Source organism: Gymnoscopelus braueri, assembly GCF_963280865.1.
Source record: "Gymnoscopelus braueri genome assembly, chromosome: 12".
Classification (NCBI taxonomy): domain Eukaryota; kingdom Metazoa; phylum Chordata; class Actinopteri; order Myctophiformes; family Myctophidae; genus Gymnoscopelus; species Gymnoscopelus braueri.
The window spans coordinates 49,363,752-49,507,930 of NC_137614.1; the positions used below are offsets into that span (position 1 = coordinate 49,363,752).

Consider the following 144,179-nt stretch of genomic DNA (forward strand, 5'->3'; position numbering starts at 1 on the left):
TAAGTGGTTATGTTATCTTTACTTACTTGTTTCCCATGCCAATAAAGCCACTTTGAACTGAAATTGAATTGAGAGAGAGTTTGTGAGAGAGATAGAGAGAGAGAGACAGACAGTTAATTACATTTGAATAAGTTGCTGCTATTTGTCGCAAAGGTTTTTATACCAAACAAAACACTGAAATACGGCTGTCAACTGTTTCAAAAGCGTATACCAAGCTTGGATGTATAACTATTTCTGACAGAAAATGCACCATTTTGATAGTTTCGTAAGATAGTCTTCCCTCTAAGTTGCAAAGTAACACAGCTCTGTTTACATTTTTCTTTATTCCCATTTAATTGTACATACGTTGTTTTATTTTGATTGTTTGGTTCCACTTTTGCTTTGGCAATATAAACGTATGTTTTCTCATGCCAATAAAGCTCCTTTGAAATGAATTGAATTGAATTGAGACAGGTGCGAATCGTGAGGTTCCTGGTTAGATCCAAGGAAACTAAATTTAAGGAAAGGACACGCTGGACGTCGGGTATGCGCCATGACACTCACGGGTGGCAAACTTGCACCGGAAGTTCGGTGAAATAACATTGGAGTTTAATTGAAGCATCTAAACAGTGGCAGGTATCGTTTCAGGTAGTATCGCGAGATTTGGTTGTCAGACTGGCAATGATGGACAGTCTCGCAATACTTTGGCATGTTCATAAACTTACTATGTGCTCTTTAAATACACATTGAAAAGCAACACAGCAGAAAACAATGTGTGATATGTATTCTTTTATTTTCCTGGACCGAGTATTCTACAAAGGTCTCAGTCAGATTCAGAAATAGTGATTATTTATAAGCACCTGGCCCCCATTTACTCCAATGTATTCAATCGAAGTCCCAGCTACATTCTGCCACCCAGTGCGACGAATCTGTCAGCTGGAATTGTTAGATAGAGAAAATGACGTAGGCGACCTTTCCTTAAATTTAGTTTCCTTGGTTAGATCCCCGGCTCCCCCTGTTACTGTCCTCGAGCAAGACACTGAACCCCTAACTGCTACCGACAGGGTCCAGGACGTGCAGAGAATGTTAGTGGGGCAGGGGCTGACATTTCTACAAGCTCAGAGCTTAGAGATCGGCTATTTTCGGTGCGTGATAATCAAGGCTCAAGCCAAAAGATGCAATTTTTTAACATAGAATTCTGCATTTAAGTTCAGGAGAGTTTGGAAAAGGCAATTGCTGCATTCAGGTATGGCATTTTCATTTATTTCATAGTAGTAAGTGCTATATTCATGGTCTGGAGAGGGCACTTTTACAGACAGGTAAAAGGGCAGGGGCTCAAGCCCCCTTTGATGTCTATGTGTGCACGTACCTGGCTACCGATGATCAAACAGGTTGGTACCTTGCATGGTTTCCTGTGCCGTTGGTGTGTGAATGTAATGCACACTGTGAAGCACTTTCCATAGAGGCTCTATATATAAATACACCATTTACCATTTTAGAGAGACAGAGAGACAGAGAGAGAGAGAGAGAGAGAGAGAGAGAGAGAGAGAGAGAGAGAGAGAGAGAGAGAGAGAGAGAGAGAGACACAGAGACACAGAGACACAGAGAGACAGAGAGACAGAGAGACAGAGAGAGAGACACAGAGACAGAGAGACAGAGAGACAGAGAGAGAGAGAGAGAGAGAGTGAGAGAGAGAGAGAGAGAGAGAGAGAGACAGAGAGACAGAGAGACAGAGAGAGAGAGAGAGAGAGAGAGAGAGAGAGAGAGAGAGAGAGAGAGACACAGAGACAGAGAGACAGAGAGACAGAGAGACAGAGAGAGAGAGAGAGAGAGACAGAGAGACAGAGAGACAGAGAGAGAGAGAGAGAGAGAGAGAGACAGAGAGACAGAGAGACAGAGAGAGAGAGAGAGAGAGAGAGAGAGAGACAGAGAGACAGAGAGACAGAGAGACAGAGAGAGAGAGAGAGAGAGAGAGAGAGAGAGAGAGAGAGAGACACAGAGACAGAGACAGAGACATGAGAGACAGAAAGAGAGAGACAGAAAGAGAGATAAAGAGAAAGAGACAAAGACAGAGAGAGAGAAAGAGAGAGAGAAAGAGAGAGAAAGAAAGAGAGACAGACAGACAGACAGACAGACAGACAGACAGACAGACAGACAGACAGACAGACAGACAGACAGACAGACAGACAGACAGACAGACAGACAGACAGACACCTGTTTGGGCCTCCCCTGCTGGCCCAGGCTTGCAGCCTCCCCGCCGGCAGCAACAGGCTCGCCGTCCGCTGCCCGCTCAGCTATGTGACCCCCGGGCTCTGAGGTCAAACCTGCGGGTGGAAACATGGCTGCAAAGTGCAAAGACATGGAAACAACCGTCACATCCTCAGTGGTTCATTCAGCTCTGACAGAGGAAGTGGAACCCAATGGAGTTCAATTGACTCTCAGGCAGTGGTGGAAAAAGTACTCAAATTCTTTACTTAAGTAAAAAGTACCAATACTGCAAAATAAAAGTACTCTGTTACAAGTAAAAGTCCAGAATAAAAAAATTACTTGAGTAAAAGTACAAAGTATTGGCATCAAAATGTACTCAAAGTACCAAAAGTAAAAGTACTAAATATTTGAAAATAGCAGATCTACAAGCTCACAACGCGTCGCGATGCGACGCGTTGTGAGCTTATAGATCGGCTATTTTCAAATAGCCTTGGTATAAAATAGGGTTAAAGTGATTAAGGTATGTTTCATTATATCATAATTTATATCTCAAAAGTAACTAGTAACTAAAGTTTCAAATAAATGTAGTGGAGTAAAAGTACAATATTTGCCTCTGAAATGTAGTGGAGTAGAAGTGAAAGTATTGGAAATTGGAAATACTCAAGTAAAGTACAAATACCTCAAAATTGTACTTAAGTACAGTACTTAAGTAAATGTACTTAGTTACTTTCCACCACTGCTCTCAGGACTTTATGCGGTGAACTACTACAGTCACTGTGCTTTGTTAAAAGTCTATAAGGTGAAAAAAAACAAAATGACGAATACATCTGATGGGAAAATAATGATCTACAAGCTCTACAAGCGAGCTTGTAGATCTTCTATTTCCACCAGTGCTATAGACAGACACTAAAGGCTACTACACACTGCAAGATATTTGCCGCCAAATCTCCGATAAAGAGTGTGCGCTAAAAAAAGCAAGACTGGGCTTTGCTCGCCGAGGTTTTGTTCGCTGTGTGTGAGAAGTACTGCGAGCAGATCCGACCGCGATTCTAGCGCTCGCCGATGCCTCCCCGAGCGTTTCTATAAAGGGGTGCGTTCGGAAATTGCACACCGGAGCGCACTCGCCTATTAGTTTGTATAGAGCATCGCAGTTCCCGCCCACTTCCTGGTTTTTCGTGGTGCCGGAAGGAACAACTCAATGCATTTTTCCCATTGACATTTCCAAAAATAATTATATCTATTAATTTAAGCCTCGAATCAAGCCATCATGACATCACATGAATCATGACCATAAAACGTTTTTTTCTGTGATTTTTAAAAAAAATATATTTAATTATATGATATACTATATTTAATAAATACCCTTGTTTTGCCGTTTAAAAAAAAAAAATATCACAGAATCAAACGTTTTATGGTCATGATTCATGTCATGTCATGATGGCTTGATTCGAGGCTTAAATTAATAGATATAAATATGTTTGGAAATGTCAATGGGAAAACTGCATTGAGTTTTTTCTTCCGGCACCCGGAGGGGGCGGGAACTGCGACGCTCTATTGGCCAGTGCGCTCAGTGCTGCATTTCCGAACGCACCCTCGATATCTAGCAGGTTTGATATTTGGCACTGTCGCCGACTGGAAAGGATACGTTATGAACGGGGGTTGCGACCGCACCCTGACCGGATCCGTGCTACAGCCAATGAGAGCACAGGACAGCTGTGCTCACAGAAAGTCTGTCTGTCTGCCTGTATATCGATAGATGGATATCAATATATAGACCTTTATTCCGTGGGTAAATCACAAGCCATCAAAGCACTGCGTTGCAGCACGTGCTTGTAAATCGGCTATTTTGTGTTCTGTGTGAAATGCATAACGAACTGATGACTCCGCGACCACTTTAAAGTCCTACAGTGTGTAGGTCATTCTAACCCACTCCCTAACCTAAACTTTAAATTAGTTTGTTTCCTAATTGTAAAACCTAACTTTAAATCTTTTTTAACCATTGACAAAGGAAGATTGTCCTCACAATGTCTATTTTGGGCGGTGAAACCGCCCCTATATGTGAGGTTTGGACATTGCACCCCCCCAACCCTGTGCTGTGATTGGCCACCAGTGTACCCCCCTAACCCTGCACCGTGATTGGCCAATCACAGTCTATTCAGGACTGTGATTGGCTAGTGAAACATGACACATGTGCATAGCCCCTATAAATAGGACTATGCACTTAAAAAAAACACATTTATGTTTTTTTTTAAGTTAGGGGTGTACAATGGTTGGTCCACAATATTACTTTTCTTTAAGTGAACTTCCATCACTGTGATGACCACTGTGACCACACCGCCCACTTCACACTGGGTGTGATTTTTACAATTCTACGACACTTTGTGGGGACATTTTGGCCCTCACAAGTATAGTAATACAAGTACGCGCACACACACACACACACACACACACAGAATACCGCAGTGCCTTGCAGATCCACTCAGGGCTCATTAACCTCCTAGTAGGGGGGACGGGGGTCACTGGCATCAAAGTGGCAGGATCGCTGCAGACTCTGCCATGGGGGACTGGAGCCGAAACGTCTAACCCCCTAATGAGAGGCCAGGACACACACACACACACACACACACACACACACACACACACACACACACACACACACACACACACACACACGGTTTGACCTCTCTGGACCAGCTGGAAAAGAGAGTCCGACAGACAGACATGCCTTGTCCCCCCTCCTCTCTCCTCTCCTCTCCTGTCGGTCCTCCTGTCCTCCTCCTCCTCCTCCTCCTCCTCCTCCTCCTCCTCCTCCTCCTCCTGTCTGTGCATTCCATCCACAGAGCGGTGGACCTGGCCTGGGACAGCTCCTGGAGTCAACCCCCCCCTTTCCCCCCCCGCACCCCGCCTGGCCCATTTGTGTCAGGGCTTGAAATGCTCTCCTCCTCCCACCATACTGTAACCCCCCAGGGGAAGAGAGAGAGAGAGGGATGAGAGAGGGAGAAAACGAGGGAGAGAGAGAGAGAGAGAGACCTGCTGTACATACAGAGCAAATACTGTAAAATTAGCCCTGGTTCGGAGCGTTAGTGGCTTCGCTTTAACGCCCTGGAAGACCCCTCTACAGATCTGGAGGATTTGAACTTACCATTAACCAAAATCTGTAGAGGGCACTGTGGAGTAAATACAATTTATTTCCGTCTCGCTGACATTATTTTATTTTCTGCCCAAAAAGTGTATTTTACAGAGTAGGTGGGGTGCTGAGAGGCTCCCCAGTGCGGAGAATAGACTTTCAACAACACAAACAGCCTTTGCTTCGGTGAGTAGCGAAATGGTTTTGTTTATTTTCACTACTCTTGAGCGCTCGCAGGGCAGTGGAATTCCTTGTACATGCGCAGAGCGAGGAGTCTTCCAGGGCGTTAAAGCGAAGCCACTAACGCTCTGAACCAGGCTACTGTAAAATATACTTTTCTCTTAAAACATTTTCACACATGTACATTTCTTTATATGCACATAATACCGTACACTTTCCAACAGCAAAACCAGAATTTCTAGCTTGTAATTGTTTTGTACTTACAATGTATACTTTTTGCTTTGTTGCTTGTAAATGTATATTTTCCCACGTCAATAAAGCCCCCTTTGATTTGAATTGAACGCACAGTGGCAGAATACCTGAGCACTGTGACCCGCCTGGTCCAAAACCAAGGGAGTTCCTGGTCCAGAGTCTTCACAGGCAGACCTGGCTGTTCACCTCTGACTGCACACAACATGCTCCTATTGACCACTTAAAACCCTATACTTCATTGACCAGGGTCCCCTGGGGCAGTGGTTCCCAAACTGGGGGGTCAGGACCCCCAGGGGGGTCCCCAAATTATTTTGGGGGTGAGCTTGTAGATCGTCTATTTTCACAACATTTATCTGTGGAACCGAGTCAAACTAAATGTAACGCCTACGATTCCAAGTGCTTGTCAGGGTGGGGTTCAAATAATGATTCTTTTTGGGGGTCAACGGCCTGAAAAGTTTGGGAACCGTTATGGGGTCCATCTATTATTCTTTTTTCCTCTCTACACCAAATCTCTTTGCAGAAAATAGCCGATTTACAAAGCACGTGCTGCAACGCAATGCTTCGATAGCTTGCAGATTGCCTATTTTCACAGAATGTTTGTCTATTATGGCATTGATTCCCAGAATAGGGATGATGTGGTTAATAACTACCTGCAACTGTAGCAAGACATCAAATAACTACCTGCCAACTGTAGCAAGACATCAGAGGCACATATTTCCCACGGATTACAGACACACCAAAAAGACCTTGAAAACATGACTAATAAGAAGGAAAAAAAAACTCCCATATCTGCTATGCTGGGTGAAGTACAGCATTGTGCAAAAACAGAAACAAGATTTGGGCTGACGGAAAAAGCACATCCAATGTAATACAACCAGTGGTGTAAAGTAACTAAGTACATTTACTCAAGTACTGTACATAAGTAAAATTGAGGTATTTTTTACTTTACTGGAGTGTTTCCAATTTTCAGTACTTTTACTTCTACTCCACTACATCTCAGAGGCAAATATTGGACTTTTACCCCACAACAATTATTTGAAAACTTGAGTCACTAGTTGTTTTGTAGATTTTGATTATTATTACAAAACATACATTACTCACTTCAGCCCTGCATACATTTTGGCCATTTGAAAATAGCATTGTGAGCTTGTAGATCTGCTATTTTCAAAAGATTTTTATACATTTGAATTCCAGACTTTTACCTGTAACAGAGTATTTTCGACATTGTGGTAATTGATACTTTTACTTAAGTAAAACATTTGAGTACTTTTTCCACCACTTCCCATCTACAGTATATATTTGAACCTACTGTTTTGATTGAGATGTCGAAATGTTACCCATCCTCTGTGCAGACATTTATTTATTCTAAGAGGGCCTATATCTTTAACAGCTGCCATTTCACACTAGCTATGGCATTGTAAACATGTGCCCCCATGCCAATAAACCCGCCTTTGAATTTCGGGTGGGGTGGGGTGGGTTGGGGAGGGGGGGTATCTTTCTATCTTTCTGGTGTTTGGACTAGTATGAACGCAAGTGGTGGAAGACGATGGCATTTCTAAGTCAAGTGGATCCAGAAAATTCCAGCGAGTTCAAAGAGAAGCCGGCAGAATCCAGTTAGCGTTCAGGAGGAGGAAAGCCATGCAGACCCGACCGGGATCATCAGAACAAAACAAGGTTAAGGAAAAAAAATACACCACACTCATCTGTCAATCAACACCAAACTGATGGGGAGTGACAAACGTCCTCTCAGTGGTATGTGTGCATATGCAGGGGGGGGGGGGGGTCTGGTGGTGTGAAGCATTGGTTCTCAAAGTGGGGTCCTGGGGGGGGGGTTTAAAGGGATAGTTCACCCCTCCAAAATGCCTTTTTTTTCCCAATCTATTTGTCACCCCATGGAGACTTGAATTCATGGATATTTTTTTGTTTTTGTTGCATTCCTAAACTGACCGGCAGCGGTTTCGGTAAGGAGTCTCTTACCGGAAGCGCTGGTCATCAAAAAAGGGGTTTAAAGGGACAGTTCACCCCTATCGATATAGTCACCACACCACACCCTTGACATGAAAAAGTTTTGATAACCCCACCGGTGTGAACTAAGAGAGAGGGGGAGATAGAGAGTTATAGAGGGAAAGAGAGAGGGGGAAACAGAGAGAGAGAGAGAGAGAAAGAGGAGGGGTGGCTGTCAGAAAGGCAAGTGCAGCAGCAGCAGGGTGAACTGAGGAGGGGTGCAGGGGGTCGAGGGAAGGCACCTTGCAACAGCTGGTCTCAATTAGCCGCGGCAGGGGCAGCCCAGGCATGTGTGTGTGTGTGTGTGTGTGTGTGTGTGTGTGTGTGTGTGTGTGTGTGTGTGTGTGTGTGTGTGTGTGTGTGTGTGTGTGTGTGTGTGTGTTGGGCTGGGGGTATGGGGGGGGGGGGAGACTGAGACCACTGGCGCCAGAGGAGAGCAACAGGTCAGAGGATAAAGATTATAAAAATACTAGCAGGCAGTTGGCCTTGGTGGTGGTGCTGGTGCTGCCCGCCGGTGCACAGCCAGTGTGCGCGCGTGTGTGTGCGTGTGCGTGTGCGTGTTGCGTGTGTGTGTGTGTGTGTGTGTGTGTGTGTGTGGGAGGGTGTGTGTGTGCAGTGGTGAAAAAAGTACTACAATTTTTTATACTGCAATGTAGAAATACCCTGTTATAAGTGAAAGTGGAGTTTAGACCTGATTTATACTTAATTACAGGCTGGTGTCGTGCACCGGAAAAATAGCCGATCTACAAGAGTGAGCTTGTAGATCTGCTATTTACAGCTTGAGGCTTATGGTTAAAAATGGCCAAAAATTTGGAAACTGGCATTCACAAAACCACCTTCCCAAAACGTTGATGTCCTCACAAATATAGTAATACACACCTGTGTGTGTGTGTTTGTGTGTGTGTGGGGGTGGGGGGGCTCAGTGAATCAGTGAATCCACAGGATGAGGAAAGCGGGGGGGGGGGGGGGGGTGCCTACAGAGCATCAGGGTGTGTGTTTCACAACATCCTGAGAGATAGCGCCCGGTGTCAAACACCTAAAATAGCAGATCTACAAGCTCACACAACGCGTCACGTCATATCCTGTCCGAGTTGAAGACCTCATACAGGATATAAACGAGTGGGATTGGAAGCGATTGAAACAAAAACACTGTTAAAAACGCTCTAAACTTTAAGCTGATAAATGATCCTCTGCGGGGGGGTTCTCTCTAAGACTGGTACCCCGACCCGAAATGAAATGTTCCATCTTCTGAAGAGCCGGAGAGATGGGGAGACCTGTGTTACTGAACAAACACTCTATGGCAGTGGTTCTCAACTTTTTCATGTCAAGGACCCCCCAAATTGACACTTAATAGCCCGCGGACCCCCATTTCAAAAGATATGCCAGGGACCCCCCATATGAGAGAAGATTTTTTACGGCTCTAGCAGTGATTCTCAACCATTTTAATTTCAAGGACCCCCAGTTTGACATGCATTAGGGCTACGGACCCCCATTTAATGGCATTTCTATCACTTGGACCGCAATTTATATTGTAAAATCAATGTTAATTTAACTCTGAGAGTGTACAAATGGAACCAAATGGACCCGTTAGGGTCCATTTGGTTCCATTTGTACACTCTCAGAGTTACAGATCCATAAGGGTCCATTTGGTGCCTAATCTATCATTTAGCTGGGGACCCCACTTTGAGAACCAATGTGGCAGGGGTCTTCAACAGGGGGTCCTCAGAGTTACTACAGGTCCTCCTTTTGGGATAGGAACTTAGATTTTTTGGTAAAGAGGGGAAAAAAGAGCAGACCAAGGACAGAGCCAACGGTCAAGTTGACCAATTTTTGAGCTAGTGGTTGAATATCTGAAATAACACCTGATGATAGTGCTGTCAGTCTACGAAGCCATCTATGGAATATATGAACAAGTTGAACATGCAACACAATTGTATACAATGTGTGTGTGTAGTGGGGGTCCCTGCTTCATCTCTCTCTCAGCTAAGGGGTCCTTGACCTAAAAAAACTAACCCAAGACCCCTGGTCTATAGCAATGATTCCTATCAGAATACAGAGATTTAACATTAAAAAACATAACATAACCATAACTTATACATTACATTAAATACACATTAAAGAGTATACGTTACATTAATATAACATGATTTTTTTTAATCAGGTAAAGAAACAACTAAATTGTTATGTTAAATTGACTCCTCACTGGAGAAAGATTCTTAACATTTTAGTGCATGTCGCCCTCTAGTGGTTAAAGTTATGAATTGTAGGAGGACACAACAGTGGGAAAGATAACTTTTATTTCTAAACTTGTGGGCAACAATCACAATGTCTTTTCAATCTTTTAACAGGAATAACCTCCAGAGGGGTTCCCAATAACCTCAAACAGGTTTTCCTTTACAATTCCTCAAACAAATCTTTTCTTTCATAAAAAGGTAAACCTCATGCAGTGCAGTTTGCATTTAAACAATGTTTTAGGAGATTAGCATCTTAGATTAGCAGCGCCCCCCCCCCCCCCATCTCTTGTACGATTTACTATATATTTTTATAAAGAGGTATATGACATAACTGGTAAAGCCAGAGAAAGAGCAATGGGCCAGTTGGGAACACCATGGACAAATTAGCTTCACACAACAATCAGAAACACAACAAACCAATACAAAATGTAATAATGTCAAAGTAAATCGTCCACAAAACCCGTAATAAAGCAAAGCCACACTGATAAATCCACAAATCACAATGAGATACTCAACCCAAGCGTAAAATGCTCCGACACTCTTTACCATGGGGTACGTGTGCATATGAATGAATCGATATCACAACTTTTAGAAAGCTTTATAGTTATGTAATAAAAGCTTTTAAAAAAGAGCTGCAGCCAACGAGCTGAATGAAACAATACCCTGAAAATATTACGTATGCATTAGTGATGCGCGGGTCGTTTTTTTCCCGCCCCACCACGGAACCTAACCCGCCCCAACCCGTCCAGCAAACAATATATAAATCAACAATATAAATCATCAGCATAATAGCTCAGATTTACATAGCGCTCTTTTAAGTACCCAAAGTCGCTTTAAATGTCTACAGTAGCACAATATTGTCATGTGCTAAATTAGGGATGTGAAACGACTCATATTTTGCGAGTCGACGTGTCGAGGGCATGTGTGTCGATCGATTTTTCTTTAATTTATTTATTTAGCTGCGCAGTAGTTAAGTGGAGAGCCAAATTGAGCTAGCCCTCATGATAATAAAAATTTGACTTTATTTGTAAACATGTGTTAATTAAACACAGAACACTCGTTTAATCCGTAGGCTACATCAGCCTAACTAACGAGGCTGACGTTTGACAAATAGAATAATGTCAGACTGAGCTCTCCGTCCCGATGCCAAATAATAATAGTAACAACACAACACGTTCAACGATATATAGCTATATGGCCTCATATAAACTTTTATAACATCTTACATCTTACTTTGGTAACCTCAGCGAGGTTCTCGGCCTAAAACCAACCATCAAATCCGGCGACCTGGGACCAGGTACTCCTACACGTAACCTCAGTAAAAAATGGGGGCGAGCAGGCGCGCGGGAAGTCTTTAATACCTAGGGGGGCTGTGCGTCGGGGGGGACTCCTTGCGCCCGCGCGTTGCGCGGAGCGCGCGTCGCGCGGGCCCGCGATTTTTTTGCGATTTTTTTGGGGGTTTTCTGTGTTTTTCCCCACACAAAAAGGCAGAAAGACAGTGTAAACACCAGGTTGAAGTTCATCCATGACCGTAACAGACTGCTATGATCCATAAAATATATATATATTATAAAAAATAAAATAAAATAAAACTTTTTTTTCTTCTTTTTTTTTTTTCTTCCCATCACCAGGGGGGCTGCTCCCATCACCAGGGGGGCTGCAGCCCCCATAGCCCCCCCCTTCCCGCGCCACTGGGGGCGAGTGTGTTTTGGGGGGATCGTTCCGGTTACCTCAGCGTACATTCTCTCTCGGCGCGCTGTCATTGTTTGACGACAGGGCACGGTGTGGATTCTGGAAGCCTTTCCCCTCGACAACATCGAGTATTCTTAAACAATCTATCCTCAAGTATATACCCCAAGTGTATTCAAACTGTTTTATTGTTATTTTTCTTATTCTTATTAGGAATAAAGACAAAAAAAGAGCATGTGATTTCTTTTTTTGCGTGTGAGAGCGGTATCGACCCGCTACACCCGCAGCCCGCATAATTGCCTCTAAAATCTTGACTCGTCCGCCCGCCCCTCGGGTTGACCCGTGGGACCTGCGGGTAACGGGTCGGCCCGCGCATCACTAGTACGCATGTATGTATATATATATGCAGCCTTTAAAAAAATACATTGCACTGAATTAAATATACAGTCGTTCAGCTAAGATTGTCTGGAGTAACTTTGACCGATAATGAATTAACACATGGGGACAAATTAAATGCCACCGTAATAATCCTCAATTTAAAATGATATAAAAAATAAAAAAATAAAATTAGAAAGCAAAATCCTTGGAATTGGACACTTATTTTTTGTACAGGCCCTATTGTACCTGTGCATTCCTCACCAGCTTTATTTTAAAGAAGGCACTTCTCTGATTAGGGTGACAAATATATTTTTGTTTTGTTTTAGAGAGTAAAAAAAGCTAAATATTTTTTTCAGTAAAAAAAGTGATTCACACCTCAAAATAGCACACATGATTCTCTTTCCTCACACTGCTCACCAACTCCCTCTACTGGTAGACAAATAGACTTCAAAGTGACAACATCAGAGACATCAAAGTGACAACAGTTTCAAAGACCATATTCACACGGCGGCCATATTGGAATTTAACATTGAAAGTGCCGCCACCCGGGGTGGCTACTTTCATTGACTTCATAGAAACATGGCCGCCGTGTGAATATGGTCTATAGCAGATGGGGTGGTGGGTAGGGGGGGTGTGTGATTGGGACACTTGCCCTGGTTCCCTCACTAGAACAGCCTTTTGGCGCTCCCCTGCCCGCTCTGCGTGTTGTTCGCCCCGTTCTTTTTCAGAGGGGTGAGCTCGGGCGTGGTTACATCTCCGTCCTGCACAGAAAGGACATTATCAAGGTTATTTAATAAAGTTAATTGATTAATTGCATGTAATGTGTTGTCTGGATTACGTGGTGTTGATTACATGGTTTAAATGTTGAATGAAACAAAATGAAACAAAATGAAACACAATTCAACGTGAACTGAAGGACATACGGTATTAACACGGGGATTAAAGCAAAAAAGAAAATCTCAAGACTATGTCACAATCAGTGACAAAGTCTCAATCTGCAATTTGTGAAATAGCAAGAAAGAAGACCCCACAATAGGATTCTGTTTCCTAAACTATTATCAGCATAATATGAAAAATGATGGTTTTGGAATCATCGTTCTATATACCTACAGTATGTTCACTGCCGTTATACATACATGTACCGTGTATAATCAGTAGAAAGCACAGATTGAGGATTTAACCTTTGCTTGTATGAAATATATGAGACATTAGAGTTTGTGGAAGATCCTTCAGAACATGTATTCTATTGCTAGTAGTATTACTAGTAGTTTGATAGTTGATCGTTTGACCAATTCACATGCTCTTTCATCTTAAAATAAAACGTCTATTATTACTGCGAGGCTTGACTCGTACCAGTCATATGGTGCAGAGCAGCCGTGTTATAGAATCCAAATAACTAATCAAATCAGTTGTAGCGACTGAGAATTTGTATCTGTATTAACATATGGCTGACCTATGCAGATGCAGCTAGGTATCACCACCCCATCTTAATTATTGCCTTTAGGAACCCATCAAAAACAGTAGTGTACACACAAATGGCACCCTACCTTGAGCCACTTTCAGACATGCACCGTATTATGGACGTTTTCGGAGAGGCTGAATGTATGTACGCAACTTTCCGGATCAGAAGGATCGGACATGCAACAGACTTTATGCTGGCAGGACCCTTAACTTAAGTCTGGGTAATGTCCGATTAGGCTCAAACCAGAGTCCTGCAACGGGCCAGGTACCCGACGGGTACCCACGTTTGACAGGTGAAAAATATACTTTTATAAGTTCACGGGGACGGGCAGTACTGAACTAAACGCGGGTGGGCGGGTGGGTAACATTTTACTGTGAAAATCAGAGAGCACTGTTTCCGCCCAAACAACGTCACTTGTGTAACTTAACACAGAACGCCGGCATAGCGCACGCCGGTCAGTTGTCTTAACTCACAAAAACACATTGAACATCCTGTTCAACCTTCAAATTAAAACCATCTGACAATGAAAACGTCAACACGTGTGTACTGCGTGTATGGGCGTGGCTATATGGAAAGCTCGCTTCTCCATTCTTCACTTGACGTGCAGATTTCTGAACGAACCTGACCACTGTTGAAGGCTGCCATCTTGCGTTTTAACACACTTTTAAATTGAGTGACTGTCTGTAGGCTATTTACTGCATGTAACAACGGGTTACATTATTTGACAGGCAGAGCGGGTCTGGTTTGTATTTTGATATAATCACGGGTGACGGGTCGGTCTACGGAACTGATTATTGACGGGCGGGGCGGGTGCGGGTTGTCAAAATTGGACCCGTGTTGGACTCGGGCTCAAACCACCCTATGTGTGAATGGACGAGGTGATTGTCCGGTGAATTTACATTCAGCGTGTGGACGTGTTGATGACGCTTCTATTCACGACGGGGGGAGCCTCCCCTCCTCTTCCCAAGGTGTTTGCGGAGAATGTTTAATCATTCTGCTTTTTATTTGTGTTCCAGTTAGAAATATTCCAGGAAATATTCACTGATCAAACAAACTCTCTTTACTACTGCAGTAGACGCTTATTTTATTAGATATGTGATGCTGTTACCTGACAATTAGTTGACTATTGGTGAAAAAGCCCGCATATATCGGTTGATATCGGTATCGGAAATTAGGAGTTGGAAAAAGCCATTATCGAACATCCCTAGTTCATTTGAGAAAGTGGCATTGGTCAGATATTAGAGTGTTCTCTGTATTACCTGAGGTTTGGAGAAGTTGTTGTCCTTACACCACTTGCCCAAGTGCTTCTTGGCAGCCTCCAGGCTCCGCTCATCAGTCTTCTTACAGTAGACTCTGATGATCTGCTCTGCAAAGTGCTCAGGGAGCAGCTTAGACACCTTAAATAATAGATACAGTGGGGTACAGGAACCAATTAGAACAATAACAAGGGGAACACAAGTGGTACAACTTCCAATCAATGCTGTTAAGAAGGCATTAAATGCAAACGCTTTTTTGAAAAGAACTCAATTGAAGTTGTGTTGAAGTCTGACCTGTTCCTTGCGGATTTTGAAGACTTGGGTGGGGTCGACCTTGGAGTAGAAGCGCATTTCACTGATGGGGTCCTTCTCTTTCATCCCATAGTTGAAGTTAATCACCTAAGAAACGGCGAGAGAAAAGGCTAGTTAAATAGGCTTTTGAACAAGAACACCAGGCAAAAATTGCTTCCCAATATTTGAGTAAATATTATAAATAAATAAATATTTCACATGGCATCTCCAGCCTTCTTAATCACAGGGAGAAAATAGCATTTCCTTGCGGGGGTCCCTGAAATGTAAAAGTTTGGGAACCCTTGCTGTAGAGGTTATAGTATCCCTATTTAATCAATCCCCTCGCCCAGGACAAATAAAGCTGGTTAGGTGGCAAAACAAGGTCTAATAATGGTGTGTATCTCGGGCTTCATGTGGCCAGTCTGTGAGGCCAGTCATCTATGACAAATCGATGACGAATAATGACGAATAACCTTTTCATCCTGATCTGAAGGCCATTGGCTTCCTTCCATTAGTGGAAACACAACCCAAAATGTGAAGGTACTTCATTGGCAGTGAGCACGGTGATCAGTCAGGCGGCTTGTGAGATTAGCCCCGGACAAACACAGACACACAGGCAGACCCTCTTTTAGACAGTACTGCCTCCTACAGAGCCACAATGTAAAAACACAGGAGACTAGATCACTGGTTCTCAAACACTGGGTCGGGACCCATGTTTGGGTCGTGGCCCCATTTTTATGGGTTGTAAGTAAATATCAATTTTCTCTCTCCTTTGCTACATTTTGTTTTATTATTTTAAAAAAAGAGACTGAAACAATTCCTTTTCCATTTTTTTCCCCATAAATACATAAAAAAATCTACAAACTCACAAGCTTGTAGATTTTAGGCTATTTTCACTAAGTTGAGTCCTGGGGCAACATCAAAATGTCTCTTTTGGGAGCTAAAAGGTTTGGGAACGACTGGGCTAGATGTATCACTGGTTCTCAACATGGTGTCAGAGCTAAATTAACACTAGAGGTGTTGACAATCACTGGACTAGATACTCACATGGATCACCAGGTCCTCTGGCTGCAGCTCAACATCCTTGTGTCCAGACGGCTGCTGAGGCTTGACTCTGGCTATTTCCTCTGCCCATTGCTTACGCAGCTCCTTATGGAGCAACAGAGAAGGGTAAGAGAACCGCTTGATTGAATACTTTATTTGTCAAAAATGTAAACAGCACGGAGGTACAGTAAAACAATTTCAACCTGGTGTACCGGATTTTGGGCTACGGATTTTAGTTAAACTAAATATATACAGTAGGTAAGTAGAGCACACACACCTTAGTGACTTTGATGGGTTCCTCTGGTTCCTCTGGTTTCTCAGGTATCTCTTTTTGGGTTTGACCCACACACTTGTAGAGACGTCTGTGAACAATGTTGGACAGTATTTCCTTGGCCTCTGCCAGCTTCGGATTGGACGAGTAGAGGATCCGCTCGAACACGTGATCTACAACATGGACACACCAGGCACAGAGGAGCACAATGGTCAGACCCAAGATAACAGAGGTCATCCATCGCCTCTGTTGACCTGACTTACGCTATGTAACGCAAAACTGCAAATCAACTTGGGCTGTCACAATTTATTACATAATCACCTGATTGCAATTATTTTGCATAATCATTGAATGGTTTCCATTTATCTGTGTAAAACGGCTAACAGAAATGTCATACTGCCAAGTCTGCCATCATTATTTCCACTTCGTTGTCCACACTCTTAACCCATTCAATCCAGTGAAGCATCTGTGTCATTTTGGATTTTAGCTACATATCGTTAGCCTGGTATCCAGCCTGCTTCGCTACGTTCGGCTGACTTTTTTTTCTCTCTTCGCTTCTCAGTCTGGAAAGCCTCCCATTGGAAGGTTTTGCAGAACTACACTGGAACTACATATGTTACGTTGGGCAACGTCGTATGTTACGTTGGGCAACGTCGTTGCTGATTGGATGTTGTTCAAACGAATGACGAATCACAACGATCACACTGTTTTTTTGGTCCCGCCCCGCACCACAGACCAATCAGAAGCCACGTTAGGTTTCGAAGCTTTTGGCATGTCCCGCCTCCCTTGGAGATAGGAGGCTTTCCAGACTGAGAAGCGAAGAGAGAAAAAAAAGTCAGCCGAACGTAGCGAAGCAGGCTGGATACCAGGCTAACATATCGTTGCTGTCGGGCAGAAACCTCCATATTCAAACTTTTTGTGTTATTTCTTAAATTAGCGCCCTACAGATCATACTGCAGAGTCACAAAAGTATCAAAAGTAGCAGATCCACAAGATCAAAACGCTTGTGGATCTTCTACTTTTGCTATTTTTGAATTTCAATCCTGAAAAATAACCAGTTTAAAAGTGGTTAAAAAATCTGAACACATTGGCTACAAAATTACCAAAACCTGTAAAAGTCAAATTATGGCTCATACTGTATATCGTCCAGACTGATATATCGGTCTAGCTCTAGACTAATTAATAACCCACTTATTCCATGTCTGTCTGTGTGTGTGTGTGTGTGTGTGTGTGTGTGTGTGTGTGTGTGTGTGTGTGTGTGTGTGTGTGTGTGTGTGGGTGTGTGGGTGCGCGCGCAAAGGTTATGGTTTGTGTTGAAATTATTAATGTGTTGGAACACCTCCCTTATCTGTTGACAGCTTTGGCTGTCAGGGTTAGGCTTAGAAACATTACAGTAAATGAAATCAGGTGATTGAATAACTTGAATAACAAACCATTTATTTCATTGCACAAGTACAGGCAAAGATGTGGCATGTGATTTGACATTTACCACAAGTGGCACAGACGAGGCAGGTTTATCATGGCAATCAATGTGTTGTATTTCATGGTGTTCTACAAACATGAGTCTCACAGTACAGATGGCCTCTACTCACCCGTCAGCTTGGTGTAGGCCTCCATGTCGTCGATGGCTGTGGAGAGCGTAAACATTCTCTCCCCTGAGCCTTGTATCTGGATGTGTGGGTCTGCTTTTATGAAGGCCTCTGTAATCCTGCACAACCACACCACAAAAGCACATTGTCTATTATTGTTTTCATTTTATTTTTCTGTGGATTGCATAACATGGGAATCACTCACCGATGGCGACAAAACATACGGTACGAGACAGGCGCGTACGGTGGGTTCTAACGTGGACCGGGCAAGATTGTTAATGACTCCCCCCTTCCCCCCGGCCCCCCACCCACTGCGTCGCGGGCATGTACGCGCGCGATTTTTTTTGCTTAATTAATTCATTAAATGACCATAAAACAACATTAACAACACTCTACCCATCCCTCAGTGTGTTCCATCCTCAAATGTTTTACTTAAGTATTTGAAAACGTGTGAAAATGGGACCTTCTGCATAATGAGTAGCCTACTTTTACTTTTGGTACTTTAAATACATTTTGATACCAATACTTTTCTACTTTTACTCAAGTACATTTTGAATACCTTACTTTTACTTGTAACAGAGTATTTTTACATCGCAGAATTGATACTTTTGTTTAAGTAAAAAAATTGAGTACTTTTTCCACCACTGGTATTCAGTGCATGCAGTGACTGTTAGTGCACACAGGACGAGGGAGTCGATCACAGCATAGCGACCCTTCATTTCAATAAGGGCAGACGGCAGAGCCAAAACCTGTAGAACATGTTTAACACAACCACAGAGATGACTTGTTTATTAGAGGCAATTAGCATGTCTGGCTGGGGCCGCTTGACAATGGGAACGGTGGGGTGGGCGGAGGCTGCGGAGCTACTGCGCCGCAGCCGCCTTTTTTTTTTTTAATATATATTAAAAAATAGGGGAGCAGAATTTTCCAGACCGGGCCATGGCCCCATTGGCCTCTATGACGGTACGCCCTTGGTACGAGACTAAACCAATGGTGTTATCAAGGTGCCAGTGTGCAGGCAAAGTTATTAGAGTTAACCACTTAAAACCTAGCATCGACCGAAAATAGCACATCTGCAAGCTCACGACGCGCTCCAACGTGATACATTGTGAGCTTGTAGATCGCTTGTAGCTATTTTCGGTGAAGATATTTAGTGTAGGGCCCTTGGGAATCCGGTCAAGGTTTTAAGTGGTTAAATAAAACAAACAAAAGTAGATGAGCGAAAACCTATAACAACCTTTGCGTGCAGTGAGTACTTACATGGTCTCGATGATGTTTCCCACTGGGTGCTGGTACGCTAGTCTGTGGAGGCTGTTTCTGGTGTGGAACAGGTTGTACAGATTAAATACCTCCTGTTGAAAATAATTCATTCAAGTTATAAGACCCAAGAGGCCATGCTTTTAAGTGACTTCAGATTAGAACAGCCAAGCCGCTCCACTTCAAGCCTAACAATGCACCTTAGCAGTTCTAAAATCACAACAAACCACTGCCTTGCATTTATACAACGCTTTGCAAATATGGCAATGTGAACATCACAGACATATCCTAATTAAACAGTTTTTAATAACAATTTACTACAAGAATAATTGCCACAAGAACGAAGGCCACCGCTGCCTGCACAAACAAGGAAGTTGCTATGCAAACGCAGGGAAGGTCCGAACTGTGAATATTGTTGACACGCCATTGTAAATGTGAAATTAACTAACTGCATAGCTTATTTCTCACCAAAATGTTATAAGAGACTTTTTATGGGGTAAAATCTATCAACATTTACAACACAATTGGACGAGGGTTAGGGTTATAACGAGAATAACTATCTCTTTACAAATTACAAATAGTATTGTTACCCAACCGTCAGAATGGGTTATTGTTATGAATCAAAAAGTGAAAGTGCTGCATGGTCAGGACCTTGTCTCTAGTGCAGATCTGCTTCTCTCCTTCCCACTCGCACACCCGGGCAAACTTGAGGAAGCGGCGATAGTCAAAGTTATTTTGGATGCCAAGGTGGTAGCAGTCCCTGAGAACAGACGAGGACAATAGAAATCACATAAATGAAGGCATAATACTAATCAAAAGAATATCGAATCGATGTTGCCGTTCGTCCTTCCACCACAACACTGGTGGACAAAGAGGACAAAAAGAATCCTACCTGGCAAAGTAGTCCCACTTGTCCACATCGATTTCGGTCCGTTTGTTGGCCACGATCTCGTACAGGAAAGACTTCTCTTTTGGACGACCTTTGTAAGGCCACTGTGGAGAACAACGGCACAACTAGCACATCAGACACAGACTGTCACATCTCAGTGTGTTACAAAATAAAGTGTTATAAGGAGTCACAATAAAGAATAGAGAATAAAGAATTTCACATTGTTCAACATTTTCTCAAGTGTCAAGAAAGACACGTTGGACTCTCTGGATTCCAAATGACAGAAATCAGTCGTGGAGACTGAGAACTATCCATGCATTGTGTCTGTGGCAGGGTAGTTACTGTATGACTGACCGGCGCCCCCTGGCTGAGAGAGGCAGAGGTGTCGAGGGGTCCTCCGGCGATTTGCTCCTTGATGAAAATTAGGTCGTCCGGCAACACCAGGCCATGACGTTCCATCACTGACTCCAGGGCCCGTTTATTGTCACTCACCATGTAGTCAAACATGGCCAGGGACGCAGTCTCATGCTGTAAGACACACACACACACACACACACACAGGTATGACAGAAACATGAATATACTGTATAACTGGAAAGTGGCGCATCACACATCTTTGGTGCTGAACATGTAGGAGACGCCCAGACAATCATATCAAAATGTTGACAATACTGTTGACTACGGTCTATGCTTGCACACTGGCACACCCATGGTTTTGGTCGCAACTAAATCTGACATGCATCATAAAATGTTATTAGCTGCAGCTGCGTTGCCTACTAGCCTGGTTTTACCCGTCTACATGTCCCTCTTCTAACGAGAGACGAAATTATAGTATATTGGAATGAGTTCGGGATAGAGAGGACAATACAGAAGATAGCAGAATGGGAAAATTATGTTTTTGTTTTCCGGCATGTCGAATGGCGAAAATGTATTTGTGTCATCTGTAATGACTGCATGGTCCGTTTTCATGAGGACGGGCAGTAAGTTAATGCGACCATTGAAGCCTCCTATTGTGTGCGCCGTGCACAGAGTTGTCACATATACATTTTTGTAATGAAAAACTGTCTTCTTACTTTAGTAATCTTCAATTTTAAAACCAAGTAGGCTTGGTTGATAAAGCGTGGGGCCAGTTTGCCTGTCTTAACTACTACAATGCTCCATTTTCTTTCTTTGACTGTATTGAAAACGAAACGGGTAAATACATTAATGAAATGAGGCAACCCGTAACAATAAAATGAGTCGGTACTGGGGTCATTTCTTACCTTCCAATTATATCCTGGTCGCGCCTCGGGGATGAACTTCCTATCAAACATGTGGCTGAAAGGACCATGTCCTGCATATGGAAGAATAGACCATATTCACACGGCGGCCATGTTGCTATTAAGTCAATGAAGTGCCACCCCGGTTGCCACGGCAACAGGGTGGCACTTTCAATGTTAAATTCCAAAATGGCCGCCGTGTGAATATGTTCACCGGTTTCCTAGGCTGTGTGTTTTCCACTTCCTGTCGATTTGATCCAATGAAATCCATTGAAACTGGTCAGATGACCAATGATATCCAATGAAATCGACAGGAAGTGGAAAACACACAGCCTAGGAAACAGGTGAATAAGGAGAGATGTTTTTTATGTAATTGCAAGCGGAATGTTGACTTCAGTTTTTTGGTAAAGTTGATTTTGCACTTCAACCACACTCTTCAATTAACCTCATGGCTGTCCCACAGTCTGGGCATGTCATATGAGAACATCTGTCGAAAACAGCCGATCTACAAGCTCACAACGGGTAGAACACCTACTTTCAGCGAAGAGGTTTGGTGTGGAGGGAAAAAGGAGGGGACTTAGTATGGATATCCTGGGGACCCCGGCCAATTAAGTAAATAGGGTTTAATTGGTTAACACTCTAAACGTTTTTCAGGCCAAGGACCACTTAGCTGAGAGAGAGAGATAAAGCAGGGACCCCCTATACATATTGAACACAATTGTGTTGCAGATTAAACTTTGTGTTGCAGATTAAACGCCTCGCAGCGCCTCCGTTTTGTGCTTGGAGATCTGCTATTTTTGGCTAATGTCCCCCTAAGAGTAGGGATTCTAGGGTTCATGTGGTTAATGTAAAAAAAAAAGAAGTTCCTATCACACAAAAAAGTAGTAACTCTGTAGGACCCTCTAGGGGCCCCCCGTTGAAGACTTAGACCCCTGGTCTAAAAGCCTTATGAGCCTCTGTGTGTGAGGATGGCAGTTGCAGTGTGGTCTTACCCAGGTCATGGCAGAGTCCAGCAATCTGTACACAAAGGATGTCTCTCAGGGAGATGAGCAGCTCCGGTTGCCTCTCATTTAAAGCTTGTACCAGCATTCCTGCAAGGTGCCCCACCCTGCAACAGCACATTAACAAGACAACATCTCACATCAATAAGGGGAGCTGAATGATTATATAAGAAATAATAAAGTCTGCACACTGTAAATTTAAAAGAAGCTTCCAGTCAAGGCTTTATTAACGTTTCGACACAAGGTCTGTTTTATTATTCCTGAATGATTATGTGCCTTGTCTTTTTTTCACGTCACTTCCTACTATAATTCTACAAATCTCTTCTCCCCGGTACTCCTCAGTGGCTGGAGCAATTGATTTGCATTTGCGCACAGCCATTGACCATTACCATGTGCACGGAACAGCGAAGCCCGTTTTTCGCTTTCCCCAACTGTCAGCTGTTTATTAGCGTTTTTGTGTTCGCTGGCTCCCGGGTTGCCAGATCATGTGCGCATATCCCCGCATGGGTATTCCCTAATTTGCATTTTAAATTTGATCTGCGAATAACAATAAATGGTTTTACAACCTCTGCATTCCGGATATAACGGTAAACTTTAAATGCAACAGCCACACACAAACACAATATCAGCAAGTGACCGATAAACAGCTTTATTAGATCCTGGAGAGAGAGAGAGAGAGAGAGAGAGAGAGAGAGAGAGAGAGAGAGAGAGAGAGAGAGAGAGAGAGAGAGAGAGAGAGAGAGAGAGAGAGAGAGAGAGAGAGAGAGAGAGAGAGAGAGAGAGAGAGAGAGAGAGAGAGAGAGACACACACACAGTGTGTGTGTGTGTGTGTGTGTGTGTGTGTGTGTGTGTGTGTGTGTGTGTGTGTGTGTGTGTGTGTGTGTGTGTGTGTTTGGCATCAAAAAAGATTCTAAATAAAGATTCTCCCTCACGTAAACACCCCAAATATTTTGAAACTGGTGAAGCTGTATGGATACAATTTAAGCCTGATATTTTTCTACAGTACACAGCAGTGGCATTGTTGTGGTACATGCTTAACCCCACTAAAATAGATACCTATATGAAATACATACAGTCATACCCTACCCCAGTGGTTCGCAAACTTTTTTGCTCGCGACCCAAGTGGGTCCCGGCCCACTGTTTGGGAAACAGTTTGACCTACCCTATGCTGTGCTCGAAGCGATTGTGGGAAGCTCCGGGGAACACCAAGTATGCCCCTCCCAGCTGCTTGATGTTGCGAAGTCTTTGGAACTGGGGTGTGTCAATGATCCTGATGAGAACAGGGTGCAACTCAATGTGATGGTGGATGGGGTCATTAAAAACCTGACGGAGAACAAGAAAAACAATTAAGTTAAGACTCTCACAATCTGATAAATTAACAAAATGAGTACAGTATTCCTTTTAGATATATTTATTACAACTTGGAAGTGTTAAGCTCAACAAGGAATACCAAAATGGTGGAAGAAGTGTAACACATTATTAGGCCTGTCACAATTATTACATAATCGATATTATTTGAGATAATCAAATATCTGCGATTCGACGTGTTTTGAGCTTGTAGATCGGCTATTTCCACTATTAATGTTTATTTTTCAGTATAAAGTAATTAAATATGTGTTATTTGTAGTGGTGTAAAGTAACTAAGTACATTTACTCAAGTACTGTACTTGCACTGCACTGTACAATTTTGAGGTATTTACTTTACTGGACTCAAGTATTTCAAAATGTCAGTACTTTTACTTCTACTCCACTACATCTCAGAGGCAAATATTGTTAATAATATTTACTCCACTACAATTATTTGAAAACTTTAGTTACTAGCAGATATAAATTATTACATTATAAAACAAAAAATAACCACTTGCCCTATTTTAAACCAAGGCTATTTTCAAACATTTTAGTACTTTTACTTTTGGTACTTTAAGTACATTTTGACACTAATACTTTTGTACTTTTACTCAAGTACAATTTTAATACTGGACTTTTACATGTGTAGTGGCAGAAAGTGGTATTAATAAAACTGACTTTGGATAGTTCTGCGCTAAGCATTTAATTTGCTAATTTGTCTTTGTGCGAGACTAAGAGGGCTGAGTCGTCCGCAAGAAAGGAGGACCTAGAATGCTGCCTTGAGTGCATGTTAATAGTTGTGGTGAGGACACTGCCATTTACTCTCACCACTTGTTCTCCATCTTCCTTACCCATTTGATCACTGTGGTGTTGAAGCCTAAGGCCTCAAGCCATCCCAATGTAGAATACTGTGATTTACAGTGTCAAATGCCGTCTGTAAATCAAGCATAACCATGCCACAGTACCTACTATGTCCACTTATTTCTTTATATGATCCATAAGATATAGTAGACAGGTTTGTTTCAGGTCTGTTTAATGTGATTTCCTGGATTGAAATTCATACAGTAACTTGTGTGATGTTGTGTAATTTTATATCTGTTCATATATGAGTATTTTTTTTTGTGGGAAGTGACGTTGGTTGACCGGTTTATTATACGAGTTATGCAGGAAGTGATGACGTCAGCTGCATCTCGTAAAAATCTGGCTGGGATGTTATCGTGACCTGTTGCTTATGAAGGATTTAGGGTTTTTAACACTTCCTCTCTGGTTACTTCCTTATGGGAACACTCTGGTGTATTGACATCCTTTAAAGCCGGGACCTTCTCTACGCTGGGAGAGCTAAAAAAAATCTGTGGGAAAGTGACCTTAGTGAGAGCTAAGGTAAAAACTAAAGCGAGCCATAAAACAGCCATAAAACCGTAAAACTGAAGCTAAAAGTCATAGGAAAAGTGTCCAGAGAATATTATGATTAATAGATATGGTTTCTCAGAAACGAAGGAAAACAAACATGTTTTGGTGTTATTCAACTGTAGAAAGAACAAATGATAATAACCAGATGTTGAGCAGATTTGAGGGAGCCCCTTCTCAGGATGGGAGGGGGTCAGAGTAATATATATATGACATGTCGTAATATTAAGGGGGGTTCTGCGAGAGAGTTCTGATGATGAGAGCGAGGTAGTAGTTGAACTATGAGGGCTACGGAGCCGACTGCCTGCTAACTGCTATGCTGTAACCTTCCCGCACGCAAATAAACAGATGATGGTTGAAGATCTGCCTGGACTAAGTGTCTTTCCCTCCATCCATACACCTGGTGATAGAATATCCTAGTCTACAGATATCCACTTCACTTGTAACGGAGTACTTCTACATTGCAGAATTGATACTTTTACTTAAGTAAACCAACAGCCCTCCTAAACACAGTCAAAAAACTGTTTGCCTCCCATCAGCAACACCTGCCCTTGATTACAGACCTGGTTACATTGGGTGCGGGTACATGGACCATCATGTATTCATTCAGAATGAATTCATTCTGAATGAACTCATTCCGAATAGAGGAATCTGATCCACTCACCTGTTTACATGGGATCTGAATAAAAGTATTCCTTGTTTACATGACCCAAAGCATTCATTCGGAATATAACTTTGGACATGCGCAAAGTGGTTCGGAGGATTTGCCAGAGGTAAATAATAACAAAAGAAGAAGAATTGGTTGTTTGAGCACAAAGTTTTGGTTATGAGTTTGAGTTTTTCTGACAGTGGGTGTAGATGTGTCTGGATCTGGTGCATGCCAGTGTGACCACCTGCATTCACTCCCCTGCAATCATGCCAGTACTTAAGCCTCAGTCTCCAACCTGTCCCTTGCCAGATTGTCTTGTGTTTCCCAAGCTCTCCAGCGTTGTCCAAAGTCAAGTTAAAGTGTTTTGCTATAGGCCTACTGATCTGTTTTGTTAAAGACTACGTTTTTGCCCAGCCCTTGCCGGTACCTCTGCCTTCGCTGACTGCCCTCTTGGATTTCGACCCCTTGCTCACCACAGTTAAGAGTTTGCCTGCCCCTTGCCTGTTTGGTTGTTTTGTGTATCCACATCTGCCTGACAATGGATGACGCACAGCGTATCCTGGCCACAACATTTGGCCTGCTGTTCTTATGTTTAATGAAACAGCAATACGAACAGCTAGTTTTTTTCATACTGTATTTGAATAAGACTCGGCAGCAATATCACAGTTTACAAGCGGCAAACGTTTCACTCCTTACGCCTCTTCCTCCACCTCCTCCACCGCCCAAAAAAACCCGGGGCCAGTGGATGAAAGTCCGCAGCAAGGATTGGTGGGAGCGGGTTGTCCTCCTAGAGTACACCGACACTGAATGGAGGGAAGATTTCAGGATGACCCGACAGTCATTTGTTCGCTTGTGCACCTTAATGGAGAGGTACATGGCCCCAGAAGAGGTGACTGTCAGGGCACCAATTCCCTTGATGATGCGCATCGCCATTGTCGTGTACAAATTAGGGAGCTGTGCAGAATATAGGCTGATAGCAAATCAATTTGGCATACAGAAAAGCACTGTAAAGAAGTTTGTGTACATGTTTTGCAAGGGCATGATCAGTGGGCCGATTAGGCAACTCATCCGTGTCCCAAATGATGAGGAGGCAATGGAGATGGCGCGAAGATTTGAGGCAGCTCATCATATCCCCCAAATACTGGGAATTATAGATGGCACTCATATTCCCATCCTTCCTCCCTCTGATGGGTACAGTGACTTTGTCAACCGTAAAGGGTGGCCCTCCTACGTGCTGCAGGCTGTAGTTGACGACAAATGCTGGTAGGTAATCTATCTCATCTCATGATCATCATAAGGGCTAACCAGTATCTGTATTTATCAGCTACTCACCAAACAGCTTAAAATCAATTGGAGTGAAACGATGTCTACCATGTATATCTGGTCCAGAGCGTTAGAAGGAGTTCTCCTTAACGCTATGATACTTTAGAGCTGTTGCATGCACACCCGCGGGGCACTACCGCGGGTGTGCGGGGAAACGGCTCTAAAGTATCATAGCGTTAAGGAGAACTCCTTCTAACGCTCTGGACCAGATCTACCATGATGTTACACACATAATATAATAAATAATATAATACAACAAATACATTTCCATCCCAACACATTCCCATGGAATAACGCAGTTATAACACAACTGTTATTGTCCATTACTGTACACAAGGCAAGCAATAAACGAATAGCCTAATAATAATAATAATAAATATGTGTATATAATAACACATCGCCCCCTCCCCCCCCCCCCCCCCACCCACCCCAGTTTCTGGAACATAAGTTGTAAGATGCCAGGTAGAGCACACGACGCCAATGCGCTGCACCACTCGGACCTCTTCCAAAGAGCTCACCTGCTGCCCAAGGTAAGGCTAGTTTAATTGTCATTATGCTGGAACACTATAATACCTGCTACTGCACCTTCAAACAACATATATTTAGTGAAATACACACATTTAGTCAAATATATGATTGATCTCTCTTTCCCCTTGCCCCCACCAAGGGTTTTTTTTTCTATGGAAATAACAAAAAGGACAGAACTTGCACAAAAACGAATTTCACCCAATTTCTTCTTCTGTAAACCTGTGACAATGACAATGACAATAAAGCTGACTTTGATTCTTAATTCTTCCCGTTTTATAGTGTGTGAGGAACATCGAGGGAGAGGACATCAACCTCATGATTGTGGGAGACCCAGCATACCCCCTTCTGGACTGGATGCTGAAGGGATACATGAAGACCCCTCGCCTGACTCCAGAGCAGGAGTCGTTCAATGTCTACCTCAGCTCACTCAGGGTTGGGGTAGAACAGGCCTTCGGGCTGCTCAAGTCGAGGTGGCGGGTACTCCTAAAAAGAAGTGACTTTCACTTCACTTTTACACCTACCATGATTTCCACCTGTTGTGCACTGCACAATTTCTGTGAGAGGGAGAAAGATTTCGCCAGTAGCAGCTGGTTGGAGGAGGCTGCTGACCATACGCCTACTTTCATTCAGCCTAACCAGCCAGTGAATGCCCAGTGCAGTGACAGAGGAAGCAGTGCAAGGGCAGCTCTGACCACATATATGGCCACTCACTTCCCACTCCGCACAGGGCATCTCCATTAACACATCACAACATAAAACAGATCTTCAACGTTTTTCAGGGCAAGGACCCCCGTAGCTGGGAGATTTTTGTTTTACTCCAAAATAATTTGCAACAATTTTGTTGCACATTTACTTTTACTCCACCTTAGCTCATAGCACTTGCCCTTTTTTTGTTTTGTATAGTAAGCGTCCTTTGAAAAGGCGCTATATAAATTCAAATTATTAGCCTTAACGACCTTGCAGTTTTATGCAAAGGCTAAAATGAAATTTAGATGGCATGTTATGTTGACAGATGCCAGGTCATTTGTAGACTTGGCATCCTACAGTATATAGTTTCAATGTACAGATAGTTTTTCTTCTTTAAATATTGTACTGTTTAGACTGATATGTTCTTGGTTCACCTATGATCCTAGATTACCATTTCTATGCATTTGATGATTCATGTATTACCTCATGTTTTTCTTTGCTTACTGTAAATCGTTCTGGATTAAGAGTCTGTTAAATACCTAAACTGTAAACAAAACGTTTTCATAGATTTAATAGATTCATATACTTGTTTGATAGATTCATATACTGTACTTGTTTGACTATCTGTATGTTGGATTCATGGTAATTAATTCAGACATTTAACCACATACTGTCAATACTTAGTAAACTTGACTGTTGGCTCTGAACTTGGTCTGCTCTTTTTTTCCTTCCACACCAAACCTCTTTGCCGAAAATAGCTGAATAGCTCAACAAGCTCACAACTGTAGATCTGCTATTTTTGGCTAAAGTTCTCCTCAGAATAGGGATGCTATAGGGTTGTAGTGGTTGTTGTAATATACAAAAATCCTATCACAAAGATTTGGCGTCCCCCCTGCAGTAACTCTGAGGACCCCCTAGGGGTCCCGGACCCCTTGAAGACCCCTGACATAAAACATACAAAAACCTCAGAGACATATAGGCAGTATCAAAATTATTTCTTTTTTTCAAACAGAGCAAAGAGAACAATGCTTAAAAGAGCTGAATAATCTCTTCTTCAGAGAGACAATGGAAAAAAAAACTATATAGTACTGTTACAGTACAGTTCTGTTAAACAAATAAAAAGTGTTCTCACTTTTGCTGAAAAACTAGTAACAATTGACAACAAAAGACTGCAATAACTATTTGGAACTGATGCATTTTTCTTGATATTTAACCTAGGTCAAGGATGGTATAGCTGGAGTCAGAGTCGCTTTCACTGCAGTTCGGGTTGTTCTGGGACTGGTGTGTAGGCTGGGGCTGGGGTGTAGGCTGGGGCTGGGGTGTAGGCTGGGGCTGGGGTGTAGGCTGGGACTTCTGCACAGGCTGGAATATGTCTGTAGGTCTGGACTGCTGCACAGGCTGGAATATGTCTGTAGGCCTGGAAGACTGCACAGGCTGGAATATGTCTGTAGGCCTGGAAGACTGCACAGGCTGGAATATGTCTGTAGGCCTGGAAGACTGCACAGGCTGGAATATGTCTGTAGGCCTGGAACGCTGCACAGGCTGGAATATGTCTGTAGGCCTGGAACGCTGCACAGGCTGGAATATGTCTGTAGGCCTGGAAGACTGCACAGGCTGAGGCTGGAATATGTCTGTAGGCCTGGACTGCTGCACAGGCTGAGGCTGGAATATGTCTGTAGGCCTGGAACGCTGCACAGGCTGGAATATGTCTGTAGGCCTGGACTGCTGCACAGGCTGAGGCTGGAATATGTCTGTAGGCCTGGAATGCTGCGCCGGCTGGAATATGTCTGTATGCCTGGAATGCTGCGCAGGCTGGGACTGGTGTGGAGGACCACCGTAGCCTGGGTAGGGATGCTGGGGCATCTGAGGGGGGTACGGGAATACTGGAGCTCTGCCCTGAGGATATGGAGGGGTTTGAGGGAAGACAGACTTAAGGCCATCAAAGAGTTGAGACATGAGACGCTCGTTTGAGCGGGAGCTTTCTTCCATGAACCTCGAGAGGACCCTCTCTTCCCTTTGATGGTTCTTATCCTGTTGTTCTTCAATCCAGCTGTTTTGAGCCTCTTGCATCTTCTTCTGGAAGGACTGTTGATCAGTTGACCAGGTTTGAATAGCTTTAGCATAAGCAGATGAGGGTGGTCTTCGTCCTAAAAGGGCATTTGTGGAATACATCAATTAGTCTGATGTATCGTATGAGATTCATTTTCCACATTTATTAAAAAGACATAATATGTACATATCAAGCTCAGACATTTTTAATATTGTGGAAAAGTCAATTTTCTTCCGTTCCGTTCTTCCGTTTTCTTTAACTAACAAACACACATAACCTACTTTTGTTGGTGGTCCGTGGCTGTGCAGAGGTACTGGGACCACTGCCTTCCGTATCTGCCGTGGTCTCTTCAAAGCTGGAATCCTCATCTGAGAGATGGGGGGAAAACGGTTATAACAAGTTGTAGTAACCGTCTCTCTAATGCAACAAAATAGTCAGCTAGGACAGTTCTGAAATGTGTGAAAACACGCACGCACACACGCACACACACACACACACACACACACACACACACACACACACACACACACACACACACACACACACACACGTATAATGTCTTCATTAAGCAGGTAATAAAATACCAAATATAATCATGATGCAATTAAACTAAGCTAAGAACCAACTGAAATTGATTACAGAGTACATACTGTGTGTTTATTGTGCATCTTGAGAAAAACAAATCTTCATTAAATTCATAGAACATGTTAACGTTTTTTCCCCCAAAAGAAACTAATCTAAAATGTAATTGAATTTTACAGCACCCGTTTTCTTTAACTAACTAACAAACACACATAACCTACTTTGGTTGGTGGTCCGTGGCTGTGCAGAGGTACTGGGACCACTGCCTTCCGTATCTGCCGTGGTCTCTTCAAAGCTGGAATCCTCATCTGAGAGATGGGGGGAAAACGGTTATAACAAGTTGTAGTAACCGTCTCTCTAATGCAGTGCTTCTCAAACTTTTTCATGTCAAGGACCCCCAAAATGTCAGTTATTAGCCCACGGACCCCCATTTGAAAAGATATGCCAAAGGACCCCCATAAGAGAAGATTTTCCAGGCTCTAGCAGTGATTCTCAACCATTTTCATTACAGGTACTCCCAGTTTGACATGCATTATTAGGCTACGGACCCCCATTTAATGGCATTTATATCTCTGGGACCCCAATTTATATTGTAAAATCAATGTTAATGTAACTGAGTGTACAAATGGAACCAAATGGACCCGTCAGGGTCCATTTGGTTTCATTTGTTACACTGTCAGAGTTACAGACCCATATGGGTCCATTTGGTTCCTATCCATCATTTAGCTGGGCCTCTCATGGTCATCCGAATCCGCGGTACAAATTAATTATCCATCCGTTATCCAACCGCAATAATTATATCACCCAATTTCAATATCCGCATACCGCACCAACCGTTTTTCCCGCATGTCAAAATATTATTATTTTCTGGTATTCCCCGTTAGTTTTAGTATTAGGTAGTTGTGCGATGCGATCAGAAAATGCATTGATTTAGCCTATGGAATGTCGGTACGGCATCCAACTGTGCGGCATCGAACTGTTGGATGCCGAGAGCGCACTGCTCTTCAGCGCAGCACAGCAGCACTGAAGTCCCAGTGGGGACCCCCTGGAACTCCCTCAAGGACCCCTGGGGGTCCCCGGAGCACACTTTAAGAACCAATGCTCTAATGCAACAAAATAGTCAACTAGGACAGTTCTGAAATGTGTGAAAATAAGCGCATCTCTCTCTCTCTCTCTCTCACACACACACACACACACACACACACACACACACACACACACACACACACACACACACACACACACACACACACACACACACACACACACACACACACACACACACACACACACACACACACACACACACAATAGGGGAATAGTAACGTCATGTTATGTTTGAACCTACCAGCAATGAGATCATGTTCTGGTGTAGGAGCATCCTCGAAACCAATATCCACGCCGTGGACACCCACGTTCGCCATTGGACGATGTCCCAACATGTCGTCCGTCGGGTCAAAAAATGAGAAACTAGATGGGTCAGAACCGCTTTGGCCATTGTGACTTTTAGCTTTGTAATAGGCGGTCTTCAACACTTTCCATCTATTTTTCATTTGGTCCACGGTTCGTCTGAAGCCAGCCTCTACAAACTTCTCCCAAGCTTTTTCGAACAACTCCGCGTTTCTTGCCTTACGACCATCCATGTGTTCATAAATCTTTAACTCTTTCAAAACATCTATCAAAAAGTTTGTTTCAACCCCAGACCAGTTATGTTTCGTGGTTTTTGGGGCCGTCATTTTTTTTGCATTCAGTCTGCTCTCTGCTCCAGGCAGCGTGTGTTTTGGCATGCCGGTTCCTGTTTACTTGTAACGTCACCAATAAGCACGGACATGCGCAAAGGAATGCATGTATTCCAAACAGACAGGAGCGTTTGGAATAAAGTGTTTATATGGTCAATTCCGATTGATATATACCGATTCAAACGGTCTAGACCACCCCTCCTAACCCGAATGAAAATTCATTCGGGTCAGACTGGAATGGAATATTCTATTCCAATTGAGGTGTTTACATGAGCATTTCTATTCTGAATGAATTCATCCATTCATTCATTCCGAATAGAAGTGGATTCATTCCGAATGAAACTGTCCATGTACCCGCAGCCAGTGGCAACTTGGCCTTGACGACGCCCTGTGGTGACATCATCAAATTAGAAAAAAAGTCAAATGGCTCTCACACCCACCACTGGTTATTTGTCATAATCTGCCCTGTGCAACCTTTGGTTACGAAGGACAAAAGCCAAACAGAAATGTCATTTTCATTTATAATATTCCAATAATGTTCGACAACAGAAACACAATTTAATCGTTAATCGCAATTATTTGCGTGACAATTAATCGTCAAGTAAAATGCCATGATCGTGACAGCCCTATACACATTACTGTATAATGTAATTGAACTCCTCTCATACAACAAAGCAAAGAACTCTCTTGCTAAGATCTCTTGCCAACATGTCAACAACTTGTTTTGGCCACTTAAGACCTCTACACACTGCCCGACATTTGAAATGGTCGGCGAGTGAACAGATCGTTAAGCATTTCACATTGCACAAGTTTCTCTCTTGAAATCGGGCTAAATATATCGTTGTGATTCTCGCACGATTGATTGGTCGGCGACAGGGGTTCACTGATTCCAAGATATTTCGCCATGATGTGATCCCGACCCAATACATACATTTGTTGTATGACGCTAATGATTGACATTTAAATCATTCTCAATTTCTCTGTATTTCTCTCTCTCTCTCTCTCTCCCTCTCTGAAACGAAAGTTTCAAAAGTCAACCAGTGTTGCCGTGTCCGCTTATTATAAGCGAGTTGCTTGTAAAAAATATTGGTGGTTGCGTTTCTTTTTAGCTTATTTCCAAAGTGTAGTTGCTTATTTGGCTTTATTTCTTAATGTTGCTTTTTTTCTTTGAAAATATTTGCGACGCATTGTGAGCTTGTAGATCGGCTATTTTATTTGTATATAGGTTTAAAGTGCTCATGCAGCCTATGTTGGGCTTGTTTTCATAGACCTGGTTGCTTATTTCTCGCGCAAAACCTGGCAATACTGTTCAGAGATACGCACGCACGCGCGCGCACGCACGCACGCACGCACGCACACACACACACACACACACACACACACACACACACACACACACACACACACACACACACACACACACACACACACACACACACACACACACACACACACACACACACACACACACACACACACACACACACACACACACACACACACACACACACACACACACACACACACAGCTCTCTCTCTCTCTCTCTCTCTCTCTCTCTCTCTGTCTGCAAGCCCCTATTCCTCTATCGTTGATCAGGCTCGCTCACTCTATCAATTGCTCTGATTGGGTGTAGCACGGCTCTCATCGGGTCCGACAAGCCCAAATATCCAACATGGTAGAAAAGTAAAAATTATCGGGAACCGCTCGCCGAGCGCAATTTATCGGGGTGTTTCTTCTCGGAGTACCTTACACACTGCGCGATCAACACCTCGCCGAGGAACGCCCGATCTGGACTGAGATCGGTGGTTTTCTCGGCGATCACCAAAAAATATCCCCGAGAGGCAAATCGGGTCAAATATCGTACAGTGTGTAGAGGCTATTAGAAACTGACCATTCCTACCAATAATAGCCATTTGTTGACCGGTGCTGCGTGTCCACAGTTCAATAAGGTCATAATTCCACCCAGTCACAGTTGAGACCAAAAGCACTGAGGTATCTTGTTTGTCTTCTGGTATTTGTTATTTGGGCCCATAAACTGGCCGTGGTATCTCTCAGTTTGCTTTCTTTGTCTTGACAGCATTTAAAGTTGTCTTTCTAAGTCAGAGTTTTGAGAAGACACACATAACACATTACCTTGTTAGGCTCTGCTGTTAGCTTCCTGAGACACTGATGGATGTATAGACGCACACTAAGGGGGCTATAGAGAGAGTCAGACAGAGGGAGAGACATAGACAGAGAAATTAAGGACCTGTGAGTTTGCCATCAGATTCAGAGCTCATACTGTTGGCATCTGACAGTCATAGTAGCTATATTATCAACCACATTCAATATGAGGAAAAACATAAAACAAACAAACTATACGGGACACATACTTACATGCTCATTTTCTCAAGGCGCTCTTCTGAGAGTTTTCGAAGCGCCGAGCCATTGATTCTTTCATCTGTTTGAACAGACAGAGAAATACAAAAAGGTAATTTAGATATTACTCAGTGTCCATGTACAACTGGCAAGTAGCACAACTGGCTTTGACTGACTTATTGATTGGATTGATTGACAGCATGCAGGCTGACCCTACCTTAGTTCTTTTCTAATTACCTTGATAGGAGAAGGCCTCAGGCTTAACTCCCTTATTTGTATAAAAACGCTCAATATGAGCCTCGCTGTAACACTGGGCCGGCAGTGTGTTGACTAGTGAAACGGCTATAGTTGTAAAATTGTTGTTTAGACTGTTGGCTACGATTTTGCCACATTAGACAGTTATGTCTAATGCATCAGTCAGGTTTGGTGTTGTCATAAGCACTACACAGGGAACGGCAAGTGAAATGTGATTGCCCATGTGACAGCCAATAAAGTAATGTTCATGTAACTATGGCTCAACTATCTCTGCTTGCTCTTGCAGAATGAAACATTCATTCAATAAATAAAATATTACAGCACATGCTCCACCATGACAACTTGTTTTTGTATGTGTGGCAAAATTAGAGTATAATTACTTCTCCAGACATCACTAATGTTATACAACACCACACCAGCAACCTTGGACCAAGAAGACTATTTTTATTACTCTTTATGCAGCATCTTGTTTTCAAGAGGGTCCTCATGCCCAACACAAACAACAATCCAAAAACAACACAGAAGAAAAAACGTTGTTCTTACGAACCTCGGTTCGTAATGGGGCTAACTTCTACCCCACTTCATCTCAGAGAGAGACAAATGTTGTATTTTTAAAGGTAGGGTAAGTGATTTTCTTTGGTTAAAATAAGTGTTAAATAGCTCTATATTCTGATAGTACTCATTGCTATAGAGTGTTTGTTCAGTAAAAGGAGTCTCCTTGTCTCTTTTTTTTCACTTTTCCCCGATATTTATTCACTTTTCACTGTATTTTCGACTTTTCACAGCCAGCGCTCATGTTGTGTAAGAAGCTAATGCACTTGCCCCATCTTTGCGCACATGGGCGTCTTGATCTGAACTAGTTGGGAGTCCCCCAGGGGTCTATATTGGGCCCCCTTCTTTTTTCCCAAGAAGGAGGCCAATCTACAAAGCCACAACGTGTTGCGACAAACTCGGCAGAAAATCGTTCTCTTCTCCTCCAACTTGCCAAACCTGTTATTTAAATCGCAATCCACAAGGTGCAGCTGCACCTGGCTCTTAAAAACCGCGGGAGATGACACTCTGATCGGTTTAATTCATGTTACGGCCAAAACACACCATGATTAATGATTAAAGGTAGGGTAAGTGATTTTCTTTGGTTAAAATAAGTGTTAAATAGCTCTATATTCTGATAGTACTCATTGCTATAGAGTGTTTGTTCAGTAAAAGGAGTCTCCTTGTCTCTCCAGCTCTTTATAAAACAGAAAATGCATTTTCGTTAAAAATGGGTACTTTCTCCTGATTGGCTGAGATTTTGACACCTACCGGAAAATGTATTTTCTGTTTATTAAAGAGCTGGAGAGACGGGGAGACTCCTGTTACTGAACAAACACTCTATAACAATGATTACTATCAGAATATAGTGCTTTAACCTTTTAACAAAATTTTGTTTTAACCAAAAAGATATCACTTACCCTACCTTTAACTCCTCTACAATTATTAGAAAACTTTAATTACTAGTTAGGCTACTTTGTAGATTTGGATTATTATTACAAAACATACATTTACCACTTCAGCCCTATTTAAACTTTGGCTATTTGAAAATAGCCGATCTACAAACTCACAACATTGTGAGCTTGTACAGTAGATTATCTATTTTACAAAAGATGTATACATTTTATACATTTAAAAACTTGTGAAATGAATTCTGCACAATGGCTACTTTTACTTCTGGTACTTTAAGTATATTTTGATGCCAATACTTTAGTACTTTTACTTGTACTTTTGGAATTCTGGATTTTTACTTGTAACAAGAGTATTTTCTACATTGCAGTATTGTTTTTTATTACAAATGTAATACTTTTTCCACTGTGCATAATACACAAAATTGTCAAATAATCGATTACAGACAAACTGTCAGTCTCGGTCCAAGAAGCAAGGCTACACCCTAGCCCTGGTTCAGAGCGTTAGTGATAGTGAGTTAGAGGGAACTCATTAACGCTCTGAACCAGGGCTAGTCTACACCCCTGCCTACCGCCAACGAGTCAGTTAGGCTAGAGCTAAAATGAAAGTACCGTATAACTTAACTGAAAAGTTTTTAAGTCAAGTCTAACACCTAGTAGCCTAACTATCATTAGGGCTGTCACGATTACAAATTTAAGTTGACAATTAATTATCACTCAAATAATTGCGATTAACAATTTAATTGTGTTTCTGTCGTTGAAAATTAATGGACCATTATGAACAAAAAATAAATTTCTGTTTGGCTTTTAGCTTTCGTAAAAAGAAGTTGCACAGGGCAGATGGTTTTGAGCTTATAGATCTGCTATTTCCACTATTTTTGCCTTTTTTAAACAAATATGAAATGTTTTAACATGGAATTGATTATGACGATTATGCAAAAAATATATTGTGATTATATAAAATAATTGCAGGAAGAGATGAACGCTGGAGCAACACGGACAATTTAAGCCTTTTATTTTTAGGTGCGTGCAAGTAATAATTGCACCTAAAAATAAAAGGCTTAAATTGTCCGTGTTGCTCCAGCGTTCATCTCTTGTGACGCACCGGACTGGCCGTTATAAGGCTGAAGCGCAACAGTAGAATCCCTTTGTTCATAAAATAATTGCAATCAGACAATTATGTAATAATTGTGACAGGCGGCAGGCCTAACTATCATAACACACACCAGACAGAACACACACACACACACACACACACACACACACACACACACACACACACCTCTGAACTTGCTCTCCCACTGCCCAGCCTCCGGCTCCAGCCCTTGGCTGTACAGGTAGTCGCACACATCGTCCACTCCCCAGCCCATGAAGGCTGCGTCCTGCAGGACGGAGACGGAGGAGGACACCCGCTTCTGCGGCGTCTGGAAGCCGTCTGACGGCTCTCCATCTCCGGCTGAGGCGTGTTGACGTTTCCGACTGTCCATGGATGTCGTCGATTCAGTTTCGTGTCCCAAACAACGTCGAAATGAAGCAGCTTTACCCACACGGTTTAGTTTTAACACCAGATATCGTTGTTTTTTAAACTATTTGGGCTTCTAAAGCGCCGTACATGTTCACTCGCAGACGGACAGAAAGGGACTGAAACTGAGAGAGTGAGAGAGTGAGAGAGAGAGAGAGAAGTTACTACGCCCTCCCCTCCCCCGGCAGAATCCGCAAATTAAATAATTTATAGGCCAATAGCTTCTGCTTGCAATGAATGATAGTAGGTTACTATCTTGTGAGTCTTTTAACAAATGCCTAATTTGAAACAGTATGCCCATGTGTTATTGAACATTTCTAACGGTATTGTATATTTCATTTGTCTCATTATTGTTGGTATGGTATGCTACGTTGGAAATAGAGGGTCTGAGATTGCATTTGAAAAGGTTTATGTTGTCTCAAGCCATTTGCGCACATTGACATGTTACAACGTAGCTAGCCCTGAAACATGACTGTCATGGACCCACTTGTTCCTGGTTTTCGATTTTTTTTTACATTTACAACTCTCACATGTACATAAACGTTCAGATTTCAAATATAAAGTGCTTAACCCTGAGCCACGGATGTAACAAGTTGAGCCGGACCACGATAAGTAGCCGTATCTCCCGTATTGTTCAATAAAAAGCATTGTAATCCGATCGGATTTTCAAAAATAAATAAATATATTTTTGTGTAATGTATCAGAGTGCAATACACCTCCCAACCGGTAATGTCGCATAATTGAAAGCATCGGAGAAAATTCGGAGAAAATGGCTGGCGATCGGAATAAAAAGCTTTTTATTGAACAATACGGAATATACAGGTACTTAGACCTTTTGCGGCTCAACTTAGTACATCCGTGGCATGGGGGTCAGCACTTTATATTTGAAATCTGAACGTTTATGTAGATGTAGCAATTGTGAATGTAAAACAAATCGAAAACCAGGAACAAGTGGTTCCATGACGCTTGTGACAGACGTGCGTCATGATATATAGCCTACGACACAGACTTGACTCAGAACCTCAGCAGAGCCTACAGATATACAGTTATTACATGACATGATAATAGACATATAGAACCTAAGGATATATTAATGCTCTGCTTTTTTTATTTCTTTTAATCATGACACTTTAATCAAAGTGATACTGTGATTTTATATACTGTACACATGATGGTTTTTTATATGCTGGATATGTTATCCACCTGCACAAGAAACATTTCTGCCTTCCATACTGACATCTACGGCATCCATTGCCAATTTTTGGCCTCGTTTGATTTGATTTCACTGTGCCTTCCTGTTATTTTTGTTCTGTGTTCCTTTCTTCTTCATTCACACCTCAAGAGTCAAGCATAATGCCCGATTTGTGCAACTAAGTACAAATCACCCTTACTGTACCAGTACTGTATCGTTGAGAGCAATGTTAAGGCAGAGCTTGAACTAACTAAGAATTTTATCCACTCTTTTACACCTGTACTACAGGAGGAGGCTGGGGAGGTGGAGGGAATTGGCAGTAGCCTAGTGGCAGCGAGAAATGCTGAGCATGTAGAAGTGAGCGTCAGTCCGCCTAAACGATTAACGATCAATTAACGATTGCCCAGACGATATCATATCAAGCTGTTGACAATACTTACTGTTGACTACTGTCTATGCTTGCGCACTGGCACACCCATGGTTTCGGTCCCATCCGACACGCACATCATAAAATGTAATTATCCTGACACGCACATCATAAAATGTAATTATCCTGACACGCACATCATAACGTCATTTTCCTTGGGTACTTCTGCCAAATTACGGTACTTCTGTTTAGACACTAAACCAGCTAGGTCAGGGGTGATGCAACTTTGATGATGGAGAGGGACACTACATTTCCACACTCACTCCAGAGGGCCACATTGCATATGTTGGGCAGACACCTCTTATCTCTTTTTTTTGTAAATTAATGCCATTCTATGTCATACAAAGGTAGCAAAAATAGACGACCTATACAAGCTCAAAACACGTCTCACTTTTGAGCTTGTAGATCTGCAATTTTTGCTATTTTTGAATTGGAATCCTGAAAAGTAATTATTTATTTTTTCTCAAATGCATTAATTTATACTTACAAATATATTGGACATAAAAAAGACAATAGTCATTAAGCTACTAATATAGACTTAAGTTATTTCACAGCTAGAAGGTCCTGGGTTCGATACCCGCAGGGGACGCTGGGGGCGTGTCCTCTCCTCCGCGTCATCAGTGCCCATACCCTAGGTGGGGTTGGCGAAAGGGCCTCTGTGGGGAGTTTGCATGTTCTCCCCGTGTCCCCTAGGGTAAGTACCCTCACAAAAACATGCAGTAATCCTGGTTACTATACTGCCTCCCCCTGGCCAGCCGGGGCGCCTGATGGAGGGGAAGGGAAATGGTTGGAATAATGTGTCCTTCCACGCGCTACGTCCAACCAGGGAAACTCCCCCCTGTCAGGTGACAAGAAGGTCAGTAGGCTCTCATGCATTGAAGGAGGCATGAACTCGGCCCTGGCCTCCCTAGGTTGGCAGAGGGAAGGTAGTGCCCAGGATTACATAGACAATTGGCACTGGGTGTAAAAAATAGGGTTACAAAATAATGGGATAAAATTTTAAAGTAAACATAAAAAAATAAATAAAAAAAAAGCGGGTCATGTTTGCAATTGTATAAGCTGAAATCAATAATGTATCAGTAATCCGATATTAACCTGCGGGCCGCATTAAAGGACGACTTCACCGCTTTTCAACCTATCTTCATATAATTGGTCCTCACTAATACTCATGATAAAATGTTTTTTTCTACTCGGTCTGTGGACAGTTCAGAGTCCCGTCTACCAGTGACATCATCAATGGGGAATCCAAGCTAATAGAAACTGCAAACCTAACGATGATGTCACTGGTAGACGGTTTCTGGACTGTCCACAGTCCTCCTATGAGACACAGGCCGAGCAGATTTTTTTTTTACCATTCTATCATGAGTATTAGTGAGGACCAATTATATGAAGATAGGTGGAAAAGCGGTGAAGTCGTCCTTTAACATTTGAGTGCATGTGGCCCTCTAGTGGTTAACATTATGAATTGTAGGAGGACACAACAGTGGGAAAGATAACTTTTATTTCTAAACTTGTGGGCAACAATCACAATGTCTTTTCAATCTTTTAACAGGAATAACCTCCAGAGGGGTTCCCAATAACCTCAAACAGGTTTTCCTTTACAATTCCTCAAACCAATATTCTCTTTCATAAAAAGGTAAACATCACGTGCAGTTTGAAAAAGTTTTTCTCCCACAAGATTAGCAGCACACCCCCATCTCTTGTACCATGTACTGTATATTTTGATAAAGAGGTATATGACATAACTGGTAAAGCCAGAGGAAGAGCAATGGGCCAGTTGGGCTGAACACCATGGACAATTTAAAGCATCACACAACAATCAGAAACACAACAAACCAATACAAAATGTAATAATGTCAAAGTAAATCGTCCACAACAAACATTATAAAGCAAAGCCACACTGATAAATCCACAAATCACAACGAGATACTCAGCCCAAGCGTAAAATGCTCCGACACTCTTTACCATGGGGTACGTGTGCATATGAATGAATCGATACTTTTAGAAAGCTTTATCCACCTGTTTCCGCGGGAATTTACTGGAGCAAAAATCCTGTGTGTGGGAAACATCCTGCGGGGGGACCGGAAGTAGGAAATAGCGGCTCAGTGTGTTTACATTTGCCAGCAGAACGTAGCTCGTTCGCAGCTGGCGAACGGGCCTTTTGCATGTAGTTGAAGCGCAAGGGGGCGGGGGGGGCGGTGCATGGGGAGAGAGTCAGCGCACTGAAGTCAAGGCACACTACAGACTACTGTGTTGTTGACAGACCACGGATGCACGCTTATTATGAGAAACAACACAAATAAAACATGGCAAAACAGTTGCGTGCATTAGTGCAAGATGAGGGTAAAGGAAACATTCAGTCTAAATGTCCAGTAATTCGCACGCGAAAAGGAAACATTAATGTCCAGTTTGCTAATCCACAACTACTGTGCCAGATAATCACCAAGAGAGTTAAAAAAGAAAAAACGTTTCAGTCATTCAGTCCGACTTCACTGTAGCCTATAGTAGCCTTTTCATAAATTATATTTGTATTAGGCTGTCCTAAGAGTTTATAATATTTAGAGAAATGTAAGGTTTCAAATACAAAAGTATTGGTAGTAGTTGCTGGACATTTAGACTGAATGTTTCATTTATCCTCATCTTGCGCTAATGCACGCAACTGTTTTGCCAGGTTTTATTTGTGTTGTTTCTCATAAGCGTGCATCCGTTGTCCGTCAACAACACAGTAGTCTGTGCCTTGACTTCAGTGCGCTGACTCTCTCCCCCCCCCGCCCCCCGCCCCCTTGCGCTTCAACTACATGCAAAAGGCCCGTTCGCAGTACAGCTACGTTCTGCTGGCAAATGTAAACACACTGAGCCGCTATTTCCTACTTCCGGTCCCCCCGCAGGATGTTTCCCACACAGGATTTTTGCTCCAGTAAATTCCCGCGGAAACAGGTGGATAGTTGTGTAATAAATGCTTTTTAAAATGAGCATGGACATTATAGCTGCTGCAGCCAACGAGCTGAATGAAACAATACCCTGAAAATATTACGTACGCATGTATGTAAAAGCGTGTATATATATATATATATGCGCCCTTAAAAAATGCATCGCAGATTCGCACTGAGTTAAATATACATTCGTTTCCAGAATAAAAGTTCAGCTAAGATTGTCCGGAGTAACTTTGACCTATAATGAATTAAGAAATATCAGTAACAGGGGTCACTTGCCTACAAGATAACTTGTGATATACTGACAGGACTTAAAATGACCCAGTAGTTCAGACTGTCTTCCCACAGAAAAGGAGAGATTTTAGAGGTGGTCTTGAATGATGTAGAGAAGAGATAGAGAACCTGTACTCTCTTGATATTTTTTACCCTAAAATGATACACATGTGGTACATAAAAGGTGGGCTACTGGTACTGTACTAATAGAACATAAAACAACGATACAACATAAAAAATGGGGACAAACTAAATGCCACCGCAATAATCTATATCTAATCTATAAACTTAAAATTATATAAAAAATAAATAAAATTAGACAGCAAAATCCTTGGAATTTGACACTTTTCTTTTGTACAGGCCCCTATTGTACCTGTGCATTCCTCACCAGTTTTATTTTAAAGACTCTTCTCTGATTAGGGTGACAAATATATTTTTGTTTGTTTTAGAGAGTAAAAAAAGCTAAATCTTTTTATTTTTCTCAGTAAAAAAAGCGATTCACACTCCAAAATAGCACACATGATTCTCTTTCCTCACACTGCTAACCAACTCCCTCTACTGGTAGAAAAATAGACGTATCAAAGTGACAACAGTTTCAATAGCGGATGGGGTGGTTGGTAGGGGGGGGGGTGTGAGTGGGACGTGTTCTCTGGTTCTCTCACTTGAACAGCTTGGTTTTGGCCTTCCCCTGTCCGTTCACGTTGGACCATTTGCAGCGGTCGTCTTCACCGTCTTCGCTCTCCGTGTTGTTCGCCCAGCTCTTTTTCAGAGGGGTGAGCTCGGGCGCGGTTACATCTCCGTCCTGCATGTACGAAACACAGAAAGGAGATTATCATGGTTAATTAATAAAGCCGTTTATAGCATGTAATGTGTTGGCTGGATTACGTGGTGTTGATTACATGGTTGGTGAACTGAAGGACATAGGAATTAATATAAAAGCCGGTATTCTAATACAAGCGTCTTTTTTTCCTTTTTTTTAATGTCCCAAGAGGGTGGTGTTTACTCTGATACCCCGTGACCCGCCCCTGACCCCATACTTCTATATATGGAACACAGCATGCGCAACACAACACAACACAACACAACACAACAAAGTAGAGCAAGCATGGCTGCTAGAGATGCAAGTTTGAGAGTTTAAAAAAAAAGGTTTTGCGGTATGCGGCGGAGCTTTCGGGAGAGAAAGCCACAAAGCACTTTGATATTGATGCTAAACAAATCAGATATTGGAAAAAAACAAAAGAATGAGCTGATGGCAGCTGACAAGAAAAGAGCACGTCTAACTGTAGGAGGAAGAAAGACAGTTCACGAGGAGATGGAGACAACTTTCAGAGTGGATTCCTTCAATGCGCGACTTGAATGTGCAATAAATAGGTATTTACCTTAGCGTGTGAACACATCTGAAACACACATTCTGCTGTTGCATGCTACATGTGTAAACGGCCAACACCGGACAATATCCCGACCCGATTCCACGGACATTTTCCAGTGTTCATATGAGAAAGTGCCATTGGTCAGATATTAGAGAGTGATCTCTGCATTACCTGAGGTTTGGAGAAGTTGTTGTCCATACACCACTGGACAAAGTGCTTCTTGGCAGCCTCCAGGCACTGCTCATCATCAGTCTTCTTATAATAGACTCTGATGATCTGCTCTGCAAAGTGCTCAGGGAGCAGCTTAGACACCTTCAATAATAGATACAGTGGGGTACAGGAACCAATTAGAACAATAACAAGGGGAACACAAGTGGTACAACTTCCAATCAATGCCATTAAGAAGGCATTAAATGCAAAGCTTTTTTTTTGCAAAGAACTGAATTGAAGTTGTGTTGAAGTGTGACCTGGTTCTTGCGGATTTTGATGGGTTTGGTGGGGTCCTCCTTGCAGTAGAAGCGCACGTTACTGATGGGGTCCTTCTCTTGCATCCCATAGTTGAAGTTAATCACCTAAGAAACGGTGAGAGAAAAGGCTAGTTAAATAGGCTAAACATTAAGTGCATATTTAAAAAAACATCTTGAGTAAGAGCACCAGGAAAAAATAGCTTCGCAATATTTGAGTGACCAATACATATTTCACATGGCATCTCCAGCCCTCTTAAATCACAAGGAGAAAATTGCATTTAATCAACACAGCAGCTTGGGTTCTTCTTTCCACAGTGAGGTAGCTCATAGTTCACAGTTCAGCATTTTGCTTTATGTTAATATATCAATTATATTAATTATTTGTACAAAACATACATTAACCACTTCAGCCCTTTATACATTCAGCCATTTGAAAATAGCCGATCTACAAGCTCACAATGCGTTTGCGATGCGACGCATTGTGGGAGCTTGTAGATCTGCTATTTTCAAATTATCTTTATACATTTGAAAACTTGAAATGGGACATTCTGCACAATGAGTACTTTTACTTTTGGTACTTTAAGTACATTTTGATGCCAATACTTTTGTACTTTTAATCAAGTACATTTTGAATTCCGGACTTTTACTTGTAACAGAGTATTTCTATATTGCAGTATTGATACTTTTACTTAAGTAAAACATCCGAGTACTTTTTCCACCACTGCATATGATGCTCTCAGAATGAGGCTCCCGATGTGGACAAGTGCCTAGCAAAAGTAGTTATTATAGCATCATTTATACGTCGGCTATCGAAAAATAGCAGATCTACAAGCTCACTGCACGTCACTTCATGCAAGCATGTACATCCGCTATTTTTTTTACATTTCTGAAAACTATTGAGTGTTGGGAATCTTTTTTTATATATATTTTTTTACAAACCTGGCACAAAACCTTTTCAGATGGGGGTCCGTTGCCAAATATATATCAATTTAGGGGTCCTTGACTTGAAAAGGTTTGAGAACCACTGCTCTAGGGGTTATCCCTGTCTGTGTTAATCAATCCCCTCGCCCAGGACATATAAAGCTGGGTAGGTGGCAATACAAGGTCTAATAATGGTGTGTATCTCAGGCTTCATGTGGCCAGTCTGACGCCAGTCATCTATGACGAATAACTCCATATTTGGTCAAGGTTTCATCCTGATCTGAAGGCCTTTGGCTTCCATCCATTATAAAATGTAACTTGTGGAAACACAACCCAAAAGGTGAAGGTACTTCCTTGGCCTACTGGCAGTGAGCACAAGGATGTTGGCGGTGATCAGTCCAGCGGCTTGTGAGATTAGCCCCACTGGAAACAAACCCAAACTCATTCAACAATGGCGTCCTCGGAGCCGACAACACCACGGAAAGTTAGTAACATTTTAACTTGTTCTTCCATTACAGAAACAAGTGGGCTTATAACCAAAGCGAGTAGGGCTGAGGGCGCCGCGGACCAAACGGGCCAACATCCTGTTATCAACATTCTATTGGGCGGTCCCCCCAGAGTCAAATTCAAAAGGAAAAAAAAACAGTTTTTTTTTTTTTACGATGGATTCCCCGATTTCTGGACTAGATACTCACAGTGACCACCAGGTCCTCTGGCTGCAGCTCAACATCCACGTGTCCAGAGCCAGACGGATGCTGAGGCTTGACTCTGGCCACTTCCCCTGCCCAGCACAGACGCATCTCCTTATGGAGCAAGAGAGAAGGGTAAGAGATCTATACATGGTAGCCGGTTGCTTGTTTCTCTCGCTAAACCTGGCAACTGTAGGAAAACGACACACAGACCGCATGGGGCCACATGCAGAACTGTTGTTATTAACGTGGTTAATAATGTATACATCGCGGACACCCTGGGGGTCCCCGGAACCCCGCGAATACATCGCGGACCTCTAGCTCTGAGATTAATGGAGTATACACAGACATTATCGCGACTGACTGCAAGGGAGGAAAGTAAGTGCTCGCCCCCTCCCTCCTCTGTGTGTGTGTGTGTGTGTGTGTGTGTGTGTGTGTGTGTGTGTGTGTGTGTGTGTGTGTGTGTGTGTGTGTGGGGAGCCTCTCCCCCCCTCTCTCTCTCTCTCTCCCCCCTCGTCTCTGTCGGGTAGAAACCTCATATGTCCAAAACTTACTTTTCCGGATTCAAATTCAAAAGTATCAAAAGTAGTAGATCTACAAGCTTAAAACGCGTTGCGCCGTGTTTCGAGCTTGTAGATCTGTTACTTTTGATCCTTTTGTGTGACACTGTAGTATGATCAAGTAGGGAGTTAATCTACGAAAAAAACATAAAAAGTTAAAATATGTAGATAAGAGGTTTCTGCCCGACAGCAACGATATACTATACTGTATGTTTAACAATGTATACATAAGTGGTATACTTAAATATATAGGTTAACAAAAGAGCGCAGTCAGCGCACACACACACACACACCTCAGTGACTATGATGGGTTTCTCAGCTTGGGTTTGACCCAGGCACTTGTAGAGACGTCTGCGAACAATGTTGGACAGTATCTCCCTGGCCTCGGCCAGCTCTGGAGAGGACGAGTAGAGGATCCGCTCGAACACGTGATCTACAACATGGACACACCAGGCACAGAGGAGCACAAAGGTCAGAGATAACAGAGATCATCACCTCTGTTGATCCGACTTAAGTTACGCAACGCAAAACTGCAAATCAACTAGAGCTGTCAAATATTTTGTACAATGGTTAGAATTGTTTCTATTCGTCTGTTCCATTCAAAAGTTCTTCCAGTGTGTCTTTTTCTACCGGTCATACTTATACTGGTAAGTGAAGGTCACTTACGCGCTACTTTGACAGCATAAAAACACGTTTCTTGTGCATTCCTTTGCACATTCCAAGGCTTAAATAAGAAAATAACTTAAATAGTTATATTTAAACTATTTATGATCCAAATTATGAGCTGAATCCAAGGGGTCTTTCAAATATATAAAACAGGTTCTTATTGAGAGAGGAGAGTGTGTGTCTGTGTGTTGAAATTATTAATGTTGGAACACCTCCTTATCCGTTGACAGCTTTGGCTTTGTAAAAAAAAAAGGGTTAGGCTTAGAAACATTACAGTAAATTAAATCAGGTGATGCAATTGACTGAATAACAAACCATTTATTCCATTGCACAACTTAAGTACAGGCAAAGATGATAATTCATCAGAACCGGTTTGACCTATCCTGCAAGTTGTGGCAAACACCTACTAGAGTTTTACCACAAACTTGTGGCACAGATGACTAGAGTCGGACTGATGGCGAAAGTTCTGGGTCCGATGCCGATCCTGATTTTGGAGAGTCCTAGACCACCGTTGACCGATATTTTGACCAATATTTGGCTACAAAGTGATGAAAATGTTTCTAATAATCAATTTGATTACATTTTCTTTTTGAGAACATTTACTGTAACTTACAAGCAAAGAAATAAACATGTAATGTTTTATCTATGCACTTAAGCCCTATACAGAAATGTTCAAAAATGGCCGATCTACTAGCTAAAAAGCTGAAAAAGTTCTCCTATGATGACATGCCAAACATAGGGGCGCCAGGTTAAAAGTGGTTATAGATCTGCACACATTGGCTGCATAATTACAGATACCGGAAAAAGTCAAATAATGGCTCATACTGTATATCGGCCAGATCGGTATATCAGTCTAGCTCTAGACTAAATAACAACCCACTTATTCCATCATATGTCTGCCTGCCTGCCTGCCTGCCTGCCTGCCTGCCTGTCTGTCTGTCTGTGCGTGTGCGTGCGCGTGTGCAGGTTATGGTTTGTACTGAAATTATTATTGTGTTGGAACACCTCCTTTATCCGTTGACAGCTTTGGCTGTCAGGGTTAGGCTTAGAAACATTACAGTAAATTAAATCAGGTGATGCACTTGAACTGAATAACAAACCATTTATTTCATTGCACAAGTACAGGCAAAGATGTGGCATGTGATTTGAAATTTACCACAAGTGGCACAGACGAGGCAGGTTTATCACGGCAACCAATGTGTTGTAATTTCATGGTGTTCTACAAACATGAGCCTCACAGTACAGATGGCCTCTACTCACCCGTCAGCTTGGTGTAGGCCTCCATGTCGTCGATGGCTGTGGAGAGCGTAAACATCCTCTTCCCTGAGCCTTGTATCTGGATGTGTGGGTCTGCTTTTATGAAGGCCTCTGTAATCCTGCACAACCACACCAGAAAAGCACATTGTCTATTATGTATTTTCTTTTTTTCCCCTGTGGATTGCACAACACGTGAATCACTCGCCGATGGCGACAAAACATACTGTACCAGACTAAACCAATGGTGTTATCAAGGTGCCAGTGTGCAGGCAAAGTTATTATAGTTAAACACTTGGAACCCTAGCATCTGTATTCTGGGGAGATCATTTGACCGAAAATAGCACATCTACAAGCCAACAACTCGTTGCAACGTGATGGTAGATCGGCTATTTTCGGCGAAGATATTTAGTGTAGAGCCCTTGGGAATCCGGTCAAGGGTTTAAGCTGTTAAATAAAACAAACGAAAGTAGATGAGCAAAAAACTACAACAACCTTTGCGTGCAGTGAGTACTTACATGGTCTCGATGATGTTTCCCACTTTGTGCTGGTACGCTCTTCTGTGGAGGCAGTTTCTGGTGTGGAACAGGTCGTACAGATTGCCTACCTCCTGTTGAAAATAATTCATTCAAGTTATAAGCCCCAAGAGGCCATGCTTTAAAGTGACTTTAGATTAGAAGCCACTAATCCACTCCGGTTAAAGCCCAACAATGCCCCTTGGCTGTCCTAAGATCACAGCAAACCACAGCCCTGCTTTTATAAAAACTTTGCAAATATGGCAATGTGAAAATCATAGACATATCACAATGAAACGGTTTTACTATATTTTTATCCCACGATTTTGTAACCCATTTTTTCACCCAGTGCCAATTGCCTAAGCATTTAATCCTGGGCGCTACTCTCCCTCTGCCAGCTTAGGGAGAGCCCCGAACTGAGCTCATGCTTCCTTCAATGCATGAGGAGTGAGCAGGCCGCTTCCTATCACCTGACAGGGGGGAGTTTCCCCGGTTGGAAGGAACACGTTATTCCAACCAGTTCCTTTCCCCTCCATCAGGCGCCCCGGCTGACCAGGGGAAACAGTTTTTAATAAAAAATGTCACTACAAGAATAATTTCCACAAGAACGAAGGCCACCGCTGCCTGCACAAACAAGGAAGTTGCAATGCAAACGCATGGAAGGTCCCGAACTGTGAATATTGTTAACATGCCATCGTAAATGTGAAATAAATCAATACTGAACAACTGCATAGCTTATTTCGCAACTAAAATGTTAGAAGATTTTCTTTTTGGGTCAAATGTATCAACATTTACAACAAAATTGGACACAAGGACCAGAATAACTATCCGTTTCATAAATACAGTTTTGTTAGCGGGACCGTACCTATGTTCCCCGGGTCCCATGTTCCCCGCTTTCCTAGGGAGAGCGGGGAATATAGGACCTAACCTAAACCTAACCCTAACCCTAACCTTAGTGGGGAACATAGAACCCGGGGAACATAGGTATGACCCCTTGTTAGCCAACCGACAGAATGGGTTATTTTTATGAATCAGAAGTGAAAGTGCTGCATGGTCCAGACCTTGTCTCTAGTGCAGATGTGCTTCTTTCCGTTCTCCTCGCACACCCGGGCAAACTTGAGGAAGCGGCGATAGTCAAAGTTATTTTGGATGCCAAGGTGGTAACAGTCCCTGAGAACAGACAAGGACAATAGAATAAATAAATCAATCAAGTCATAATACTAATCGAAAGAATATCGTCTCGACTTCGCCGTTCGTCCTTCCACCACAACAACGGTGGACAAAGAGGACAACAAGAATCCTACCTGGCAAAGTAGTCCCACTTGTCCACATCGATGCCGTTCCGTTTGTTGGCCACGATCTCGTACAGGAAAGACTTCTCTTTTGGACGACCTTTGTAAGGCCACTGTGGAGAACAACGGCACAACTAGCACATCAGACACAGACTGTCACATCTCAGTGTGTTACAAAATAAAGTGTTGTAAAGAGTCACAATAAAGAGAATTTCACATTGTTCAACATTTTCTCAAGTGTCAAGGCTCTCATTCTGTGTAGGGATTAAACCAAAAAATTTTTTTTAACGTAGGCGTCCCTGGCACAACACATTTTCAGATGGGGTTTGCGGCCGCCAAATATATATATATCATTTTGGAGGTCCTTGGCACGAAAAAGTTTGCAAACCACTGCTTTAGAGAAAGCCAAGCGTCAGTAAAGAGAAAGACACGTTGGACTCTCTGGATTCCAAATTCCATGCATTGTATCTGTGGCAGGTAGGCCTGTCCCCGACTAAGGATTTGTATAGTCGAATCTGATTGGCAACTAATTGCCAATAGTCGACTGGCAGTCGACTAAGGACACACACCCCCAAAAAAAGAAAAAAAAAGAAAATATATATATATTTTCTTTTTTTTTCTTTTTTTGGGGGTGTGTGTCCTTAGTCGACTGCCAGTCGACTAAGGACACACACCCCCAAAAAAAGAAAAAAAAAGAAAATATATATATATTTTTTTTTGCATGATTCGACTGAGATTGGCAGTCGAATCAGTCTGATTCGACTGCCAATCTCTCAGTCAAATCATGCAAAAAATATGTTATGCAATAGAGGAACATTCCATTTGTCTGTAGGGGTGCTTAGTGTCTGATTTAACATATACTATTGGTTTCTCCCAATAAATCATGATGTATATCCTATTTTTGGCAAACTATTAGTTAATTAATATAAAAAAAAGTTAACTCGACTAAGAGATTGGCAGTCGACTCAGACACCCCTCGACTAATTAGTCGACTATTCGACTATTAGAGGTCAGGCCTAGTGGCAGGGTATAGTTATACTGTATGACTGACCGGCGCCCCCTGGCTGAGAGAGGCAGAGGTGTCGAGGGGTCCGGCAATTTGCTCCTTGATGAAGATGAGGTCGTCCGGCAACACCAGGCCATGACGTTCCATCACCGACTCCAGGCCATTGTCACTCACCAGGTAGTCAAACATGGCCAGGGACGCAGTCTCATGCTGTAAGACAAGACACACACACACACACACACGTATGACAGAAGAAACATGAATATAACGGGGAAAGGGGTGCATCGCGATCCGGAGCTCATTTTTCTACATAGTGCTATGTAAGGAGCAGAAAATGTAACATTGGCAGGAATGATTGTCAACACCAAAAATATGCATGTTGGACGCATGCATAATTAGTCCATGAGCCAGAGCCCCAAAATTGAGCAATGATTATCGAAAGAGTGGGCAAAACCAAACCTATATTAAATTGTTCATAGGGTCAATACGAGTAAATAAATATATGATAACCTTTCCACAGGAGCAGCTTTTTCATAGTTATCACACATTTTGTTATTTTCCCCATACGTACATGACAGGTGAAAAAATGACAAAATTTAAAAAAGAGTTATCATAATGAAACTTCCTGAGTTGATTACTTGCATGAAGACAATGATTTATCGTATTACAAGTTTTCTGAAATTGTATATTTAAATATGCAAATTAGGCATTTAGTCCATGAGCCAGAGCCCCAAAATTGAGCCAGATATTGAGTATTCCCCCAGATATTGAGTATTCCCTTTGACTCAAACATCTTAACAAAATGAAATAAGAATGTTCACTCTGGCTTTGTCCAATGTTCCAATGTTGATTCTGGAAAGTTATACAAATTCGGGCATATTTTCGTAATGCCTAATGAAAAAGCTGCTCCTGTGGAGAGGTTATCATATATTTATTTACTCGTATTGACCCTATGAACAATTTAATATAGGTATGGTTTTGCCCACTCTTTCGATAATGAAATCTTGTCTGGCTCATGGACTAAATATAGAACAGGGAGTCCTCAGAGTTACTACAGGGGGGGCGCCAAATCTTTGTGATTCTTTTTTATTGTTTACATTAACTCTTTAACTGCCATTGACGAGATTTCTCGTTTTTCTCTGCATGGCTCAGCCTGCCATCGACGAGAAAAAAGTGATTTTTGAAAAAAAAGAAAATATTTTTTTATTTTTTTTATATTAAAATGTTTTGTTTATCACAAAGGAAGCTGGAGTACGCGATGCGAAGATTTTCTGCTCCATTCACTTCAATGTTAAAAAATAAACTGAGACAAAATTCACATTTTACCTATTTTTGCAATGTATTTTCTCTAGCAGGGAAGGTGGTAGATTGTGTATATACTCTGGCAGTTAGAGTTAAGGACTGGAACCCTATTCTCCCTATTCTGAGGGGAACATTAGCCGAAAATAGCAGATTTACAAGGCTATTTTCAGCAAAGTGGTTTGGTGTAGGAGCAAAAAAAAAGGGAGCAAACCAAGTACAGAGCCAAAAAGGTCAAGTTTACTAAGTATTGGCCTGGCCGTAGCGTGACGGTCCAGGCACCCTAGGGCTGCAATGCCTGCCTGACAGCGTGTCGCGGGTTCGACTCCCGTTTCCAGACGACCTTTGCTGCGTGTCATCTCCCCCCCCCCCCCACCCATCTCTCTCCCCAGTGGTGGTGTTGGGTTAAGCTTATCTAATGTCTATTTGAACAGCTTAAGATACGAAGACAATTTAAGGTTTTATCGCCCTCACATTTGTCATAATGGCAGAGCAGACCTATGGACATAATTGCTGTGGCTTAACGTTTCTTATCACTCAGCCTTATCAGAACATTAGTGTTGCTGGCCTAGTCCTTGTCTGTACTGTTCAGCTGACACCAACCGCTACATAGTTTAAGAACAGAGGACAACAATAACACCTTGGCAGGTGCTTTGCTTTAATCCAAATCTAGATGAGCTGCTGCTACACAATTGGCTATTGGCTTATTTGATAGACCAGGGGTCTTCAACCTGTTCAGGCCAAGGACCCCCTAGCTGAGAGAGAGATGAAGCAGGGACCCCCTCTATATTGTATTACATTTTGATTCAGATTAAACTTTTTTTGTTAACTTGGTACTGTGCTCTTTTGTCCCTCTACACCTATACCTCTTTGCCAAAGATGGCCGATCTGCTATTTTTTGGCTAAAGTTCTCCTCAGAAAAGGGATGCTAGGGTTCATGTGGTTAAGGTAAAAAATATATATATATTTGGCGGACCCCCTGTAGTAACTCTGAGGACCCCCTAGGGGTCCCGGACCCCCTGTTGAAGACCCCTGTGATAGACTATAAAATAATTACACAACTTACTCTTTTCCAAAATATAAATCAAAATATGCGCACACATTAAAGGGATATTTCACTTTCAAAAAAACTTTTGGTCATTTTATCATCTACTCAGGCCTTTGTGAGCCCCCCAAGACAGTTTTTAAGTTGCTTGATTCATTATTTAGATATTTGATATTCATTTTATCAGACACGCCCCCTTCCTATACAAACCCATTGTAACTTCAAACTTCATTTTAACCATGTTAGATTCATCAAAAACACCCGTCCTTGGTTCTGGTGACTCATCCTGCCCTTCTAATGCGTGAGGGGGCCGTGTTTTTTCAATTACCCTTTTCATTTATTTTTAATATTCTTTTTGGAAAATGAAAAAAATAAAATACAATAAAAATGTTAAATAAAATAAATGAAAAAAGTAATCGGAAAAACACGGTGAGTCACCAGAACCAAGGACAGGTGTTTTTGATGAATCTAACATGGTTAAAATAGAGTTTGAAGTTACAATGGGTTTGTATAGGAATGGGGCGTGTCTGATAAAATGAATATCAAATATCTAAATAATGAATCAAGCAACTTAAAAACTGTCTGGGGGGCTCACAAAGGCCTGAGTAGATGATAAAATGACCAAAAGTTTTTTTGAAAGTGAAATATCCCTTTAATTTTGATTCTGTTTTACAGTTATTTCTCCATGCACTGCTTTTTTATGATTGCTTTTTATCGTATCTTAGTTTGTTTTGTCCACAGTGTTGAAACCCAAGTTTAAATGGTAAGAGAGTAGACCCTAAGGGACTGGGGATTAAATGATAAATTACTATTCTAAGAGTGTCATAATGATGTACCCGTCACTGATTCTGATCAATGATGTGTGACAGGCCGGACACGTGCCAATCTTATACGTACATTTTTACACTCTCAGAGTTAATTTAGCACATTTCAGTGCATACCACGTCTATTGCCCTTTGGAAGTTATCATGTACGATCTGGGATTACAAAATGCCTACGGTTGCAACTGTGATGAGCCCTGGAAAATAACATTAATTTTGTTTTTTGTTGATTTAGGACTGATTTCATTGACCAACATCATTCTGAAAAACATACCTGTATGGATACTTTAACACCTTTACTCCACAATCATACAGAAATGCGGCTAAAAACAAGCTATAATTGTATTCATTACAGTACATAAAATGTTCGTTTTAGTTGGTAGACAGACCACTGCCCTCAGATTCTTATAGAACAGAACAACTCTGGTCCAGTTAGTTAGTGTGCCTCACTAATAATAGGTTGGTGCAGCACAGCCGTAACTGGACCAGAGCTAAGAACAGAACAGAATAGGGTGTTTCTGCCCACAGGAACTTCGCCCCCAGGACGGTTCTTGAACCTTCCCTGGTGCTTTCCTCCTTTTTGACCACAGGAACCTAGCTCAAGTTTGGTTCCAGGGTCAATAGTTCCTGGAACTAAAAAAAAGGGGGAAAAGGCCCTGCTCTTGAGTTAAAACTAAAGTAACAACCTCTATCATTTTTGTTTCTTTTTGTAGTAGATAATGTTTATGACCAGTAAGGTGAGAGAAAAAGTGTGGGAAAAGTGAAATAACATCTAAATCATGTACAGTACATGATGAGATGCAAGTGCTACTTTGCATCAGAGGAAAATTAAATGTGAAAGATTTCACAAAAGTAACATAGTTGCCATTTACCGATTTGAAAAATGTTCAGGAATTGAATTTGTTCTATGCTCTGTTGATACTGGTATATTGAATACATAGGACCACAATGGAAAAACGTCCAGAGGACTTTAGCCCAAGTCCTTTTAGCCTAAGTATTTTACTGTACCTCTGTGCTGTTTACATTTTTGACTAATAAAGTATTCCATCAATCAATATGGTTTATGAACATTGGGACTTGTCCGACCCTGACATAATGGCTCTGATGCCCATGCACCTCACACATAACCTGTGTGAGATTAATTTTGTCTGCACCCTACTTTCTAAATTCCAGCGTACCAAATACCGCTTTACTACTACTATTATGTGATTACATTGTTACGGTTATAAATGCATTTCATGCATTATCTATTCTAAAGCACCTTGAATTGCCTTTGTGTTTGAAACATATTGTACAAATAAACGTGCCTTGCCTATTCTAAGGTGTTTGTTTAGAATGCAAGAAAGTCCTTACGATTTGCATTGGGTTGCAGCCAGCATGACACAGACTTGACTCAGAACCTCAGCAGAGCCTACAGATATACAGTTATTACATGACATAATAATAGACATATAGAACCTAAGGATATATTAATGCTCTGCTTTTTTATTTCTTTAATCATGACTTTAATCAAAGTTATACTGTGATTTTATACACATGATGGTTTTTTATATGCTGGATATGTTTTCCACCTGCACAAGAAACATTTCTGCCTTCCATACTGACATCTACGGCATCCATTGCCAATTTTTGGCCTCGTTTGATTTGATTTCACTGTGCCTTCCTGTTATTTTTGTTCTGTGTTCCTTTCTTCTTCATTCACACCTCAAGAGTCAAGCATAATGCTTGATTTGTGCAACTAAGTACAAATCACCCTTACTGTACCAGTACTGTATCGTTGAGAGCAATGTTAAGGCAGAGCTTGAACTAACTAAGAATTTCATCCACTCTTTTACACCTGTACTACAGGAGGAGGCTGGGGAGGTGGAGGGAATTGGCAGTAGTGGCTGCGAGAAATGCTGAGCATGTAGGAGTGAGCGTCAGTCTGCCTAAACGATTAACGATCGATTAACGATTGCCCAGACGATATCATATCAAGCTGTTGACAATACTGTTGACTACTGTCTATGCTTGTGCACTGGCACACCCATGGTTTCGGTCCCACCTAAATCTGACACGCACATCATAAAATGTAATTATCCTGACACGCACATCATAAAATGTTAATTGCTGCAGCTGCGTTGCCTTCTAGGCTGTTTGTACCCGTCTACATGTCCGAACGAGAGACAAAATTATGGTATATTGGAATGAGTTTGGGATAGAGACGACAATACAGAAGAGATAGCAGAATGGGAACATTTTTGTTTTTGATTTCAGGCATGTCGAATGGAAAATGTATTTGTGTCATCTGTAATGACTGCATGGTCCGTTTTCATGAAGATGGGCAGCAAAGTTAATGCGAACATTGAAGCCTCCTATTGTGTGCGGCGTGCGCAGAGTTGTCGCATATTTTGTAAAAAAAAATAACTGTCTTCTTTCTTTAGTAATCTTGAATTAAAACCAAGTAGTCTTGGTTGATTAAGCGTGGGGCCAGTTTGCCTCTCAAGCCTGTCTTAACTATCACGATGCTTCATTTTCTTTCTTTGACTGTATTGAAAACAAAACGGGTAAACACATGAAAATGAAATGAGGCAACCCGTAACAATAAAATGAGTCGGTACTGGGGTCATTTCTTACCTTCCAATTATATCCTGGTCGCACCTTGGGGATGAACATCCCATCAAACATGTGGCTGAAAGGACCATGTCCTGAATATGGAAGAATAAGGAGAGATGTTCTTTATTTAATTTAAAGTTGATTTCAGTTTTTTGGCAAAGTTGATTTTGCACTTCAAACACACTCTTCAATTAACCACATTGCTGTCTCACATTCTGGGCATGTCATAGGAGAACATTTGTCGAAAACAGCCGATCACCAAGCTCACAACGGGTAGAACACCTACTTTCGGCAAAGAGGTTTGGTGTGGACTTATCTTTTCTATTAATATGTTGGATTCACACTTATGTGTAATTTCACACTTTTAAACCGCTTAATACTTGGTAAACATGACCATTGGCTCTGTACTTGGTCTGCTCTTTTTTCCCTCTACACCAAAACACGTTGCCGAAAATAGCAGATCTACAAGCACACGACGCCTCGCAGTGCAAGTCGTTGTGTGCTTGTAGATCTGCTATTTTTGGCTAATGTCCCCCTCAGAATAGGGATTCTAGGGTTCAAGTGGTTAATGTAAAAAAATAAGTTCCTATCACACAAAAAAGATTTGGCAGCCCCCCAATAGCAACTCTGAGGAGTGGGGTGGGCAAGATTTATTTCCAGGGGGCCATACTGACTTCGATAAAGTGAGTGAAGGGCCACACATTGTACAATTGAATTGAAACTTGAAACACAAACAATTATGTTAAAACTGCATGAATTTGGTAGACATACCAGACTACTTTACAATAAGGTACTTGCTTTCACCACAAGAATTTTCAGTTACAAAATGTTGTTACTGAAAATTGTTCAGTTAAAACATTTTTAATTTTGTACAGCTGTACTGTACTATATCACTCTGGTTTACTCTGGCCTTACAATATAAAAGATGACTTGCATAAAACAATCCACGTCAATGCCGTATCAACTTTTAAATGAGCCTATAAATGTATACAGTATCTTATCTTATCCGATATGCACCACGCCATAGGTCACTGATAAAACACATTGCATTATGTTATAAATATGGAATCAAGGTTGACTGTTTCACTGTTACATTATAAACATTTGAGTACATACGGATGGAGGAATGCAGGTATAGTACTCAAATGGTAAAAATGTATACTGTATATACTATTAATTGGAGTCGAGTTAAATAATCTTTTCTCAAAACCATTAAGATACAGCAGATTTTTAGAATGTACATTATTCGCTGGGGTCATTTTTGTTTTTCTTTGGAGGACTTGGCGGGCCGGATTGAGATTGTCAAAGGGCCGGGTCCGGCCCCCGGGCCGTATGTTGCCCATGTGTGCCCTCTGTTGAAGACCCCCGGTCTTAACGCCTTATGAGCCTCTGTGTGTGAGGATGGCAGTTGCAGTGTGGTCTTACCCAGGTCATGGCAGAGTCCAGCAATCTGTACACAAAGGATGTCTCTCAGGGAGATGAGCAGCTCCGGCTGCCTCTCATCTAAAGCTTGTACCAGCCTTCCTGCAAGGTGCCCCACCCTGCAACAGCACATTAACAAGACAACATCTCACATCACTAAGGGGAGCTGAATGGTTATATATGCCTTGTCTTTTTTTCACGTCACTTTTTCCCAAATTTGCATTTTATATTTGATCTGTGAATAACAATGAATGGTTTTACAACCTCTGCATTCCGGATATAACGGTAAACTTTAAATGCAACAGCCACACACAAACAGAATATCAGGGACTGACCGATAAACAGCTTTATTGGATCCTGGAGATGTATATATTTTTACTACGAAATTTAACAAGTCTGGCCTCTCTCAAAATAAAGATTCTCCCTCATGTAAACACCTCAAATATTTTGAAACTGGTAAAGCTGTATGGATACAATTTAAGCCTGATATTTTTCTACAGTATACAGCAGTGGCATTATTGTGGTACATGATTAACCCCACTCAATAGAGACCTATATGAAATACATACCGTCATACCCTACCCCAATCTACAAGCTCATGAACTTGTAGATCTGCTATTTTTGAATAGCTAAAGTATAAAAGGTTAAAAGTATTGTGATGCTATATTATCACATTTTGCTGGAGACCCCCTGGGACCCCCCCCCCCCCTGGTGCTTCTATGAGGACGTTCTTTTTCCAAGGGGGCGGGATCAAAACAATGGCTTGGTTAGACCTACAACCAACTACCAATCACAGTCTACCATATTTGAATACTGGGCCCTGATTGGTCACCCCAGACTTCTGGAGCAGGAAATGGATTCACGGAGCGGTGCCAGACCCAAATCGCCGCGTGCAATTTTTTTTTGCACTGGCAGATTCGTCTGGTCCCAGGCAACCCCCAAGGATCCCTGGGGGGTCCCCGGACCCCACTTTGAGAAGCAATGCCCTACCCTATGCAGTGCTCAAAGCGATTGTGGGAAGCTCCGGGGAACACCAAGTATGTCGCTCCCAGCTGTTTGATGTTGCGAAGTCTTTGGAACTGGGGTGTGTCAATGATGCTGATGAGAACGGGGTGCAACTCAATGTGCCCGTGGATGGGGTCATTAAAAACCTGACGGAGAACAAGAGAAACAAGTTAAGACTCTTAACAAGATGAGTACAGTATTCCTTTTAGATATATTTATTACAAACTTTTTTTTAAACTTTGTTTTGACATCAGAACCAGGAGATAACGTGATCCAAAGCTGTACTGCTCCATTCACTTCCTGGTTAAAGTATTTGGTAAATATTCTGTATCTCGGCTCCTGTGTTGCTGTGATGTATTTTTGGCGAGACATGCCATTTTCAATGGTGTATGTAACTGCAGCTATGGCTTATTATGTTGTCTCTCGCCAAGATTTGTCTTATTTTGACGAGCAGTCCGGAAGTGCTGGTCTGACAGCTTCCGGCCGCTTCCTTTTATGTGTTTCTATCAGTTTTACGATGGTATATTTGAGAGACAAGTGCTTGAATAAAACCACCAGTACCAGAAAACTACTGCCTCGTTTTTGGACCATGAAGGGAGTGACAGTGCATGACAAGCGAACGGGAGGTTGCGTTTTTTTCTTTTTTTTTTTTTTGGCGGAAGCACAGTGAAACCCTCCGTGATTAGCAACCATCAGGGGACCGATCACACTGGAGATAAATATTCTGTGACTACTTGAAAAGGTAATAAAATCGTTAAAAATGCTGGCAGAGGCTGCAGCCTGTTTTAGAAAAACCCTGGCAGTGAATGGGTTAACAGCATGTTTAACCCATTAACTGCCAGAGGTATTTTCATATTTTTTTAGCCAGTGCCAGAGTTTTTCATTGAAAAAAAAAAGTACTCAGTAGCCGAGATACAGAATTTTTAAGTTTTAAGTTAACAAGGAAGTGGATAGGAGTCTAGATCTTCGAAAAATCATATCTCCTTGGTCTTTGGGTCAAATTGAAAAAAAAAAAGAAAAGAAAAAAATCTTTAGTTCACGTAGATCTACGCGATTGGCAGTGAATCAGTTAAAGTTGTCTTTGTTTCTAATTCGGAGTTTTGAGAAGACACGCATAACGTATTACCTTGTTAGGCTCTGCTGTTATCTGCCAGAGCTTCCTGAGACAGTGATGGATGTGTAGACGCACACCAATGGGACTATAGAGAGAGGGAGAGACAGAGAGAGAAATTAAGGACCTGTGAGATTGCCATCAGATTCAGAGCTCATACTGTTGGCATCTGACAGTCATAGTAACTAGCTATATTATCGACCACATTCAATATGCAGAAAAATAACATTAAAACAAACAAACTACACGGGGACACATACTTACCCTATGCTCATTTTCTCCAGGTGCTCTTCTGAGAGGTATCGAAGCGCCACGCCATTGATTCTTTCCTCTGTTTGAACAGACAGAGAAATACAAAAAGGTAATTTTGATATTACTCAGTGTCCATGCACAACTGGCAAGTAGCGCAACTGGCTTTATAAGTACCTACCACTGCCAGTGGTGTAGTGAAGACTGACTGATTGATTGACAGCATGCACAGAACAAAGCAATGTACACAGGAAAACATCAAAAGGAAAAGAAAGCTAAAAGCTTATTTCCATCGTGGTCCCATTGATCTTGATGTGTCTTTTGTGTGTGTGTGTGTGTCACAAGTTGGTGGAGCTTCCTCTGGTTGAGTACCCACTAACCTTTGGAAAGTATTCATGTAGATATTTAGGTGCTGCATTGTTTATGATCCTGTGAACCATACACATTTTTTATTTGAGTGACTCTTTCCTCAACTTTGAGCCACTTGCCCAGTAGATGATGTGTTCTAGGATGTAGAATAGATTGAGGATCAATCTGACTCATTTGTTTTGCAAAGGTCTGGAGTATGTTCTTGAGGATCATTGGGATGTTCGAGCACCAGGATGAGCATGCATAGTCGAAATGGCATTGCACCAATGCCCCTGCCAGTATTATTAAAGCATTTCTGTCTATGAAGAGCGATATTCTAGCGAGACATTTTATCCTCTGGTTTACCTTCAGTGCCATGCTCTCTCCAGATTAACTGTTATTCAGTATGCATCCCAAATAGGTTACCTCTTCCTTATCTGTGATCACCAAGATACCAACAACTACCCCTGAGCCCCGGAGATTTCTTCAATTTAGCTCTGGACCCAAAAAGGATTGACTTTGGATAGTTCTGCGCTAAGCATTTTTTCGACCACTAATTTAGTAATTTGTCTTTGTGTGAGACTAAGAGGGCCGAATCATCCGCAAAAAGGAACAGATTGCAATCACAGGCAGACTTCACGCACCTAGAATGCTGCCTTGAGGAACCCCACATGTTAATAGTTGTGGTGAGGTCACTGTGCCATTTACTCTCACCACTTGTTCTCCATCTTCCTTACCCTTTTGATCGCTCAGGGGCCCTGATTCAGCCCCTTTTTGACTATGCTAGCTCCTCTTGGTACTCCAACACCTCAGTGTCACTGCAGACTAAGCTTCAAACCTCCCAAAACAAACTGATCCGACTACTTCTCGGACTGGGGCCCATGACCCACCTCTCTCCCACTCACTTTGCCAGCCTAGGCTGGCTCAGGGTGGAAGACAGGGTTAAACAACTAAAAATGGGTCTGGTCTTCAAAATTGTAAATGCAGATTTGCCCGATATGCCCCCTATACCCGCATATCTGTATAAATACCTCGAAAAAGTTAGTGACACCCACAGCCACGAAACTAGAGGGAGCGTAAACAACAATCTGGTACCACCCACCCATAAAACAAACATGGGCAAATTCTCCTTCTATAGCACAGCCACCAAGGAATGGAATAGTCTAACCCCATCCCTCAAAAAAATCCCATTCAAAACAGCCCTAAAAACCCATCTTTCTGGAGGCCGAAAGAGGAGCTAGTACCAGTTTCCCTGTAGACAGACGACCCCCCCCCTCCTCTTTTTGTACATATTTTGTATTTCCTCATGCTTTTTTTGTATATAATTTTTATTTTTCCATGCTTCCCCCCCTTTTTTTGTACATATATTTTTTAAATGCTTTTTTTGTACATAGTGGTATTTTTTCTGTATTATCTGTATTTTCATGTTGATTTTTGAACTGTTTGGTTGCTACTATATATGTCTATGAACTGAATGCCAAGGACCTCAATGGAAACAAGACCGCAAGGACTTTTTTGGACGGACCTTTTAGACAAAAGCATTATAAATGTAACTGTTGTTTTACATTCTTTTGCCTAATAAAAATTTCAATCAATCAATCAATCAATCGCTGTGATGTTGAACTTTAAGCCTAAAGGCCTCAAGCTTCGCCCAGCAGTATGCTGTGATTTACAGTGTCAAATGCTGTCTGTAAATCAAGCATAACCATGCCACAGTATCTACCCATGTCCACTTATTTCTTTATATTATCTGTAAGATGTAGTAGACGGGTGTCTGCTGAATGGGATTTCCTGAAACCGGATTGAAATTCATACAGTAACTTGTGTGATGTTGTGTAATTTTATATCTGTTCATATATGTGTGTTGATAGTGTGCGTAAGATGGAAACAAGGCGGTAGTTACCTGGTGGTAATTTGCTTCCCTTTTCAGTGTTTCCCCTAGCCAGATGTGTGTGGGGTGTGGGGGAGGAATAAGCCACATGCGCGCGAAGCGCGCACGTGGGGAAAAGGTTTTGGGTTCTCAAAATGCATATTTATGCTCAAACACGAAGTCTTATATCTTATACAGTGCACAGTAATAATCTGTATTGTTTACATATGAATTGTCTCCAGATTTAGGAAAATGTACTTTTATTTGACAAAAGTATAGACAAAAGTATACAAATCAGTCAGTCACACATCAACAACTAGTGATGGCACATGGCATCCTGACTGAGAGCATTTGAGCCTTATATCAATGCATTTGAGCATTGATATATTTTTTGTAAAAAAAAGAAGAAAAAAAAACACCACTGATTAATGCATACAGGGGAAACACTGCTTTTTGTACAATGGGGTTACCGTTGCCGATAAAAGGATCTGTGGGAAGTGACCTTGGTTGATGGACAGGTTTATTATGCAAGTTATGCAGGAAGTGATGACTTCTGTTCTGCTGCACCTCGTAATATTCTGGCCGGGATATTATCGTGACCTGTTGCTTATGAAGGATTTAGGGTTTTTAGCTTATGCAACACTTCTTTTCTGGTTACTTCCTCATGGGTGAAGGCCTCAGGCTTAATTCCCTATTTTTTTTTTATAAAAACGCTCAATATGAGCCTCGCTGTAACACTGGGCCGGCAGTGTGTTGACTAGTGAATCGACTATAGTTGTAAAATAGTTGTTTAGACTGTTGGCTACTCACTATACAGCTATGTCTAATGTAGGCATCAGTCAGGTTTGGTTTTGTCATAAGTACTACACAGGGAACGGCAAGTGAAATGTGATTGCCCATGTGACAGCCAATAAAGTAATGTTCATGTAACTACTATGGCTCAACTATCTCTGCTTGCTCTTGCAGAATGAAACATTCATTCAATGAATACAATATTACAGGACATGCTCCACCATGACAAATTGTTTTTGTATGTGTGGCAAAATTAGAGTATAACTACTTCTCCAGACATCACTAATGTTATACAAAACCAGCAACCTTGGACCAAGAGGACAGAGTTTTGTATTTTTATTTTGAAATGTTGTTTTTTTGGGGGGGAATAAGCCCCTTAAGATGCAGCATCTCGTTTTCAAGAGGGTCCTCAAGCACAACACAAACAACAATCCAACAACAGAGAACAAAAACATATCAACAAGGACATAACATAACACAAGGCTCTTCCATCACCTCAAACCACACTACATCAGTTACCAGCACCATCTAAAATACATGAAGTTTATTGAAAATAAACTGACATTTAAAGGACGACTTCACCGATTTTCAACCTATCTTCATATAATTGGTCCTCACTAATACTCGTGATAAAATGGTACCATTTTTTTCTACTCGGTCTGTGTCTCAGAGGAGGGCTGTGGACAGTTCAGAGTCCCGTCTACCAGTGACATCGTCAATGGGGAATCCAAGCTAATAGAAACTGCAGACTTTCTATTCCTGGAAAGTTGCGATGCAATAAAAGAAGCCATTGTTCTCGTGTTAATAAAAATCTAAATAAAAAATGTGAAATCTTGTTGGGGGAAAAAATTATGCCTAACGATGATGTCACTGGTAGACAGGTTTCTGGACTGTCCACAGCCCTCCTATGAGACACAGACCAAGTAGAAAAAAATGGTACAATTTCATCATGAGTATTAGTGAGGACCAATTATATGTAGATAGGTTGAAAATCGGTGAAGTCGTCCTTTAATATTATCAAAATGATCGATTAATCGATTAAAGACAAACGAGTGAGCAGGCTAGTAGTGCTAAAATTAAAGCAAATTTTAACTCCACTACAATTATTGGAAAACTTTAATTACTAGTTACTTTGTAGATTTGGATTGTTATTACAAAACATACATGTACCACTTCAGCCCTATATAAACTTTGGCCATTTGAAAATAGCCAATCTACAAGCTCACAAAGATGTATATACAATGTATACATTTGAAAACGTGTGAAATGGAACATTTTGCACAATGGGTATATTACTTTTAGTACTTTATAAATATATTTTCATGCCAATACTTTACTTTTACTCAAAGTATATTTTGAATTCTGGACTTCTACTTGTAACAGAGTATCTTCTACATTGCAGTATTGATACGTAGTACTTTTTCTACCACTGTGTATAACATAAAATTGTCGATTAATCGATTAACGACAAACTGTCAGTCTTGGTCCAAGAAGCAAGGCTAGTACACCACTGCCTACCGCCAACGAGTCAGTTAGGCTACTAGTGCTAAAATGAAAGTACCGTATGCAACAGCAACTTAACTGAAAAGTCAAGTCTAACGTTAACCTAGTAACTACAGTAGCTGTAGAATGCAACTCTCGTAGACGTATTTATGATTCTGACGTTTTCAATCTACGAGAGTTGTAGGGTTCACCCCCCATGGACACAGTGACTTTCTGCACTATACCCCGTAGACACTCCAAACATGTACACATTGAAAATAAAGGTGCTTACCCACACGGTTAAATGTTAACCGTCTCTACGGGGTAGTAGTTTAATGTAATAATCCATATCTTCCAATAAATAAGTGTTTTAATGCCGTCTGTGGCCGAACGCCATTTTTTCCATTGAGTGTAATTCCGGGTTTCACCAGATGGGCCCCGTCACTACCGCCCATTGGGAACTTCCGACAGAATCGGCCACAGACGGCATTAAAACACTTCTTTATTGAAAGATATGGATTATTACATTAAACTACTACCCCGTAGCGAGAGTTAACATTTAGGGCGTGGGGGTAAGCACCTTTATTTTCAATTTGTACATGTTTGGAGTGTCTACGGGGCATAGTGCAGAAAGTCCCTGTGTCCATGGGGGGTGAACCCTACAACTCTCGTAGATTGAAAACGTCAGAATCATAAATACGTCTACGAGAGTTGTATTCTACAGCTAACGTTAACCTAGTAAAGCATAAAGCATAACACACACACACACACACACACACACACACACACACACACACACACACACACACACACACACACACACACACACACACACACACACACACACACACACACACACACACACACACACACACACACACACACACACACACACACACACACACACACACACACACACACACACACACACACACACACACACACACACCTCTGAACTTGCTCTCCCACTCCTGCAGCCCTTGGCGGGTCAGGTAGGCGCACACATCGTCCACTCCCCAGCCCATGAAGGCTGCGTCCTGCGGGACGGAGACGGAGGAGGAGGACACCCGCTTCACCGGCGTCTGGAAGCCGTCTGACGGCTCTCCATCTCCGGCTGAGGCGTGTTGACGTTTCCGACTGTCCATGGATGTCGTCGATTCAGTTTCGTGTCCCAAACAACGTCGAAATGAAGCGGTTCACCCACACGGTTTAGTTTTAACACCAGATATCGTTGTTTTTTAAACTATTTCGGCTTCTAAAGCGCCGTACATGTTCACTCGTAAACAGACAGAAAGGGACTGAAACTGAATCAGTCGCTGCTGGAAAATGCCGGGGTTTTGTTTCGCTTGCGTCACGTGAGGGGCGGAGCCAATGACGCGCACCGTGTCGAGTCAAAAGTAAGCAGATCTGCAAGCTCACGACGAGTCGTGTATGCTATATCATGCGACGTGTTGTGAGCTTGTACATCTAGTAACGTTGACTGGGGTTTAGCCTCATTTCATTGGTGGTGGTAGCGTCTGTCTACAGCCCTTAGCCATGGCTCACAATGACGCTCGTCTGTCACAAGCGTCATGGAACCACTTGTTCCTGGTTTGATAATGTTTTACATTTCCAATCGGACATCTACATAAACGTTCAGATTTCAAATATAAAGTGCTGATCTCACGGCCACGGATGTAACAAGTTAAAGCGCCCGGGTCTAAGTACCTGTATCTTCCGTATTGTTGAATAAAAAGCATTTTAATCCGATCGGCGGCCATTAAAAAATATATATATTTCATTTTTTGTATAATTTATCAGAGTGCAATACACCTCCCAACCGATAGGGGCGCGTAGTTAAAAGCGTATAAAGAAAAACATCTAAGAAAATGGCCACCGATCGGATTAAAATGCTTTTTATTGAACAATACACAAGAACAAGTGGTTCCATGATTCAGTCATGTTTCAGGGCTACTACTGTGCCAGGCATAATGTAAATCAGTAGTTCTCAAACTTTTTCATGTCAAGGACCCCCAAAATCATATGTATTTGGCTGCGGACCCCCACCTCAGAAATATGTTGTGGGATTTTTCAAAAATAGCTGTTAGCTTGGATATCTGCTAGTTTTGAATAGCCAAAGTATAACATATGGTTAAAGTGGTTAAAATGATTGTGGCGGTATAATAACTAATTGTGCTGAGGACCCCCTGGTACCCCCCAAGGACCCCTGGGGGTCCCCGGACCCCACTTTGAGAACCAATTATGTAAATAATAGGAATAAACAGCTAAATAATTAAACATAAGATAGGCCTAAACACAAAAACACAAAATAATTGGAATAAACAACCAAATATATAAAACACACTATTTCCACATATCTTGGTGGGTTTCATATTTAGAATAATTTTGGAATGAAATTTGGCTCATAATATCAGCTTCAAGGAAATGTGAAATTATTTGCTTGGTTTTTACTTAATCTTCTTTAGTGGTGCGAGTTGAAAAAAAAAAAGATAATAATTCTAGACACATTGGGACCATAGACCAGTAGTACTTTTTGATGTTTGACCACGTACCTGAAATTTGTTTTGTGCCAGGGACCCCCCATGAACAGAAAATTTGTGTTAAAAAATTCAAAATGATTCAAAACGTTTTAAACAAATTTTTCAAAAATGTTCAAAAACTGTAACACATTTTGCTGGGGACCACCTGGAACCCCCCCCCCACCCCAAAGAACCCCTGGGGGTCCCACACAACCCCTGGGGGACCACACTTTGAGAACCAATGCATAGACTGTAAAATGTTTTTAAAAAAAGGCCGAGTGGCCACAGGATGTCATTGTTGTACCTGCATATTCAGTTTGTTTTGGCGCTTTCCAATCTCTGACCTGCTCTTCATTCTCTTCAACAATAGGCCACTTCACCCCTGTAGTGACATTTTAAATCACCAATAGAGAGAGAGCTCTCGTCCTCTTTACTGGAACATACCAGACCACAAACAGAGCAGGCAGCCCTCTACAACAACAGTAGCCTATGGAATGCACACATTTCAACACCATCTACAATGATAAACATGACCTCTGCTGGCTACTTCTGAATGTATATTAGTAGGGGGTACTAAGCACAAAAAATGGCCAAATCGTTACGCGGCGGATAAAAGCATGAAATTTGATACAGATGTCCCTTGGGTCATCCTAAAACATCCTAGAAGGGGTGCCCAAAAAAATCTTAAACAGGAAGTGACTTATGGACAAAATTCAAAATGGCCACCTAAACTGTTGACCGTTGACTCAAAAGACACCAAAAGAATCTCCAAAAAGCATAAAATTTGGCACATATGTCCCTTGGGTCATCCTAAGACATCCTAGAAGGGGTGCCCAAAGGAATCTGAAACAGGAAGTGAGTTATTGACTAAATTGAAAATGGCCGCCTAGTGTTGTCGATTGACTCAAAAGACAACTAAAGAATCTCATAAAAGCATACAATTTGGCACACATGTCTTTTTGGTCATCCTAAGACATCCTAGAAGGGGTGCCCAAAGAAATCTTAAGCAGGAACTGAGTTATTGACAAAATTGAAAATGGCCGCCTACAGTGTTATCTATTGACTCAAAAGACAACTAAAGAATCTCATAAAAGCATACAATTTGGCATACATGTCCCTTGGGTCATCCCAAGACATCCTAGAAGGGGTGCCCAAAAAAATCTTAAACAGGAAGTGAGTCATTGACTAAATTGAAAATGACCGCCTACAGTGTTGTCGATTGACTCAAAAGACAACTAAAGAATCTCATAATGGCATACATGTCCCTTGGGTCATCCTAAGACATCCTAGAAGGGGTGCCTGAAATTATTTGAAACAGGAAGTGAGTTATTGACTAAATTGAAAATGGCTGTGTACAGTCTTGACAGATGATGCAAAAGACACTCATAAAGAATAATCTCATAAAAGCATGAAATTTGGTACAAATGTCCCTTGGGTGATCTGAATGCATCTTAAGGGGTGCCAAAAAAAAGTTTTAATAGTCTCTCAATGGAAAACACTCCTCCCACACGGGCTGCACTGCTACAATATTCAAATCGAGCAGCCAATCTAGCATTTGGTCCAGAAGCCTGAAAGCTATGCAATCTCTACCATCTCCTGACAAATAAATTAAAGTCGCTGATTCGTGGACACCTTTATGGACACTCTTGCCAGAGGCTGCTTAAGTTTGTAGAGAACTCAAGTGTGGCTGCAAAGCTGAGCCCTTCTGTTCGAGAAAGTGTAGATGCCGGGATGCTGGGTTACCTTGCAGAGCATTATGCCAATGTGCTGGTAATTGCGAAATGGCACACATGAATACATGTAGTTACTAAACACTAATCACAAGAAAACAGTAATGATCAAGAAGAAAATACATGAGAAGATAGAGTGTAAAACAAGCAAGAAGATGTAGAGTGCAAAATAAATAAGATGCAGAGAGTAAAATAAGAATATGCAGAGTAAGATAAGATGCAGAGTAAAATAAATGAGAATATGCAGAGAGTTAGATAAATAAAGAAGATTCAAAGAGTACAATAAAAAAAATTATGCAGAAAGTAAAATAAATAAGTGATGTAGAAATGAAAACAGAAGGTAGACTACAACATACGGCAAGTTATGCACTGCATAACCTGTCGTATTGAGTCTGCATAATATGCAGACTGCCATGGTCAACTGTTTAAACAGCCATTTAGAATTTCTTCAACATGGTCCCTTCCTAAAAAGTTTAATAAACAAGCAAACAAATAAATAACCCCTTCTAGGATATATTAAGAAGCACTCAATGTACGTACCAAATTATACACTTTTATGACGTCCCCTTATGTTTTCTTTTGTGTCAACTGCTTTTAGGCGGTCACTTCCTGTTTAAAACCTTTTTGGGCACCCCTTGTAGGATGCGTTCAGATCACCCAAGGGACATTTGTACCACATTTCATGCTTTTATGAGATTCTGTAGGTATCTTGCATCATCTTTCAACACTGTAGGCGGCCATTTTCAATTTAGTCAATAACTCACTTCCTGTTTCAGATTATTTTTGGCACCCCTTCTAGGATGTGTTAGGATGACCCAAGGGACATATGTGCCAAATTGTATACTTTTTGGAGATTCTATAGGCTTTTTGAGTCAATCGCCAACACTGTAGGCGGCCATTTTCAATTTAGTCAATAACTCACTTCCTGTTGAAGACTTTTTTGGGCACCCCTTCTAGGATGTCTTAGGATGACCCAAGGGACATGTGTGACACATTTTATACTTTTTGGAGATTCTTTAGTTGTCTTTTGAGTCAATCGACAACACTAGGCGGCCATTTTCAATTTGGTCAATAACTCACTTCCTGTTTCAGATTCTTTTGGGCTCCCCTTCTAGGATGTCTTAGGATGACCCAAAGGACATGTGTGCCACATTTGATGCTTTTTGGAGATTATTTTGGTGTCTTTTGAGTCAACGGTCAACAGTTTAGGTGGCCATTTTGGATTTTGTCCATAACTCACTTCCTGTTTAAGATTTTTTTGGGCACCCCTTCTAGGATGTTTTAGGATGACGCAAGGGACATCTGTATCAAATTTCATGCTTTTATCTGCCGCGTAACGATTTTTCACTTAGTACCCCCTACTATATGATTTGGTCAAACACATTCAGCACCACATCAAATGAAGTGACCAATAGGGGGGGTGGGGGTGGGGGCAGGCAGCTTTTTGTTGCTGTCGGACATAATCCTCTTATCTCCATATCCTAACTTTTTGTGTTTTTTCATAAATGAATGGCCTACTTGATCATACATACTACAATGTCACACAAAATTATCAAAAGTAGCTCTGTTAGGCCACAGATTTTTGGGCTTGTTTTTAAAGTGTAGTTGCTTATTTGGGCTTCCTAATGTTGTTTAAACCAGTGTTTTTTCATGTCAAGGGCCCCCAAATTGACATTCTAGCGGCCCGGTGCAGATTGTTGGGGTCTTACACTCTGGGTGTTGCAGGCCAATGAGAGTGAGTGTGGGGTGGGACTTCTGGGGGAAATGACGGTGCTGTTGTTGTTGTTGTGAGTCTTGCGCTACGAGAGATAAACGTTGTGATACTGACTTCCATGTTCGTAAGTTGGAATAATAATATAAAGACGGAGCCTCAAACCGTGCATTACGTCTTTGCCTCCATTTCCAGGAAACGTTACATTTACAGGTGTCAGAAGCAGTTGAGGAACGGTGGAGCGTGCCCTGACGTGAGGGACTCGAAGTGAAGCGCGAGGGCGCGCTTCTGAAAGGAGGGGGTAGTGTAGCGACCCCGCAAAAGACCTGGCCGTAACTCGTTCCTCCAAGGAAGCTAGCTCTCTTGGCGTTGCCGGAGTTCGATACGAGCTCGATGTGCGAAAACGATACAAAATGTATTTGTCGGCAGACCCCCATCTGAAAATATTTGTGGCAAGGACCCCTATACAAGATGTGTGTATTTAAAATGTTTCAAAAAAGTTCCACCTTTTTTACCCCAAGATAGGGGAAATAGCCGATGTATGGTGTAAAGTGCTCATGTTCCTTAATAGTCGCTTCTTTTTGTCTTGTTGTCATAGACCTGGTTTCTTATTTCTCTCACAAAAGCTGGCAACACTGCTACAGAGCCAGGACGTAAATATTTGGGCAAGACTGACATCATATTGACGACATCTGTCTTCCAAGCTAGTAATCTTTCAACGGTCAACAGACATTGTTGAAATCAGTTAAATATGGCGAGCTTTGAAAGCCTCTCATCAAGTTGCATGGAAGGCTTTCTAAAGATGAATATAAAAGATAAAGTTGAACATACCGTTATAGTGGGGGTCCCTGCTTCGCCTCTCTCTCTCAGCAAAGGAAAGGGTCCTTCGCCTGAAAAACGCTGAAGACCCTGTGCTCTATAGCAATTATTACAATCACAATAGAGCTTTAACCTTTTAACAAAACTTTTTTTTTGTTTAACCAAAGAATATATCTCTTACAGCACCTTTTTACATTAGCTTGACACCTGAAAAACAAACTTCAGCCACTGCCAAGAAAGCCACGTCCCCCTCTTTGCCACTGGCTGTTAAGTGGTACTGAAAATGTATTGTGGGTAGCCTACTTTACACTACAGTGGCATTTGGTATCTTTATTTTACCTTGACAGAAGAAGGTGAGCATGGCTCTTGTTTCAGAGAGTGCAGGCCATGTGTATGTGTTTTATTTTCTGGAGAGGTTGGGATGTGGATGTGGTGTGTCGTGAGGTGGGTTGTGTGTGTGTGAGGGGGAAGGGGGGCATAGGGGGCATATGATTTGATTTTTAAATAAAAACAGAGGGGGGACATTTTAAAACATTTCTTTAAACCATATACTTATGCTTCTTCGTATACGACAAATAGCGTAAATAGCCGATCTACAAGCTAACAAGATGTGATGCGATGCATTGTGCACATGTAGATCTATTTTTGAAATATATATTTTTTATTTTATAAAATTGTTATATAGTGACATAAATAAAAATAAATGATCAGAGGGGGTGATATCAGCAAATCCAACCAGGCTCAGTAGTCGTCACCCCGGCTCACCACCTCTTTGCAGGTGGGCCTGAGCAGGATGGTGTGCTCAAACTGAGCGGTGTAGCAGCCCTTGGAGTCACAGAGGGGTGGGTAGGCGTCCACAATGTCCAGTTCACACAGGTTCTTCAGCGCCAGCAGGTACTTGCTCTCGCCCATGCGGTCGAGCCAGCGGCGGCAGAAGGCCAGCGTGCCAAAGTTCTCGTTGATAACGTTCAGCAGGTGCTTGGCTCTAGGGAGCCTGATGGGGACGTGCCCGACGTCAAAGTTCTTCATGTAGTGAGAACATTCCATGTCGTCGTGCACCACGCCTTTTCCTGTGCTACCGAACGTCTCGATGGCATAGACCTCTCCTTCCTCCATCCTCGTTGCTTCTCCTCCCTTGACAATAGGTACGGACTTACCGGCGTGTATTCTGTACTGAGCGATTGCGTGACCGTTGAGATTTCGGATCGGCTTCACTCGATACGTTTTCCCGTCGAGCTCGACCTCGTACGACTCCATCACTTCTTGAATTGCCTCTCCGACGTCACAAAGACGCACGTCGATTCCGGCATTTCTGATCCCGGTGTTGGTGGCGTCTCTCACGGCCTCCAGCAGCCTGTCGTACCTTGGGTTAAAAGCAACGGTGAAGGCACAGTCGACGATCCGCCCGTTGACGTGTGTGCCGAAGTCTATCTTGCAGACGTCGTCGTACTGCAGGACGGTGGGGTCTCCCGCGTTGGGGGTGTAGTGGGCGGCGCAGTGGTTCAGGGAGCAGCCTGTGGGGAAGGCTAGGCCCGCGTTCAGCCCGTTCTCCTTGATCAGCTTGCGAGAACAGTTCTCCAGCCGCTCGCAGATCTCGATCATGGTCAAACCGGGTTTGATGAAGCCGCGGACATGCTGGCGGACCTGCCTGTGGACCTCGGCGGCCTGTCTGAAGTCGTTCCACATCTCCTCGTCGGCCCTGTCCCGCACGCGTCTCTCCTCGTTGGTGGTACGCCACACTGCACTACGACCATCCTGCACCACGGGGTATTCACACTCCTGTCCAACAGGGAATACTCTGTTTGGGTATAACTCACAGACTGGCACAGATGGGGGGTCAGTCTGAGTTTTAGGTCCTTTCTTCTTTTTTTCCTTCTTTTTCCCTGCTGTGTTTTCGCCACCATCATCCTCTCCATCAGCCTCCTCTTTCTCCCTGTCATCTAGAGCCTGTTTCTTCAGCTGCTTGGTTATGGTGGCCACCCCATCTACCTCTGCCTCGGTAGCTGGTGTTGCAGACTTGCTCTTCTTGTTTTTCTTCTTGTTTTTCTTCTTGGCCGTCTTCTGGGCCGGGTTGGTGTCCTCCACGCCATCGGTGTCCACGTGCAGGAACGCGTCCTCGTCCGGCTTCTGGTCTGGTACCTGGTACTCCTCTGCCACATTCATCATGATTGCAGATGCTAGTGGAAAAAAGTGCAGTTCATAAATGTTCAATGATCGCAGTCATCTGAATGTTTATCCAAGTAGGTTTTCAGAAATGTCTCTCCAAAAATCGTATTTTGATACAATAGTGCAGCACCTCTATGTAATATAAGGTTGGTTCCGGCTGTCAGAATATTTAGTGCAGGAACTGTTACCGTTAAGGCCAGTTTATGACATCATATTGATGATGTCAGGGATCTCCATATATGGGCATAAAGGGTCACAGATAGATAGATAGATAGATAGATAGATAGATAGATAGATAGATAGATAGATAGATAGATAGATAGATAGATAGATAGATATCACAAACACACACACTCAATCTCCACTCTACATTCACTGCAGTGGTTTTGATTACAGAGCACGTATGAACCCTGCCACACAAAAAAAGTTGGTACTTCAGCGGTTCTTTGCAATGGTTGAGGCGCTATATAACAGGTTCTCGAATGGGGGTACGGGTACCCCTAGGGGTATGTGGAGGCACTACAGAGGGTACGTGAGAGAGTGGAAAATGGCACAAATTGTCACTATTAGCTTGGATAATAGCAATTAATCCAAACTGCTTTTATTTCAATGGAAAATAGAACAGCAGTGAAATCCTCCAGGTCGGCATAGTACCGATGGCAGTGATGTACCAATAACGGTGTTAGCTTTCTGTTAGCATTAGAACTGTTTTGTCGGATAACTGAATCGAAATTCAGTGGTTCCGTTTGTGTAGTGTGTGACGTCATATCAGAACTCTGGCCAGATAAATATATACGGAGATGTAGATTCCTTTAAACACTGACTTCGTCCAAGGACGATAACGAGAGAAACGGAAACAGATTGAGACATAAAGATTGAGAGAAAGAGACAGGCAGAGAGAAAGAAGGAACAGGCTGGTAAATTTGCCAACACTGAGAAACACAGACAAGTAGAGTTTCACATTAACAACATTTAGATTTTTTTTTCAAATATATATATTATATATAATTAATCCAGGTGGAGGACCATGGACTCAGGGGAGGAATCCAAAAATGATGATGAACCTTTCACGCCTATTCTGAAAGACAGTAACAGACCTAAAAGCCTAACAGATGAAGAGATGAGCGATGAATTCTACATGGCTAATGCTCTGAACAGGTCTAAAAACCTAATAGTTGAAGAGATGGGCAGTGGATTTTACATGGCTAATGCTCTGAGCAGGTCTATAAGCCTAACAGTTGAAGAGATGGGCGATGAAGTCTACATGGATAATGCTCTGAACAGGTCTAAAAGCCTAACAGTTGAAGAGATAGGCGATGAATTCTACATGGATAATGCTCTGAACAGGTCTAAAAGCCTAACAGTTGAAGAGATAGGCGATGAATTCTACATGGATAATGCTCTGAACAGGCCTAAAAGCCTAACAGTTGAAGAGATGGGCCATGAATTCTACATAGATAATGCTCTGAACAGACCTAAAAGCCTAACAGTTGAAGAGATGGGCCATGAATTCTACATGGATAATGCTCTGAACAGACCTAAAAGCCTAACAGTTGAAGAGATGGGCCATGAATTCTACATGGATAATGCTCTGAACAGACCTAAAAGCCTAACAGTTGAAGAGATGGGCCATGAATTCTACATGGATAATGCTCTGAACAGACCTAAAAGCCTAACAGATGAAGAGATGGGTGATGGATTCTACATGGCTAATACCCTGCACAGACATAAAAGCCTAACAGATGAAGAGATGGGCAATGAATTCTGCATGGCTAATGCTCTGAACAGGTCTAAAAGCCTAACAGTTGAAGAGATGGGCGGTGAATTCTCCATGGCTAATACTCTGAACAGACCTAAAAGCCTAACAAGTGAAGAGATGGGCGATGAATTCTGTGTGGCTAATACTTTGAACAGGCCTAAAAGCCTAACAGATGAAGAGATCATCAAAGAATTGTGCATGGCTAAAACTCTGAAAAAGTCTAACAGCCTAACAGATGAAGAGATCATCAAAGAATTGCGCATAGCTAATGGAGTATATTATGGCACACAGGATTTGAGCTCAATTACTTCCCTGGAGATGTTCTTCAATGGTTTTCCCAGGATGGTTGGGCTTTGCCACTTTCAAAGGCTCTGCCAGCTAACAATAGTAAGTCAAAACATAAGAAACATCAAAGGCCTTGAATGTTGCCCTCTGCTCAGAGAGCTTTGGGTGGTCGAATGCCAACTGAAGGAGATATCTGGGATACAAGATTGCCTTCACCTACAAAAGCTCTATCTTTATGATAATCAGATCAGCGAAATTGAGAATTTAGAGTTGCATGTTTATCTTCAAGTGCTGTGGCTCAACAATAACTACATTACTGATATTGAGGGTCTGGATACACTTAAAGAACTGGAAGAACTAAACCTTGCTGACAACTGTATTGAAAACATAGGCCATAGCCTTGATTCGAATAAGAACCTTCAACACCTTAATCTATCTGGGAACAAAATCAGCTCCTTTAAGGAGCTGACCCTGCTGGCCAACTTGCCACATCTAAAAAAACTGGAACTGAAGGACCCCCTGTCAATCCCCAACCCGGTGTGCCTGCTCTTTAACTATGCAACCCATGTCCTTTACCACCTGCCTGGCCTCCAGCGACTTGACACCTATGATGTCTCGAGCAAGCAAGTGAAGCAAGCAGCCGAGTCCACAGTTATGAAAAAGATGATGTACTATAGCATGCGTGTCCGCACTGCTCAGAAGAGGAAACTGGCAGAGATCCAGGCCAGTCTTCTGGAGCAGAAGAAGAATGTGCTAGAACTGACCGTGGAGCGCATCAGGACCCTCCGTTATGCTATAAAAAATCTGGAGTGTGAATTCTCAGAGAGGCTACACTGCTGCAAGAAGTTACGCTGCAAGATGGAAACACTGAGGGGGAGGCTCAAACATTGGGACAGGAAGTTGGAAGAGATTGAAACCTGGTATAAGTACAGATTGTTTCAAGCTACAAGCAGGAATGCGTTTATGGTCAACTGCCTGTTGATAGAGCTGAAGACTTTGGGAAATGTTCGTTTTGAAGAAGGTTGCTCTGCAGATGCTTGGTTCATGTCCTGTCATGATCTTGTGCAATCCCGCTTTTCAGCTCCAGACTACTTGCATCATGGCATCACCGGTGTCAAGGTCAACCACATTATCCGCATCCACAATCGCGCTTTGATGCATCGATTTGATGATAAACTTCATAGCCTCTTAGGCTTTGAAGGATTCTTCTCTGTGTTCTCGCAAAACTCTAAACAACGACTGGACTACTTGTTTTACAGGTCTGACCCTGAAAGTGCCACTGAGCAGAATGGAACTTTATACATTGCAGAAGAAGGCTTTCAAAATCCAGAAATGTATAAGGCCTTAGGCAGAGAGGGCGCTGTGCCCTTATCCAATAGTCTGTTTGTGGCTGAACAGCCCAGGATTGAGTATGCACAGCGCCATGCCAGTCAGAGCTCCTCCAAACTAAGCAAGGACACTGTCCAGTTCAGATATGGTCAGATCATTCTTGCCAAAGTATTCTTTGGTCGATGCTTCCCTCTCCGGGAGGGAGACCCAGTAGACAGCAGTTGCTATCCCAAAGCCCACTCGGTTTATCGTAGTGTGCACAGTTGCTGTGCAGCGTCAATTCTCACACAAAGCCAGTGGTTTGTGTTTGACCATGAGCTGGTCTTGCCTGAGTACATCATTGACTTTGAGTATATCACCCAGCACCCAGCTCCGTCTGCCATCCCTAGCCTTGGCATGGGCCGAGATCAGATCTCCCTGGATGAGAAGACCCTCAATATGGAACCTGTGCTCAAACCGCGGCCCAAGATGTTGAGCCTGAATGAGGAGATTCTGCTTAATGTGGCCAAAGCTGATGTTCTCAGCCAGATCACTATACTGAATCTCAATGGCAACAGCCTGAATAAGCTAACAGAGATATCCCACCTGCAGGCACTGCGGCATCTGACCATCAGCTTCAACGAGCTGACACGCCTCGATGACATCTCACAAATGCCAAATCTGGAGTTTGTGGATGCCAGCCATAACCACTTAGCGACCCTGGAAGGGCTGAGGGGGCTGGGACTGCTGAAAGAACTGGACTTGCGCTGGAACAAGCTGACAAAAGCACGGGAGGAGACGACCGTGCTCAGAAAACATGCCCCCTCTCTTCAGAAACTGGACACTCGGCACAACCCTTGGCAGAGGCCGGAGACAGTCAGAATGACCATACTGGGTCGTCTCAAGGACCTCACACACTTGGATAATGTATTGGTGGCAGAGGACAAGGCTGTTGCTGTTCAGAGGGTTGCTGCCTCCATAATTAACCAGTCGTCTCTTCTAGCTCACTGCTGTACCGACAGTGATCAACCATGCAGCCTCAGCCTGCTTTCAACAGCCCAGCTCCTATGCCAAATCAGCCCAGCAACCTGGGACCTAAACAGAGAACCAGATCCTGGCTGGGGTTACAAGATCACAGCCCTGAATCTTGACGGCCAGGGGCTCTCCAGGCTGTCCAACCTGGATAAGCTGATCAACTTGCGTTGGGCTTCCTTCAACAACAATGACATTTCTAAACTGGAGGGACTGGACAAGTGCCTGCGCCTGGAGGAGCTGTCCCTCGATGACAACTGTATCACCAGTATGGATGGGCTGCCCAAACTGAGTCATCTGTCTAAACTCAGTCTGAATGGCAACAAGCTGTCTTGTCTGGAGGCCTCTGTCCTGGGCCAGCTGCCGTACCTGCACTTCCTGTCTGTGGAGAATAACTGCATCGATTCCATGTCTGGCGTCCAGAGGGCCCGCTCTCTCTTGGGGCTTTACATTGGCAACAACCATATCTGCACCACACGAGACATCTGTTATTTGAAGCCACTGAGAAAGCTTGTCATTCTCAATCTTTATGGGAACCCTTTCGTGGAGAAAACAGAACACTATCGAATTTATGTGGTGTTCAAACTGCCCTCCTTAAAAGCGCTGGACGGTATTGCAGTGGAAGTCACTGAGAAGGAGAATGCAAAGGAGGTGTTTGGGGGGCGGCTGACTCCAGATATGCTGGCAGAGAAGCTGGGAAACTCAAACTACTCAGTCTCAGATATTACTCACCTCACATGGTCCTGCTCCATTAGGATGGTGGACCTGGCTCCAGCAGACCTCTTCCAAAACCTGCACACTGTCAACTTCGAGCACAACAACCTCAAGTCATTTTCAGGCCTGATTGACCTGCCTAAGGTCAAGGTTCTAAAACTGAATTACAATTTCATTGATTCTATCCTACCCAGACAGCAGGTTCAGGCGCACCTGACCAACAGACAGATGTTATACCACAAAGTCACCTCCAGTGGCTATGGTCAGCAGATCAAGGGCAGCAGAGATGGCCCGGCGGAAAGCTTGGAGCCACTGATGGGCAGCCTAGAGGTGCTACATTTGAGTCATAATCGCATCTCCAATATGGCCAAGCTGCAGCTCAGCAGGTTCAAGAATCTTAAATCACTCTTCCTTCAAAGTAATGACATCAGCCAGGTGGAGGGCTTGGAGGGTTTGCTGTGTCTCAGGGAGCTGGTGCTGGACGGAAACCGTATCAATGCCCTCAGTCATAACTCCTTTATAGGCCAAATAGCACTGGTGGAGTTGCGTCTGGCAGAGAATCGCATCCGAGAGCTCAACCACTTGGATCCAATGGTTGAACTACATCGCCTGTTCCTTGACAAGAACAGTCTAAGGGATGTTACAGAACTTGACAAGCTAGAAGTCCTTCCCTCGCTGACTGAACTCTCTCTTACTGACAATCTGGTGAGCAGACGTTCCGTACACAGACTTGCGCTAGTGCAGCGTCTCTCCAGACTGCAGGTCCTGGATGGAGTAATGGTCACCCACGAAGAGAGGGCCGGGGCTGAACTCCTGAATACGGACACACTGTGCCCTGCAGCCTCTATGCCGTTACTGGATCTGTCTCCGCTCGGAAATATGTCTCTAAAGATGACAAGCCTGGGGGTACCGCAGAACTTCCTGGGACACAATGTCCCCCTGCCTTCCAACCTGGACAAAGCATCTCATCAAGACACATCCAAACACAAGAAGCAGAAACACAGTAGTGCTGCACGCAGTGGCCTAAAGGAGATGACCAGGTACATCTCTAATGGTGTGTCAGAGGAGAGAACCCAAAAGCAGACGACAGAGGCAGCAGAGCAGGTGAAGTCCGGTAAATGTCTCAAACAAACAAAGTTCAAAGTCTTAAAGTCACCAAACAAATCCAAAGTAAAAAGACAATTCCAGATTCAAATGATAGGGCAAGAGGGGCCAAAATAGGCAGCTGCAGGCAGGCAAGACAAGACAAGACAAGACTGAAACGACAGTTAAAACAAAATTAGACAATAGTGTTATACCTACTCATTACTGAACTATACTGAAAACGCTCTGCTATTTTTTTCTTCCACTAAACGTATTCATACTGGACTTCTAATACAGTTAGAAAGGAAGATCTGACATTCCAAATATTTGTAACAATTACATTGTGTTAAATGTATGACTATGGCTTGATCCTATTGTATTATATATTTCTGTTACTGTGTTTGCATCATGGGGGTGGACTCGGGCGTGTTCTCCCTTAGCCATGTACTATTGTGCTTAGAATAGTTGCAGAAGCGTATCAATGTAACTCTATCTTACCTGTTCACTTATCACATAAGTATTATTATTTGTTTACTGAAGCGATGACGATGAAGATAGGATCCTTTTTTTTGAGAATCGCTCTAGTACTATTATTAATATGAATTGTCAATTGTTTTTGTTAGCAGCAAGTTCCATTATCATTACTATTAGTTTTTTCTTACTAATGTCAATGATGATTAGGACCCTTTTTTCATTTTAATTTTATTTTGGGAATCACTGGCTCTACTGCTAATTGTTATTCTCAAAGTGAAAGATCCATTTTAGTCAGCTTTGGTAGCTCTGTTGTCTGTTAGAACTACGATTCCCAGAATACAGTTTGAAATAAAAACACTGACATACCGCTCCAAAACAACCACTGCAGGGTCCTAGTGCTGATATATTAAGTGTCTGTATGTATTAAAGGGATATTTCACTTTCAAACATGTTTGGGGTCATTTTAATGTCTCCTCTGGATTTTGTGAGCACCCCAGACAGTTTTTAAGTTGTTCAGTATTTATATATTTGATATTCATTTTATTAGACACGCCCCCTTCCTATACAAACCCATTGTAACTTCAAACTCCATTTTAACCATGTTAGATTCATTGAAAACAACCGTCCTTGGTTCTGGTGACTGATATTGTCCTTCTAACAATTGAGGGTCTGTGTATTTTCAAATACTTTTTCATTTATTTTATTTTATTTTATTTATTATTAGTATTTTTTTCATTTTCCTTATGAAAAGTGATTGAAAAAACACAACTTGGGTTTCCGATTAAGCTCTTAATTGACCGTTAAATAAACATACCGTTGACCACACCGCAATATTATTACACATAACGACAATACGTATATTTACAACCATTTAAATTATATTGATTTTTTTTATGAGTATAGGCTACATTAACTGTGGTTTTCCGACAGCCTACCTGTGAGCCTACTGACCTGTGCTGCGCCTCGAGGCAGCGAAACAGACATCCCTTGCAACATTTTGCGAAAAACGAAACACTTATCTCGCCCGCTTACTGAAAGTTTGGATTAATGAATCAAAAACAAAATGTATTTCAATGGAAAACAGAAGAGCAGAAAACTGTTTCTGTTGGAAGTAAGTGGATCCAGTGCCAGAGAAAGATTGTTCATGAACTGCAAAGGCACCTGCGCAAATTGACATTGTTAGGAGTCCATGGTGACAGTTTCTGTTGTATGGGTGACATCAGTCTTTCTATATAAGGGTGTCGTAGAAACCTTTAGACCTCTAAGTAGTCCGATGACGACCGAGAGCGAGAGTGACAGCGAGAGTGAGAGCGAGACAGAGAGAAGTAGACAGAGCATGAGAGAACTTCTTGCATCCAGTCTATACAGCACTACTTCAAGGTCCCCAGAGGGGGTTAGGTTAGATCACACTACCTTGGACAGCTTCCGTCAAGTCTATACAGCGGATCTCAACAGTCCCCAGAAGGGTTAGGTCACACTAACTTGGACAAGGGTGTCTCAATGGCTCCCATCACACCACTAGGAGCGGCAGGGGAAGGTGTTCCTTTGCCCCTGACCACCCCACCTGCAAGTTTCCCTCCAACCCTCCTTCAGCCTACACCACCACCCGCCACAACCTCTCTAGACATCAGCATGTTCTCTGAGGTAATGGATAGGATGAATGAGGGAGTGCATCTGATTCCGACCTTCATCAACTCGGATGGATCTGTTCAGTCGGTCATCCTTGCCAAGCATCTAGACAAGGTTAGATATGAGAACACCACTGGAGGCGAATACGAGCTCACTGAGGTCACCTCCTTCACGGATAGAGCGAGTGAGAATGATGGCGACAATTTGTCAGAGATCGTAGTGAATGCCAGCCAGAGCAATGAGAGCATTGTCACCAGCACCACCGACCGGAGCCCCGAACCACCGGCACCTCTGAACGAGACCTCCTTTACTATTCTTTACCAGGTAGTGTTTCCATTCCTGTTGGCCGGGTTCGGAACTGTGGCAGCGGGGTATGTACTAGACATTGTTCAGCACTGGAAGGTGTTTACAGATGTGACCTATATCTTCATACTGGTTCCAGGGTTAATGGGTCTCAAAGGTGACTTGGAGATGACACTGGCTTCAAGGCTCTCCACAGCAGCTAACATTGGTCAAATGGACCATGCCAAAGACATGTGGCAGAGGATCATAGGCAACTTGGCCCTCATCCAGGTCCAGGCCACTGTTTGCGGTTTCCTTGCCTCTATGGTTGCAGTTATTTATGGCTCTATCTCAGAGCAACAGTTCAGGCTGGGTCATGCAGTACTGCTTTGTGCGTCCAGCGTGGCCACTGCATTCATAGCCTCTCTGCTGCTAGGGCTGATGATGATTGGTGTGATCATTGCATCAAGGAAGGTGGGGATCAACCCTGATAATGTGACCACACCCCTGGCTTCCAGCCTGGGAGACCTCATCACCATTTCTCTGCTGGCAAGCATCTCAACTGGACTGTACAAGCAGCTAGAGAACAATTACTATGCCAACCCGTTAGTTTGTATGCTGTTCGTGGCATTGTGTCCTTTGTGGGTGCTCATCGCTAGGAGAGTCCCCTCCACCAGGGAGGTGCTTTACTCAGGCTGGAAGCCTGTCATCATCGCTATGTTCATCAGCAGTATTGGTGGTCTCATCCTAGAGAAGACTGTCTCCAATCCAAACTTCGATGGCATGGCTATCTTCACTCCAGTCATCAACGGGGTGGGAGGAAACCTAGTCGCAATTCAAGCCAGTAGAATCTCCACCTATCTGCACATGAACGGCCTCCCCATGGGGGCCCCAAACCCCAATGCCAAGAAGTGCCCCTCACCTTGCACCACCTTCTTTGGTTGCAAGTTGAACTCTCGTTCGGCCCGTATTCTCCTTCTCCTTGTTGCCCCGGGACACCTGCTCTTCCTCTTCACCATCACCGGTCTGAGGGGAGGTAACCCGACGTTCACCTTCGTCGTCTCCTACTTAACTGCAGCACTTCTGCAGGTGATGATCCTGCTCTACCTGGCTAACTGGATGGTCAACTGGCATTGGGGCCATGGGTCAGACCCTGACAGCTCCTCCATCCCCTACCTGACAGCCTTTGGGGATCTACTGGGGACCAGCTTCCTGGCCCTGTGCTTCCAGATCCTGTGGCTTACTGGGGAGAAGACTGCACACACATAGAAACGCGCACAACACACACATGAATTGCACTGCTGCACTTTGCATGGAACTCTGTCAACAGTCATAACAGCTACTGGCATGAAACACACATGTCACACCTCGTGTCGCAGGCTTCCAATTGATACCAAATCTCTGTGAAACTGCTTCCAGCAAGGCAGCAATCTGGATGAGTATACCTCATGCTGGAATGGACAACACACTCAAGATAAAAGGACACAGCGACCACCAGAGTCAGTTGGTTGCTTCTTTTGGTATTCGCTCTCGTTTTGAGGGACCTGCCAGTACACACCTGCTGACAGGTGTGTGACTGACACCTGAACATGGGTCCTGCAAACTATGCTACTCCCTCATTTTGCTATTCTACTAAATAACAAGGTCCTACAATTTTTTTTGTTCGTCATTATCGTAATGTTTTCATTCAGACGATTTTGTTTTGTTGGTAATTGCACATTTTATATGAAGAATGGATGTATGTCTGCTTTATTTTAGTAGGGCTAGTTCCTCATTATGTTCAATGAGGACTCTAGCCTGTGATAGAGCCTGTGATAAATTATCCCTCAAATTGAAACCTCCCATGCAATGCACTTAACTTATCTGGTGTGTATTTCTGTGCTGTTTTAAGGGGCCAGAGTAATATACAGTCTGTGCAGGGCACATATGGATATGAAATTAATTACATTATTCTTCTGTTTCACGTCAAGATTTTGTCAAATGGAAGATATATCACAGTTTTTTTTATTAAATATTAAATATTGTTATACCCTAGGTAAGATGAGGGTGACAGTGCGATGGGAGGAGCTGAGACGTTCTGAAAATGTAACGCCTACAAAGGCACCCACCTTCTGAGTCCCCTCCTCTGCTCCCTGTATACCCATCATGATTACGTGGCCAAACACACCTCAAACCAGTGTTGATTTCGTCGACTAAAACTATGACGAAACATTTTCGGCGACTATCCTTTTCTCACTGACAAAAACTAAGCTATGATGACTAAAACTAAGACTAAATGTATTGACGATTTCGTCAACAAATAAAAACTAGACTAAAATATTAATGAGGGACTAGTGGAGAAGAGATCCAGTAGAACTAAAAGACAAGTCATTTTATGCTTGGTTGCGCTCAGGTGTTGCATGCTGAACATAGCAGATCTACAAGCTCACAACGTGTCGCGCTGTGACGCGTTGTGAGCTTGTAGATCGGCTATTTTCAGCACTTGGTTTTCAGCAACCAAGTGTAAAATCAGCCATTACGACGATCAAGGCCCGCCCAAATACATTTTAGTCGACTAAATCAACTGTAGATTTAGTCGACTATAATCTTATGATATTTAGTCAACTAAAACTGTGTGTTATTCAATCTCCTGGAGGAACTCTGTAACTGCCTGACTCACCTGAGTATATATTTTCTTATATTACCAGGTTCCTTTAAGTAGCTGTACCTTGCTTGCTTCAAAGTATCAGTGCTGTATATAGTTAGTGTGCATAAAAGTAGTTTGTTTAAAAGCATTAGAGCTATATTGTGAGGTGTCATCTGATTGCCCTATCAGAGGGAGTTTCACCTGAACCAGCCCAATAGCCTTCTTGATAGTAGGGGAGGGGCCTCCAGTCCTGGCAGACGATTAGCAATCAGTTGAAGTAGTTTTAAACCACCTTTCAGAGCGACTTTAAACAGGCGACTTTGTCAAAGGCCAACAAAGGCAACAGGCGACTTTAAACAGGCGACTTTGTCAAAGGCCAACAAAGGCAACAGGCGACTTTAAACAGGCGACTTTGTCAAAGGCCAACAAAGGCAACAGGCGACTTTAAACAGGCGACTTTGTCAAAGGCCAACTAAGGCAACAGACGACTTTAAACAGGCGACTTTGTCAAAGGCCAACAAAGGCAACAGGCGACTTTAAACAGGCAACTTTGTCAAAGGCCAACAAAGGCAACAGGCGACTTTAAACAGGCGACTTTGTCAAAGGCCAACAAAGGCCAACAAAGGCAACAGGCGACTTTAAACAGGCGACTTTGTCAAAGGCCAACAAAGGCAACAGGCGACTTTAAACAGGCGATTTTGTCAAAGGCCAACAAAGGCAACAGGCGACTTTAAACAGGCGAGGCCAACAAAGACAACAGGCAACTTTAAACAGGCGACTTTGTCAAAGCCCGACTTCGTCAATGAACGACCTTCGACATTGAGGTCTTTCTTATCTTCATAAGCAGTATCATTGTATAGTGATATATATAGTAGTGTATAGTGTGTATATGTATAGTGATCTACAATGTGTTTTCTTCCTATTCCTGTCCTCTCCTCTTCCTGGTGGTCGCACAGACGCTGGGTCACACCCAGACGTCACGACACCACTAATCTCATCTATCCTACTCTTTCAACTCACGTTGAGCAAGTGGTAACAGGGGGGCTTTGGAATTGCCACTCGGCTGTGGTGAAAGGCAAAGCTGCTTTCATCTCAGGCTACGCATCCTTGCTCTCCCTCAACTTCCTTGCCCTAACTGAGACTTGGATCAGACCAGAAAACACTGCTACGCCTGCGGCTCTGTCAGATGCGTCAATCCTTGATTTTACGTAGGCTACTAAAGAACCCTAAACCTAACCCTAATCCTAACTTAACCCTAACCTCACAAACAATATGCCTAAACCTAATCCTAAACCTAAACCTAACAATAAACCGACCACAAAGTGGCCGTCCTAGGAGGACAACACCCCAAGAAGAGGGTTCCTCACCCTTGCTTCTCTGAGGAACCATAAGCTTTCTTCCAGAGATTAACAGGCAAGATTTGCACAACGGTACCACAGATCTATGTCAAAGTTGCAGGACCCATGCTCAGGTGCCAGTCACACACCTGTGACTGGCACACGTGTATACACATTGAATACATAGGACCTCATATGCTGCCACATGACAAGTATACAGTAGTTCACCTTCCACAAGGCCAGGGGCAGCAGGCACCATAGCAGCTACTTCCCCCATGCACATTGCACATGCAAGCACCTCGTGTGCTATGACTAATTTACTTTGCTTTACCTTCTATTTACTATTGTTGCTATTCTTAATTATTTCTCTGTTATTGTTGTTAAAATGTGGATCACTGGCTTCCTTTAAAACAGGCCTGAAAATCCACCTTTCAGGAGGCCAAAGGGGGAGGTAAATATCACTTCTCCCTTAGAAAGGTGACCCCCCCCCCCCCATTTTCTACTCTGTACATAGTGTTTTATAATTGTGATGATATTGTATTTTGGTGTTATTTTTTATGCTGTGTTGATTAATTGAATACATAGGACTTCAATGGAAACAAGTCCACAGGACTTTTTTGAATTATCCTTTTGTATGATTGTACTCATGCTGTTTGCATTTCTGTCTAATAAAGTATTCAATCAATAAAAAATTGCGTACTACACTGTCGAGGAACCAAAACCAAAGAATCTTACTCTTGTGTACTCATATATAAGATGTAACAATACAAATCTTGAATCTCCCACAAAGATATACCTCGCCACACTCTATGGAAAGCCTGGGTTATCCTCTTTGTAAAGCCTTTGTTTCCAGGAATCCACCATTGTCATGTTGAGCATGTTATGGGCAACTTTCTGTCAATAAACTCTGAAGCCATGTTTTACATTACCTGTGTGCGCTCATTGTTGGCAGGTGTGTGAGCAAAGTGGTTTTGGCAAGCACTCAATTTGGAAATTGCACATAATATGCAGAACGTTGATTTAAAACGAGCGCTCCCTAAAACCGCTTTGCTCGCATGCCTGCATGGCGATAATGAGAGCACACAGGTACTGCATGTGTAAAACAGCAAAAGAACAATTAGAAGAATCATGGCATGGAGTTTAATGACAAAGTTGCTCATAACATGACATGGATTTTTGTGAAACAAATGCTTAACAGAGACTAATGGGATAACTCAAGCATTCTGTTTAGAGTTGTTATATTGTTTAATACAATCAGAAGGGACTTTTCTGTCTCATGATTAGGGCTGTAACCCTAACCCCAACCCTTGAAGAAATAGCAACTTAGAGGTTGGATAGCCGTTAAGTTGCTTGCGTTCAAGTCTACAGTGTACGCTGTAACATTTTGTCTCATTGTCTACAGTGTAGATAAAATAAATTTAACTAACAAATGAAAGAAAAAATAAACAATGAACTCATTGTCTAAATTAGCAGTTAGCTTAACAGAGCCATGTGACTAAGATGCTGGATAAACTGAATCTATAAATCCAATCACATCATTATATCGGAAAAAATATTATTTAGTCACTTGTTAATACTTTTGGTCGGTTCAGTATTTATAAAACCCACAGACAGACTTAACCACTTTCACTTGTTGTCGGCGGCGTGTAGATCTGATCATTTTGTATGATGTATAATTTAAGTACGGCATACATTTACGAAGAGGAAAACATTTAAATATGGAGGTACAAGGTTTCTGCCTGACAGCAACAATGTCTTACATCAACATATCTTACTACACATTTCTAATGAATCCAACCTGCTTTTATTTCAATGGAAAACAACAGCACAGCAGAGAACATCAGTGGGACGTTTGACGAACCGCAAAGGCGCCTGACAAACTAAACTGGCATCCATGGCGATGGTTTGTGTTGTGTGTGACATTATATATAAGGTGATGTAGAGCCTTCAGACGTCAACTTAGTCCCATGATGAACGAAAGTGAAAGAGAGAAAGAAAGAGAGGTAGAGAGAGCAAGAGAGAATATCTCTTTGCATCGTCACGCTCCTTTGGGGTATTTCTCGTCGCAGTACATTTGGACATTTGTAATTGCTCGTCTGCAATTACTCATCCCACTTATTAGGAGCAGTGGGTGCCATTGATAAAGCACCCTGGGAGCGGTTAGGGGTCAAGTGTCTTGCTCAGGGACACTTGGACACATAAACCGCGGCTGAGGGGCAAACTGGGGACCTTCTGTTTCCCCATACTGTCCAAAGAGGGTTAGGGTCACACAATCTTTGACAAAGTTGTCTCCATGGCCCTCATCATACCACCAGGGGAAGGTGATCCCCTGGCCACCCCACCTGCAAGTTGTCCCCCATCCCTCCTTCAGCCTACACCCGCAACAACCTCTCTAGACATCAGCATCGACATGTCCTCTGGGGCAGTTGATGGGACGAATGAGGGAGTGCCTCTGATGCCAACCTTCCTCAACTCAAACAGCTCTGTTCACCCGGTGGTCATCCTTGCTGAGCACCCAGAAGAGGGCACCTCCTTTACGGACAGAGCAAGTGAGAACGATGACAACAATTTGACAGAGATAGCGGTGAATGCAGGCCAAAGCAATGAGAATGAAGACGCCGACCGGAGCCCCGAACCACCGGCACCTCTGAACGAGACCTGCTATACCATCCTTTACCAGGTAGTGTTTCCATTCCTGCTGGCCGGCTTGGGGAGTGTCGCAGCAGGGATGGTACTAGACCGCGTTCAGCACTGGAAGGTGTTTACAGAAGTGACCTATATCGTCATATTGGTTCCTGTGCTAATGGGGCTCAAAGGTGACTTGGAGATGACACTGGCTTCAAGACTCTCAACAGCAGCTAACAGTGGTCAGATGGACACAGCCCCAAACATGTGGCAGAGGATCATAGGCAACTTGGCCCTCATCGAAGTCCAGGCCACTGTTTGCGGTTTTGTTTCCTCTATAGCTGTAGTTATTTATGTCTCTATCTTAGAGCAACAGTTCAGGCTGGGTCATGCCGTACTGCTGTGTGCGTCCAGCGTGGCCACTGCATTCATAGCCTCTCTGCTGCTAGGGCTGATGATGATTGGTGTGATCATTGCATCAAGGAAGGTGGGGATCAACCCTGATAATGTGACCACGCCCCTGGCTTCCAGCCTGGGAGACCTCATCACAGTTTCTCTGCTGGCAAGCATCTCAACTGGACTGTACAAGCAGCTAGAGAACAATTACTATGCCAACCCGTTAGTGTGTATGCTGTTCGTGGCATTGTGTCCTTTGTGGGTGCTCATAGCTTGGAGAGTCCCCTCCACCAGGGAGGTGCTTTACTCAGGCTGGAAGCCTGTCATCATCGCTATGTTCATCAGCGGTATTGGTGGTCTCATCCTAGACAAGACCATTTCCAATCCAAACTTCGATGGCATGGCTATCTTCACTCCAGTCATCAACGGGGTGGGAGGAAACCTAGTCGCAATCCAGGCCAGTAGAATCTCCACCTATCTGCACATGAACGGCCTTCCCATGGGGGCCCCAAACCCCAATGCCAAGAAGTGCCCCTCACCTTGCACTACCTTCTTCGGTCCCAAGTTGAACTCTCGTTCGGCCCGTGTGCTCCTTCTCCTTGTTGCCCCGGGACACCTGCTCTTCCTCTTCACCATCACCGGTCTAACGGGAGGTAACCTGACTTTCATCTTTGTCGTCTTCTACTTAACTGCTGCACTTCTGCAGGTGATGATCCTGCTCTACCTGGCTGACTGGTTGGTCAACTGGAATTGGGGCCATGGGTCAGACCCCGACAGCTTTTCCATCCCCTACCTGACAGCCTTTGGGGATCTGCTGGGGACAGGCTTCCTGGCTCTGTGCTTCCAGATCCTGTGGCTTATAGGGGAGACTAAACACAAGGGGCCAGTATAATGGTATGTGCAGGGCACTATTTAAATACGTGTTGATTATTCGGTCTTTGAAAAACAGTTCTTCTGTTTGAGAACGAGAGTGAGACTCCTGATAAACAATATTGCGGTAGGAGTGCAGTGAGCCGACCAGTACTGCAAACAGTACTCCACGTCGAAGGATAAGAGTGGTTTCACCGTCATGGGAGAGTACAAGCCCTCTCCATAAGAACTTCTGTGGTACTCCACCAGCCAGGCTTCGCAGTAAGACTGACAACATATTGATAACACCGTGACATCTCGATGTCATTCACAAGGCTAGGCTACAGATTTGCACAGGGAAGCCACACCGTTATAGGCCCTCTAACTGTTGTCTCAGGCTTTTCAGAAGGTGGCATACCCGTTTCCTAATTCCGGTTAGATTTCCCATAGCTTCGTGTTGATTGGCTCTGCAGCTGATTTTGAACCAGAAACACATTTGAAGGTGTGATAGTGTGTTTCCGGTTCAAATCTGTTGCCGAGCTAATCAAACGAAGCTATGGGAGAACGACCTAGAACAGGAAACGGATATGCCACTTAATGAGAACCCGGAACTACAGCTATGGACTGAGCCTATTGTTTTTTCTTTATTAATGTTTTTTTTACATTCACAACAACATTCACATAAGACTTCTTCCCCGTATCCCCAACCCTCATCACATCTATCTAACTACAGTATAAATGTACCGAATCTCTATGTGCGTGCAGTGTTGCCAGATTTCGCAAGAGAAATAAGCAACCAGATCTATGAAAGCAAGCCCAAAAGAAGAAACTAACCCATGAGCACTTTAAACATATATACTGTCAGCTATTTGAAATAATTTTGAAACATTTTAACAACACAAATCTGGTACGGGGACTCCCTCCCTGGCACAAAATGTTTTCAGATGGGGGTCCGTGGACAATTACAAATTAATTTGGGGGTCCTTGACATGAAAATGTTTGAGAACCACTGGTTTAAACCGCATTTAGGAAGCAAGCCCGAATAAGCAACTACACTTAAGAAACAAGCCCAAATAAACCGCAACCCGCAACTACCGATATTTACAAGCGACTACAGGAAAAAAAAGCCTAAAGTCGCATATCTCTGCTGTCCGGCAGGAACCAGCTAACTCCAAAATGTTCATTTTTCAGGAAATGAAAAAAACGAAACAAAAATGTTAGGAGGTTTTGTTCATCTTTGATAAGAACAGCTGAATGGACCTCCAAGCTCACAATGAGGTTTGAGGTCAAAAGGGGGTGGAGCTTGGAGTCAGCAAAATCAGCTAACTCCACCCCCCTTTGCTGGTTTAGCAGAAAGTTTGAGGATCCAATGGAGTTAGCTGCTTTTGTCAGAAGCACTTTTTAATACTTTTCATTGGTTCAATCTTTTTTTTTACCAACACACAGACGTAAAGGGTGTTCAATAGCACTGATTTATGGGAAAAAAATGCAAAAGCGGAAACATTTTGTTAGCTGGTTCCTGCCAGACAGCAACGATTGCAACATGGCAACACTGCATGCCTGCGTGTCTGCCTGTCCCCCACATATATCTCTACAGCCGCCCGACCGATCGGCTTCAAACGTGGCGCATGTCGCAGTGGGAGTGCCGTGCCCGGTGTGAAGTCGGTCAGATCAGCGGATCTCCAAAAATGTCTATATAATCTACAAATCCCCATATATGGATCACTTAAGTCATCGGATGGGTATGACGTCATGTCGCAGACTGGCCTCTCCAAGTACTATGATAATGGATATTGCACCAAGCAGTGGTGTAAAGTACATTTACTCAATTACTGTACTTAAGTACAATTTTGAAGTATATATCTTTACTGGAGTATTTCCAGTTTTCAGTACTTTTACTTCTACTCCACTACATCTCAGAGGCAAATATTGTACTTTTACTCTACTACAATTATTTGAAAACTTTAGTTACTAGTTACTCGGCTGATATAAATTATTATATTATAAATCATACATTAACCACTTTGGCCCTATTTTATACATAGGCTATTTGAAAATAGCCGATCTACAAGCTTGTAGATCTGCTATTTTCAAACATTTTAGTACTTTTACTTTTGGTACTTTAAGTATATTTTGATGCCAATACTTTTGTACTTTTACTCAAGTAAATTTAGAATTCCGGACTTTTACTTGTAACAGAGTATTTCTCCATTGCAGTATTGATACTTTTATTAAGTAAAACAATTGAGTACATTTCCCACCACTGGCACTAAGTACTCTATAACAGGTACTCTGTGTTCCCAACAGGTAACGTTCAAGTCTGGCTATCTATCTACCTGTCTGTCTGTCTGTCTGTATCTATCTAAATCCAGGAATCTCTGTGTGTGTGTGTGTGTGTGTGTGTGTGTGTGTGTGTGGGGGTGTGTGTATGTATGTGTGTGTGTGTGTGTGTGTGTGTGTGTGTGTGTGTGTGTGTGTGTGTGTGTGTGTGTGTGTGTGTGTGTGTCACACAATCATCACTGATTGGTTAAATCTGTGTTAACTTTCATGAACATTGATGAAATCCCTGAACCCTCCCAGGTTGGTGTATCATACATGACTGCTGTCATAGACTGGCCTCCAAGTACTTTCAGGTCTGACGCCTCTAGATCACTGGTTTTCAACGTCAGGTCCGAGTGGACCCGTTTGTACACTGAGTTAAATTAACACTGAGGAGTTAAAATAACAAACATTTGTTATGACAAATGTAGTTGTGTTCAACGTATGTTCAGGAGTAGAGACCACCCTCTGCTTATCACGGCCACTCCCTGTTCTCAATCGCTTCCCTATCTACCACAAGGAAGCTTTCTCTAGATATATTGACATGACACTTATAGTCCATGAGCCAGACAAGATTTCATTATCGAAAGAGTGGGCAAAATCAAACATTTACGAAAATATGCCCGAATTTGTATAACTTTCCAGAATCAACATTGGAACATTGGAAAAAGCCAGAGTGAACATTCTTATTTCATTTTGTTAAGATGTTGGAGTCAAAAGTTTTTAACGAGGGAATATTCAATATCTGGCTCAATTTTGGGGCTCTGGCTCATGGACTAAATGCCTAATTTGCATATTTAAATATACAATTTCAGAAAACTTGTAATACGATAAATCATTGTCTTCATGCAAGTAATCAACTCAGGAAGTTTCATTATGATAACTCTTTTTTAAATGTTGTAATTTTTTCACCTGTCATGTACGTATGGGGAAAATAACAAAATGTGTGATAACTATGAAAAAGCTGCTCCTGTGGAAAGGTTATCATATATTTATTTACTCGTATTGACCCTATGAACAATTTAATATGGGTTTGGTTTTGCCCACTCTTTCGCTCAATTTTGGGGCTCTGGCTCATGGACTATTATGGGTGGCAAACCTCGCACCGGAAGTTTGATGAAATACATCGCAGTGGATGGAGCCAGCTGGACCAGCTCATGAACAAACATTATTTCGGAACTATTGCGACCTTTGTCATATAATCGGTTCAGGAATATAAAAGAAGACATATCACAGGTTGTTTTCGAACTTGCTTTTCGATGTGCACAGTACATAATTTTATTGAGGCATCTAAACAGCGTCAGATATAGTTTCTGTCTCAGAGATATCGCGAGATTTGGCTGCCAGACAGGAAATGGTGGACAGTCTCGCGATAGCCTAGAGCCGAGCTCATGCCTCCTTCAATGCAGGAGAGCTAGCAAGCCGCTTCTTATCACCTGACCCGGTAGGACGTAGCGCGTGGAAGGAACACGTTATTCCAACCAGTTCCTTTCCCCTCCATCAGGCGCCCCGGCTGACCAAGGAGGCAGTATAGAGACCAGGATTACTGCATGTTTTTGTGAGGGTACCCATACCCTAGGGGAGACAGGTAGAACATGCAAACTCCACACAGAGAGACCCTTTCACCAACCCCACCTAGGGTATGGGCACTGATGACGCGGAGGAGAGAACAAGTCCCCCAGCGCCCACAGCATCCCCGTACAGCGGTTATTGTATTACCGGCAAGGGCGTCTGTGCAAATCGGCGTTGTTGGGCATGCTCGGCAACCATTTGTGTTGTGTTTGACGTCAGATCAGATATCTAAGCCTATATAAGCTTTCACAATGCAATGCTCTACCTGCCACTGCAACGAATGAGATCATGTCTTCATACTTGGATCACTTTGTCAACACTGTGCAGAGCTACTCTGCACAAAACAAACTTGTGGAGCTCCATGAGTATATCAAAAAGAGCTCGGATACGCTGCAGAGACACATAACGAACCTGGACAACGTGTTGGGGATCCTGGACATGCATGACCACTCCATGGGAGTGCTGGCTGTTCTAGTTGCGAAGTTCTCCGGCATGTCAAACATCCCTGCCTTTGACACGCTCTTCTCCAAAGTCCAGCACTTCATGAGTACCTGCAAAGAGGCGCACATCAGAGAGGCATCAGACGTATTTGCTTCTCTCTGCCACAAGTTGACTGCTGCCCTCAAGGAGCGCAAACAGCCGTTGCGGGGGATTGTCGTTATAAAACAGGCAATAATCAAAATGCAGAAGGACACATGCCAGCTTACCTCAGTTCATACAGACCTGTGTGAACTGTGCTTGACAGCAAAGTGTTACAAGCCGGCCCTGCCCATACTAGACCTGGATATGATGGAAATCTGCAAGGAGAAGGGAGCGTACGATGGCAAGGACTTTCTACGTTACTACCACGCCGGGGGCATGATTTACACGTATCTGAAGAACTATGAAAGAGCACTGTATTTTTATGAACAGGCAATAACCATCCCAGCCATGACAGTGGACGCGACCATGGTGGATGCTTATAAAAAGTACATCCTGGTGTCACTCATACTCCACGGCAAAGTGCAGCAGCTGCCCAAATACACCGTGCAGATAGTAGGGAGGATCAAGCCCCAGTGCAACGTGTATCACGACTTGGCCCAGGCGTACACCAACAACAACCACGCCGAGCTCCGTAGCCTGGCCAACAGACACAGCGAGACGTTCAAGCGAGACAGCACCACGGATCTGGTCAAGCAGTGTCTCTACTCCCTCTATAAGAAGAACATCCAGAGGCTGACAAAGACTTTCCTGACGCTCTCCTTGCAGGACATGGCGAGTCGAGTGCAGCTATCTAGCCCGCAGGACGCCGAGAAATATGTCTTGAACATGATTGAAGACGGCGAGATATACGCCACCATCAACCAAAAGGACGGTATGGTCTGTTTCCATGACAGCCCCGAAAAGTACAACAACCCTGCAATGCTCCACAGAATTGACCAGGAGATGTCGAAGTGCAGGGAGCTGGATGAGATACTAAAGTCTAAGGATCAGCAGATCACGATGAACGAAGCATTTGTGCGGAAGAGCATTGGACAACAGGAGGAAGATTGGCGGACATAGTAAGGCTCCTGTTTTGCTCTAACACACCTGCCAGTAAAGAAAGAACCAAATTAATCATCATCGTTCCACACTTTTCTGGCGATGTTGGTAGCAAGACATCAAGTTACTCCTGAGAGGCACAGAGGTGGGAAGGAAGAAAGAATGTTACCCAACACCCAAAGCATTCTCCCTGGGAAGAATTTTTTTTTTTCCCTTCTTTTCTTTTTTCCTTCTTTTCTTTTTTGCGTCTCTCTCTCTCTCTCTAAGAGGAGCGTGCACGTGAGACGTCTGGAAGACAGGTTTGTTTGTCTGCCTAACCGAGGCTAATAACGGAGTGATCACCACCACGTTTCTTGTGCATGGTTGCCACTAGACCAAGGAAGTTAGATATTAAACTTTTATAATGGAACCAAATGGGGGGTCAGATCAGTCTGAAATCTTGCCCAAATATAGAGTCATACATCAGATCAGTCATAGATGACTGACATCACAAACTGGCCACATGAGGTCTGAGATCCACACAGGGAGACTCGGAGCCACGCCATTATTAAGCAATGACTGTGTGGCTTTGCGGGAGGCGCAAGCTGTCTACAAGAGGGTCTGGTTCGTCTATATGTGTGTGTCTTGTGCGTTTGTCCGGAGCTGATCTTGCAAACCGCTGGACTGATCAGCAGCACCAGATTTCTTGTGCATACTGCCAGACTAGGCCAATTGTTTTATGTTTTTTGAAATATATAATTTTAATATAAATTTACAGTAATATAATGGATATATACAAAACAACATTATCATTTGACCATAGTATAATAAAAAGGGGCTTGGATAGTCATACTTCATAGATACGTCCAATGGCTGTCCAATGGCCATGTGAAGTCCGAGATCTAAATTGGAGCTATGCCGTTCCCAAGGGGATCTCAAGATCCTCAAGATCATCCCATTTATTACAGCTTGGCTCTGCAGGGGTCTATAAAAGAGGTTTGGTCTGTTTGTTCAGTGCCAGATTTATTGTGAATACTGCCAGAAGGCCACACATTATTCTTTGAAACTTTTTTTTTATTGAAGTCAAATCCAGTCTGATCGGGACAAAAACTAGACCACATTTTGAGTCATATGTCATAGACAACTGATGTCATAGGCTGGTCATATGACATCCAAGATCCACATTGGAGCCACACCGTTCTCAGGATTTGAAATGCAAAAACAAACCATCAAACATTCTAATGTAAAATATGGACATCAGTCAAGGAAATAAATATAATTGTGGAATGATGATGATGATGTTATTCATTGGTCTTGAACACACCAAAGAGAAAACATTAAGACAATAAATGGCTCAATAAAATGTTTTATTATCAATGTTCAGGTGGGGGCACCACTGCTGCATTAGCAAACCAAAAATAAAAACTTATTTTGAATAAACAAGTCCAGTTGCCTTCTCATGTCCATTAATTGAAAGGGCAGGTAACTCATCTCTCCACTGGCAATGGAATAAATCTGATACATTCTACTGTTGAGACACAGAGAAGACAGAAGAGAGAGAACTGCAAGATGTTCTTTGGGTTCTATGACCAACACCACTGACCCTCCTTCACTTCCATCTCCGCCCATCGTGGCCGTGGCCCCCGACCCTAGATGGGCAGACAGAGTCCAGCTGCATGTGACACCTGCTGGTGTCCCAGAGCGGCGTCAAGGTCCGAGGTGGAACGGGGGAATAGAGAGGGTTCTGCTGGAAATCCATCTGGCCGAAAAGGAGGTGCACATCAGAGGGTTTCTTTCTGCTTCTGTGTCAAATTATAAATATATATATATATATATTTTTTTTAACTTACATTTTTATCCCGCGATTTTGTAACCCTATTTTTTACACCCAGTGCCAATTGTCTATGTAATCCTGGGCACTACCTTCCCTCTGCCAACCTAGGGAGGCCAGGGCCGAGCTCATGCCTCCTTCAATGCATGAGAGCCAACTGACCTTCTTGTCACCTGACAGGGGAGAGTTTCCCTGGTTGGACGTAGCGCGTGGAAGGAACACGTTATTCCAACCAGTTCCCTTCCCCTCCATCAGGCGCCCCGGCTGGCCAGGGGGAGGCACTAGGCAGTATAGTGACCAGGATTACTGCATGTTTTTGTGAGGGTACCTACCCTAGGAGACACGGGGAGAACATACAAACTCCACACAGAAAGGCCCTTTCGCCAACCCCACCTAGGGTATGGGCACTGATGACGCGGAGGAGAGAACACGCCCCCAGCGCCCACAGCGTCCCCTGCGGGAATCGAACCCAGGACCTTCTAGCTGTGAGGCAACAGCACTAACGACTGTGCCACCGTGCCCCCTTATAAATATTTACAGACAAAAACAATAATGGCTCAGGGTGGAAAATACCAAAAACAACAAAATGATCTACTTTATTACTATATAAATTATAAATAGAGGGAACAAAAATAAACATTATTTAGGTACCTGCACTTTTTTTTTTTGACTGGATAATATGGATTATTAAAAAAAAACTGCTCCTCCTAACCAAATATGCAATAATACCATGAACCAAGTGAACCAGTATTTACAGTAACTATTAGTGCAGTAACTGTTGTCAAGCTGCTACAATGTACTATGACGTCAGTCTCCGTTGTCAGAGTACTTGGTGGCCAGTCTTTGACAGCAGTCACAGGATTCTCCATACAGTATATGGGCATACCAATCATCAAACCCATTTTCAGAGTACTTGGAAACCAGTCTATGACGCCCCAACTTGGGAGATCGAGGATCTCCACATTTGGACAAAAAGGGACACACAAACACACATTTAGAGATTAACTCATTGACTGCCCAAGGCTCACACTGCCATTGATGAATTGACGAGTGTGTGGTGTTTTCAATGGTTTACGCTGGAGGGTGCTGTTCGCCAACCTAAGAGTGATCCTATGACTTCTGGAGAACAGTAGACCCAGAAATAATGTGATCACAACAAACCCAGCCCTGTCGGATCTAATGTTAAAGGACTTAAAGGAATGTTAAAATACTGTACATTTCAATTGCTTTTTGGCGAAAACAACCCACATTCAACTGTCCGTGTCCCTTTTGTCTCCATATTATATGGAGATGTCTGTTTCTGGCTGTCTACCTGTGTCCCTTTTATGCCCATATATGGAGATTTCTGTATTTGTCAGTCCTTGTCCTTTTTATGCCCATACTGTATATAGAGATCCCATCAGTATATACCCATATATTGGAATGGCCATATATGGGAATATTGGTTGGATCTGCTGTTCTAGACAACTGGATATCTGAACGACTCGACGGCGGGCATCGCACTCCCTCGAGTCCTTGCCGCTGCGCACGCTGAGTTTGAAGTTGTTCAGTCTAATGCACATGACCATATGGGTATAGCGGCCGGTCGGATATGTGGCTCTTAACAACCGGATCTCTGTATCTGTCAGTCCTTGTCTCTTTTGTGCCCATATATGGAGCTGACTGATTTGTTTGCGCCTGATGCCATGACGACACATTCGGCGTAGTTGCGATGGGAACCCCTTTTATGGTTATGGCTGAGTCATAATAGTGAATTAAGCCAATTTAAATATAAGAAATATATAAAATATACTAGAATGTATGACAGAGCAACTTTCACCGAGTAACATTTGACAAGGACTATCTATACTTTGACTCAAGTACTGTGGTTGAGTTCTTTGTCCAACGCTGGCATTTAGGCGTGCATGGCAACGGTTTGTGTTGTTACTTGTTTGTGACATCAGACCAGAGCACTCTGGCCAGCCTATGTAAGGAGTAGATGACTTAAAACATCCATTTGGACATGGTCACAGAATGGATCACTACCAAATGGTGTGTGCTTGCTTTACTTCTCCTTTCGGGTGTTGCCGGAGGAGGACGCACTGAAACAGCTACATCGAGTGACTGCATTTGCGGGAGCCATGTGTATGGTATGCGTCTGGAGAGAAGCGACAAACCCGCCGCTACCACCGATGATGGTGTCCTCCAGGTGACTGAGGGGAGTGCTGTTCAGCTCCGGTTTTACGGGGTGCAGTTTAACTCGGAAACGTGGACAGGAATACGCTTCACGGAATTCATGGGGAATGATGAGGACGGGGTTAGTGATAACGTAGACACGGCAAATATGACTTGTGTCGATTTCACTAAAGATATCAGCATCGGAAACCGAATGGAGGTCAGTGGTACAGGGACGACAGGAGTTATTAGTATAAACATTAAACCACTTCGCAAGAATGAGGTTAAGAAGGGATATGCACTGTGCACCGTGAGTGTAGATGGGAGCAGGTGGGTGCTCATGGGAGAGAGTCATGGCAGGATCCTGGTGGTTGAGGAGGAGCATTATTTTCTTCCCCTGTGGTTGCTGATAATCAGCATCCCCTGCTTGTTTGTACTGTCCGCTATATTTAGTGGGTTGAACCTGGGGCTTATGGGATTGGATCCACTGGAGCTCCGCATTGTCCAGACCTGTGGAACCGATGAAGAGAAGAAATATGCTCGAGAAATTGAGCCCATCCGCAGAAAAGGGAACTATTTGCTCTGTTCCCTCCTTATAGGCAACGTCCTAGTGAACACAACACTTACCATTCTGCTCGACAGTCTTATAGGCTCTGGGCTGGGTACAGTGGTCGCCTCCACTATTGGCATTGTTGCCCTTGGTGAGATTGCACCCCAAGCAATATGCTCCCGCCACGGACTGGCCGTGGGAGCCAAAACAATACCATTAACAAAATTTGTTATGTTTCTGACTTTCCCAGTGTCGTACCCTGTGAGCAAGCTCCTGGATGTGTTACTGGGACAAGAGATTGGTACCGTCTACACTAGGGAGAAGTTTGTAGGAATGCTCAAAGTGACTGAGCCCTATAATGGCCTTGTCAAAGAGGAGATGAACATGATGCTTGGAGCCCTTGAGTTCAGGACCAAAATTGTAGAGGATGTAATGACGGCCTTGCCTGATTGCTTCATGATTCAAGTAGATGAACTACTAGATTTCGAAACCATTTCAGAGATCACAGAGAGTGGATACACACGGATCCCAGTTTTTGAGGGTGAACGGACCAACATTGTCAATATTCTGTATGTGAAAGATCTGGCGTTTGTGGACCCTGATGACAAATCCCCTTTGAAGACAATCATAAATACGTATAAGCATACCCTACAATTTGTCTTCCATGACACAAAGCTGGATGCTATGCTGGAGGAGTTCAAGAAAGGAAAATCCCACTTGGCCATTGTCCAGAAGGTAAACAATGAGCGGGAGGGGGATCCCTTCTACGAAATGGTGGGATTGGTCACGTTAGAGGACATCATCGAGGAGATCATTAAATCAGAGATCTTGGACGAATCAGACCTTTACACTGACAACAGAACCAGGAAAAGGGTGAACCCCAATCGGCATAAGCGTGACATCTCTGCCTTCAAACAAGACGGTGATAGCACAGTGAACATTTCTCCACAGCTGATGCTAGCAGCACAACGGTTCCTGGCCACAGAGGTGAGGTTGTTCAGCCCTTCCCAAATCTCTGAGAGGGTCTTGGTGAAGATCCTGCAGTACCCACAAGTGATCCAGGAAATCAAATGCGATGAAAAAGATCCCCCACCACAGCACTTTATCTACCAACGAGGTAAACCTGTAGACTACTTTATACTAATTCTGCAGGGTCAAGTGGAGGTGGAGGTAGGCGATGAAAACATGAAGTTTGTAACTGGTCCATTCTCTTTCTATGGAGAAATGGCTCTTAACGTGCCATCAGTCGAATCCCATTCTGCCGATGCTCCGGAAAGCAGCTCTGTCTACGGTAGCAAAACACCGAATCCAGGCACCCCCTTCCAATATACAACAGATTTCTGCATGCGTGCTCTCACAGATCTGCAGTTTGTTAAGATCACTCGTGCCCAGTACCAAAACGGTCTTCTAGCATCCAGGATGTCACCCGTGGCCACCCCGTCTGCAAGATGTCCCCAGTCCCTCCTTCAACCTACGCCACCACCCACCACAACCTCTATGGAGGTATGCATCGACATGCCCAACAGCTCTGTTCACCCAGAGGAGATTAGACAGGAGGCCGGGGGCGAGTATGTGTTGTAATAATCCCTCAGAGCCATGTACACTAGCTCTGCTCTAATCTGAACTACTAGTCGCCTTTCTCCTTTGGACAGGTTCACAGCTCCTCTGTCTTGGCGACTGCTACACTCCTAACCAATACACGACGACACAGGTCACATATCACACCAGTGCTCGCTGCTCTAAATTGTACTTATCCAATGTAGAATTGATTTTAAAAAAATGTATCACTATACTGGCTTGCCCCTCTTTATATATCACATACAGTATCTGAATTACTGCATGACAAAGTGAGATCTCTCGGGTCTTCTGACCAAGAATCGCTGACTTTCAGTCGTGACATTTTTTTCTTTAATCCCTAAAATCAACTCTCTGGGTCCCTACACTTAGGTATCAGCGACACAACTGGTTTGTTTGTCTGCATATCTGAGAGGGGGAATTGTCTCCCGGCAGACGCCCCAAGACGATTGCTTTCAAATTCCTCTCATCATCCATGTTGAGCCAGAGATAACGACGACAGACTTTGCTACGTTCAATCATCCAGGGCAGCTGCATGTGGCCTCCCAGGCTCTCCACCATAGAGTTACCTTGGCACCCGTCAACGCCGGTGGTGGTTGGAGTTAGTTCCTCCTAAAGAGGAAGTTACTGTTATGATGTCCAGATTACAGAAGTGGTGGAAAAAGTACTCAAAGGTTTTACTTGAGTAAAAGTATCAATACTGCAATGTAGAAGTGCTGTTACAAGTAAAAGTCCAGAATTCAAAATTTACTTGAGTAAAAGTACAAAAGTATTGGTATCAAAATGTGCTTAAAGTACCAAGAGTAAAAGTCCAAAAACTGTTTAAAAATTGCAGATCTACAAGCTCACAACGCGTCGCGATGCGATGCGTTGTGAGCTTGTAGATCGGCTATTTTCAAATAGCCTAGGTATAAAATAGGGCTAAAGTGGTTAATGTATGTTTTATAATGTAATAATGTATATATGCAAAGTAACTAGTAACTAAGGTTTTCGAATAATTGCTGTGGAGTAAAAATACAATATTTGCCTCTGAGATGTAGTGGAGTAAAAGTAAAAGTATTGACAATTGGAAATACTCTAGTAAAGTAAAAGTACCTCAAAATTGTACTTAAGTACAAGTACAAGTCTTGGCCTGTAAAAACGTTAAACGTGGTATATACACCACGTATATATACCACTGGCATAGCGGTCCAGGCACCTAGGCTCAGTGCAGCCCGACAGTGTGTCGCGGGTTCGAGTCCCGATCCCGACGGCCTTTGCTGCATGTCACTCCCCATCTCTTTCCCCATTACCTGTCAGACTACTGTCCTGTCAATAAAGGCATAAAAGCCCTAAAATAATTTAAAATGATTTGCTGCTGTGAGCATTTTCTGCATTAACACATATACACGGATAAACATGTTGACATATTTTATTTTTTTTATTTACAAATATAACAAATAGATTTGTCAAATCTACTGCGAACACAAATGTGATAAAGTGTCATTTAGAATATAGAGCAAAAATATAGAGCAAATCGATCAATATACAAGCCGTTTTAGAACTCGGCCGTCCTCCTTGGGGAACAAAGGTGGTTTACTTTTCTGGCACCACTTAAACATTAATTACACAGGTGTCTCAATGAATACCTGACTGCCTTTCCAATGGCAATCGTCTCTCACTTAAGTTGCACATAATCAGCGCCCGTGAGAGAATTGTCTCGTGGTACATATAAAGTTCAAAAGCAAAATTTGGCTAAATCAGCACAAAGGTATGTATTTCCAGTGGGTGAAAAGGGTGACTCAGGCTGAAGTGACAGGAGAACGTGTCTTTGTGATGTGCATCACTGTCACATGAGTGAAATCAGCAATGCTCTGCTGGGACATCCCAGTGATGTAGCTCAGGCCCTCCACCACCTGTTATAAACCAAATGAAAGAGTGAGGCGCAGAGTTGCAGTGTTGTAAAGTAACTAAGTACATTTACTCAAGTACTGTACTTAAGTTCAATATTGAGGTATTTTTTTTACTTTACTGGAGTATTTCCAATTTTCTGTAGTTTTACTCCACTACTGTACATCTCAGATGCAAATTATTGTACTTTTAATCCACTGCGATTATTTGAAAACTTTAGTTACTAGTTACTTTGTAGATTTTGATTATTATTACAAAACATGCATTAACCACTTCAGCCCACCAAGATTTGTATACATTTTGTACATTTGGAAACTTGTCAAATGGGAAATTCTGCATAATGAGCACTTTCTACTTTTGGGACTATAAGTACATTTTGATACCAATACTTTAGTACTTTTACTCAAGTCAATTTTGAATTCCGGACTTTTACTGTACTTGTAACAGAGTATTTTTACATTGCAGTATTGATACTTTAACTTACATCTGCTTATAATAAGCAACTTTGGGCTTTGCTTTTCTGTAAAGTTGCTTGTAAATATTGGTAGTTGCTTATTTGGGTTTGCTTCCTAATGTAGTGTAAACCAGTGGTTCTCAAACATTTTTATGTCAAGGACCGCCAAATTAATATGCATTAAAAATGTTCTGCCAGTCACCCCATTCCTAATTTGTGTTGTTAAAATGTTTCAAGAAATATTCAAGATTTTCTTTTGAAAATAGCAGCATATGTTTAAAGTGCTCGTGTGGCATATAGTCGCTTCCTTTGGACTTGTTTTCATAGACCTCGTTGCTTATTTCTCTCGCAGCATCTGGCAACAGTGGTAAGTTGCACATGGGTGTCGCACACCAGAAACTGCCAATCTAAAAGCGTGGCTATTTCTGGTGTGCGACACCGTGCGCAACTAAGTATAAATGTATAGTATACATTAAGATTATGAGAGATATGTTGTGTGCAAAGCTGACATTTTGGGCTGAGTTGTTACTAGATGTAAGAGGTAAGGTCAGAGGATCATTGTAATGGTTAGGGTACATCGAGTAGTCATGGCAATCCACCAAGTATCAGATTTGAAGATATTTTAGGAAAAAACTAATCAATTCATTCATATGAATGGTTATGCTGAATGTTTTACCTGTTCCCATTTGCTGATGTTGAGGATGTATGTAGCTACTGCGATCACGCCAACACCGAGAAGCATACAGTCTTTAGTCACAGGTACAAAGTTCTCTCTGTTTAAAAGAAATGCATATACAGTATATAAATCATTCTAATTCTATAGGAGGGCAGTGATGTGTCTGTAATACACGTACTGTACACAACACACATACAACTCCCACTCTCCCCCCACAATGTTGTAGCTCAGATTGTGTCTGTTTAACATGGTGGGAGTGTATGTCCTTGTTGATGGTGCTATGCTTGCTGACCGTTCTGTGTTGCTCGATTGTTTTATTTATTGTTATTGTTATTGCTAACAATAAATAAGATCATCTAAATTACATGATGCATCTTAAGGGGTTTATTTACATATGGAAATAAATAGATATGTAAAAATAGGCTTTCATGTCATCCAGATTTATGAATAATAGGTCACCATAGTTACTCAATACATTTGAGTGCTACAGACACAAATCTACTAAAGTCTAATTTACACTCAAGTAGAATAATGGTTTCATTGCAACACGGAATTAGCTTCAGTTATTTTAGGCTAGCAACACTGTCGTGCGATGGAGTTTGAATTAAGCTCATGCCCACAAATCTCCCAAATCATCCAAACTTTGCAGTATACAACCATTCATAAATATAAAAGGGCATTACCTCTGCGCTCTAGATGGACTGAGGCACTCAGTGGTGGCCATTAGCAGGGAGTCATAGATGGCAGTCTTCTCTAGGCAAATGAACTTGAGAACATGGCAGCACAGTGGATGTAGACGCTCAACAGGGATCGATGACTCATTGTGTCCTATGAAAGTACATGTTTTTCCTCATCAATGTGGTTGCTCTATATATGATTACAATTATGATTATTGTTTTCACCAGGAGATCATGCATTTGCTCCGTCTGTCTGTGAGTGTCACATTGTACACTCTGCCAACGGTCACCAGAGATTTCGACCCAGGACGATTCGACCCGGACCATTCGACCCGCTTTCGACCCGCTTGGACCTGACATTTCGACCCGGACCGCGAGAGAGAGAGACAGAGAGAGACAGAGAGAGAGAGAGAGACGACAGAGACGTAATAATAATAATATGTACATTGATTTACCAAACAATTATTATTTGTCTGTCAGGGTGAAACAAGCCCAAAGGCTTTCAAGCACAGCCATTGAGATAAAGTATAGTTTTGGACCATGACGGAGGCGCGCCGAATCAGCAGACCTTGAGGCCAAGGAGTCGCGCCCGAGCGCCTCCAGGCGCGAGTGCCTGCGACGACCGGCCGATGGTCTGCTATTCGACTAAGCGCCGTCCGAGTTATGTACCGATAGGCACAGAATCGTAAATAATATTGGTGGGGACTGCGTTACACAAACGCAGCACACTCCCAAAGCTGGCGCCGCCGGCAGCTCCGCGGAGCTGTAAGGCATACATTATTATTTCATTTAGAAAAGAAGGTTTACAAAAAAACTTCTTTAAAAAAAAGTATGCAACTGGGGGAGCATGCTTACAATATTTACTCTTAAATATACTCAGGACCTCACCGTCACCTTGTACCTTCAGGACCTCACCACCGTCACCTTGTATTCTACTACCCTCTAGGGGTTACACAGATAATTCGACCCGGTAAATTTGGGTCGAGCTGACTCAAATTCGCGGCTGGGCGAATTGTCCTGGGTCGAAATCTCTGGTGACCCTGCCAACAGGCCAAGGACCTCAATTCTTAAATATTATTCTAATCAATGACAACTATGTCATTAAAATAATAATAATAATGTTTGCAGAGCAATCAACCCTCCAGGCTATGGTATAAGCGTCCAACTACTAACTAGCCAAATACAACACTCCTGTTTCTCCAAGCTCATGGGATGTACCAGAACTACTGGAAATTGCAAACATACACGTTTGCCAGTGCAAGCTGAGTATTTGATGTTAGATTAACACAAGTCTCGCAAGCCAGACTGTTGCCTCGCATCATTTTCAAATGCTTCGGAGATTGTGGAATAGTTGTCTGGCCACACGGGACGAGATTAACAACCAAATATACATTTATGAACATGACAACGAACCCCCAAAATTGCGAGTTTACAGTGCAGACACTCACCAAAGCAGAGTGAAAGATGGAGAGAGGAACACAATGTGTATGAGTTCATGCTTACTCTGCTTATGAGCGTCTGCTAAATGCCTGAAATATCCTTATAATTGTAGCAGGAGAGGGAGGAAGACAGCAGATACGATGCACAATCTTTCATGGCTGTAGAATAGATAGAATTCTAGCTGTGCATACATCACTATTATTATTAAGTTATGCCTCCAAGCAGAGATTTTGAGGTCTGCTGGATGCACCTAGTTTGACTGATCATCACAGAAGACAATTAATCACATCCCCTTCAGTACATAATATGAACTATGAATTGAGTACAAAGGACCCCAATGGAAACAAGCCAATGGCTTTCTTAGGTTTTTTAATTCCTATTAGCTGACCTTGTATTTGAACTGTACTTTCATGTGCTTTTTTTCTGCAAACTTTCAATCAATCAATCAATCAATCAATCAATCAATCAATGAGACAAATTGACACGTCCTGTTACTTTGTGTAGGCTAAATTGTGTCCAGATGTGATGGCTTACCAAGCACCTCCAAAAGAGTTTCCACGGATGTCAGAGCACTTGGGACATTTAGATTGAATTCAAGTGTTTTCAAAATCCTTAATTCTGACTCCAGAAGGGCTTGCTTGGAGACTTTGTGGCCCATCGAGTGAAGAAACTGCACGCCGATATTGAGGTCAACAATCTTGAGAAAGAGCAAAATGTATTTTAGAACCTAGAAGCCTGATAAAGATGTACAAGACCTCGAAGGTTGGTGGATTGTGGGAGGTGTCACAACATAACTTACATTATTGTGCAAAGACAGTTTACTTGCAATCTGTACACAGGAGAAGACGATCAGTGTGTATTCGTTCCTCAGCTTTTCAAAAACGACATCCTCATGGTTAATTGACTGATCTGCAGCAGCACCTTGAGCTGTCAGAGTAGTGAACACATCTTCAAGGTGCTTGATCATGAACCTGGAGAGACAGTGGTTTGGATAAAGGTTTGTTGCGACTCTTAAAGGGCAAGACCACTTTGGTAGAGGTTTGGGTTGTGTAGTTACCTTGCCATGATGTAACTCCAAAGGTGGGCAAGAAATAAAAAAATAATTGCTCCATTGATTAGAAATTGATAATTCAAAATATGCTCCCCATTGACTTACATTTTATGGTAAAACAGCTCTCAAAGTCACTCTTTTAGCACGTAAACGAACGCAAACAAAGTTGATTCAGACAATATAGAACATCACCAAACCCAGTACTGTTTTTTTTTTAATACAAATGTCAACTTCCTGTTGATTTTGCCATTTTTAATAAGTAAAAAGAAAACCTGGACTGGATCCGCGGATCCGGATCCAGATCTTCAAATAGTAAAATCAACAGGAGGTTGACATTTGTATTTAAAAAAAAAACCAGTACTGGGTTTGGTGATGCTCTATATTGTCTGAATCAGCTTTGTTTGTGTTCATTTATGTGCTAAAAGAGTGACTTTGAGAGCTGTTTTACCGTACAATGTAAGTCAATGAGGAGCATATTTTTGAATTATCAATTTCTAATCAATGGAGCAATTATTTTTGATTTCTTGCCCACCTTTGGAGTTACATCATGGCAAGGTAGATACACAACCCAAACCTCTACCAAAGTGGTCTTACCCTTTAACATTAAATAGTATGATAGAACGGAACTGCAGTATTGTTTATTTTTCATCTTACCTTTCAAGTATTTCAATGGCATGGTATCCAACCATGGGATCAAGTCTCATCTCCTCTGTCATCAGGAAGATGCATTCTGGGAGGCACAGGGAGGAAGAGAGTCAGGTGACCATACAGTAGCCAAGTAGATAACGGCATTGTACTAATCATATGATGTCGTATGCCATGACGTAAATTCATGCCGAGTAGGATTCCTAACTTCTCTTTTCTTCTGTGCCAATATGCACTGTTAAAGGAGTAGTTCACCCAAGAAATCACTTATTTCACTTTCACTAAATCACTTTATTTATTCTATCCATTACACACCCCATGAATTCATGAATTTGTTTTGGTTTTTGTCACATTCCTAAGCCAATAATTTGATGACCGGGTGTATTTTATTTTGGGGTGAACTACTCCTTTAACCCATTAAGACCTGAGGCGATTCTTTAAAAAAAATCTAAATCCTAACAGTTTTTTTAAAAAAAAAGAAAAAGAAAAAAAGAAAAAAGATTTTTCAAAAATAGCAGATCTACAAGCTCGTAGCGCGGCACTCGGTGCCGCGCTATGAGCTTGTATATCTGCTATTTTTGAATAGCCAAAGACATCTAAAGTGACACAGATGCGTTCCAGGTATCAATGTGTGCAAATGTACTTTATTACCTATACTTAGGAAAAAAATGTTTTACAATTACAATATTCAGGTTATTTTGCTCTCCTGTGTTGTAAACGTGTGCCAGTCTACCAATGGGCTACATACAGTATTTTAGCATGTCAATATTCTACCAATTCTAATTAAATGTAATTTATGGTAAGAATTGTTTGGTTCTCAATGTGGGGTCCTTTTCCAAGGGGGTCCCCGGCTAAATGATTAATAGGAACCAAATGAAATGGACCCTTATGGGAACTTATGGGGTCTGTAACTCATAGAGTTACAGACCCAGAGTTACAGGAGAGTCTCTTACCATTTACAATTTAGGCATTTAGCAGACGCTCTTAATCCAGAGCGATTTACAGTAAGCAAGGACAACAGGAGGTAATACATCAAATGCATAGAGATAGTTATCTAGGATCGTGTGTAAACCAAGAACCTATCAGTCTAAACCATTGGTTCTCAAAGTGGGGTTCCGGGGACCCCCAGGGGTCCCTGAGGGAGTTCCAGGGGGTCCCCAGCTAAATGATGGATAGTTAGGAACCAAATGGACCCTCGTGGGTCTGTAACTCTGAGAGTGTACAAATGGTTCCATTTGTACACTCTCAGAGTTCAATTAACATTGATTTTACAATATAAACTGGGGTCCCAGAGACAGAAATGCCATTAAATGGGGGTCCGTAGCCCTAATGCGTGTCAAACTGGGGGGGTCCTTGAAATTAAAATGGTTGAAAATCACTGCTAGAGCCGTAAAAAATCTTCTCTTATGCGTGTCCCTGATATATCTTTTGAAATGGGGGTCCGCGGGCTAATAAGTGTCAATTGGGGGGTCCTTGACATGAAAAGGTTTGAGAACCACTGGTCTAAACAGTATGATGTAAAAAAAATAAAAATAAAATCAATAATCTGCATCTCTTATGGGTCCATTTGGTTCCATTTGTACACTCTCTGAGTTACAATAACCCAGGATTTTATATTGTACATTTTGGGGTCCCAGAGGAGAAGAAAATGGTAGTGTCATATGGGGGTCTGTGGCCCTAATGCATATCAAACTGGGGGTCCTTGAAAGGATAACGGTTGAGAATCACTGGTCTGTTTAGAAGTCAGCATCCTCTACATTAGCGTCAGTGGATTATCAAACTTGTTAGAATTCTGAGGGGGGAACATTTCTGAAAGTAGCAGGCCTAACTGCCATAAGAGGTAAGTTAGCTGTAAATTAGTTCAATTCAGTGGTGGAAACTAAGTAACTAAGTACATTTACTTTTGAGGTATTTGTACTTTACTTGAGTATTTCCTTTTACTTCTAAACCACTACATCTCGGATCCAAATATTGTACTTTTAGTCCACAATACTTTTATTTGAACACTTTAGTTACTAGTTACTTTGTAGTTTCAGTGTGAACTGACAATAAAGTATTATCGTATCGTATCGTATTACAAAACATACATTAACCACTTCAGCCCTGCATATATTTACCTCAAAATTACCTTAAAAAAAAGACCTCAACATTGTACTGTAAGTACGGCACTTGAGTACATCTACTGTACTTAGTTACTTTACACCACTGCCTAACTGCCACAAGAAGTACGTTAAGGTTACATTATTAGTTAAAATTTGCCCTCAATCATGTTATATTATACTCACCTAGCTGTAGAATACAACTCTCGTAGACGTATTTATAATTCTGACGTTTTCAATCTACGAGAGTTGTAGGGTTCACCCCCCATGGACACAGGGAGTTTCAGCACTATACCCCGTAGACACTCCAAACATGTACACATTGAAAATAAAGGTGCTTACCCCCACGCCCGAAATGTTAACTCTCGCTACGGGGTAGTAGTTTAATGTAATAATCCATATTTTTCAATAAAGAAGTGTTTTAATGCCGTCTGTGGCCGAACGCCATTTTTTCCACCCTCGTTTACTTCCTGTTTACATTGAGTGTAATTCCGGGTTTCACCAGATAGGCGCGTCACTACCGCCCATTGGGAACTTCCGACAGAATCGGCCACAGACGGCATTAAAACACTTCTTTATTGAAAGATATGTATTATTACATTAAACTACTACCCCGTAGCGAGAGTTAACATTTGGGGCGTGGGGGTAAGCACCTTTATTTTCGATTTGTACATGTTTGGAGTGTCGGGGGGCATAGTGCTGAAAGTCCCTGTGTCCATGGGGGGTGAACCCTACAACTCTCGTAGATTGAAAACGTCAGAATCATAAATACGTCTACGAGAGTTGTATTCTACAGCTAATACTCACCAATCAGCTTGGTGTTGTCTTTGAAAGCCCCGCTACATGGTAACAAGCTGTTGAGGCTGTGTGTGTTCAGCTCGTTGACATCCAGGAGGACATCAGACATGACGTCACATGAAGAGAAACCAAACCGAACACTTGACCTGGCCATTTTACCTGGGTTTTTAAACACCAACCAACCGTCTTTTTGCACACAAAAGGTTGTGTTTTACTAATAATACTAATAATGCCTTGGTCTAAAAACTAAATACCCTCATTTAGGTAAGGTAAAAGACCAAATTGATCACAACATTTGTGTCGAATTGTATAAACGAGTTAACAATTTCCAAAAGATGGCGCTGTTGCCCTTTCAACGGTTGAGACGGGGAATCATTTGGATGTTGCACCACCTGCTTGTCTCCCACCATAGATCGTCCGGCTACACTTTTATATTATAACTCTATGAATATAACTCTATGGGCTGCCTACACACTATGATTAATAGATTTATCTGACAACTACTTGTCTTTCATTACATTCCTTTATGTTTTCACAAAGTAATAATACAAATAGATTGTATTTATCAGCGTATTTTGACCTATTCTGGTTTATATAATTTCCTTAAAATGAAAATAAATAAATACATAAATAAATGAAATAAAAACAACCTTTAGTTTAAAATAAATGTCTTAAAAACACATAAGCAACCATGTCATTACATTTCCATCAGGCTTTCTTCTATGTATATTAGTGGTCAGCATGATCACTCACTAGCCCAGTGGTTCTCAACCTGTGGGTCGGGGGGTCCCCATGCACCATAGATTGTATGAAATAGGTCCCCACATGATTTTAAGGGGGTCCCCAGGTGACTTTTCAATACCTTAAAAAAAAAAGGAAAACGACCATTAGCCTACTGCACCAAAAGTAATCAACAAACTATACTATACAAACTGGTGAAACATTGGCCAAGTTGTCAAATAAAATAAAAAAAGAAAGAGGCAAACAAAATTAAAATAGCAGATCTACAAGCTCTCAACGCCTTGTAGATCTGCTATTTTCACAACATTTATCTGTAGAACAGAGTCAAACTAAATTGAATGCCTCAACTCCTACATTGCCAAGTGCTTATATCAGGGTGGGGGGGGGGGGGGGGGGGGTTCAAATATTCACCATTCAAATATTAACCAAAACTCCAAAGGCTGATATTTTTTATGCACCTCATGCAAAGTGATGGAGATTGAGAGTATCATTTCCACACCAAAACATTTTCAGTTACCCAATTACTGTACCCATTCACAATCAATAATGAGCACCCCCCCCCCCTGTCCATTGAGTTCAATGGACCACTAGACTAGAGCTTGTATTGAGTTCAATGGACAGGTGGCGCCATCTTAAGTGAGGGTTTCAGTTATTACTTTCAATGGTGTGACGTCACGTTCTCTTTGCCAGACCCAAGGGGTCGGGCTTACATGAGGCTTTGTATCTGTTTCGTCCATACATGGGCAGGGGTCATTTGTCCTCCGGCCCCAGCCAAAAAATAGTTCGTGACGTCCCCTTTCGTCACGAACTATTCATGACATCATGAACTTCAGTTATAAAGTGGTTTGTAGGTGTGTTACATACTAGGACTTCATTTTGGGTCTGGCAGAACCAGGTCTCCTGGTCTTGTTCTATATACAGTAGGCCTAATAAGCTGATATTCCACCTGAACACGTCTTTGCATCCCCAATTAAATATTAATTATATTCATATTAATAACAGTAATATTGAACACGTTCATGATTGCACTTTTGGTGCAATTTACATAATGCGCAAGCTCTCAAATCACTCCTTTCTTGAAACATGTAAATTCGTTGAGCTGCAAGGCACGGTGAACGTGATTTATTTTTCTGGTTGCTGTTCATGGGCTGCTACACATCTCATTGATTATAATTTTCTTATGGCACGCCTAATTGCCTAATAGTGTGTGTGTGTGTGTGTGTGTGTGTGTGTGTGTGTGTGTGTGTGTGTGTGTGTGTGTGTGTGTGTGTGTGTGTGTGTGTGTGTGTGTGTGTGTGTGTGTGTGTGCGCGTGAGAGCGTGCCTGCCTGCCTGCCTGCCTGCCTGCCTTTGATTGATTGATTGATTGATTGAATACTTTATATAGAAAGACATGGTAAAAGTACATGGAAGTACAATTCACAATACAAGGTCCTCTAAACTGGATCGCTCTTAAAAGCACAATGGCTTATTTAAAATGAGATCCCCGTGCACTCAAATTATGATGACATTTAAGAGGACATGCAAATATACACTACTATGCAGAACGTCATACAATCAGTTTACAGGTTACTGGTATGAAAAACAAGAAATATGTACAATAGACAGTTTTAGGAGGAGGGGAGGGGGGGTGGGGGGTAGGTTAAGATTTTGACAGGGGCCAATTTGGAATTGCAGCCTCCTGAAGGTGATTCTTTACGGCAGTTTTGAAAGTGAGTATAGTTTTACACTCCTTTACTCCTTTAGGTGGGGCATTCCAAATTTTTGTTGAATAGCATGAGAAAGAGTTCATTCCCTTGTTTGTGCCAAATCTGGGTTGAACATGATCAGTGGAGCTGCCTCTGGTGTTATGATTGTGGACTTCATTTACGTTTTGGAAGTATTTTGACAAATACAGGGGGATCCCAATGTTGTGTCGAATCTTGTAGACTAGGCCCATAGCCAGTTGCCGTACTCTGTCCTCAGCCCTGAGCCATCCAACCCCAAAGTGAGCAGGGGTTTGATGGGTTGTATGATTGAGGCCAAGAAGTAGCCTTACCAGTTTGTTTTGGGATGTCTGGGGCCTTGTTTTTAAGGCCTTAGTGGTGCTGTGATACCATGAGAAGCATGCATAGTCGAAATGACAATGGATGAGGGCCCCTGCGAGAATCTTCAGGGTATTCTTACTGACTAGAAAGTTGATCCTGTACAGAAAACGTGTTCTTTGATTGACCTTTTTGGTGACTCTTTCTGCCATCTTATCACCGGAGAGGTTTGCCTCCAAGATGGAACCCAGGTAGGTAATTTCCTCCTTTCTTGTGATAACATCATCACCCGCTTTGATTGTGAAGCTCTCAGCCTTGTTAAGGTTAACACTAGACCCAAAGAGAATGGATTCGTTTTTACCCAGGTGTAATGATAGTTTGTTGTCAGAGAGCCAGATGCGGATCGTATCGAGTTCAGAGCTGAGAGATTTTTCAACCTGCAGCCTGTCCCTGTCCGAGACCAGCAGAGCCGAGTCATCTGCGAACAGGAACAGGTTGCAGTCGCAAGCTGATGACATATCGTTCACATATATCAGGAACAGTAAAGGTCCTAGTATACTTCCTTGCGGAACGCCACAACTCACTGGGAGGGGGGGGGCAGGGTTCCGTTTACTTCAACCACCTGTTCCCTCCCCTACAGATAGGATCTCATCCAGCTAGCCGACATATCATCAAAACCAATTGTTTTTAGTTTATCATGCAGAATTGGGTGATTAACAGTGTCAAAGGCCTTCTGGAGGTCCAGCATGACCATGCCGCAATATTTGCCCTTGTCGACCTCTTGTTTGATGTAGTCGTTCAAATAGAGAAGGCATGATTCAGTAGAGGGTTTTTTTCTGAAGCCAGATTGGAATTTGTAAATTAGATTTTTGTCCGCAAGATACTTATCAACCTGTTCATAAACTATTTTTTCCATGACTTTCGAGATGGAGCTAAGAATAGAAATAGGGCGGTAGTTGCCGGGGTCTAATTTGCTTCCTTTTTTGTACAGTGGGGTCACTCTTGCTATTTTGAAGTCGCTAGGGACCCGTCCCTGTTTGATGGAGAGGTTTATTATGTGGGTGATGATTGGAGCAATGGAGGCGGCTGAGTCTTTTAGAAATTTGGAGGGAATATCGTCGAGGCCTGTGGCTCGGTGTTGTTGTAGTGCGCAAACATTTTTAAACACCTCATCTGTTGTCACCATGGTGAGTTTAAAATCATTTTTGCGTACACCTTGTTTTTCGTAAAATGCGTCAACATGCTCTTTACCGTAGCTCCCTGAGTGAGGGGGTAGTTTATCAACCAGTTCTGAGGCTATGGTCGTAAAGATGTTGAGGATTTTACTCACTTCATCTGTCTGTCTGTCTGTCTGTCTGTCTGTCTGTCTGTCTGTCTGTCTGTCTGTCTGTCTGTCTGTCTGTCTGTCTGTCTGTCTGTCTGTCTGTCTGTCTGTCTGTCTGTCTGTCTGTCTGTCTGTCTGTCTGTCTGGGTGCGTGCGTGCGTGCGTGCGTGCGTGCGTGCGTGCGTGCGTGCGTGCGTGCGTGCGTGCGTGCGTGCGTTTGTGTGTGTGTGTGTGTGTGTGTGTGTGTGTGTGTGTGTGTGTGTGTGTGTGTGTGTGTGTGTGTGTGTGTGTGTGCGTGCGCGACTGCGCGTGTCTCTGTCTGTCTGTCTGTCTGTCTGTCTGTCTGTCTGTCTGTCTGTCTGTCTGTCTGTCTGTCTGTCTGCGTGCGTGCGTGCGTGCGTGCGTGCGTGCGTGCGTGCGTGCGTGCGTGCGTGCGTGCGTGCGTGCGTGCGTGCGTGCGTGCGTGCGTGCGTGCGTGTGTGCGTTTGTGTGTGTGTGTGTGTGTGTGTGTGTGTGTGTGTGTGTGTGTGTGTGTGTGTGTGTGTGTGTGTGTGTGTGTGTGTGTGTGTGTGTGTGTGTGTGTGTGTGTGTGCGTGCGCGACTGCGCGTGTCTCTGTCTGTCTGTCTGTCTGTCTGTCTGTCTCTTTCTCTCTCTCTCTCTCTCTCACAAAACAATCAAAATGAAATAATGTGTACCCTACAATTAAAGGTGAATATAGGGTAGAATAAGGAAGTGTGTGTGTGTGTGTGTGTGTGTGTGTGTGTGTGTGTGTGTGTGTGTGTGTGTGTGTGTGTGTGTGTGTGTGTGTGTGTGTGTGTGTGTGTGTGTGTGTGTGTGTGTGTGTGTGTGTGTGCGCGCGTCTGTGTGCGTGCGTGCGCCTCTTTCGCCCTCTGTATTCAGTGACACACATACAGTACACACATGATGTCAGTACAGTATAGGGTGAGTTAGATAAACTGCAGGTGAATTCGCAACATTGCAATGTTGTAATGTTTGTAATAAATCACACACAAAGTTGTAAAGTCTAGTCCCAATGGAACACATACAGACCTTTTTTTTCCACGGCAGCCATATTGATGCAAGTGTTTGTGTAATGTTACTTCCTTCACAGGTGTTACTCATGATACACCAAGGATTTAAGTTGTGTTCCATTGAGGTCAAACAGAGTCAGGATGTGCTGCTATTGTGCATGTTGGCCATAGATGTTGCCTCACTGTAAAAAGGGTCTCTGCTGCACAAAATGGAACAGAGACTTAATTAGCATCATTAATAACACCTGTGTGTTATGTTATGTATGTCAGTATGGCTGCTGTGAATAAAAGGCCTATTACAATGTGTCGCGTGCAACGCGTTGTAAGCTTGTAGATCGGCAATATTCAATATCATCACAAATATAAAACACTATATGTACAGAGTAGAAAAAGGGGGGGGGGGAGGGAATGGGGGTAAAGGAAAAAGGGGGGGGGGGGGTTGGGCGCCTAAGGGAGAAGTGATCTACCTCCCTCTTTGGCCTCCTGGGTTCTGTCTGGAACCAAAAAATGGTTCTTCTATGCTATGGTATCATTCTGAAGAAGCAGTCTCGGTTCCATTTGTCACCTTTTGTTTTTCTATGGGTACTAGGCAGCAGGTGCATTGATTTCCCTGTCCAGAGCTACATGCTATACATTACTAGCTTCATCAAACCCCCCCCTGTGTTTTAGTAAAGAGGTTGTTTCCATTTATACTCGAGTCTGCACCACTCTGCATGCTCACATTGCAGTGAATAACACAGTGGTTCTCAAAGTGGGGTCCGGGGGGGGGGGGGGGGTCTCCAGCAAAACGCGTTAATACAGCATCGCAATCATGCATGCAATCATTTTGACCACTTTATCCATATCTTATACATCGTGAGCTTGAATATCTGCTATTTTGGAAATGTTTTTAACATTTTTAATCATTTTTAATTTTGGACAACATATCTTTGCTTCTGGGTGGCCTAATACATATCAATTTGGGGATCCTGGACATGAATATGTTTCAGAACCACTGGTATAACATACATACAGGTTTCTCTTGTTACATGATACAGTATGCATTATATTTAAAGGGGTATCGTGTGTGCACGCAGACAACGTTGTGTGCACAGAGCAAGTGCGAGAAAGATTAACATTTGGTTCAGGGAGGTCGTCTGGGAATCGAAAGGTCCCCGGTTCAAATCCCCCCTCCAGGCTTAGTATCCAAACAAGTGTCCTTGAACCAGAGACACTGATCCCCAACCGCTCCCCATGGGCACTGTATTAATAGCGCCTACTGCTCCTAAAACTTAGGATGGGTCACTGCAGAGGATGCAATTTCAGGTAAGTACAAATGTACTCTGCAAATACCCCCAACAACAAGAAATGTGGTTAAATGCCCTATTGAGAACTGTAATGAGGACGAATCTATTGAACGCCTGCTTGTAGACTGTCAGAGGTCACAGTACGTTTGGGGGGAAATGGCACAAATTGGGTTTAATGTAAATGTCACTTATTATAATGCTGCAATGTATGGGGCTTTTGAGGAAAAAACAGGGCTTTCTCTGTTGCTGCCCCCCCCCCTCCTCTGGAATACCCCCCCAACCACCTAAAAAATGCCCCCTCCCTCCTCCCCTCCTCTCCTTCCCAGCTGAGGTCTGGATAAGATGCCCCCCCAACCCATGCTTAACCTTTTATCTTTTAATCTAGCACATATCTTTCATTTTTTTGTCAGTCAGTCAGTCAGTCAGTCAGTCAGTCAGTCAGTCAGTCAGTCTCCTTATAATAGAGGAATGTGTTACTTTGGCATTCATCATGCTGTGTCTACAGTAAGTTTTTTTTCTTACCATGTAATCTGTAATCTGTAATATTTTTTTAATTTCCCTCACAGGATCAATAATAAAGGTTTTATCTTATCTTGTGTCACTGCAAATCAATACAAAGTTAAGTTAAAAGTATTTTCCATGATGACAATGCCCCCATGCTCAGTGGCACTGAATGCTTTGATTATGAACATGTGGAATTATGAAATTGTATTATGCTCTGACCTTTACAGTCTCTAGATTTAGTTAAACAACCAGTTAAACAACCTTTAGAATAGCCTGAATAGCTCTTCTCTTCTGGTTGCTCATTGTGGCCCAACACCTTACTTTGTTTACACTTTGCTGTTTAATTGTCAACTGGCTGCACATTGAAACACCAGCATTCAAAACATGTGGAATCACCCAGAAATTGTAATGCACAGAGAGACAGACAGACAGACAGACAGACAGACAGACAGACAGACAGACAGACAGACAGACAGACAGACAGACAGACAGACAGACAGACAGACAGACAGACAGACAGACAGACAGACAGACAGACAGACAGACAGACAGACAGACAGACAGACAGACAGACAGACAGACAGACAGACAGACAGACAGACAGACAGAGACATAGAGTGAGAGAGAGAGACACACACACACACACACACACACACACACACACACACACACACACACACACACACACACACACACACACACACACACACACACACACACACACACACACACACACACACACACACACACACACACACACACACACACACACACACACACACACACACACACACACACACATCCTACATACACCTTTAATTGTAGGGTACACATTATTTTATTTTGATTGTTTTCTTCCACCCTGGCTTTGGGAGGACAGCACCATACATACATACATACATACATACATACATACATACATACATACATACATACATACATACATACATACATACATACATACATACATACATACATACATACATACATACATACATACATACATACATACATACATACATACATACATACATACATACATACATACATACATACATACATACATACATACACACAGTACAGTCAGAGGCAGAGAGAGCACCATACATACAGCTCATGAGAGACTCAATTGAATTGAGAGAGAGAGAGAGAGAGAGAGAGAGAGAGAGAGAGAGAGAGAGAGAGAGAGAGAGAGAGAGAGAGAGAGAGAGAGAGAGAGAGAGAGAGAGATAGAGAAAGAGTGAGTGAGAGAGAGAGAGAGAATGAGAGAGTGAGAGAGAGAGAGAGAGAGAGAGAGAGAGAGAGAGAGAGAGAGAGAGAGAGAGAGAGAGAGAGAGAGAGAGAGAGAGAGAGAGAGAGAGAGAGAGGCACAGACCAGACAGACCAGAGTCACCATCATGCATCTTTTTCTTGGCCAGACGATCCTATCTACAACGCCCCGCCCTCCGTACCTATAGGGGGTCGCTCATTGGCTGGGGGCGGCAGTATAAAGTTCTCTCTCCGTTCATATAGGTCAGTCAGTATCAGTGTGAGTGAGTAGACAGACAGAGTTGTTCTGGTCGCTTTACTCGCTTCTTCTTGCCTGTGGTTGGATCAGCGTTCATTCAGCACCATCGTGAGGAGGACAGCACCATACACACACACACACACACACACACACACACACACACACACACACACACACACACACACACACACACACACACACACACACACACACACACACACACTGTACAGTCAGAGGCAGAGAGAGCACCATACATACAGCTCATGAGAGGAGAGAGAGAGAGCCCATTGACTGACTGACTGACTGACTGAGGTCTGAGGCATCATTGGCTTCTATCCGAGGATCCTAAAGTCTCATTTGATTTATTCGGACTGTGTTTGTTCTTTTGGCCGCGATATTATTATAGTCCAGTTTCTGCATTAGTTTCATTCATTCACAATGAAGGAGAGAAGGATCAGCCATCAGCCCTTCATAGCCAGGTGTAAACTAGTGCTCGTCGGGGACGTCCAATGCGGTAAAACAGCGATGTTACAAGTCCTGGCGAAGGATTCCTATCCAGAGGTAGGTTATGTTTTTATTATATTTATATTTAGGTAGGCTATAGCTGTAAGTAATAAACTAGTTGCAGATCATAAACGTCACACTGTAGTATATGCTGGATGATACATTACAGGTTACAATTTTAACTACTTAAACCAGTGGTTTTCAACCTTTTTTATGCCAAGGACCCCTAAATTGAAATACATTTGGCCACGGACCCCCCATCTAGAAAATGTTTTGATCCAGGGACCCCCAGAAGCAAAGATTTGAGTTACAAATGTTGGCTTGCAAATGTTCGATATACATGCACACATTTTCAAGATTTTTCAAAAAATAGCAGATCTACAAGCTCATAGTGCGGCACTCGGTGCTGCGCTATATGAGCTTGTAGATCTAGATTTTTGAATAGCCAAAGCTAAGTGGTAAAAATGATTGTGACGCTATGTTAACTAATTTCGCTGGGGACCCCCTGGTAACCCCTCCAAGGACCACTGGTGGTCCCCGGACCACTGGTTGAGAACCACTGACTTAAACCCCATATTGGTAACGTCGGATTCCCTATCAGGGCTCTATGTTAGTGTCTTTTCTGTTTTCTGCTATTGTGGGGAAAAGCTTTCGCTGAAAATAGCAGATCGACAAGCTCACATATGCGACGCAACGCCTGGCGTTGTGAGCTTGTAGATCTGCATAATATCACATTAGTAGGCCGAATTTTCTTCCATAAAGTGAAGTACAAATCATGAACGCTCCCATGAATGCAGCTCAGGCATCCTAAACTCATTGCGTTGTCCATCCATACAGACATACTGTATCCCTAGTAGTCTAAAGCATTGGTTCTCAAAGTGGGGTCCGGGGACCCCCAGGGGTCCTTGTGGGGGTACCAGAGGGTCCCCAGCAAAATGTGTTAATATAGCATCACAATAATTTTAGCTTTGGCTATTCAAAAATAGCAGATCTACAAGCTCATAGCACGGCACCGAGTGCCGCACTATGAGCTTGTAGATCTGCTATTTTTGGTTTAGCCAAAGCCAAATACATATCATTTATTTTGGGGGTCCTTGGGCATGAAATAGTTTGAGAACCACTGTTCTAAAGTATAGACATATCCCTATACGGTATCCTAAAGTCATTGCATTGTCCATCCATAGACGTATGTCCCTACGGTGTTTGAGAACTACACAGCCTGTCTGGAGATCGAGGAGCAGCGTGTGGAGCTCAGTCTCTGGGACACATCAGGTGAGGATCATACTCTCTCCTCTACAGTCAAACATGTCCTTTTTTACAACATCACAGTTAAATGAACGAATGCAAGAAGAGTGGGCACTAAGTGGGCACCTCGATGTCAAATTTGCTATTTTGTCCAAAATGTAAAAAAAAATGGTGTTAAGTAATGTAAAGTATACATGATGTGAACATGCACAGTACATTATTATCAGACTTAAATGTATCCTTCTTTTGCCCAAAATGATTGGTTGCACAGGTTTTGTAGCAACTGAAGAAATATTAGACCTTAATTGGCAAGTGTTCAATCATGTTCTAATCATGTATACTTGACATTACTTAAGTTTTCCAAATATTTTATTTTTTAACATTTTTGGATCAAATAGCCAATTTCACATGGAGGTGCCCACTCTTCCTTAGTTCCCACTCTTCCTGTTACCAAATGAACACTAAATATTTAGATGTTGGGGTTAAATGTAGTGTGTGACCAGCACCTCTCTTAACCACATTAACCCATGACATTGTAAGGGAACATTTTCAAAGATTTTCAAAAAATGCAAAAAAAAATAAATTTATTATGCTTAATTTCTTTCCTTTTTCAATGTTTTTTTTAATTAATAGAGAAAATAAATGTATAAGCCCAGCTATTTTGCTATTTTTAAAATAGGGTTTAAGTGGTTGGCCTAAGCAAGCCTATCTGTATCTGTCACTTTATTTCTTAAAAAAAAAAAAAAAAAAAACAATCAAAGCCTCTGTGACGGAAATCTGTGGCTGTGCTCAACCAGGAAAGATCAGAAGGCAGTTTCAGGAACATTGTGACTTTAAAGTGTCAAAGGTAGCCTCTGTGAAACCCATCAGTTTACCCTTCCCAAACTCCAGACAATGCAATCAGCCCCAGAGATGGTAAACAAGTGCAAATGAAGGTCTATCGCCTCTATTGTGTCTTGCCGTCTTGTTATCTTTGCAGAGACTGGCTTTAAGTGTTCCCGGTGTTTCTGTTGATCCAGTTACAGTATTGTTCTGCTGTTTAGCACCTCGGTGAGAGTCTACTGCTCTGGCAAGGCGGCACAGAATCACAACTCAATTCAATTCAAATGGGGGCTTTATTGGCGCGAGAAAACATACGTTTACATGGCCCGAGCAGATGTGAAATTAACCCATTAAAACCGGGAACGCATCTGTGTAACCACTTTAACCATTATTTTATACTTTGGCTATTAAAGAATAGCAGATATACAAGCTCATAGCGTGGCACCGAGTGCCGCGCTATGAGCTTGTAGATCTGCTATTTTTTTTAAATCGTGAAAATGTTTTTTTAACTCAAATCTTGGCTTCTGGGGGGGTCCCTGGAACAACATATTTTGAGATGGGGGTCCTCGGCCAAATACATTTTGGGGGAAGACATTTGTAGAATCCCCAGAAGCAAAGATTTGAGTTAAAAAAATAATAATTATTATTTAAAAATATATACAGTATGTATTCAAAGATTTGCAAAAAAAAAAATCATGATTTAAAAAAAAAAAATGCAGATCTACAAGCTCATTGCGCAATGAGCTTGTATAGCTGCTATTTTTTTAATAGCCAAAGTATAAGCAAATGGTTAAAGTGGTTAAAATCTAAAATGACAGCTGTTTTCCCAGTCTTAATGGGTTAAAAGGGAATACAGAAATGTGCAAGCAGAGCTGTGTCACGCTCACACATTGCAACTTAGAAAAACTAGCTTAGGAAACCATGAGAATTGTGCCTTTACTGTTAGAAATAGTTGTATATGTAAGCAAGGATAAGTTGGCATAAAGCTTTTGACGCAAATAGCAGCAGTATTTCAAGATTTTTGCAGTCACTAGTTGGTATACAATGGTTGAGACAAATAGCAGCAATTGTCTTTAACCCATGCATTTTAGATTTCTCTGGCTCTTCAAAAATAGCAGATATACAAGCTCATAGCGCGGCACCGAGTGCCTCGCTACGAGCTTGTAGATCTGCTATTTTTGAGAAATCGTGAAAATGGGTGCAAATCTATGAATAATATATATATGTTTTTTTAAAACTAACATTTGTAACTCAAATCTTTGCTTCTGGGGGTCCCTGGAACAAAATATTGTTCCAGGGACCCCCCAGAAGCAAAGATTTGAGTTAAAAATGTTATATATTAAAATAATATATATATTCAAAGATTTGCACAAATGTTCGTGATTTTTCAAAAATAGCAGATCTACAAGCTCATAGCGCGGCACCGAGTGCTGCGCTATAAGCTTGTATATCTGCTATTTTTGAATAGCAGAAGTATAAAATAATGGTTATAGCTAAAATCTAAAATGACACACCGATGCGTTCACGGATTGAATGGGTTAAATATTTCAGTAAAAAAAAAAAAACGCTCGGTGAATTACACAGTCTTCTGTTCTCAAAGTTGTCTTTGTAACGATTTGATTATTCGCTGCGCCACAGGCCAGGTGGTGGATCATGTCTCGACCTCTTTTATCTACACTGTTTTACACCAGACCTAACGCTGTGTAGCCTGTACATTAATTCAGCCGTGAGATGGACTGCTTTACATTAATAATTCATAAGCACCACCACCACCCGTTTTTTTAAAATTCCACACAGCTCCCAAACCCCAGCATTCATTTGGAATGCAGCAGTGCTTCTATGCTGTTAGTGTAGCCTATTCCAAAGACACTGTGAGGTTGTGTCTATTGTAACCACATGTCAACGAACCCTATAGCGTCCCTATTCGGATCATGTCCTAATGCAGTGGTTCTCACCCTTTTCAGGCCGCGACCCCCCCAAAATAACCATATTTGAACTGGGGACCCCCCACCCTGATAAACACTTGGAATTGTAGGAGTTGGGGCATTCGAATTTAGTTTGACTCGGTTCCACAGATAAATATTGTGAAAATAGCAGATCTACAAGCTCACAACGCCTTGCAATGCGAGGTGTTGTGAGCTTGTAGATTGACTATTTTCCAAAAAAATGCTTCTTTCTTATATATTATTTGACAATTTGGCCAATGTTTGACCAGTTTTTATAGTGTAGTTTGTTGATTACGTTTGATGCAGCAACGGTCTTATTTATTTTCTTTCTTCCCTTTTTTTGGTTAAAAAGGTCTTAACCTATGTCACCAAACGTATCATATATGATACACACATTACACAGATTTTTTAATAAATCAGTGTAATCAATACTTGGACCAAGAACCTGTTGTATCATATCTGACACATCCCCACTTCCCCCTGGACCATACCATTTGCACTGCAGGTAGTTACAGAGCCTCAGGTGGTCTGACCCAAAATGGCTGCCATCAACTAAACAGGAGAGGTTGATGCACTACTAACAAACAATTATTTTTTAAGCAGTTCGGGTACGTTTTCCTAGTATATCTTTACTAATATTTTGAAATAAGTGTTGGATAACTTGAATGCACTTAAGAGCTCTCAAAATTTAGCATTTGAGTTTGTTTTTTATGATGTCAAAAGTGTTTGTATCATATTTGATACTACAGGTCTATAGTCCTTTACGATTTGTATCATATTTGATACTACAGGTCTAAAAGATTTTTTTTTTGTAATGTTAAAACCGACTTGATTTATTTTTTTGTTTCAAAATTTTATCCCACGATTTTGTAACCCTATTTTTTACACCCAGTGCCAATCTCTATGTAATCCTGGGCACTACACTCCCTCTGCCAACCTAGGGAGGCCAGGGCCGAGCTCATGCCTCCTTCAATGCATGAGAGCCAACTGACCTTCTTATCACCTGACAGGGGAGAGTTTCCCTGGTTGGACGTAGCGCGTGGAAGGAACACGTTATTCCAACCAGTTCCTTTCCCCTCCATCAGGCGCCCCGGCTGGCCAGGGGGAGGCAGTAAAACCGACTTGAAATACCCCTTTTAATACCCCTTGTATCAAATATGATACAACAAATAAATGATACAAAGGAATGTTAAAAAAAATAAAACAAAATCAAAAATGTTTTAGGACCCAATAAAGTGTCCCTTTTCAAAATTTTGGAATTTTCTGACCTTTCCTTCATAGTTCAGGTTCTAGAGGGTTAAAAGTCCTTAGATTGTCACTTCGATGTTATATGGGGACCCCCAAAAAAATCATGTGGGGACCCCCCCTGGGGGTCCCGACCCACAGGTTGAGAACCACTGTCATAATGGACGGACATCCGACGGTGATAGGCGAACATAATGCGAAAATAGCCGATTTATAAGCTCACAATGTCTGACGCGTTGTGTGATCATGTTTTCCGGCAAAGAGATTTGGTGTTTAGGGAAATAAGGATGGGACCTAAGTATAGACTCCTGGGGAACCCTGGTCAATGAAGTATAGGGTTTAAGGGGTTAAGAAGTCCACGTGCTATAGTTTCCAGAATAGCTTTTTGCTTCATGCTCAGGTATATACAATGTGTTTGAAAATGTTATCTAGTGTGTGTAGACTTTACACTTCACTAAATTCCTGTGGGAAACAAAACCCAATCATAACATCTTCAGATAGTCCTTTATTTCCATAACAATAAAAACAATGAGCAAAGTTCCTTCTGATAAGAATTAGCTTCCTCCTGGCACCCTTTAAACTAATTAACCCTAATTAGACCTAATTAATTAACATACATTACACATACATCTATAACTGCCTATCAGGGAAACATTGATAGGAAACAACTTGCACTTTATTGAAGCAATCTGAGTCTAGCAGAAAAAAACAACTATTTTAAAACTATAATTATTAATAATCCTATAGCTAGTTTCTATCATCAAAACATTTGTAATGTTTTGAATTGGCTGATATGACATTGTGTTGTGAGTAGTAAGGAGACATATACAATTCCGGAGTTAATATAGCATCAAAATGTCAAAAGTAATTTTGACCACTTTAACCCTATTTTATGCTTCAGCTATTCAAAAACATGCGTTGCACGATATTGCAATGTTGGCCGATATCCGATAATATGCAGGGTCAAATCGGCCGATACCGATACCAATCTATTACATTATTATATATTATTAATATTGAGCTCATTGCAGAGCTCTTTCTTTTTTTTTCATTTTCAAGGCCATTAACGGTCACATTATTATCGCGTCAATATCGGTAAAATATCCGTCAATATTGGTCAATATCGGGGAGAAAATATCGGTCAATATCGGTGAAAAACAGAATTATTTTGACATCGGTTCGATACCGATATTGCATTTTTAATGAAATATCGTACGATATCAATATGCTACCGGTGATATGGTACTTCACTAGTTGGGAGCTTGTTGTAGATCGGCTGATTTTGAACAATTTGTGGAAAATTGTAAGAAATTAAATCATTTTGAATAATTCTTTTCTCAAATTTTCTCTTTTGAGGATCATCCCTGTCACAAAACATTTTCAAATGGTGGTCCGTGGCCAAATACATAATTTGGGGGTCTTTGACCTTGACATGAACATGTTTGAGAACCACTGACCACTAAACAATCAATTACTAAAAGAAAAAAAACAAAACAAGTCGGATGGCTTTCATAACAGCCAAGGCATTCTGGGTAGAGGAAGCCGGACCCTGCCAGTTGGCCAGAGGACGGCTTGTTGCACAGGGACGAGGGTTGCCTCGCACACAGGGGGTGGAAGTGTGTGTGTGTGTGTGTATGTGGTGTGTGTGCGTGTGTGTGTGTGTGTGTGTGTGTGTGTGTGTGTGTGTGTGTGTGTGTGTGTGTGTGTGTGTGTGCGTGTGCGTGTGTGTGTGTGCGCGTGTGCGTGTGCGCGTGTGCGTGTGCGTGTGTGTGTGTGTGTGTTATTTTCGGCGACTGCAAACAGAAGGCACAGCGGAGGGATACCGAGCAAGGAAGACATGCATGACCTGCCCACCGCCTCAAACTGTGCACTGACTAAAAAAGAAAATAGCCATTATTATGTAAAAGAAACTGCTACCACAATTGTCTAGCACAGTGGCTCTCAAACTTGTTTTATGTCAAGGACCCCCAAAATTATGGGGTTTTTTTTGGCTGCGGACACCCTCTCTAAAAAAAAAATTTGTGCCAGGATTTTTCAAAAATAACAGATCTACAAGCTCATAGCGCGGCGCTCGATGCCGCCCTATGAGCTTGTAGACCAAGTATAGACCCCCTTGGGACCCCAGTCAATTAATTGGCTAGCATTCAGTACTAGCGTTGATACTTGCTGCTGGGCAGTCAGTCATCCCCCCCCCAGAGAAAATAATGACATAAGATGCAATTAAACTCTCACCACACATACATTACAAAATACCTTTCACTCTCCACATTTATGTTGATTCTCGCGTTTGTCATAATTTCAGACATAGACAGAGTATTTTTGCCATTTGTCTATGTCGGGTAGAAACCTCATAATGTCCAAAACTGTTACTTTTCAGGATTCAAGTTCAAAAATAGCTTGAAACGCGTCGCTTCGCACTGCGTTTAATTGCAGATACTTTTGTGTGACGCTGATCAAGTAGGGCGCTAATTTACCCCAAAACATTAAAATATGGAGGTTTTCTGCCCCGACAGCATGGCATTGATGGTTAATTCTTCTTGTGCCCTTTTCCCTGGGATGGTTTGGTCCAGACAGTTCAGTCTGGGATGGTTTGGTCCAGACAGTTCAGTTCAGTGGGTTCATGTGGTCTGTGTGGCACGTTGCGTAATACAGAGAGATGCCGCAGCCTCATTTAAATTCTGTAGTACAACGGTGTCACTTGTTCACTTCTGTTTTTGGCAAGCGATACCGTCGCACGATGCGGAAATTAAATTAAATGATGATGAAACCAATAGGCACGATTTTGTAGTTTTGTTTTCAGTACAGGTTAAAAACTACAGAAGGGTCAAAACGTGGCAGGCTGTCCTTATTTTACTCTGCGATGTAAGCAACGCAGCTGCAGCTAATACAATTAATTATGGCCGTGTTCGATTTAGGTGTGCCAATCGTTTCTCGTACCAATATCTGTTAACATCTTTTAAAAAGTGGTTTTCAAAGTGGTTTTCATGCCCCTTTAAGGAACTGTAACAATTTGGCGTTCGTGGAATCATTGCTGGTACTCCTACTTCTTGCCATAATTGACGATTGATGATTGTCATTATGTCCTCCACTGTAATGACCAAATATGGACATCCATGACATCCTATGACATATGACTTCCTCCCATCACGGGGAGCATAGTATAAAAGGAGCGTGGGATATCTTTCACAGATCACATGAGCAATCGTTAAGGGTGAGTATTGCTAACAGTTGTGAGCTGAAACCCCCGACTTATCGCCGCAACCCATTGATGTAAGTCCATTCCATCATACAGTGAGTGGGTAGGTGTGGCAATGCTGCGCTGGACAGTTCATCGGAAAGGAGGGCGGAAGACGCACCGTGTTGCTGTTGCAGTGGAGCACAAGGTGTACTCATTTGGAGGCTGCTCCAACATGGCCAACAAGGAGCAGATGGAAGTGAATGTCTTAAACACGGCGTCTTTGGACTGGATGAAGTTAACCCCTGCAGTGACATCTGGAAGAGGAGAACTTCCCCCTGAGGTTCCCTCCAGGCGTGTGGACCACACCGCCGTGCTGGTAGAATATGTCATCTACGTCTGGGGAGGGTATCCTTACTGCAACAGGCTTTATGCATTTGATGTGGACGCCCACAGATGGTTTAAGACCAAGGTTTCTGGGGCCGTTCCAGAGGGGAGGACGCGACCACTCGGCCTGTGTCCAGGGGAAGGCTGTGTACATCTATGGAGGCCAAAGCCAGCAGACTATCACTAATGACATCTACAAGCTGGACACCACCACAATGGTCTGGTCTTCAATTAACCCATTGAGACCTGGAACTGTCTCATTTTTAGATTTGAGCTAAAAAGCATTATTTTACACTTTGGGCTATTCAAAAATAGCAGATATACAAGCTCATAGCGCGGCACCGAGTGCCGCGCTACGAGCTTGTAGATCTGCTATTTTTTAAAATTCGTGAAAATCTTTGAAAATATATATTTTTAAAGCGAACATTTTTAACTCAAATCTTTGCTTCTGGGGGGTCCCTGGAACAAAATATTTTGATGGGGGTCCGCGGCCAAATACATATCATTTTGGGGGTCCTTGACATGAAAAGGTTTGAGAACCACTGATATAGAAACATACATTTTTCAGAAAACTGTTGAGATTTAGGAGACATGTAGAATCGGCTTCAGGTCTCAATGGGTTAACGCCAGGGGCACTCCACCACCTGCTTCACAAGGTCACTCTGCCAACGTCATCGGGACAAAGATGTTTGTATTCGAGGGCTGGGAAGGACACGACTATCACGACTTACAATCAAATATCAGTGCGTTTGACACAGAGACCAACTGCTGGCTGAACACGTCTTCTGTACAGCTTCATGCAGGAGAATGGTGTCATTCACCCTTTACCTACAATGGAGAGCTGTACACATTTGATGGCTGGTACAATACCTTCCATGATCTGTGGAAATTCAACCCAGAGACCTTCTCCTGGAAGAAGGTTGAGCCCAAGGGGAAACGCCGGGGCTTGTATGGGAGGGCTGGTATGTGCTGTTGCATGGTGGGGGATCGTATCATCCTCTTTGGAGGATACAAAGACAGATCCACACACTCTGATGACCTGTTCGTCTTAGACTTGAGTCCTAGTCTCAAGACGCTATGCAAGCTAGCAGTCACTCAGTACGGACTGGAGCAGTCTGGAGAACTCCCACACAACCTCAGGTTGGAACTGGTAGCCATGACAACCAACAACAACAGAAAAAGTTCCAGACAAGAGAACAAAAGGTCCGTGGACTAATGCATGTCAAACTGGGGGTCCTTGAAATTAAAACGTGTGACAACCACTGCAATGAGTTGCGGGTATGTGTTTGCAACGCTATTCACTATCCTCACTCCTACAAGGTTATGTAAAGAAGGAAAGGACATCTATATTAGAAGGTTATTAACGAAAACGAACGAAATAACGAAAACTAAAATTAAAAAAATGATTGTTAACTGAAAGACTTAGAGGCTTATTTTGATTAACTTTTTAATCTTTACTAGTGTTGATGCCCATTCAGAACGTATATCAGTTCAGTTATGCAACCCGTTGCATACCCGCTGTACGTGTTACCAAAGTACTTAGCGGAGTACCCATTCATTATCACAGTACTTGGAGGCCAGTCTATGATGTCAGTACTATGATACAGGGATCTCTATATATGGAGATTTGTGGATTTATAGATATTTTTGGAGAACCGCTGATCTGTGACTGGACAACAATTCACAAAATGGCCAATCACATTTGGGTAGCAGGAGCATTCTCATTGGATTGACCTGTATTCGTTCAAAGAACCACTAAAGCGGTCACATGTGTGCTGTATATCATTGGTTCTCAAAGTGGGGTCCGGGGACCCCCAGGGGTCCTTGGGGGAGTTCCAGGGGGTCCCCAGCTAAATGATGGTTAGTTAGGACCCAAATCGACTTGTATGGGTCTGTAACTCTGAGAGTGTACAAATGGAACCAAATGGACCCTAACGGGTCCACTTGGTTCCATTTGTACACTCTCAGAGTTAAATGAACATTGATTTTACAATATAAATTGCGGTCCCAGAGATAGAAATACCATTAAATGGGGGTCCGTAGCCTAATGCATGTCAAACTGGGGGTCCTTGAAATTAAATGGTTGAGAATCACTGCTAGAGCCGTAAAAATCTTCTCTAATGGGGGTCCCTGCCCTGGCATATGTTTTCAAATGGGGGTCTGCGGGCTAATAAGTGTTAATTTGGGGTCCTTAACATGAAAAAGTTTGAGAACCGCTGCTGTATGTGTGTACTGTGCACACAGAGGTTGTGTAATCCGAGCGTTGTCTGTTTCCTGAGCGTTGCGGCACCATGGATGACTCTGTGTCAGTGTCTGGTTGTTAAGAGTTGTTCTAATACCAGTATCGTCGTAATAGCTGCCGATATACTGCCTAAAATGCTGGCATCGGCAAGTATGTCAGTCTAGACCCGAGGGCCCCTGGACCCCACTTTGAGAACCACTGTCCTAGATTGTTTTTAAATTACACACTGGTATCGGATCGGAAGGAAAAAGTGGTATCGGTACATCTCTACTGGTTGTCCTCTAGAATTGATGGATGACAGCTCAAAGGATGGATTCTGAATGTCAGTTTCCCATTGTAAAATGTAATATCCAGGCTGAGTATAGGAAGGCTTTATGAGCAGGGCTGGGCGATATATATACAGTATCAAGATTATATCAATGTTTGTGATATGAGACCTATCCAGGTTCTGTGCCTATATAGCCTATACTCTGTACTTAAAGGGATAGTTCACCCAAAGCATTACTTTATTTCCATCGATTAGTCACCCTGCATGGAGACTTCAATTCATGGATATCTTTTTGTTTTTGTCGCATTCCTAAGCCAATAATTTGATGATCAACGGACCGGTAGGCAGCGGTTCCGGTAGGAGACACAAAGGAGACTCTTTGTTGTGTCTCCTACCGGAACCGCTGCCGTTCATCAAATCTTTTGAAAGAACATTTTTAACTCAAATCTTTGCTTCTGGAGGTCCCTGGGACAAAACATTTTACAAATGTTTGCTTTAAAAAATTCATTCGAAGATTTGCACACATTTTCACGATTTTTCGCTACGAGCTTGTAGATCTGCTATTTTTGAATAGCCAAAGACATCTAAAATGACAGAGATGCATCCCAGAGATGCGATTGAATGGGTTAAAAATAAGCGAAATGGGTTGACTATTCGATCTAGAAAAAAAAGTCATTTTGGGGGTGAACTATCCCTTTAATTATCATATCAGGTACAGTATAGACCGGTGATCTGATAGCTTGGCTGATGTCCAAATATTTGACCTGCTTATTATATCCGTGTTCTTTTTAGGAAGCTCAAAGCCCCTGGTGCATAGCTGGCTCCCAGTCAGAGTAGGAAATGAGCCACTTGACTTGAATTCTTTAGAAGCTAATAATGACGTGCCCAAAAATAGACATGCCATTATCGAGCATGCCAGTGGTTAAATGGGTGTGTGTGTGTGTGTGTGTGTGTGTGTGTGTGTGTGTGTGTGTGCGTGTGTGCGTGTGTGCGTGTGCGCGTGTGCGCGTGTGATGATTAGGAAGCAGGAGAAAACACAATAGAGAACGGACGGACATCCTCTCACACTCTCGTTTTAGCACAGGATACTTCCTGTGAGTTAAGAGGGTCACACATAGTTGTGTGATTTATTAAAATGCTTCCTTCACAGAAGTATGAATGCTCTGCTCTCAATAGAGACAGCAGTCACACGTACACTACGGTCAGAGCAATGATATTAATCATGTATGTTATAGCAGTGGTTCTCAAACTTTTTCATGTCAAGGACCCCCAAAAATGATATGTATATGGCTGCCGACCTCCATTCTCAAAAATATTTTGTGCCAGGGATTTTTCGTGGGACCGCGCTATGAGCCGCGCTATGAGCTTGTAGATCTGCTATTTTTGAATAGCCAAAGTATAAAAATATGGTTAAAATGATTGTGACGCTATATTAATACATTTCTCAAGAAGAATTCACCCGGAACCCCCTCAAGGGACCCCTGGGGGTCCCCGGACCCCACTTTGAGAACCAATGTCTTTAAAGCATAAGTATATCGTCTCTGTTGGGTGGAAACCTCATGTGTCCAAAACTGTTACTTTTCAGGATTTAGATTCGAAAGTAGCAGATCCACGAGGATCTGTAGATCTGCTACTTTTGAGGCTTTTTGAGTGTGACGCTGTAGTATGATCAAGTAGGGCGTTAATTTACCCCCCAAAAAAACACAAAAAGGTTAGAATATGGAGAGAAGAGCTTTCTGCCCGACAGATATGAATAAGATACAGACTGGTAATTTGCGCGTAACTCTTTTGCAGCTGCTTTCTCTTGTTATTAACCCATTAAATAACTGTCATTTTTAGATTTGAGCTAAAAAGCATTATTTTACACTTTGGGCTATTCAAAAATAGCAGATCTACAAGCTCATAGCGCGGCACCGAGTGCCGCGCTATGAGCTTGTAGATCTGCTATTTTTGAAAAATCGTGAAAATGTGTGCAAATCTTTGAATATATATATTTTTAAAGCGAACATTTTAACTCAGATCGTTGCTTCTGGGGGGTCCCTGGAACAAAATATTTTGATGGGGGTCCGCGGCCAAATACATATCATTTTTGGGGTCCTTGACATGAAAAAGATTGAGCACCGCTGATATAGAAACATAAGCTTTTCAGAAAACTGTTGGGATTTAGGAGACATGTAGAATCGGCTTCAGGTTTCAATGGGTTAATGAGCAACTTTGCTACAACGTGTGTCTCAACGGCCTAAAATAGGCGGATGAGCTTGTAGATTGGCTATTTTCGGCGAGTGACAGCATCGTGCAACAGTATAAATCAGGCTTTTAGTGACCCACCTGCTAACTGTGCTATCTGTGTCTATATCTACCCCAATCTGTGTCTATATCTACCCCAATCTGTGTCTATATCTACCCCAATCTGTGTCTATATCTACCCCAATCTGTGTCTAAATCTACCCCAGTCCCTTCACACAATGGTAGCAATATTGTGCTTTTAACCCATTAAGACCGGGAAAGGCTCTGTATCATTTTAAGATTTCTTTGGGTTATTCAAAAATAGCAGATATACAAGCTCATTGTATATCTGTGAGCACTCTGTGCCGCGCTATGAGCTTGTAGATCTGCTTTTTTTTATTTTTAAATCTTGAACATTTTGCGCAAATTTTTGAATATATATATATTTTGTAACGGGAACATTTGTAACTCAAATCTTCGCTTCATGGGGGTCCCTGGAACTAAATATTTTGAGATGGGGGTCCGTGGCCAAATACATATCATTTTGGGGGTCCTTGACATGAAAAAGTTTGAGCACCACTGATACTGTAGCAACATACGTTTTTCAGAAAACTGTTGGGATTGAGAACACATACGTACACACTTTTCACAATTTTTTGAATTGCCCAAAGAAATTTAAAAAATGACACGTTCACGGTTTTAATGGGTTAATAATCTGGTAGCATGAGTAATATTGTCAACTGAGTCAACTCACACTGTAACTGTAACCACATGTACTTTGTTGATGTGGTTCCCTATAGGGGTCTGTACTTGGTCCCCTCCTTTTCCCCCCTCTAGTCTACACTAAATCCCTTCGAAAACAGCCTCATCTCGAATACACACAGAAAGATAAAGGTGCCAACTGGAACAAAAAATGGTTCTTCAGAGTGATGCCATACAAGAACTATTTTTGGTTCCTTTCGGACCATTTATTTAAATGGTTATATAAAGAACCCAAACACCTTAAACCGTATGAACTTCATCAACCGGCTGAAATGTGTTTGTCGAAAATAGCAGATCTACAAGCTCACAACGCAGCTTGTAGATCTGCTATTTTCGTCTGCCTATCAAGACATGGTTTAAGAGTTCAACGGTTCCTCAAAGAACTTTGACAAAAAAAAGGTTCTATAGAACTAGATGAGAAACATGAACCATTCACTAGATCAAATGGTTCTTTAGTAGTTGTTGGTTCTCTGTGGAACCATATAGCCTTTTAAAGTACCATTTAAGAACCATTATTTTTATGTGTGTAGCCGAACTTGCAGTTCATATTGTTCTCCGATTTCAGGCTATACAAGATGCAAAATCAGCCTAAAATCTTGTTTAGGATGTGTTTTGTTTCACTCCAAAGTGTGTGTGGAGTAATAATGATAATAAAGCCAAAATAACTAACAGTATAGATGTTAAAACAGTCTCCCGTAACACAGAGATCTGTCTCTTTTATCTCCCCTCTCGTCGAGTGAGATTTCTCGACTCAAACAGAAGATGTGTTAGTTATCACGTGCTGTGACTCTGTGCGTCGATTTACATTAACTGTGTCATTTTAGATTTGAGCTATAAGCATTATTTTATTCTTTGGCTACTCAAAAATAGCAGATCTACAAGCTCATAGCGCGGCACCGAGTGCCGCGCTATGAGCTGGTAGATCTGCTATTTTTGAAAAATCTTGAACATTTTGTGCAAATCTTTGAACACATATATATTTTTGAAACAACATTTTTAACTCAAATCTTTGCTTCCGGGGGTCCCTGGAACAAAATATTTCACGAATGTTCGCTATGAACTTGTATATCTGCTATTTTTTTATGGCCAAAGACCTCTAAAATGACAGCGATGCGTTCCCGGTATTTCACCAAGTTCTCCCTGAGAACTTGGTGAAATGACGTTCTCTCTTATCAGTTGTGTGCAGTTGTGTCGGTGCTTGAACCGTGTGCACGTGTGAGCAGAATGCTTGATGGGTTCATGCTGCCTACCGTGGTGGCTGCCATGGTTACCGGTTTGGGCGGTGGGGAGGAGGAGGAGGGGCTGGCCAGCCAGAGAAAGCCTGTTATGCACATGTTTTGGCAACTTCAAAGCGACTACTTGATGCTGTTATGGTGTTTGGACCTACTGTATAGTTCCCTTCCACATGGATAACATGCTTGTTCTATATTAATCACGTTAACCTTGGCATTCCTATTGTAGGCAAACATGTTGTTTATCTACCAGCTCAGAATGCATCACATCGTGACACGCTGTGAGCTTGTAAATCGCCTATCTCTGCTGGGTAGCTGTTTGGCCAAGTATATCGTCTCTGTCGGGTGGGAAACCTCATATCTCCAAAACTGTTGCTTTTCAGGATTCAAATTCAAAATTTGCTTTTGTGTGACACTGTGTATCACATAGGGCGAGAAAAAAAAACACGAAAAGCTAGCAAATGGAGATTCTTCATCACGGTTAAGTAATGCTTTCACGGTTTTTTTTTTTTATTTAAAAAATTTTATCCCGCGATTTTTGTAACCCATTTTTTTTTCACCCGGTGCCAATTTCCTAAGTGATCCTGGGCACTACACCAGCCCTACACCAGTATTACACCTGTCACCCCACAGTAGGGAGGCCAGGGCCGAGCTCATGCTTCCTTCAGGCATGAGAGCCAACTGACCTTCTTGTCACCTGACAGGGGGGAGTTTCCCTGGTTGGACGTAGCGCGTGGAAGGAACACGTTATTCCAACCAGTTCCCTTCCCCTCCATCAGGCGCCCCGGATGTCATGGGGAAGGCGGTATAGTGACCAGGATTACTACATGTTTTTGTGAGGGTATTAACTACCCTAGGAGACACGGGGAGAACATGCAAACTCCACACAGAGTAGGCCCTTTCGCCAACCCCACCTAGGGTATGGGCGCTGATGACGCGGAGGAGAAGACACGCCCCCAGTGCCCACAGCGTCCCCGGCGGGAATCGAACCCAGGACCTTCTAGCTGTGAGGCGACAGCGCTACCGACTGTGCCACCGTGCCCCCTATGCTTTCACGGTTTTAATGGGTTTAGTCATAACCCATTAAAACCGGGAAAGCATCTGTGTCATTTTAGATTCTTGTGATGGCTATTCAAAAATAACTTTTATGTTTTTGAAATTTTCGAAATTGCGAGAACTACTGATTTCGAAGGCATTCGTAGAATTGGCTGTGACGTTGCTAAGCTTTTCGCTCTGTGTGTCTTTGTGTGCAGGTTCTCCCTACTACGACAACGTCAGGCCGCTGTGCTACAGCGACTCGGACGCAGTGCTGCTGTGCTTTGACATCAGCCGTCCTGACACCGTGGACACGGCACTGAAGAAGGTATGGAAACAAACCACCACGTCAAAACCGTGTCTCCACTTGACAACTTCACTTTCTCCACCGGTTGTAGACGGTGCCTTAGTAGCTTTGTTCTATATTCTACTAGCCTCCAAAAATGATTCCCCTAGTTTAAAATGTGTTTGGTATAATCGTTTAGTTTCTTTTGGTATAATAATCATTTGGTATGTCCATCTTTTATTAACTAATTACTAACTAATTGATTCGCATTATGTGGGGAACAAAAACAATGCGACGCCAACCGCAACATGGCTCAGTTTTAGAATGAACACCAGGCTTTCCTCCTTGGTGGATAGCCTGGTGATGCGAGGTTACTATTCTACAGTCATTCGGTCCCCATCATTGTCTTCTTTATTATTTTCCAACCAGCGTAGCTGCATTGGGGTTATGGTCATGCCCGAGTCATGGTGACGACGTGGTCCGCCCGCCGGCCTTCCTTAAGCCAATTTTAATATAGGATATATTATTGTTATTCCATGCATCTACCTTCAGGTAGTGGTGGAATGTAAATAAGAACATTTAATCCAGTACTGTATTTAAATGATAGGTTAAGCTAAATCAGCCTCACCTTAACCAGCTGCAATATTACAGTGATGAAAACATTTATGCATTACTAATTCGTTCATTCGTTCATTCTGCATAATGAGTTTGGTACTACCTAAGTATAATTTGATGCCAATACTCTGTGTGTCCAAGAGTGTGTGTTCCTTGTTGTATGTAATTGTATGATTTTCTATGGAGTCTGCAATAAAGACATTCATTCATTCATTCCCTTACAGTGGAAGGCTGAGATCCTGGATTTTTGCCCAAACACGAGGATCCTGCTTATCGGCTGCAAGACAGACCTTCGCACAGACGTATGCACGGTCATGGAGCTGTCTCATCACAAGCACACGCCCGTCTCCCACGAACAGGTTTGTCTCATGAATGATTACTCTTCCTTTCTCTGTCTTATCTCTGTTGGCCCTTCCACTTTCTTGTATGAATAAATCTTATCTACCAGTAAGTCAGTCAGTTTATTGGATAATAATGGATTCATCAAGAAAAGATCATTTCTTGTAATAATGATATAATATATTATATAATATGTAATATATATAATATGTAATAATTATATTATTTCTAATTTCTTGCACATTTCTGACAGGTGCTCTTTTATGGTGGTTTTGAATGAGGGTAGGGAGTCACAGTTTGTGATGGCTGGTGGTAGGGCATTCCACGTTTTGGTGGCATGATAGTTGAATGAATTCATCCCCGTGTTTGTGCCAAATCTGGGGGGGAATGAGATCAGTGGAGCTCCCTCTGGTGTTGTGCCCGTGGGCGTTTCTCACTCTTTTGAAGTAGTTAGACACAGTGGTGGAACAAGTACTCGGATATTTTACTTAAGTAAAAGTAGCAGTACCACAATATAAAAGTACTCTGCTACAAGTAAAAGGCCTGTGTTCAAAATGTTACTTGAGTAAAAGTACAAAAGTATTGGCTTCAAAATATACTTAAAGTACCAAAAGTAAAAGTACTAAAATGCTTGAAAATAGCAGGTGTACAAGCTCACAACGTGTCGCGATGCGACGTAGATCGTCTATTTTCTAAAAGCCTATTTATGAAATAGGGCTAAAGTGGTCAATGTATGTTTTATAATGTAATAGTTTATATCTGCAAAGTAACCAGAAAATAAAGTTTTCAAATAATTCTAGTCGAGTAAAAGTACAATATTTGCCTCTGAGATGTAGTGGAGTAGAAGTAAAAGTATTGAAAATTGGAAATATAAAGTAAAAATACATCAAAATTGTATTTAAGTACACTACTTGAGTAAATGCACTTAGTTACTTCACACCACTGGTTAGACAGGTACATGGGCACTGGTCCCTTGAGTATCTTGAAAACCAGGCCAACTGCAAAGTTGCTGCTGTACTCTGTCCTCTACCCTGAGCCATCCCACCCTATATAATGAGCCTCATCCGTTACCGTATATATAAATACTCTCCTCTCCTCGTTTGCAGGGCTCGTCCTTGGCCAAACAGCTGGGAGCGGAGGTCTACCTGGAGTGCTCGGCCTTCACGTCGGAGAAGAGCGTCCACGGCGCGTTCCGCACCGCCGCCCTGGCCTGCATGAACAAGCTGCAGCCGCCCGCCAAGCCCAGCCCCGTGCGCCGTCTCTCCAAGAGGCTCCTCCACCTGCCCAGCAAGGCCGAGCTGCTCTCCTGCACCTTCAGCAAGGACAAGGCCAAAGGATGCACCATCATGTAGGACGGAGCCCTTTCACATGGACGTGGTGTATAGACCTCTGCACGGGACCCCCCGTGGACTTTGACTTGGTTCCTGCAGTGGGAAAAGGGGGGCTTGGCAGGGGAAGTAATTGGGAGGCATAATCTGCAATTCTTTTTTTTAGTCCCTTTTTTCTTTTCTTTGTTATAATGGTGGAGAAGACAGGAAATGAAGGACAGAAAAGGGGGGAAGGACGATAATGCACCACAGGTCTCCAGCTGGAATCGAAATCGGGGGATGTTGCAATTATGTAGTCGACGCAGCCCCCTGTAATTAAAAGAATCGTGTTGACTTCTCTCTCTCCTCCCCAGCCTGACTGAAATGCATCTTTATGGAAGCCCACTGCTATCTATTCATGACTTACTTACTACTGATGAGATGCTGGTGTCGTTGTTCATCGCTGGTCATCAGTTCAGCTTGTGCTGCAGACTTCATTTTGATTCAGAAAAAACGTTAAATATTACAACTCGATAAATGGAATTCTGTGTTTAGAATAATCCCTTATGGGGGCGCAGTCGGTAGTGCTGTCGCCTCACAGCTAGAAAAGTCCTGAGTTCGATTCCCACCGGGGACGCTGTGGGCGCTGGGGGGCGTGTTCTCTCCTCCGCGTCATCAGTGCCCATACCCTAGTAGGTGGGGTTGGAGAAAGGGCCTTTCTGTGTGGAGTTTGCATGTTCTCCCCGTGTCCCCTAGGGTAGGTACCCTCACAAAAAAACATGCAGTAATCATGGTCGATTTTTTGTGTTCGATTTCTTTCTTACTTTTTGAAAATGTTTTGAAATAATAAAAATGGGCCCTCGACCCTCAAATGGGTCCCGACCCACTGTTTGGGAAACAGCTTCTGTAATGGTTGAATGATCACCACGTCGTTGACCCTTCACAGTATTTCTCTTAGGATATTAAATGTGTCAGCGCTGACCGGAGGAGACATGGGGCGCGGGGGAGGTTTGGCAAAACATGGTGCTCTTTAGCGAAGGCAGTAAGAGCACAAACACATCTGAAGGTAGCGGGGGGGGGGGGGCAAAACGTGATTCAACACTCACATGGACCGCAGACTGGGACAATAGACATCCAGGGCCATACACAGTCAAATCCTCAGTGTTAATTTAACCCATTGAGACCTGAAGCCGATTCTACAAATGCCCTCTAAATCCCAACAGTTTTCTGAAAAATGTTTGTTTCTATATCAGTGGTTCTCAAACGTTTTCATGTCAAGGACCCCTAAAATGATATGTATTTGGCCGCCGACCCCCATCTCAAAATATGTTGTTCCAGGGACCCCCCCAGAAGCAAAGAATAGAGTTAAAAAATGTTCGCTTTAAAACAATATATATTCAAAGATTTGCACAAATGTTCATGATTTTTCAAAAATAGCAGATCTACAAGCTCATAGCGCGGCACTCGGTGCAGCGCTATGAGCTTGTAGATCTGCTATTTTTGAATAGCCAAAGTGTAAAATAATGCTTTTTAGCTAAAAATCTAAAAATGACACAGATGCGTCCCAGGTCTTATGGGTTAACTCAGAGAGTGCAAAGTACAAATGTAACCAAATGGACCCTCACGGATCCATTTGTAGCTCTCTGAGTTACCACAGTTAGTAACTCTCTGAGTTACAAACTGTGGGTTAAAGAATGTAGAAACCCTGGTTTCAACCATGCCTGTTAGCTCATTCTTATTCACCTCAGGCGTTAAAGCAGCACTACGTTACTTTCCTCTTGTACCCTGGATTTGAACCCGGTTTCCTGCGCAAGAGAAATATTTTGTTTTACCATTGAGCTAATAGAGCCAGCCTGCTTGCTCAGGGGATAACTTGAATCTTGACCATCAGGTCAAAATTTGTGTTGTGTGTCTAGGTGAGACATGACCTTTGACACGATCTAAATGTCTCAATAGAAGAGCGGGCAGACTAAATACAACCACCCCCATTGTATAAGTTATATTGTATTAACATACTCTACCATACAGATTGGACAAAATTACATTTTATTCATACAAAAAAAGTTGCATAGTGCTGCTTTGAGTTGAGCTGTCTCTCAATCTTTTAGATTGTGTGTTATCGTCTTTCTTTTAACTTATTATTTTGCTGTAACGGCTGCTTCATGGATACCAGTGTCTGCACTAGAAACTCAAAATCTTGTTTAAAAGATATGAAAAAAAAATGTGCTTTTTCTTTTATTCTTGCGCTCCATCCATATCCACCTGGATGGATTTATTTTGATTTGCTTAAGGGGGGAAAAAGTCCAGATAATCTTTATTTTCAAATCTCCTGTGAGAGAGAGAGAGAAAACTAAAATCCTGAACTTGGAGTAAATTTGAAATAGTCTTGCACAAACAAGCTGACTTATGAGAGAGAGATAGACCTCTACTAATCCCACAAGGGGGGGGGGGGGTTCAGTTTCAGTTTCACCCAGCTGATGGCTGCTCAGATTGTCATGATGAGCGGGGGAGGGGGGGGGGGGCGTCTGTTTGGGGGGTTAAGTGTCTTGCACAGGGAGGTACACTTCGACATTTATGGTGAACTTGTGTTTACCGGCCTGCCTCTCATACCTGCTGAGCCTGTGGTGTTAATTATCAACCTTTTTTCTGGATCTAGGGCCCACTCGACAATCTCCAAATCGTTCTCGCCAGCCTGTCGGCCGCCGTGTTAAGGGGTCAGATGGGTGGGCCGTGTGCATTTTCAGAGGACGTTCCGATCAATCAATGTATTGTGTTATTGTGGTATACTTTAAGTTCCTCTTTATCGGTGTCACAATGAATGGAGCGAGGAACGATTGAATTGAAACACACAAACAGGCCGGTCCTGTTGTCCTTTCTCTGTTTATTTCTATGTTTTTTTGTTTACACATTTTAAAGCAGGGGTCTTGAACAGGGGGTCCAGGACCCCTAGGCGGGGGGTCCTCAGAGTTTTTTTCTTTTTACATTAACCACTGAGGAGAACTTTAGCCAAAGAGAGCGTATTTTTAGGCAAAGAGGCGTAGAGGGGAAAAAGAGCAGACCAAGTACTGAGCCAAAGGTCAAGTTTACTTATTGAGGGTTGAAGTGGTTAAATGTCTGAAAATACACAATAACATGAACCCAACATACATGTAGTGGGGGTCCTTGCTTCATCTCTCTCTCTCTCTCAGCTATAAGGGGTCCTCCTTGCCCTGAACAACATTGAAGACCCCTGCTTTAAAGTATTTCTTGATATATGTTTTTTATGTATTAATTCTATAATTCTTTTTTTTTGGGGGGGGGGGTCCTCAAGAAATAATTTGATAATGACTCCCATCGCTTTCCCCGGGTATAATACCTCTAACTGCTTGTCCTCCTGGCTGTTTTTCATACGTGTTGATGTGTTTGGTATGTTCTTGTATTGGCTGCAGTCTCCAGGCTTCAGCCTGCTTGTTGTTGACAGCCTTGGCTAATGGAAGGACTTGATGATTTGTAGAGCTTGTTGCACAGGAGCGCCGCACGCAGTTCTCTGGACGTACCCAACCAACACTGGAATTTAATGAGTTGCCTAGCAACGCTGTGAGCATGAAGCTGGGAGAGAGAGAGAAAGATGGCTCTGTCCCTGAAGATGCCATCACCTTCTATTTGTTGCTTTGGACGGGAACGACCACAAAGGTGACAGGCTGGGTTTTT

General features: G+C 42.5%; 11 protein-coding genes across 12 annotated transcripts; 6 read left to right on the forward strand and 5 right to left on the reverse strand.

Annotated features, from left to right (window-relative positions):
* Positions 1-12,633: 12,633 nt before the first annotated feature.
* Positions 12,634-38,410, reverse strand: LOC308096886 (deoxynucleoside triphosphate triphosphohydrolase SAMHD1-like). Its single transcript, XM_080444394.1, has 16 exons — positions 38,018-38,410; positions 35,060-35,123; positions 34,817-34,880; positions 23,533-23,693; positions 22,362-22,477; positions 21,373-21,443; positions 20,465-20,638; positions 20,114-20,214; positions 19,873-19,981; positions 19,225-19,316; positions 17,968-18,083; positions 16,382-16,548; positions 16,108-16,209; positions 15,064-15,168; positions 14,773-14,910; positions 12,634-12,812 (listed from the first exon to the last, which is right to left on the reverse strand). Exons 1-16 carry the CDS (start codon positions 38,220-38,222, stop codon positions 12,717-12,719), a joined length of 1,881 nt encoding a protein of 626 aa, XP_080300520.1. The 5' UTR covers positions 38,223-38,410; the 3' UTR covers positions 12,634-12,716.
* LOC308096887 (uncharacterized protein) lies at positions 29,418-32,390 on the reverse strand. The gene is made up of 4 exons (XM_080444395.1): positions 32,292-32,390; positions 31,165-31,251; positions 30,643-30,729; positions 29,418-30,458 (listed from the first exon to the last, which is right to left on the reverse strand). The coding sequence occupies exons 1-4, from the start codon at positions 32,383-32,385 to the stop codon at positions 29,521-29,523; spliced, it is 1,206 nt and encodes a 401-aa protein (XP_080300521.1). The 5' UTR covers positions 32,386-32,390; the 3' UTR covers positions 29,418-29,520.
* Positions 38,411-43,568: 5,158 nt separating the features above from the next.
* On the reverse strand, positions 43,569-67,152 carry samhd1 (SAM domain and HD domain 1). 2 transcript variants are annotated; one of them, XM_080444392.1, is made up of 16 exons: positions 66,811-67,152; positions 61,385-61,451; positions 61,136-61,208; positions 59,995-60,155; positions 59,008-59,123; positions 57,604-57,674; positions 51,868-52,032; positions 50,829-50,929; positions 50,586-50,694; positions 49,528-49,619; positions 49,016-49,131; positions 47,383-47,522; positions 46,536-46,643; positions 44,920-45,024; positions 44,624-44,764; positions 43,569-43,884 (listed from the first exon to the last, which is right to left on the reverse strand). In XM_080444392.1, the coding sequence occupies exons 1-16, from the start codon at positions 67,004-67,006 to the stop codon at positions 43,741-43,743; spliced, it is 1,905 nt and encodes a 634-aa protein (XP_080300518.1). In that variant the 5' UTR covers positions 67,007-67,152; the 3' UTR covers positions 43,569-43,740. The 2 variants fall into 2 exon arrangements, with proteins under 2 accessions (XP_080300518.1, XP_080300517.1); XM_080444391.1 differs by having other exon boundaries at positions 51,856-52,032.
* A 6,229-nt stretch (positions 67,153-73,381) lies between these two features.
* LOC308096644 (methionine aminopeptidase 2-like) lies at positions 73,382-74,803 on the reverse strand (the record flags this gene model as incomplete). Its single annotated transcript, XM_080444056.1, has 1 exon — positions 73,382-74,803. One exon carries the CDS (start codon positions 74,801-74,803, stop codon positions 73,382-73,384), a length of 1,422 nt encoding a protein of 473 aa, XP_080300182.1.
* A 2,002-nt stretch (positions 74,804-76,805) lies between these two features.
* On the forward strand, positions 76,806-82,402 carry LOC308096645 (leucine-rich repeat-containing protein 9-like; the record flags this gene model as incomplete). Its single annotated transcript, XM_080444057.1, has 2 exons — positions 76,806-81,018; positions 82,392-82,402. Exons 1-2 carry the CDS (start codon positions 76,884-76,886, stop codon positions 82,400-82,402), a joined length of 4,146 nt encoding a protein of 1,381 aa, XP_080300183.1. The 5' UTR covers positions 76,806-76,883.
* A 559-nt stretch (positions 82,403-82,961) lies between these two features.
* Positions 82,962-84,641, forward strand: LOC308096646 (solute carrier family 41 member 1-like; the record flags this gene model as incomplete). The annotated part of the gene is made up of 1 exon (XM_080444058.1): positions 82,962-84,641. The coding sequence occupies one exon, from the start codon at positions 82,962-82,964 to the stop codon at positions 84,639-84,641; it is 1,680 nt and encodes a 559-aa protein (XP_080300184.1).
* Positions 84,642-89,628: 4,987 nt separating this feature from the next.
* LOC308096647 (solute carrier family 41 member 1-like) lies at positions 89,629-91,248 on the forward strand (the record flags this gene model as incomplete). Its single annotated transcript, XM_080444059.1, has 1 exon — positions 89,629-91,248. One exon carries the CDS (start codon positions 89,629-89,631, stop codon positions 91,246-91,248), a length of 1,620 nt encoding a protein of 539 aa, XP_080300185.1.
* A 4,136-nt stretch (positions 91,249-95,384) lies between these two features.
* LOC308096648 (COP9 signalosome complex subunit 3-like) lies at positions 95,385-96,638 on the forward strand (the record flags this gene model as incomplete). Its single annotated transcript, XM_080444060.1, has 1 exon — positions 95,385-96,638. One exon carries the CDS (start codon positions 95,385-95,387, stop codon positions 96,636-96,638), a length of 1,254 nt encoding a protein of 417 aa, XP_080300186.1.
* A 3,791-nt stretch (positions 96,639-100,429) lies between these two features.
* LOC308096649 (metal transporter CNNM4-like) lies at positions 100,430-102,712 on the forward strand (the record flags this gene model as incomplete). The annotated part of the gene is made up of 1 exon (XM_080444061.1): positions 100,430-102,712. The coding sequence occupies one exon, from the start codon at positions 100,430-100,432 to the stop codon at positions 102,710-102,712; it is 2,283 nt and encodes a 760-aa protein (XP_080300187.1).
* A 1,775-nt stretch (positions 102,713-104,487) lies between these two features.
* On the reverse strand, positions 104,488-109,728 carry cntd1 (cyclin N-terminal domain containing 1; the record flags this gene model as incomplete). The annotated part of the gene is made up of 7 exons (XM_080444062.1): positions 104,488-104,601; positions 105,727-105,823; positions 106,410-106,554; positions 108,378-108,540; positions 108,643-108,814; positions 109,549-109,624; positions 109,719-109,728. 7 exons carry the CDS (start codon positions 109,726-109,728, stop codon positions 104,488-104,490), a joined length of 777 nt encoding a protein of 258 aa, XP_080300188.1.
* An 11,563-nt stretch (positions 109,729-121,291) lies between these two features.
* Positions 121,292-140,534, forward strand: LOC308096219 (rho-related GTP-binding protein Rho6-like; the record flags this gene model as incomplete). Its single annotated transcript, XM_080443558.1, has 5 exons — positions 121,292-121,414; positions 122,542-122,629; positions 138,161-138,270; positions 139,068-139,202; positions 140,289-140,534. The coding sequence occupies 5 exons, from the start codon at positions 121,292-121,294 to the stop codon at positions 140,532-140,534; spliced, it is 702 nt and encodes a 233-aa protein (XP_080299684.1).
* Positions 140,535-144,179: the final 3,645 nt, after the last annotated feature.

Bases quoted from the DNA above. Each gene is read 5' to 3' on its own strand.
- LOC308096887 (XM_080444395.1), bottom strand. From the start codon at position 32,385: ATGTTGGGACATCGTCCAATGGCGAACGTGGGTGTCCACGGCGTGGAT. The intron at 31,252-32,291 runs GTAGGTTCAAAC...CCCATCTCTCAG, and splicing joins AGAACATGATCTCATTGCTG to ATGAGGATTCCAGCTTTGAA. The intron at 30,730-31,164 runs GTAGGTTATGTG...CCCATCTCTCAG, and splicing joins GCCACGGACCACCAACCAAA to ATGAGGATTCCAGCTTTGAA.
- LOC308096886 (XM_080444394.1), bottom strand. From the start codon at position 38,222: ATGGACAGTCGGAAACGTCAACACGCCTCAGCCGGAGATGGAGAGCCG. The intron at 20,639-21,372 runs GTAAGAAATGAC...TGTGTCTTACAG, and splicing joins GACCAGGATATAATTGGAAG to CATGAGACTGCGTCCCTGGC. The intron at 16,549-17,967 runs GTGAGTAGAGGC...TCCATGTTGTAG, and splicing joins GGCCTACACCAAGCTGACGG to ATCACGTGTTCGAGCGGATC.
- samhd1 (XM_080444391.1), bottom strand. From the start codon at position 67,006: ATGGACAGTCGGAAACGTCAACACGCCTCAGCCGGAGATGGAGAGCCG. The intron at 60,156-61,135 runs GTAATACGTTAT...GTTCTCCGTCAG, and splicing joins TAACAGCAGAGCCTAACAAG to GTTTTTAATGACCCCATCCA. The intron at 46,644-47,382 runs GTGTGTGTGTGT...TTGCTCCATAAG, and splicing joins AACCCATCATAGTCACTGAG to GAGATGCGTCTGTGCTGGGC.